This window comes from Punica granatum, chromosome 4 (genome assembly GCF_007655135.1).
Source record: "Punica granatum isolate Tunisia-2019 chromosome 4, ASM765513v2, whole genome shotgun sequence".
Taxonomy (NCBI): domain Eukaryota; kingdom Viridiplantae; phylum Streptophyta; class Magnoliopsida; order Myrtales; family Lythraceae; genus Punica; species Punica granatum.
Window position 1 is genome coordinate 4,566,511 of NC_045130.1, and position 123,999 is coordinate 4,690,509.

General features: G+C 38.8%; 12 protein-coding genes, 3 long non-coding RNA genes, 2 other non-coding genes and 3 pseudogenes across 21 annotated transcripts; 11 read left to right on the forward strand and 9 right to left on the reverse strand.

Moving 5' to 3' along the window:
* Positions 1-9,368: 9,368 nt before the first annotated feature.
* Positions 9,369-10,766, reverse strand: LOC116203093 (F-box protein SKIP23-like). Its single transcript, XM_031534757.1, has one exon. It carries the CDS (start codon positions 10,764-10,766, stop codon positions 9,369-9,371), a length of 1,398 nt encoding a protein of 465 aa, XP_031390617.1.
* A 4,933-nt stretch (positions 10,767-15,699) lies between these two features.
* On the reverse strand, positions 15,700-17,701 carry LOC116202300 (U3 small nucleolar ribonucleoprotein protein IMP3). Its single transcript, XM_031533814.1, has 5 exons — positions 17,544-17,701; positions 17,287-17,433; positions 17,079-17,186; positions 16,216-16,290; positions 15,700-16,095 (listed from the first exon to the last, which is right to left on the reverse strand). Exons 2-5 carry the CDS (start codon positions 17,418-17,420, stop codon positions 15,864-15,866), a joined length of 549 nt encoding a protein of 182 aa, XP_031389674.1. The 5' UTR covers positions 17,421-17,433; positions 17,544-17,701; the 3' UTR covers positions 15,700-15,863.
* A 3,936-nt stretch (positions 17,702-21,637) lies between these two features.
* LOC116204938 (vegetative cell wall protein gp1) lies at positions 21,638-23,229 on the reverse strand. Its single transcript, XM_031537322.1, has 2 exons — positions 22,914-23,229; positions 21,638-22,780 (listed from the first exon to the last, which is right to left on the reverse strand). The coding sequence occupies exons 1-2, from the start codon at positions 23,080-23,082 to the stop codon at positions 21,882-21,884; spliced, it is 1,068 nt and encodes a 355-aa protein (XP_031393182.1). The 5' UTR covers positions 23,083-23,229; the 3' UTR covers positions 21,638-21,881.
* A 1,689-nt stretch (positions 23,230-24,918) lies between these two features.
* On the forward strand, positions 24,919-24,992 carry TRNAI-AAU. The gene has a single exon. It is a non-coding gene; the product is annotated as a tRNA-Ile (tRNA).
* A 213-nt stretch (positions 24,993-25,205) lies between these two features.
* Positions 25,206-29,532, forward strand: LOC116204937 (probable tRNA (guanine(26)-N(2))-dimethyltransferase 2). The gene is made up of 12 exons (XM_031537321.1): positions 25,206-25,523; positions 25,878-26,177; positions 26,273-26,360; positions 26,501-26,622; positions 26,836-26,975; positions 27,077-27,149; positions 27,411-27,499; positions 27,608-27,713; positions 27,792-28,004; positions 28,406-28,600; positions 28,811-28,888; positions 29,010-29,532. The coding sequence occupies exons 1-12, from the start codon at positions 25,266-25,268 to the stop codon at positions 29,244-29,246; spliced, it is 1,899 nt and encodes a 632-aa protein (XP_031393181.1). The 5' UTR covers positions 25,206-25,265; the 3' UTR covers positions 29,247-29,532.
* A 294-nt stretch (positions 29,533-29,826) lies between these two features.
* On the forward strand, positions 29,827-29,898 carry TRNAD-GUC. The gene has a single exon. It is a non-coding gene; the product is annotated as a tRNA-Asp (tRNA).
* Positions 29,839-30,629, reverse strand: LOC116204939. Its single transcript, XM_031537323.1, has 3 exons — positions 30,529-30,629; positions 30,340-30,428; positions 29,839-30,216 (listed from the first exon to the last, which is right to left on the reverse strand). Exons 1-3 carry the CDS (start codon positions 30,550-30,552, stop codon positions 30,069-30,071), a joined length of 261 nt encoding a protein of 86 aa, XP_031393183.1. The 5' UTR covers positions 30,553-30,629; the 3' UTR covers positions 29,839-30,068.
* A 1,001-nt stretch (positions 30,630-31,630) lies between these two features.
* LOC116204638 lies at positions 31,631-32,924 on the reverse strand. The gene is made up of 2 exons (XR_004156385.1): positions 32,695-32,924; positions 31,631-32,501 (listed from the first exon to the last, which is right to left on the reverse strand). It is a non-coding gene; the product is annotated as an uncharacterized LOC116204638 (long non-coding RNA).
* A 185-nt stretch (positions 32,925-33,109) lies between these two features.
* LOC116204637 (COBRA-like protein 4) lies at positions 33,110-35,383 on the forward strand. Its single transcript, XM_031536811.1, has 6 exons — positions 33,110-33,364; positions 33,468-33,547; positions 33,679-34,135; positions 34,237-34,384; positions 34,460-34,737; positions 34,830-35,383. Exons 1-6 carry the CDS (start codon positions 33,313-33,315, stop codon positions 35,123-35,125), a joined length of 1,311 nt encoding a protein of 436 aa, XP_031392671.1. The 5' UTR covers positions 33,110-33,312; the 3' UTR covers positions 35,126-35,383.
* A 41-nt stretch (positions 35,384-35,424) lies between these two features.
* Positions 35,425-39,398, reverse strand: LOC116204636 (protein COBRA-like). 2 transcript variants are annotated; one of them, XM_031536810.1, is made up of 6 exons: positions 38,938-39,398; positions 38,315-38,394; positions 37,256-37,712; positions 36,821-36,980; positions 36,365-36,642; positions 35,425-35,898 (listed from the first exon to the last, which is right to left on the reverse strand). In XM_031536810.1, exons 1-6 carry the CDS (start codon positions 39,038-39,040, stop codon positions 35,633-35,635), a joined length of 1,344 nt encoding a protein of 447 aa, XP_031392670.1. In that variant the 5' UTR covers positions 39,041-39,398; the 3' UTR covers positions 35,425-35,632. The 2 variants fall into 2 exon arrangements, with proteins under 2 accessions (XP_031392670.1, XP_031392669.1); XM_031536809.1 differs by having other exon boundaries at positions 35,425-35,951; positions 38,938-39,373.
* A 2,467-nt stretch (positions 39,399-41,865) lies between these two features.
* LOC116202952 lies at positions 41,866-52,332 on the forward strand. Of its 4 annotated transcripts, none has more exons than XR_004156175.1 (4): positions 41,866-42,167; positions 43,414-43,511; positions 43,861-43,952; positions 52,048-52,332. It is a non-coding gene; the product is annotated as an uncharacterized LOC116202952 (long non-coding RNA). The 4 variants fall into 4 exon arrangements; XR_004156176.1 differs by having other exon boundaries at positions 43,865-43,952; XR_004156173.1 differs by having other exon boundaries at positions 43,421-43,511.
* Positions 52,333-53,455: 1,123 nt separating this feature from the next.
* LOC116206347 (solute carrier family 25 member 44) lies at positions 53,456-57,336 on the forward strand. The gene is made up of 6 exons (XM_031539192.1): positions 53,456-53,685; positions 54,542-54,923; positions 55,694-55,890; positions 56,301-56,445; positions 56,747-56,903; positions 57,004-57,336. The coding sequence occupies exons 1-6, from the start codon at positions 53,627-53,629 to the stop codon at positions 57,027-57,029; spliced, it is 966 nt and encodes a 321-aa protein (XP_031395052.1). The 5' UTR covers positions 53,456-53,626; the 3' UTR covers positions 57,030-57,336.
* A 3,249-nt stretch (positions 57,337-60,585) lies between these two features.
* On the reverse strand, positions 60,586-64,198 carry LOC116202785 (receptor-like protein kinase FERONIA). The gene is made up of 2 exons (XM_031534401.1): positions 63,413-64,198; positions 60,586-62,881 (listed from the first exon to the last, which is right to left on the reverse strand). Exons 1-2 carry the CDS (start codon positions 64,115-64,117, stop codon positions 60,896-60,898), a joined length of 2,691 nt encoding a protein of 896 aa, XP_031390261.1. The 5' UTR covers positions 64,118-64,198; the 3' UTR covers positions 60,586-60,895.
* Positions 64,199-66,615: 2,417 nt separating this feature from the next.
* Positions 66,616-68,762, forward strand: LOC116203101 (receptor-like protein kinase FERONIA; the record flags this gene model as incomplete). Its single annotated transcript, XM_031534764.1, has 2 exons — positions 66,616-67,018; positions 67,128-68,762. Coding segments are annotated over 2 exons (1,824 nt in total), but the record flags the coding sequence as incomplete, so codon positions are not given.
* An 8,146-nt stretch (positions 68,763-76,908) lies between these two features.
* LOC116202790 lies at positions 76,909-79,784 on the forward strand. The gene is made up of 2 exons (XR_004156155.1): positions 76,909-77,183; positions 79,531-79,784. It is a non-coding gene; the product is annotated as an uncharacterized LOC116202790 (long non-coding RNA).
* A 2,677-nt stretch (positions 79,785-82,461) lies between these two features.
* LOC116202784 (receptor-like protein kinase FERONIA) lies at positions 82,462-85,927 on the reverse strand. The gene is made up of 2 exons (XM_031534400.1): positions 85,181-85,927; positions 82,462-84,754 (listed from the first exon to the last, which is right to left on the reverse strand). Exons 1-2 carry the CDS (start codon positions 85,886-85,888, stop codon positions 82,769-82,771), a joined length of 2,694 nt encoding a protein of 897 aa, XP_031390260.1. The 5' UTR covers positions 85,889-85,927; the 3' UTR covers positions 82,462-82,768.
* Positions 85,928-88,063: 2,136 nt separating this feature from the next.
* Positions 88,064-90,679, forward strand: LOC116202789 (annotated as a pseudogene).
* LOC116202788 lies at positions 88,693-93,132 on the forward strand (annotated as a pseudogene).
* A 12,660-nt stretch (positions 93,133-105,792) lies between these two features.
* LOC116202783 (receptor-like protein kinase FERONIA) lies at positions 105,793-109,320 on the reverse strand. Its single transcript, XM_031534399.1, has 2 exons — positions 108,569-109,320; positions 105,793-108,055 (listed from the first exon to the last, which is right to left on the reverse strand). Exons 1-2 carry the CDS (start codon positions 109,274-109,276, stop codon positions 106,070-106,072), a joined length of 2,694 nt encoding a protein of 897 aa, XP_031390259.1. The 5' UTR covers positions 109,277-109,320; the 3' UTR covers positions 105,793-106,069.
* A 2,004-nt stretch (positions 109,321-111,324) lies between these two features.
* Positions 111,325-116,158, forward strand: LOC116202786 (annotated as a pseudogene).
* The last annotated feature ends 7,841 nt before the right edge of the window (positions 116,159-123,999 follow it).

Genomic DNA, 123,999 nt, shown 5'->3' on the forward strand with positions numbered 1-123,999 from the left:
TCTGACCAACAACGGCGTTGAGAATCTCCTGCAATATTATTATTAAAGGAGATAGGAAAAAATGGAGCATAGCTGAACGACCAAAACGAGCCGAAATGAGCTTGCTACTGTTTGAAAACAACAATAAAGCCAATTTGGAGGTCACAGAGACCAAGGCTCTTCCTGGATCGGAGTCACGCCCTATGTTATATCCTTCATGAAAAGAACATGTAATTAAGTTTAAAAGAAAGCAAGTTTCTGCCTGAATCAATGCAAACGCGCAGTGAGATCGAGAAGCAATATAACCGACTCATCATATACGTAAGGCGTCCTTATACCCAATTTGGAGGTCTATGATGAATATTTATCCTCGGCGATTCTCAGAAGGAAGTTGATTCCGCACTCAGTCATTAATATTAACGAATGAACATAAAAAATGGAAAGAAAATTAATTTTCTTATCGTGAAAGTATATGTCGAACCACCTCGGATCTCCTTTGTAACCGGAAAAAAAAAAAAAAAAAAAAGTATACATCGAGCTCTGTTACGAACTCTAATAACTATAATATATATTATACATTATATATATATATATATATTCTTTTGGGATGAATAATATATCGAACTCTATTATATTTGGCCAAAATAAAAAACTTTATTATATATAAGTGAACGCCCCAGTTTTAAACATCAAACGGTCATCAATTTCACAGAATCAAACTTACTTCCTAAAGTGTCGAGTTCTATGGATCAACTAAATATATCGGAAATCCTAAGTTAGGTAACTTCATATATGATAAGAGTTTCAGTCTACTACTTCTCCTCCTTCTTCTTCTTCTTGTCCTTCTTCGTCTCCTCTTTCCCGTGATCCTCCTCCTCGGTTTCCTTCTTCTTCTTGCCTGAGTCGTGCCGGTTGTAGACGTGCTGGTCTACAGCTGCCTTGTTGCGGAACCGACGACTACATTCCGGGCAAATCGAATTGCAATTTTTGTGGATAGCCTTCTGATGATTCGCCACAGCTCTGCCATTAAGGAACACTCGGCCGCAATTATTACAAAACCCGTTGAAGTCGTCGCCAGGGTACCCTCCGTCCCCACTTCCGTCGCCCCCAGAATTACCCCCAATACAAGCCATTAGAGGGGCGGAATGGAGTCTGAGAAAAACAACAAGAAAAGAGGAAGGAAGGATATCAGGTGATTTTGAGTTAGGAATGAGTGAAGGCAAGCAGGGCCTTTTATAGGCAGAGCACAGCAAAACAGAACAGAAAAGGACCCTCATTTTTCCTGCCTGATCACTTTCTGTTGCTGTTCAGTTGTATTAGCGTGAGGAAAATGTCCTTGAGGTTGTTGCTAATTAGTTGCCTTGACTGTACCCTATTTGGTTGTACTGTACTGTTTAGAGCATAACCCAATGGTCATTCTCGGGTAAGAGTTTCACGTTACTCTTCGGGAGTCTGGGTCTGAGATGGCCATGGTGACCATTGACAGGTTTGCACCATCAAAGTCACATGTATAGGGCTGCACTGCAGGCCCTGCCCGCTGCACCGACTGAGGCCATGGACATGGAATGTATATGAATGTGATGGGAGCGGAGGGAAATTGGACTCGATGGGGTTGCATTGCATTTGGATGCAAAAAGAAAACTGAGCTGCTCACTTCACTGGGTTTGGTTCATCAGGGAAAAATGATATGAAATGAAAGGAAAAAGAAGTTGACATCTCTGACTACTTTTTCTCCGGACAGAGAGACGTCGTTGATCAGGAAAGACCGGTCTGCAATTAAAGTGAAGGGGCAGTCAACGTAATTTGAAAAGCACCCAGCAGGGCCTGATGGTAATTATAAATATTAACATTAACCAGCGAAGAGCTCAACCAAAATCAAACTTTCGACCTAATTTTAATCAATCGCATTGGGAGTATCAAAGCTCTTGAGATCATCTGCTAGCTCACACTTAACGCAAATCCATTTTAGCTGCATATACAGGTGTTGATATGCATTGGGCAGAACCTGAAATGATCGATCAGACTAATTAGCCTAATTAACCATCCAAATAAAAACTCCGTTAGCGCCCTATCGTAGTCCCTTATTTCTATGGGACTTAACCTGGTTCAGTTTTCAACGAGAAATTATCTCATGATATATATATTGAGTTATGGATTGTGTTTCCCTCCTGCTTGGTTATACTATCAAGTGGTATGCGTACACCTGAAACGTAGAATAAAATTACATCCTCTACCTGGCATAGGCATGCCTTGAAATTATTCTTGGCAGAAAATATGGGCGGTATGATTTTCGAAACATTTACCGTTAAGAATTTCCCAGATTATAAGATATATCTTCCGAACGGTCCTATTATTTGGAACAATTGTTCTTGCTGCAGCCCCGACCTTATGATCAGTTGTAGATGTAGTTGCCTAAAATACTATCAGAAGGCCGCTGCCCTCATCGCAAAATTCCAGATAGCTCGCAGTGGTATCCTTGTTATTTTGAGCTCATCAACACATCTAGCTCAGACTGTTTAGTTCGACGTGAATTTGATGTCAGCCGATCATTATTGTCTGTTCACCCTAAATACGCTCGACACCTAATTGGCAATACGATAGAAAGATTTAGGCGTGTCAGAAAGTGGTTACAAGTATATCAACGTGTCACTAGCCAGCCTCACCAAAACAAAGTGTGTACCACAACTAACAATCACAAATCTATTCCAAGATTGTGGTTGATGTGCAACTAACGAATCTATCCTTTGTTAATGATTTTAATTTTTTTCTCAAATCTATCTTGGATAAAGGGGGACACAGTGGCAAGAATAGATCCATTTACGTTCCACGTCAGCAATATTGTTAAATATTGACGGAGAAATTAACGTTAGGATAGACTTGGAACCAGATGCAAACCATGAGCCTTTCTGAATTATTTTTAAACTATGGGATAGATTTGAGAAGCGGGTGACACCGTGGTATATCTGGCGTAATAATTCCTAAAAGAAATCATTTGGTAAATGAATTAATTATATTCTTCTCATAGTTGTATATTTTAATTATTATTTGAGTTTCTAAAATACGAGTATACTATAGCATAAATTCTTTCAATTAGAATTTGTTAATTTTAATAATATTGCAACACAAATTTGAGAAAAATAAACACCATCAAACACCTATGCATCGGACGGAAAAGGTTTATTATACATGAGGAGGATTGGTGCATTTGATGATGTAAATTAGTAGAGACGATGAAATTGCATATTAATTTAAATATATGGATGAATATATAATATATAACTAATTATACAATTCAAAAGATATATATAATAAAGAATTTCTATAGTTAAAAGTTATATAGATATTGTGATTCGAATGGAAATGGAATAAAATATTATAATTAGTGTTGGGGATCCAATGAGTAATAATTAATAATTTCAAAATTTATAACTTATACGAAATTTATTTTTATCCAAATACAACACTTTACTAAATAAAAATTCAAAAGTTTGAGAACCAACTTATTTAAAAAATTACTACTACATAATGAAACAGAAACTTCAATAATAGAATAACATGTTTTATTGGGATTGAACTACTTGATATTCTTATAATTATTTTCATATGCTTTTTCACACATATAAAAGGGAACAAGATATTGTTGTAAAAATATTGTTAGATTTAGTACTCAAAAATAAAATCCCAGCATCACACGAGCCATTTTACTATATATAATTTAAAGTAGAATTGGTACATTTATTATATATTAAAAGTATTAATATAAGCAATTGATTTTATTTTATGCAATAATTATAATTTTATTCTCTTAAAATGACTCATACCAAAAGAGTCTTGAATTTTTATTCACCTAATAAATATAAATTTTTGTTATGATAGTTTACACTCTAAAATATTTTAAAGAGTTATTGTATGTAGTTTTTTGTTTTCACAAATATTTCAACAGTTGAAGTGTATATATAGTTTTTGCATCAATAGACAAATAACGAAGAAATTTGTATAATTATAATTTATTTATACGGAAGCTTATTGGAATGTTGACTATATTTTTCATTATGATGTACTATAGGTATCTCTAAATTTTAATTTTATGCTAGAGATTAATTCAAAGGAGTTTATTATGTATGTTTATTTACTTATTATGAGATTTACCTAAAAGTTAAATTAAATAATTGTAATTGATGTAGTTTGCAAACAAGTTTGATTTTAATCCAAAATATTTTATCTTCATTGAAAAAATCAATTGGTAAACGAATTACAAGTAATTTCTTTTGATGTAATTGTATTTTCAATACATTAATTTTATGGCCTTAAAATTATGCCAATTTTTTTTAATCTTAATTAGAACTACCGGAATACGAATTTATAAAAAAAAAGCTCTTTAATTATAATATATACATCGTTTATAATATTTTAGTTTAAAATTGGATAGAATAACTATATAAAAACCTGCACGATTTAGGCTAGTATCTAATATATTCTATCATATCTCTGATCCTGCGGGGATGGAGCGACAGAAGTTTTGAGAAGTCAAGAGAAGGTCACAGCGAGAGGACATAAGCACATTGGGAACATAGGTAATTTTAACCATATACATATAAAATGACAGCAATGGAATGCTACTCCTCATGCTTTATTTGTAAAGTTTTTGTTCCTTTGTAACCGAAGCCCAAAGATCTATTAACTAATCCGTGCTTAACTAGCCAAACAAACAAACGACACTGCATCTTTTTTATCTGATCCAGGCCAGTATCTAATATATTCTATTATATCTATTTTATATATATATATATATATATATGAGTAGGAGAGTGATTGTGAGAGCTCTATTTGAAATTCCACAGTTCCCACTAAAATAGGAGAATCATGTCTGGTTGAATGAATTATCACTTGTACATCTAAGAAGAGGTTACTTCATGAGCAAGAATTATTATTTTCCATATTTTTTTAACCAAATTTCTATATATCTTTCTCAAAAAAGTTAAATAGATATGCTCCAGTCGAATGGCATGATTAATATCAAATTCATTCCCATTTCTCGAAAATGAGCGATGCTGATGATGGCGTCATATATAGAAGACAAATATTCGAGGTTCATCTCTTCAGACACTGTTGAGTAGTAGACTAATTAATGAAATTGGTAGTAGATAGTAAAATATCATGTGTCGAAGTCATAATGTTCCCAAATGCACAATGCAACAAAATCAATAGTACTGATTCACCTCTGCTCGATCTAAGCTAGAGTAAAAATCAGGCATAGACAAGTCTTAATCTTACATGTACAATAATTTCGTCATCTTTCTCATACTATCTTTCTGAAACTCATCGTCGTGTCACAATAAACTGCAGCATCGTCGTCTGCTTCTTCTAAACTGGTTGCCTACTCTCTTATGCTGACAGATATTACATTGGCGTGATTCCGACCAGAAATATCCTTGCGCTCTGCGATCAGTTCCGGCTCTCATCCATATACGGGTGAATTGTTTCTTTATCGAATTCAGATAGTAGTAAGCTAAATCAACTCCTTTTTTGTGTTCATTGATCAGGTATATGACTATCATCATATTGGTTCACTTTTTAATTCTCCTTTCCTCTCGTACGTACACTGTGTTGGCAACGTTAGAAGTTAGCAGAGCAACCTAAAGCAAGCCATTATTACCTAATATTGAGCACTGCCACATTCGAAACATGGGTCGTCAAACTATTACAGACCAGGCCTTCCTCGCGACGAGGAACACGTCAGATTCATCACATGGGCAGACTTTTCCAAGAAATCAAGGTATAGAGGAAGGCTTTGAAGTATGTATGACGACAAGTTGGACGATTATGATCCTGTGAACGAATACAAAATGCCTCCTCATCATGCGATAGATAGAGATTACAACTCTGTTTGATGATTTTTGTGCACATTGAGACTCCGAGCTGAGCTTATACAATCGGGACCGGTGCTTTTCTTTCTTCTTTCTTTCTTGTTCGATATATAAATACATGAATTATCCACATCAGGCAACTAGTGCTTAAAACTGGACTATGAATATTCTCTCTGATTGGCATAACCCAATAACACTGATGAAGGACGGTCAATTTGCAGCCTTTGCTTAAAAAGTACTAGTTTTAACCGTGCTTTGCGCTGGATTTTTGTTGATAATGTAACTTATATGTGCACGTTTGAATAATAATTCTATGCGTTCCATAAAATTATTAACTTTTCAAATTTGTTTATATATGCACGTTTTCCTTTTAATTTTTTTGTTAACTCAATTTTTGAAAATATTTGTTAGTTAATGTTTCTAGAATTAACTTTTAAAATTTGTATATATGTTCTGAATAGTAATTAGGTTTGATCTCTCGATGTTCATTTTGAACTGTAATTGTATTTGTTATACCTATGTTTAAATTGTTACTCTACATGACTTACATCATAGTTAATTACGAAAAATTAAATATTTCGTGAAACTGGTAGCGATATTTTATGAGATTTGCGGTATTTGGTCGTTGAGGTTTAGAGCTAATATTTGGAATTTGGATCTTGACATGTTCAGAGAACGCAGGGAGTTTTGGCTGAACTCTTTCTTACTGAGCTTATGTTTTATTTTTCGATCCTTGTGGGTCAAACTTCCTTGTGGTCAAGTTATATATTCAGAGAGCAATGAGAAGCCACCGATTGTCCTCGCAAATAATAAAGTGCCTTCGAGATGTGACCCACCATGGGAAAAGCTCGAATAATCAGTTCGAGTAATTGCTTTTATGAACGTTTTTCTAATAATCAGTTCGAATAATCGCAAATAATCAAGGCTACAATTTCTGTGGATTGTGGAAAGCTCGAACAATCATCGATCACTTATTTGAAAAGCCCCTACCCACTTTCCTCACAAATAATCAATTTTACGACCGAATAATTATCAGATTGAGAAGTGCCTCACTATGTGTTTGAAATGATGAAGGAACTAACCAAAAGGGACACTTTTATGTATTGCGAAGGATAAATTACTGAAGAAGGGCAAAAAGTTTATAAAGTGTAACACTTTGAGGTAAAAAGAAAAAAATTATAATAATTTGATGCATAAGGTTTTGAAAATGTTTCAATCAAGAGTAGTCTATCATCCCTAGTCTGAACCATTAGCTCGATGCTTACATGGCTTATAACGAGTTAACACTTATCCAACGCAGCTCCTAATGATAGGTCAATTGGGATCCACATAGATAAATTTTAATAAAAAAATTTTCTTGAAAATAAAAAAATTTAAAAAGTCAAAAAAAATGGGAGACAAAGAGGTGTAGGGGCCTCGATTCTGGCCATCAATCTCCGATCAGGGTCACCAGTGACCCCCAAGGGCGTCAACAACCCCAGTCGGAAGGTGGTGGCTATGATTGAGGCCCCATCCGTCAAAATCGGGAGAATCCCCAAATTAAATATTGCGGATTGCCCTTGATTGAAATATTTTCGAAATTCCGTGCACTAAATTGTTACAATTTTTTTCTTTTTGCACTAAAGTTTTACACTTTAGAAACTTTTTACCCTTCCAGATTAATTTACACCCACAGCGAATGATGAATTAGCAAAGAGTGAAACGGGGAGTTTTGTTTAGAGGAGCAACGGTGAAACGGGGGGTTTCTGGTTGTAGGCTTTTTCTTTTTCCTTTTTTTTTTTTGGCTTTTTTGGATGAAGGACCAACAGTAAGTTTTTTTTGTTTATTATTATTTGTTGGGTCAGAGTGAAGCGGGGAGTTTTGGTTGGATTCTCTCTAATCGAATTTATTTCTGATTGAACTTAATTTTCGTTGGTCAAGTTTCCTCGTGGGTCAAGTTATGTCCATACAGAGAAATAAGAAGGCACGTAATGGAGAGCTCGGGTTCGGAGAGTGGAGCTATGATGTTATTCTTTCCTTTTCATGTTGCCATTATATATTATATATAGATTATGCCCAAAAGAATTCACCCCAAAATTGACATTTTGTTAGTTAAATATTTCCTAGAAAAATATATGACATGCTCATAAAGAGGAAATTTGAAGCCGAATAGAGTATAGCCATTACAAGGGAAGTAATGATAATTCTTCGTATCCTTTTCTTAGGTAAATTTTCAGGCTGAAAACTTATGATGAAAAGAATTTCATGATTATGAGAATTTTACCTATTAAAAGGCCGTTTAGGTCTCACCTGAATGAGATGGGGCTAATTTAAGTTTCGAGGTTGTCCCACTTAAAAAAGGAAAAAAAAAAAGAGATAGGACAATTCATGATATGTAAAGGGTTGAACCAATCAAATATGGTATACCTGAGTGGCGAAAGCTTTCGTTTAATAACTAAGAGATTTTAGATTCAATACTTATTATAGGACTATCATACCCATTTATTAATTACTAGACATCTGACCTGCACAACCGAGTTTTTTGTTTGCGTTAATATTGCAATTATCATAGAAGCACTGTTTCATTGTTAATTTTTTGTTAATTTCACTCTTAGTAGATAGAACAATGTGGTATGATGACCTGCAGATAGTGGGATTATTTGGTGTTTATGGAATAATATCTTAGTGAACACACTCATGCGGGTCGTTGCACTATGTCCAATGAAGTGGCTCATGATAGTGGTTTTCAAACATACTGGGCTCTTGGGCTCATACAAATTTTTGTATGGATAGATGTCCGGCATATGGTGATTACCTGCTAAGGTGTTTCCTTATTTTTTGGTTTCACATCAAAGTAAACTAATGGGATGAAACACATATTTGTAGAAAGGGTAACTAGTCCAATTAATGGAAATATAAACCGCAAATGCACCGATAATAAACCTAAATGAATTATGCACCACACTGAAAAGAATTATACGTATATATATATATATATATATATATATATATATATCATTTATTAACTAAGATAAGTGGGATAAATCCTACAATTAGTAGTAGCAAAGACTAAATTCTGAGAATTTTGAGTTTAAATATTTCAAAACTGGAGTGATGGGGGGGGGGGGGGGGGGGGGGGGGGGGGGGGGGGGGGGGGGCGCAGGGGCGACGTTGCCGGGACGCCGTCAGTTTCGGTGTGTTGTGCTTGTGTGAAGTAGTTTTTTTATGTGAAGTAGCTTCTCTTACCCGGTGGATACATACTAACGTGACATGTTAGACGTGACATGTTAGAAGAATTGAAGAAGAAGATCGATTGTCGTCCTTAAGAATAATCTCATTAACATGTATTGTGGGTTATGTTTTTTCGTTAGATTTATCTACCTTAGCGACAATAATTGACAGTCAAAATCGAAAAGTGGTTCCAATGACAAATACGGTGGAAGATCAAAGAACATTCAAGATTAATCCAAATGCGAGGAGCCTATTAAACTAACTAAGACGTAACTAGATCCTTGAATAAATCCAGAGAACAATTGATGAACCTTATTCAGAAAGTGAGAGCATATTAACCGGGTTGCCTTGCGGAACAATCCAAATCGGTGGTGGTAGCTCCCATTGCTTGGGAGTTGGGACATAGAGTGGTCTGGTGCATTGATCTTCAAGGCTGAAGACTCCGATGTCGATTGCCCCAAGAGGTTGATAAGCCGCTTCCATCCAATCATCCATGTAGTAGATACAGTTAGGCCTGCACCCCGGAAAATCAGAAGCCAAGATCCAGCAAGAATGATTATGACCAAGGAATAGAGCTCGACCGTCGAGTTGATCCGACTCAACCAGCTCTATGTTCCCCTCTATGCTCTTCATCTGGTAGACTTTGAACGATGATGTCAGGTGGTGAATATCTGAGATATACGTGTACAGCTTGCCGTCGATTTCGAAGTATCCTGTGGCTCTGTCGTTGCTGCTGTCCTGGTCATGGTCATCCTCGTCAGTGCTGTCCTGATGGTCGTCGGCATCATCCTCGCTGCTGCCTAGGTCATCATCATCATCATCTCCGATATAGTCACTCTGCACATAGAACCTGTCGATCCACATTAGGGAATCCCCACAATCCACGATGTAGGACTGTTCTGCGCGCGACTTCAGGCGCTTTATGCATCCCAGTCTTATTATGCCTTCTCCGTCGGATACAACGGATACCAATACTTTATAGACACAGCATTTGCTACCCAGGGCGAGACGATGTCCTTGATAGTAGATTATATCTTCGAAATAGTACTCTTCATAATTTTCTTGTTTCAGATAAACCCAAGAGTTTTCTCCAGATTGAAATAGAGCGAGTCTTGCATCGCAAAACCCGTAAAGGGCAAGGACCTCATAGTCATTGGGAGCCAAAGATGGATCCTTCGATAGCACCGCCTTCCGAATCTCATACTCATGGCTGTAGTAGCTTTCCCCTATCTCCTCTGAGGTCGGGACTCGGGTGATGGGAGGGAGGTGGATAGTTTCTTGGGAGAAAGGATTAAAGAGTGTCAAGGCCAAGTCCTCCTCCGCGAATATCAACCATCCGTGTGAAGAGCCGCAACATCTCTTGCTGTAAGGTATGTGTAAACGAGAGCCGAGGACCCTGTTCCCGTCCACACAATACAGTCCACGATGCGTAGTGCTGTTGTCATCGGTTGGTACCAACAGCATAGGGAGTTGGGTTGGAGCTGGCTTGAGCCACCTCATGCTGTGGTCCTGAGCGATCGAAAGCCACGGCTTGCATACAGAAGCAGTCCGAACGCGATCGGAGATGTCCACTAGTTTGTCCAGTACCAAGCCGAAGACATCTTTCGGCAGCAAAGTCCAGTCGGGGGATGGTCCAGACGACCATGTGATAGCCATATCTAGAGAAGAAGATATGAAGACGCGCGACTTGATAACTGAGAGTATGTCCATGTCCATGTGTATATATATATATATAACTGACCGCAAATTAATTACTACTTCAATCCGATCACCAAAATATCCGGCCTTTCCCAAAAATATATCTATATATCTACATATATTTATATATCTATTTAATATTTTATATATTTTAATAAATTATATGTGAAAGTAAGCACATGATTTTGGGAGGTGGTAACATAGAGATATAGATTTCTAGGACCGGTCGTTAGATTTTTAATTTATTTGAAATTTAAATTTTTTTAAAACACATATAGATAGAGATAGATATAGATAAAGATTTATTTTTTTTATAGATATTATATATTTGTTCTTAAAAAACAAATGAGATTTTTTTTTATAGATAAATATATGATGTACTATCTATATTGTATTTTACATGATATGCTATAAATAGTGGATGTACACACATAAATCGTGACCGGTTCAACCCTATGTCGGAGGTCCCTCTCGGGCAGTCGACTCAGACCGCTCCACGCGGGAAGTTCCTCTCAAAGACACCTGCCACCATCGATTTGGATCATTCAGCAGGGTTAATATGCCCCCATTTCTGATGAAAGTTGAATGTTCTCTAATCTTCCACTGGATTTGTGTATTGGAAGCTGATTCAGGTTAAATGTTCTTTTACTTTCACACTGAATTTGTTATTGAACCTTTTCAATTTGGATAGCCGATCATTGACGATATATCTATATATCTATATTTAATAATTTATATATTTTAATAAATTATATATATGGAAGTAAGAACATGATTTTGGGAGGTGGTAACATAGAGATGTAGATTTCTAGGATCGATTGTTATTTTCTAGATTTTGAGTTTCTTTTAAACTGAATTTTAAATTTTAAACACATATAGATAGAGATAGAGATAGATATAAATAATGATTTATTTTTATATAAATATGATGTGTTATATATTTGTTTTTCGAAAAACAAATGAGATTATTTTTATAGATAAAGATATGATGTATTATTTCTATTGTATTTTGCATGATGCACTATTAATAGTGGATTTACACACATAAACCGTGACTAATTTGGCTCTACGTCGGAGGTCCCTCTCGGGCAATCGACTCGGACCGCTCTACATGGGAAGTCCCTCTCACAGACACCTGCCATCACCGATTTGGATCGTTCCGCAGGGTAATATGCCCCTCTTTCTGATGGAAGTTGAATGCTCTATACTCTTCCACTGGATTTGCGTATTGGAAGTTGATTAAGGTTAAATGTTTCTTTTACTTTCACACTGAATTTGTTATTGAACCTTTTCAATTTGGATGGCCGATCATTGACGATACCATTTCAGACAAACCTTTTCTTTCCTTTTTTTTTTTATGAATAATTTCAAATAAACCGAGTGAAATAACAGAAGATCTTCTCCCAACACATCGTGCAAGTATACATTAAACGAACCGGATAAGCTACTTAACATCACGAACTAGTTCATACAAGCAAATATACAAATTATATAATATACAGACTCAACTCAAATTCTCAGATCCGTAACAACTCTCTTTGTTCAGAAAAGCCCACAAACAAAAATCATCAATCTCATAAGATTAGGATGCCTTTTTGTCATCAGTTCATAACATCGTATAGTCGTCCAATTTGCCATTATATAAACTGGCAGCACCTTTCTCTTTTTATCTTGGATGAGTCCACCGGCCACGAGATGAAGGCCTGGTCTGTAACAGTTTCAGGCCGCTCAAATGTGGCTCTGCAAACTTTAATCTGGCCAACTGCCAACACCCGCTTTGAGAGTCTCCTGCATTATTATTATTAGAATAGAGCGGAGAAAATGGAACATGCGAACATCGCTGAACGACCAAAACTAGCCGAATAGCTTTGCTACTGTTTGAAAACAATGAAGTCACAACTCACCTGCAAAAAGATGATATACTGAAAAGTGATCACAGAGAGCAAGGCTCTTCCTGGATCGGAATCATGCCAATATTATCTGTCATGGAAAAAACACGCTATTAGTTTAAAAGGGCAAGTTTCTGCCGGAATCAATGCAAACATGCAGTGGCATCGAGAGTATTTACATGCTCAGAATCTGAATATGTCTCATGTGTCAGAAACGACGTCGTTCTTCCGGGGTTATACTAATATTATGCCGATACGTCCATACTTCTATAATTTATAGGAATACTCCCGATACGTCTAGTGACCTGATTAGGCCACGTAGCAAGTCTCTGAAAATCATTTTATACGGCGCGAAAGTATCACCTAGTAGTAGGGAAACACAGTCATAATAATGATGCACCGAATCTATATATATCTATATCTATATATATATATATATATCAACATGAGATGATTTCTCCTTAAAACTCAACCTGGTTAAGTTCCCACAATAGAAAGAGACTATGATAGCGTGTGAACGGTGTTTTTATTTGGATCGTTAATTAGGCTAGTTAATCTGATCGATCATTTCAGGTTCTGTCCAATACATATCAACACCTGTATATGCAGCTAAAATCGACTGGCGTTGCTGTGAAGTGTGAACTAACAGTTGATCTCAAGAGCTTTGATACTCCCAAATTCCCAATGTGATTGATTAAAATTAGGTCGAAAGTTTGATTTTGGTTGAGTTCTTCGCTGGTTAATGTTAATATTTATAATTACCATCAGGCCCTGTTGGATGCTTTTCAAATTACGTTGACTGCCCCTTTACTTTAATTGCAGACCGATCTTTTCTGATCAACGACGTCTCTCTGTCCAGGAGAAAAAGCAGTCAGGGAGATGTTAAACTTCTTTTTCCTTTCATTTCATATCATTTTTCCTTATTGAAACAAACCTAGTGAAGTGAGCAGCTCAGTTTTCTTTTTGCATCCAAATGCAATGCAACCCCATCGATTCCAATTTCCCTCCGCTCCCATCACATTCATATACATTCCATGACCATGGCCTCAGTCGGTGCAGCGGGCAGGGCCTGCAGTGCAGCCCTATACATGTGACTTTGATGGTGCAAACCGGTCAATGCTCACCATGGCCATCTCAGACCCAGACTCCAGAAGAGTAACGTGAAACTCTTACCCGAGAATGACCATTGGGTTATGCTCTAAACAGTACAGTACAACCAAATAGGGTACAGTCAAGGCAACTAATTAGCAACAACCTCAAGGACATTTTGCTCGCGCTAATACAACTGAACAGCAACAGAAAGTGATCAGGCAGGAAAAATGAGGGTCCTTTTCTGTTCTGTTTTGCTGTGCTCTGCCTATAAAAGGCCCTGCTTGCCTTCACTCATCCCTCGCTCAAAATCACCTGATATCCTTCCCTCCTCTTTTATTGTTTTTTTTCTCAGACTCCATTCCGCCACTCTAATGGCTTGTGTTGGGGGTAAAACTCTGGGGGTGACGGAAGTGGGGTCGGAGGGTACCCTGGCAACGACTTCAATGGGTATTGTAATAATTGCAGCCGAGTGTTCCTCAACGGCAAAGCTGTGGCGTATCACCAGAAAACTCAACCAGGTTAAAGTTCCCACAATAGAAAGAGACAATGATAGGGTGCGAACGGAGTTTTTATTTGGATCATTAATTGTGCTAATTAATCTTATCGATCATCTCAATTCTCAGCCCGATCAGATTAATAAGCCTAATTAACGATCCAAATAAAAACTCTGTTCGCACCCTATCGTAGTCCCTTATTTTTGTGGGGACTTAACCTGGTTGAGTTTTCTGATGATACGCTACAACTTTGCCGTTGAGGAACACTCGGCTGCAATTATTACAGAACCCGTTGAAGTCGTTGCCAGGGATTGCAAGCGATGACTTGACTTCTCCACATTTATCTTTGGGAGGTGGTAACATAGAGATATAGATTTCTAGGACCAGTCATTATTTTCTTAGATTTTGAACTTCTTTTAAACTGAAGCTGAATCTGCCCTTTTCCGGTAAGTTTCAGAGTGTGATGGAGATGGCGATGATGGCGTTGGGCAGAGCAGTGCAATTGAAGAGCAGAGTGAGGTAGAGCGGTCCTGTTCTGTTCTGCCTATATATGGTCCTGCTTGCCTCCGTTCATGTTCGTTCGCTCACTCTACTTCTCCCTCACTCAAGTCACTCTGATCCTTACTCTCTCTCTCTGTGTTCCATCTTTGTATCTTTTGTTTTTTGGATTCCTCGTTCATCTGATCAGCGATTTTTGGCTTTGAACCCATGAACTGATCGATCTATAGAACTGGAAATGGGGTAGAATAAGGAATTTAGCGCCAGAAATTTCAGCGGTTATTATAACCTGTGTGACCAAACTTCATAAACAGCGAAGTTCAGATGTCAGCTTCATCAGAACTCGAAGCTGTTCCGTTTTTGAAGGTCCAGCCACACAAGTTACAGTCATCGCGCAAATCTCACCACTAGAAGCAGTCGACGATCGGTCACCAGGGCTCCACCACTGGTACGAATATAAGCCGGATATACACCACCTGCCAGCTCAAGAGAATGGAGGGGTAGAACCTATCAAGTTGGATCAACGGAATAGTTGGTCTCAATCTTGGCCTCTGATTTTCCAGGGTGCAAGACGTACAGTGTTGGTACTAGTTGGTCTCGATCCTGGCCTCTGATTTTCCAGGGTGCAAGACGTACAGTGTTGTACCACCAACCCCTCACGACTCAGACCTCTATGTCGCAGGTCCCTCACAATGGCACCTTGCCACCAGTGATTCCGATTATTCTGCAGGGCAATACTCCCTGCTTTATTCTTCTTTCCTCTTCCAGTGGATTTGTAATTGGAAGCTGATTAAGGTTAAATGTTCTTTTTCCTTCCACTGAATTTGTTATTGAAACCTTTTTTTCGATTTGGATGGTGATCAATGTCAACACCGTTTCAGATAAGCCTAATGAAATAACAGAAGATCTTCTCCCAACACATCATATGAGTATACATTCAATGAGCCGGAGAAGCAACTTAACATCACAAACTAGTTCATGCAAGCAAATATATCCATTCTAATTATATAAATATAGACTCAACTCAAATTCTCAGATCCACAGTAGCTCTCTTTGTTAAGAAAAAGTGCACCAACAAAAATCATCACATAGGATTTAGATCTATCAATCTTATAAGATCATGATGCATTTTCTCATCAGTTCATAGCATCGTAATCGTCCAATTTGTCATTATACTGTAGCACCTTCCTCTTTATCTTGGATGAGTCCACCCATGTGATGAAATCTTCCATATTTCTCGTCACGAGGAAGGCAGGGTCAGTAACAGTTTCAGGCCCCACTCGAATGTGGCCCTGCTCGATATAGGTAATGGCTTCCTTTAAGTGCTCTGCAAACTTTAATCTGACCAACACTGTTGAGAGTCTCCTCCTGCAATATTAAAGGATATAGGAAAAATGAAACAAACATGACCATAAGAATATACCTGAACTACCAAATAAGAGCCAAATGAGCTTACAACTGTCTGAAATCGACAAAGTCACAACTCACCTGCAAAAGGATGATACTGATAACCGATCACAGAGAGCAAGGCTCTTCCGGGTCGGAATCACGCCCATGTTATACCTGTCACGGAAAAAACATGCGATGAGTTTAAATAAGCAAATGACTGCTGAAATTCACATGCTTGGCCATTCTCAAATGGTAGTTAATTTCACACTGACTCAAGGTACTAGGGACAGTAGTACCATGCTCATGAAAGCTATTAATCAACCAGTCCGAAAACTAAAGCTCACAGGCCACCAAAAAACATTATAATCCTATAAAATCAAGGAATATCTTAGATTGCATCCGAGTTACCATGAAGCCTGAACAGATAAGTCGATGAGGTGCTCAAATCAATATACGGCCTGTATCATCAAATATGGGAAAAGCAGCAAACCTTAGGCCACATAATAGATGTGCACTGGCGTTGAACTCTGTGTATGAATTTTCTACCCCAATTATCCTCAAACTCAAATTTGAATGGTCAAATAGAATTGCTCTCAAGACACGGAGAGGAATCGCTGTAAGTAAATAACAAGCTACCATCCAGGCCACAAGAAAATAACAAGCTACCATCGAAGGAAACATGTCCTCTCTGATCATTATAGCCTCACCAATGTCCATTTTAATAATGACAAGTTCTAATTAAACAGGACAACAAACATAGCATAGCTCACGATCCAGAAAACGCCCCATAAATCATAAGTAATCACACTCTAATGAAGATCATCAGCTTTAATTGTTATCTCTGTGTCAAACAGGCTAAACTAAATCAAAGCTACAAACCTTTTGCCAAAACTCACACTTTCCTGCACAACCAACCAGCCAATATACAATTATATGAAGGAAAATGAAAGAAAACGACTCACAACTTATCAAGGAGCATATCGGTCATCTCGATACGAAAAGGGTCTCTAGGATCCATCTGCTTCAATATGCTAACAAGCTTCTGCACCATCCGACACAAGCTCGAATACCTGAGAGGGGGAGGGGGAGTTCGCACTCATCAGAATCAGTTTCAATAAATCAAACACTATATTTACACATCAAATTTGCAGAGAGAAGTGAAGAATTTACTTCTTGTAATCGTCTCTTCCGGTGACATGATAGCGGTGCATGACTTGAGCTTCCCTGTGGCCTCCCTCGCGCTTCCATTCGAGGAAATTGACCTTCTTTAGTAGCTTCTTCTCATGGAACTTTAGCTTCCTCATGGCTCAAACCAACCTAAATCATGAACGGAGCATCAGAGATGAGATTCAACAGTTCTTTACAATTGCAGTTTGCATCCATCCCACACTAAAAATCGGAACTTTTCTTGAAATGAAAACCCCCACCTCCTTCACCTCAGCTGGGAAATTGCAGAGAGAGCAGCTTCAGAAGCTGACGCAGTTGCAGCAGTAGATAACCGCCGAGAGTGACAGAGGAGGAAAAGAGAGAGAGGCAGAAGAAGCACTAAAGGCCGAGGCGGTGGCCGGAGGGATCAGCTCCGCAGCACTGGAGACCGGAGGGTTTAGGAAGACGAAGATGGGCCACATGGGCCTCGAAATTGTCAGAAGATGGGCAAGATAGGCCTCCGGAAATTTTAAAAGATGGGTCATGTGGCCCAGTTTGGTTAAAAGAAAAAGGATCTGAAAATATTACTTATATTTACAGATATATCTTTTTATTTCTCAATTTATTATGTATGATTTTTTTTGGCCAACTTAATTTATGTGAATTGAGAAAATTAAATTTGAAATCAAATTCCCTTTGGGTAGCATTTTCATTTAGTTCCCAATTTCTAAAATACCTTAGGTTTCTGAATCTCAAAATTCAGATAATGGGATGAACTATGTGCTATACGGCAAAAATATTCTCAAAGTTTAAACTATTATTTATATTTTTATTCTCTTAAAATAAAATTAGCTTGATTTAGGAGTGCTGTTGCTGAAATAAAAGTGTTGAATTATAATTACAGAAAAATAAATGTTGATTTTAGAATAAACAAAAACATTTGGGAGGTAACAATTGAAAATTGCTGAAAGTAAAAAAAGATAATTATTAATATTTGAAACAAAATAAGTAGAAGTTAGATAAACACCGATTAACCTGCTTGAGAAAATCATGTTTGCAACCGCAATTTCGACTCAAACCATGGTTTCAAAAACTCTCATCAAACATCAAAATTGCTTAAAATTATAAGGAAAATTAATTATGAAATATCCAATCGCACTCCCAAACGAACTCTTAATATGACTAATGCACTTTATTTTCCTCTTTAAAAGCATACTTTTCCCTTTTTTAAAAGAAAAGACACGCATTCGTGCTACGCAAAAACTGTCATAATTTTCATTTTAGAATGTAATTATCTGCTTAATTTATATAATGATTAATTAATGTAAATTAAAAAAAGGATGGAGAGAAAAGGAGAATCAGATAGGACGAGAGGAGGAAGAACCGAGGGGGAGACAGAGGAAATAGAAAGAGGAAAGTTGGAAATTATGGTTAAAGATCATATTAAAGTTAGTATTTTGTAATTTTAATTTTCTCTCAATTTAGTAGTTTAAATTTCTAATTTTTATTCTTAAAATGGGCAATTTCGGAGTAAAGTTACCCAAACTATTATCTAATTCACTTTTGTAATATAGATAGATAACGCCAAGGAATAAGGATGCATTTATATACTATGACCTCACGATAAATTCTTCTCATTTTTCAGTTAAGGCAGATTTAGTTGGATTACATTTTCATTAATTACATTTCCAATTACAAGAGGCTTTGATCACTAACATTTTCCTCATTTACCTATTTATTTCAAAATTAATGTCAGCAGGACTTCCTTATCCCTTAAGACTTGAAAGCCATTTTATTGACTTTATTTTGATATTTTTCTATAAATTAATGATCAAGAGTCACACAGATGTTGAAGAAAAGAAAAGAAAATATTTCAAAAAAGCAATAATTTAAAAAACAAACTACTAGTATTGACAAAAGTTATGTGTAATTTATTTTAATATTCTTCGGAATTCCGGTTTTATCGAAAATTCCTTGTTCGGACCCCAGAGTCGATAACTATGGCCACTTCTTACTCATGCAGGAATCAGAAAGTTGGATTGTTGGAAGATGAGATCGCCAAAGCTGCGGAAATAGACGCTGTTCCTATGGATGTCCAGGAAATCCTAAAACCTATATAACATAAGCTGGCATTTCTCCTTCTCTTATTCGTTTGAATTAAACCTTCCTTTTTCCGGTTTTCATTTCGTCGTTGTAATTACCAGATCCCAAATCCTGAACGAGTCACGGGGTGCTCGCGCATGCCTCCTCTGACAGAAAATGCTCGCGTTGGTTTACTTGGGAATGGGCCTGGGCCTCACCCCTTATGCACTCAGGGCGCGCAGATCCCAGCTCAAACCCCGTGCCGAGGACTCATTTTGTGTTGGATGGGTCCTGTGGGTTTCTTCAGAGGGGCAACAAGGCCCTGCCCCCAACAGAACTACCGCTGCCACAGGCCACCGACCCACCGGGCCCCGAAGAAGCACAGGAGGTATTGGTCCCTTAAGCTCCGTAAGCTGTTCTTGGAAGCCGTGGATCTACTTGGAGGGTCCGAAGGTCCATGGAAATCAATAACTTTCCTTCCCCTATATATGTATAGTTTTCAATGACAGTAAATGGAGAACTAGGAAAACACATCTCCACGACCATGTGGAAAATGGTTTCCGTACTAGCTTTTGGCTGCACAGAGATGCTTTCATCCAGTGTTCAGTTAGCATGATGAGCATCCGGTTTCGATGGACCTAGAATTTTACAGCTAATTACTTTCATGTTCTTCTTTTTATTTGGCATAGGCGACTCCGAAGCATATTTTGGAGACAATAAAGGTGGATGGCCTGACCTGTGAGCAGGTCAAGAGCCACCTCCAGGTAGTAATTAATCTCTCACCAGAACTGTCTGCATCCCATTGAACTTTTCATGTCTTAAGATTTGGATAGGTTAAAACTTGAGTTGATCGAGGAAAAACGAGTTCTCATATGATAATCCCTCTGCAAACACGGTATATGGAAATGAGCGAATTTCGTTATTTACGTACTGCAGAAATTCAGGCTCCATCAGGAGGAAGAGCTCCACTTTCTCAGAATTGCCTTAGGCAGTGGCTTCCTCTTCTGGTGTGCTTTGGGTCCCTGCTGCTCGGGTCTTCCGAGTTTTTTCAACTGCACTGGTGGAACTTTATGCTTGAACAAGAGTACTGTCTTTTCTGGAGCAGTAGGAAGACTTAACAAATTTGAGTAATTTCATAGTGATAGTAGTATTGAAAAATCTAGTGGGTCGAGGGGAAGAGTCTTGCAGTCCAGCCAGACCTTCTGCCTTTCGCGTTCCATTTGATTTACAGCATGAATGAGTTAAGAAAACATCTAGTTAAGAAATATGTTTGTGTCAAGGGGAAGACCTCTGCCGTCCAGCAAGATTGTCATTCCTCAGTCATGGGCTATCCACCTTTAATGTTCTGTCAGTTTTCGAGTATGAATAAATTTGTGGTCAGTGGGCTATTTCTATTGTTTATGTTCCTTTAAGGCAGTTTTAGCAGATCCCGAGCTTTTAACTGATTGGTGATTGTCCATCTATACTGGAACTTCTGGATATGTATACCATCCCGTCCCAAGTCTCGATCGCCAAATATTGGCATAGGAATTGTGCGCTCTTCCTGCAATTTGTGTATCGGAAAAAGGAGCTTCTGGCGATTCTCAGACAGATTTTGGAGTTTCAAGGAAATTTCTACTGGAAGACTTTGTCCCGTAACACGAAACAGAACAAGCAGTCAGTCACCAAGGCCTACCTACTGGTTCTCTCAGAATCAACCGAGGCTCGTGAATAGGGGTTGAACCATGCATACAAAGCTTCAATGCTTGAGGACATTGAGCGAGCAAGTCTTAGTGTCAAAAGGCAAATTCCTACTCGGATCCATTTTCAGAGGCTAGGTATTACATTGAAAGAACAAAGATCGCATTCATTCTATCTCATGATTGAAGGATGTAAGCGAGATGTTGGAATTAGAAGGTTAATGGAATCCAGAAACAGCCTAAACTCCCAATCTCTATCTACTTAAAAGAAAACGATGTCTCATAGCAGCATGATGCAATATCCGTTTCATATTGGTATCGCTCAATTCCCAAGCAGAAAGAGATCCTCCCTCTCCCTTCTACGTCTTTTCTAATGGATATATATGTCAGAACATCCAGGGATTGCATATCAAACTAATCCCTTTGATTACCTCGGACCGAATACCTTCATGAAAGTTATTCCACGCAGCCACGTAGCGGCATTCGAAGATGTACACGAGTTAACTCCATCAAGTTTCAGATAATCTCCAATTTGTATATTTCTGATCTAATTTTGTCAGTAATAAAGGTGCATTCCAATGCATCCATGTGATGGAAGAATCATAGTGCAGGCAAATATGAATGGAAACTTTGGATTTATTCCCTACAATTATTCATCCTCCTACCGATATATTATTAACAAGGAGTCCCATCGCAAATGACAAAACTCCAAAAACATTCCTAGAACATGACAATGTCCATTCTACCTGAAAGTTACAGAAAAGCGGCCTCCTGAAAACGCTCAAATTTCTGAACATGAACTTGCTGGGGAGATTAACATGGATGGTCATATAGTTACTGTCCCATAATATTACTGAATCAAGGGGAGGAAGTTTCAGCTGGAGAAGAAGAAGAGGAGGAGGAGGAAGAAGCCGGCGGCACTCCGGGGAAGGAAGTTGATGGCGGGAAAGGGGGCTGAGGGAAAGGGAATGGCAGGCCCGGTGTTGGGGGAGGTGGAGTCAATCCCGGAATCGGAGGCAGGGGAATCAGTGGCGCTGGTGGAGGCTGGAGTGGGTTAGGGGGTAGAAGAGGTGCTGGTTGAAGTGGGCTAGGAGGGAGAAGTGATGGCGGTTGGAGCGGGTTGGGTGGGAATACTGAAGGCGGCCTAAAAGGGTTTGGCGGGAAGAAGAATTCCGGATAGGTCAGCTTCTGGTCAGCTACTGACGAATCCGACTTCAACTTGGCATTAAGGTTATCATCTCTGGTGGTTTTTTCTGTTTTCGGTGGGATATTCGGAAGGCCTGGGAGGGAAGGCAGAGGGGGCAGTTGTGGTAGAGGCGGAAGGTTCGGAAGGAAAGGTAGGGGAGGGAGGAAGCCTGTGGATGGCGTTGGAGGGTCTTGGAGTGGAGGAGGGAAAGTTGGATCAAAATTTGGAGGAACCACTGCTTTATTGGAATTGACTTCTTCCAGACTAGGCTTTTCATTGCACATGTTTGGCTGGTTCAATGGCTTAAATGTGAAGAACCCAGCGGAGAAAATGTGGGTCCCTTGCCTTCGAGACTGCAGTCGGAGCGAATCAGAAGATGCTGCTGATGCCACGGAACAGTATGGCTCATTGCTACTGATGAGCTCCACCGAGCAGCTTTTGATCTTCCTCACATGTTTTGCGACTGAGAACGGCAACTTGACCCTGAACTCTCCCTGCTTGTTCGTTTTCACTTCTTGACGGAAAACCTGGCCAGAGGGCCCGGCTTTGCATTCCACCGCAACTGATGCACCTGGATGAAGGATTTCACAACATTAAAAATGGTCCTATACTTAGATTTCAAAGTCCCGTTTCGGTTAAAATCAAAAGAAGAACCAAAAAAAAACTCAGAAAGAAAAGAATATCTCGGTGTAAGTATATGAAACCTGAAAGGAAGCGGCTGGCCTTGGAGAATCCCTGCTGGAAGCAGGTGTCACAATAAACAGTCCCAACTACTACAGCAGATGGGAGCTTCTTGTTCCCATGGCCTGTGCCTTCGGAAGCGCCGAACACTGCAGAACTCAGGAACAGAAGAACAATGAGGAACCAATGCATCGTAATCCTCTCCTTAATGGGACTGCACAAGGATGGAAAAACAAGTTCCTAGTGGGAGGAAATGTTCTTTATCCCTATGTTTTAAATTTGCCTGACAATAAGATGGGCTATTTATACTGAGGGAGGGGAAGCTCATTGAAGGCTCATAATGTCGTTCATGGAAAAACAAGTGAACAAGAAACCAGCTAAGCAGTGAATGTTGCTAAAGGGATTGCCCTGTTTCCTGCCACCAAATACTCACAGAGAAGGTAACTACAAACTGCAGCACATGACAGGACAAAGGGAACGAGGAGAACTTCCTAGAATGCCATTTTTATTTTTATTTTTTGTCTCGGTCTTAAGTCGGAGCAGATGCAGAGGGGAACCAAATGACGGTCGATGCAGGCATTACGTGTTTCTGCACGGGGCGATTAGTACATTCTACAGGATCAAGATGATGTGATAATATTAATTTTCTGTATTGATTGTATGGAATGAGTTTGTTATCGGTCCCTGGTGGATGCGGCTGAGAGAATGGGGAATTACAAGAGATTGTTGGGTGAGTCACGAAACCTGGAGTTCAGCCACCCGTTTGAGGGATCCAACTATGCCATTGCTGATGGCACCAATAGTACATTGGAAGAGACCCTTCCCGAAGAAAATTCCATATCTAATCCAAATAAAAGAGGTAGTTCTGGAAAAAAAATGTACGAGCTGCAGTCGAGCAAATATCCGGTGTCGCTTGCAGCATCGATGTTGTTGTATGAATTATACGTGTTTATTTTGTTCTCATCAAGGGGAAGAAGAAGGAGAATTAACCCACCATTGGATAAAAATGAAAAAAAGCAATTCCAGGCAGCTGAAGAAAGAAGAGAGTCACGAAATTTATTTGACAAACCTAAATCTGATCGGCCCCTTTTGGTTATAATAAAGCCCCAAGCTGCCCTTCACGCCTCAGATGATTAAATTGACAATACATGTCTATCCATGTCATGCGCCCCTGCCTCGGTCGAGCTCGAGTATATCCGGTTTCTTTATGCTTTTTACCTTTCCATCTAGTCAATCACATAATAACGACCCTACAAACTGTTTACTACTCCCCGTTAATATTAACTGGTGCGGTCGAAGTGTCGGTGGAGTGTTTCTGGAAATGGCTCGAGGAGCACTAGTACAGCTCTTATCTGTTCTTACTCAGGATAGTCTCGACCATTAATCGATTGAAATCAATTCTTATCTTATACGGGCAAGAGTATTGTTATAAATTGTAATTCCTGATACGCATAGTACGATTTATATCGTTGTTCGATCGACATCGCATGTCGGACAGACCTTAATTAGCAAGAAACGAAATTGTCTGCTCTAGTGATTTTTGAGTGGACCGACCGATCGCAATGGAGAGCGAAAATCAAGGCGGAATCCTATCTTTCTCCATAGGTTGGGAAACCACCAAAGAGCCTGACAAACCCTATCTACCCTCCAAAAGTAACTGACATTTCTCGTGTCTTCCAATAACTAATAATTTACCATATCATTTGCCACCAGCAGTAAAACCGGCATAAAACTAAAAGACCCAGTCCCCTAGAGTTCCAAACTACGTATAGAATACTCCGCCTGAACGATAACACGAACCAACCGTCCAATTAGGAGCATGGACTGAGAGGCTTCGTAAATATTACGTATAGTACGAGCCATTTTGACATCCATCGAAACTTATAAAAAGGCCCCCTCTACAACCAGGACGTCTTGATATCAAGATTTAGAGCGACTCCATCTATGAAGACAAGGTTCGAGATTGGCCATGAGCAAGACAATTTGCTCTGATTATGGAAGTAATAAAACGATCCCCAAGCAATCAAAGGCCTATTAGCTCAGTTGGTTAGAGCGTCGTGCTAATAACGCGAAGGTCGCAGGTTCGAGACCTGCATGGGCCATTTTTTGCATTTTGTTTTTCTTTTTAAAATTTTGGGCTTCATATGGGCCTCTGTTTCAATTGAAAATTTCGGGTCTTCATTCCCTTCGGTTTCAATTCAAGCTCGAGAAACCCGAGACCCGGCACGTTTTTCTTGACGAAAAATCCGACACGTTCTGAAAATTTTGCCCCCACTAACCCCACGGGCCCACATTGGTAGGGTTTTTGGGAACGGCCAATTACCCAAATTTCAAGCTTGTCTCTCATATAAAACCCCCATCGTTTCGGTTTGTGGATGCTCCTCTCCCAAGCTCTGAAGCCCCATAACCGTCCCTACCTCTCAAACCCTCTGCTCCTCTCCGTCTCTTCTCTCCGGCAGTTGCAGCGGAAGGGGGTGAAACAGTCAGCGCAGGAGGTGACCGACGGCCCGGCTGTGTTGAACGGGACAATGTCGTCGGGGGCTGCCGAGCTCAATGACTTCAAGATCATCAAGGAAGGGGAGGCCGAGATCCTCATGCACGCGAAGAACGAAGTGTTCTTCAACAAGGCCCAGGTCCCAAAAAATCTCACCTTTTCTTCCACCGCCCTGTGCTGAAACAGCTCATTTGGGGACCTTTTCATTGAGTAGTTGGAGGGTTTACTGTTGATGCTGTGAGGGTCAAGCTGAGCTTTTGTTAATTGTACGAACATCCAGCGGAAGTTCGTCGTGAATCTCGAGTGAAAGGGGCAGTTATGGTGCTTCAAGCCGAAAGTTCGCTTTTTTCGGGTCTCAATTTTGAGCGAACTTTCACTTTCTTAATGTCATTTGATTTAGTGAAAGTGGAGGCTGTTTCTCTACATTTCAGCATGGATTCTGGCTTTTTCCGTGTATCAGTGCCGAGGTGATCTCGTGTGTTCTGTTTTCCAGGTCAACAACAGAGACATCTCCATTGCTGTCTTGAGAACGTTTATATCGAAGAGAAAGGAGGAGCACGAGGCATACCTGTCTAGGAAGACGAAATCAACACAGAGGACAGGCGAGAATGATGCTGTGGAATGCGTCGCCCAAGAATCTTCAGAACCTCCAGCTGAAGTTGAAAAACCAAATGGAGACTGTCAGGCGCCATGTGAGACCTCTCAAGAAGAGCCGTGCAGCACCATTGAGGACTCAACCAAGAGTGTGCAGAGAAATGGGCTTCCGGAACTGAAGGCACCAAGAGTTCTCGAGGTTATTGTCTTTCATCAGTTAGTTTATTTAACAGTGAGATCAATTCAGTGCGATCTTGGAGTTGATGTATCACGGTCTTTGTATTGCAAGTGAAGGCTCTATCGGCGTCAGGACTTAGAGCCCTCAGATATGCCCGTGAAGTAGAAGGAATAGGCCAAGTTGTGGCACTCGACAATGATAAAGGTTGTCCTCAATCTAGAACATATTTGTCGGCTATATCTATTGGATTCAGCAGAAAATTTCTTCCTACTCTCTGTTGTAGATGTTTATCTTGCCAGTGGAAACGAATCGAGATTTACCTGCCTTAATCTTTTATTGTGCAGCTTCTGTTGAAGCTTGCCTGAGAAACATAAAGTTCAATGGTTCCGTAGCATGTTCTAAGGTGGAATCTCATCTCGCTGATGCTCGTGTATATATGCTCACCCACCCAAAAGAGTTTGACGTGGTATGTCACCCAAGTTGTTTCAGTTTATCTCAAGCTGTCTTGACAAGCTTCACTAAGCGATGAAGGCTTATCTTTTGGTCTTTTTGTTTAACAGGCAAAGCTAACTTAATATATGATATTCCTAGACCAATTGAAGTGGAATCTTGAAACTTTTAAAAAATGTAGTAGTTGATAGCTCCTCTTCTTTTCCCCTTTCTTTGCTATTTGGTTTAGGTTGATCTTGATCCATACGGTTCGCCTTCGGTTTTTTTGGATTCTGCCGTCCAATCAGTCGTTGATGGAGGCTTGCTGATGTGCACAGCAACTGACATGGCGGTCCTCTGTGGGGGTAACGGTGAAGTTTGTTATTCCAAGTAAGTTTCAAAGTTTTTTTCTCTCATTGCCTTGAAATAATTGTTCAACTATGGGTGTCTTTGTGTAGCTATACATGAATGCCTGTTTCCGTTATTGCTAGATATGGCTCATATCCTTTGAGAGGAAAGTATTGTCATGAAATGGCTTTGAGGATCCTCCTGGCCTCTATTGAGGTACTTCATCGCCAAATTTTCCCTTCATCTCTTATGTAGTATGTAAGAAGGAAATTTTTGTGGAAATGAGATGATAACTGGCAGTAAATGTAAAGCGTTTTTCTGATTAAACGGGGGAATTTTTTTTTTTTTTTTGGGGGGGTGGGCGCGCGCGGTGGTGTTGGGGAGGGGGAGAAGATATCAAAAATGCCATTTCCTTTTGTTCTCTAGTTGCCAAGGAAAGTCTTTTTGTCAAATTATTCTCTTCTTATATCTGTGCAGAGCCATGCGAATCGCTACAAGCGATACATAGTTCCTGTGCTATCCGTGCAGATGGACTTCTACATTCGAGTTTTTGTTCGCATTTACTCGTATGTTGCTCCTCTGTTTATTTGAATTCGAATCGATGTTTTTCATTTTCTCCGCCTTTTTTTTAATAGCTCTGTTGTATCAGATCATGAATTTCTCAGTTGATGTAGGTCTGCGAGTGCAATGAAGAATACCCCCCTTAAGCTCTCCTACGTTTATCAGTGCACTGGTTGTGATTCTTTCCATCTTCAGCCCATTGGGAGGACTGTAACCAAGGTTTGTGCCTGTTTGTCTATAAGCAAAGAAAGTGATATTTGACAAGCTGCTCAGGTGTTCCCTTTTTTTACAACTTAGAACACAAGCACGAGATATCTTCCCGGGTTTGGTCCTGTCGTTCCACAAGAGTGCACTGACTGTGGGAAGAAATACAACATGGGTGGCCCAATATGGTCAGCTCCTATCCACGATGAAGAATGGGTCAATTCTATACTTGTGGGTGTGAAGTCCATGAAGGATCGTTATCCAGCTTATGATCGTATATCTGCTGTATTGACCACAATTTCAGAGGTACTGCTATTCTTTCTCCCCTCATTATGTTCTTTCTTCGTTCAGGGAGATTCATAACTTAAAAATATTACCGTTGTGGCATCATTAATGCCCCACCATTCATATAGTAGCATTTTGGAGAGACTCCTTGACTGTGCTTGATCTGTCTATAGTTTTCTATTTCTGGGGGATAAAATAAAGTGTTATATTCCTCTTTAATTTTTTTCCCAGCGTTTTTTCATGCTTTCATCGTACGACACTTGTATTGAGAAAATGTAATCTAGCACTTATCCCTCTCCAAGTAAAGCAAAATGACCCTACTTGCTCCTGAATTTTTTTTTCTCCCATTACATATGTAAATGCATGTGTAATCTTTGGTTAATATTTTATGCCTCTTCTTATTTAATTTGGCTGATTTTTAGGAACTTCCCGATGTTCCTCTGTTTCTGAGTTTGCACAACCTCTGTGCCACCCTCAAGTGCACCTCACCCTCAGCAGTTATATTCCGGTCAGCTGTCCTAAATGCGGGTTATCGAATTTCTGGGACCCATGTAAATCCCCTGGGCCTGAAGACAGATGCTCCCATGGATGTTATTTGGGATATCATGCGATGCTGGGTAAGGAATGTTTTTTGGCCTCATCATTTTTCTCTAAATTGACACTAAGCAAAAAGTAATTTTGATGTGTATATGAAGGATGAGTAATCATTTACGTATTGGCTACAGTAATCAAGAAAGTTTATATTTATTTGAATTATGGGTGCCAAAGAGACAATCTTTCCCTTCTCATATTGAGGATCTAGAGAGCCTTTGTTCTTCATATTACAGGTAAAGAATCATCCTGTCAAAGCTCAACCTCCTGAACAACCGGGAAGTGTGATACTCTCTAAGGGACCGACTCTTCAAGTAAGTTTTTTCCTTGGTTCTTCAAGTAAGTTTTTTTTTTTTTTTTTCTCTCTCAGCAGCAGCAGCTAGGAGGCATGCAATAAGCCTATGAAAGATGCTTACAAGACCTTTCTTTTTACAGGCTAATTTTGCCCGTGCAGTGGCATCCTTGAGCAAGGCCCAGGCCAAGAAGGTGGCGCGGTTCCTGCCAAATCCAGAGAGGCACTGGGGACCGAAGTTACGGGCTGGCCGTCAGATCACAAGCAAGCACGTCTCTCTTCTGGGCGCTGAAGCAGTGAATGGTTCACTCAGACACCATGACAGTGAGGAGCCCGAGGGTAAGCGCCAAAAGATGGAACACAACACCTCAGATTCGTGATCCGCACTTTGTTCTGTTGTTAATGTAACGCATCCAGCCTAAATTAAGGCTGCGTCGAGTTTTGTATTTCTTTCCTGCTGCAATAAATTATTGGTTTCTCTGGCGTTTTTTATTAGGATATGTAGTGGAGGGAGTGCAGAGTGGATGAGTTTGTGGCGGTTCTCTTATATTTTCTCCGGAAAAAGAGTGGAAGGTGGTACTGATATTCTTCACGGGATAAATTTTGATTGTGAATTGGGATAGGAAATCGAGTATACGCGTTACTTTATTTCTTGCAATTTTTGTACTCTATGTATAAGTGAATATTGGCGACCGAAAAATAACTACGGCAAGTCAAAGTTGAGAAATGACCGTTCTCCTATGTCTACGGTTCCCTCTTTGGACATGTCCGTGTGTATGAAGCATTCCTCGTACAAATACCGTCCTCCGATTGTCCATTTTGATTTTTGATTTGGAACTCGTATTGTTTAACCAATGTGCATAGGCACGATAAGAAAAACCCGAGCATGATGGCCTTGGATGTCGAGTCCTGGCCATGCTCTGCGATGTTACCAATTGTAAATGGATGCATAGCATCGAAGTCGTTGTAGTATAGTGGTGAGTATTCCCGCCTGTCACGCGGGTGACCCGGGTTCGATCCCCGGCAACGGCGAGTTCTTTTTAATTTATTTTGGTATATTTTAAAGTAAGAACAATGTTGTAATCAAGAAGGATGATATATAGCACATTACAAAATACATAGCCCCTTCTAGGATCAAAATATGCGAACGAAGGTCCAACACGTCGCCTGCCTCCATTTTCAGATGGACATGGATAGATTGCTTATTCATCTTTGGAGAAGAAGTGATTGATGGCGGGCATGATCTCAGGTGGACGTGTGCGGAGGAACTTGCGGAGCCCGTGCTCGGCGTACTTCTTCCCTTCTTCCTCGTTATCGAGCACCGCCGTGGCCCGGTGAGCCTTGTTAATCCTGCAATTTTTCCAAGTCGAAGAAAACATATACTATGCAGTTAACCCACAGGCTGCCCATCAAATTCACGACAATGATATATCTTTGGACTTCTCGAAATAAAGGTTTCGTGTATAGTTTTACCTGACATCGGGGTTCATGATAGCATTCCTCGTGAGCTGAAATATGCACATACTTGTCACGAAGCCCATTGCTGCCATTGGAGGATATACCTGCAGCTTTTCAGCAGGACATATAAATAAGTATTCGTCACTTACCCATCGGTTCGGAGGAGTTCGGGAAACGAGTGGTCAAGTCAAGCTAATTTCTTACGTCCGGCTTAACCCAACGCCCCATATTAGGATGACAAATCCTGCTGCTTTATCTTCTTCGGTATCTCGTAACAATCCGAGCACAAACCAGGGGAGTGGCCTGTTGTTTTGTATAGTCCGACGTATATGTTTTCATAGTATTAAACAAATTCCACACGAACAGCGAATCAAATGTCGGCTACTGATATATGGATATGATCATTCATTTCGTCCAAATTCATGACAGTTATTGCCGTTTACGACAAGGCAAATTACTTGTAATATTCAAGAATCAAATAAATGATGGGTGTGCTTTACAGGTCGTTATTCTTTTTTCTGTAGTTAAAGTAGTCCTTCGCTAAGTACGATAACGATCCGACGACCGGCTCAACTAGGATAAATGGTTCGAGACCATTTAATGAAGCTTGCCAACAAGGCAGGCCAAGCCTTCTGCGTGCAATTGATGTGAGAAATGTTCCAAGGGAAGATTCTTCCATAAATTAGGCCCAAAAGGAAACTGCATAATGAACTCGAGCAAATATGGCCATCGATCATTATTGGTCCACGGCTGTTTGTCACGTCAAAAAATGTCCAACACCCAATTGCCCACTCGTGGGATGATTGCTAGCGTGCCATAAAGAGGATTCAAGAAATTGACGTGTCATTAGCCAACCCCACCGATATAAAGCTTGTGTCACGGCCTCGAAAGTCTGCGAGATTGAACGGCAAATAAATAGTTTTAAAATTTTCGAAATTAAAGCGTGCCTCAGATGATTTCGCGGCTCAGAGATTTAGCCATTTAGAGTTTTTCACCAATATCCACGCACGAACACGAATTTGAGTTAGAAAATAAACAAGTGGCCCATGAGCCTCCGTCAAATAAAACTCAAAGGCTGAGTTGCAATTGGAGAAGGTTCACTTGAGTCTCTTCAGCCACTGTCACCGAAGGGAGATAAATCTTCGCCTTGATGCACGGAAGCTCAAAGAACCGAAGTGGTTTCGATTCACGGGAATAGGTTATATATGAATTGAAAGTGCGTAAAGGAAGTGTGATAAATAAAAGTAAGGTAAAAGTGCAAAGAAAATAAAAGGTAGGTAAAAATAAAGTGCGAAAAAAAAAAAGATAAGTAAAAGGTACTATTGATATATTAGTCGGAAACCCTTACAAATCTTAAGCCTATATATAGGCGCTTACATCCGATTATAATTATGAGATATCAATATAACATCGTCATAAGAAATTGACCCTTAAGGCTATCTAAATTGTCTAAAAATAAAATATCAAATAAAATCGGAGAAATATCCGACTTATTCGACTTACTAAAATTAAAGATAACAAGAGAATATCATGAGAATATCGCCTGCTTCTCCATGAGTATCTCGGCTGCCAAAACTAATCTTCTCCGCTTGGGGACATGAGATGGACGTCCATACACATGCCTCCATAATGAATCTTCATTAAATTTTTCATGTTGGGCTTCTTGAATGTGCCATCTTCCAATCCTTGGGCTTTCTCCCATGATTCGAACCTCCAATTAACCCTGCCCGAGCACTAATGACCTTGGCCCGCTTCTCAAATCCGACCTACCATGTCCAAAACCCCGGAAAAATAATCGAGATTACCGATTACTCATCGTAATTTGATATCTTCACGAACTGCAGAAAATAGGTGTAAAAGGCTATCATTTTTTCGTCAAATCACGATTATTGCAGAGGTCAGCTTACGAAGAGTTGACGTCTCGAATCATATGTGAAAGTTGGGGCGTCTAATTCGATCGTCGTCGGAAAAGCTGGGGAGGAACATGGCATGGGTCATCCCGTTTCTAGTTCTCCTGTCTTGTCCCTACACAGTTTACTTGTTCTCAACTCATCCCCACATTGACGCCTTTTTTTTCTCTCATGACTGAATAAACCCAAGCATGAAGATTATTTGCAAGAAGAAGAAACATCGAGAAGTTGGCAATACACAGTCACTTCGGAAACTACCAAGTTTTCCTGCAATGACCAAAATGCCCCTGCTATCATTATTTACGGAACCACCCACACACACACACACACACATGTATATCCAACAATAACACGTACGGTAATTATTCTCAAAATGTGCAGATACAATGTGGTGACATGATGAGCCATCATTGATGCGAACTGAATCTCCATACTGGGAAAATGAAACATAGAATCTTACAGTGTTTAACGAGCGACTGCCTCCATGTAGCTTCGATCCAAGTATTCGGGAAAATATTTACCTCCATCCCTTCCCTATATTATACAACAAAAGGGTGACCTACCCATCAAAGAAGGTTTTTCTTTTTCTTTTTTTTGTCCCCAAGCCACACCCGTCAAAGAAGTTTACTTTCCAAAGATGAAGGGGCACTGTGGTAATTTCAATAATTCAAGAGCTACCTGTCACCCTCCAATCCAGCGAGAATCGTTGGGACGTTCTTCTCAGATCTCTGTCTCTCCCGCCCTTTCTCACCGTATCCGTTGCTTCAAGACATGGAAATCTAAGCAATCACATGGGGACTGAGAGAGAGAGAGACAGAGTGAGTATAAGTATGAATAACCAACCACCAGTTGGTGAGACATCTCCCGACTTCCCGAAACTATTCACCACTGCAGACGGCATTCAAGTTCAATCTTTCAGTGCTTTTATTTCACAAAATCAAGAACCTGACAGTGCTATTATTAGACTTCTCACACACCTTCAAGTCAAATATCCCGCGAACCCGGATCATAAAGGTGGTATATATGAGAGCTTAACGTGGCGCTGGGACGAGATTAACGATTCGGGTGTGGGGAAAAAATGAAAACTTTGGTTGTTCTTGCATTCATCTCGGTGCTCTGCTCCTCTGCCGGTAATTTTGCAGCTTCGGATCTCGAGACTTTGGCGAGATGTCATCTTGTTCGGTTTCTTTCTGCAGTTTCTTGATTTTCTTTCTGTTCCTTGATCATTTGCAGCCGCATATGATCCTTTGGATCCAAATGGGAACGTTACGATCAAATGGGACATCATGTCTTGGACCCCCGACGGCTATGTGGTAAGTACTGTTGCTTTACCTCAGGTGGCGTAGGGTTACTTGGGACCTGCACTCATTCGATTGATTATTAGCGTGGCCATTCTTGAATAAGATCTCAAAACTGATGTCTCGAATCTTTTTCCTTGCTGCAGGCGACCGTGACAATGAACAACTTCCAGATGTACCGGCACATAATGAGCCCGGGGTGGACCCTGAGCTGGTCATGGGCAAAGAAGGAGGTGATATGGTCAATGGTGGGTGCCCAGACCACAGAGCAAGGGGACTGCTCCAAGTTCAAGGGCAACGTACCCCATTGTTGCAAGAAGACACCCACGGTTGTGGACCTCCTCCCTGGGGTGCCCTACAACCAGCAGTACACCAACTGCTGCAAGGGTGGGGTTGTTGCCGCCTGGGGCCAGGACCCGTCTGCTGCTGTCTCGGCCTTCCAGGTCAGTGTCGGGCAGGGTGGCACCTCCAACAAGACAGTCAAGCTGCCCAAGAACTTCACTCTCCTCGGTCCGGGACCAGGCTACACTTGCGGACCTGCCAAGGTTGTGCCCTCCACCACTTTCCTGACCCCTGACCGCCGCCGCAAGACCCAGGCTCTCAGTAAGAATGCTCTGCTATGTCTTTCCCTATATAGCTGCAATTTCATGATTTTGAACTGCCGGGCTACCGTTCTTGATCCCACTGTACTTTGATTCGTGCAGTGACATGGAATGTGACGTGCACGTATTCACAGTTCCTAGCGAGGAAGAACCCGAGTTGCTGCGTTTCCTTCTCGTCCTTCTACAATGAGACAATCACTCCTTGCCCTTCCTGTGCCTGCGGATGCCAAAACAAGCATAGCTGTGTCAGGTAAGCCCAGAAGAAGATAAATTTCACCATTTTCAAGACATGATCTAACCTTCTGGAAATATAAATATGATTCAGGAAAGACTCGAAAATCCTGAGCATAACAGGGGTAAACACGCCTCGGAAGGACAACGCACCGCTGCTGCAGTGCACGCACCACATGTGCCCAGTGCGGGTGCACTGGCATGTGAAGCTCAACTACAAAGACTACTGGCGGGTTAAGATTGCCATCACGAACTTCAACTACCGAATGAACTACACACTCTGGAGCCTCGTGGTCCAGCACCCGAACCTCAACAACGTGACTCAGGTCTTCAGCTTCGATTACAAGCCCCTCGTCCCCTACGAGTCCATAAGTGAGTACTTTGCCGGAAATAAGAGTTCTATTTCTGTTGGAAATTGGATCGTTATCTGATCTGGTATGACCTTCACTTCATGTGTATGGCAGATGACACGGGAATGTTCTACGGGATGAAATACTACAATGACCTGATGATGGAGGCAGGCCCGTTCGGGAACGTCCAATCCGAGATACTTATGAGGAAGGACAAGAACACTTTTAGCTTCAAGCAAGGGTGGGCGTTTCCCCGCAAGGTGTACTTCAACGGTGATGAGTGCATGCTCCCCCCACCAGACACTTACCCCTTCTTGCCCAACTCCGTCCATCGATCTCCAGTCTCATTCTCGGCATTACTGATCTCAAGCTTGGTTCTCTTCCTAGTGACGGGCCACTTCAACATTTGATGTGAGATTGTTTTCGTTTGTCCTGTTATGTCCGAGTTTGCGAAAGAGTCTTCCGGGGTTCTGAAGACAGAAATATGGGAAGATAGGGATACATACATTCACATTCTTTTGTGAGTTTAAATAGTTCCTGTGAGAGTTTTTAGCAAACAGCCGATGTTTTGTCGAACAGAAAGAAAACAGGACTCAGAGTTGTCAGCTTCTCATCTGTGATTTCTGTCTCTGTATAATGGAATCAATGAATCAGTAGAATCATGACGACGAAAAGATCTGAAACATAAATCACGGTGAACAACTCGATCAAAGTTCCAATTGTGTATATGTTAATAAAGTATAAGTACCGTCTAGTTACATTGATATGTTACAGAACAGCCGAGAAGTAACCCACAAGATATCAACAAGAAGCAAAGCCAATTGGGTTGCTCGAAAAGCCATTGCACAAACAAATAATGTTTCATTTAGTGCCATGAATTCTCCTGGGCTCAACCTCATCCGGTCAAAATCTCAACATTAGCCCCCATTGGAAGATAGTTCCTTTAATATTGCCGATATAAGAGTACCAAAGGCAACAAGAGACTCACAACGAGGCTCGCTCTCGATAAGCCCTGTTGGAACCCACCATTGGGAAGCCACGGGTAGGCATCGGGAGGAGGCATTACGCAGTTGTCCCCATTGAAGTAAATTCGTCTTGGGAATGCCCAGCCTTTCTCGAATGTGAAAGTGGACGCATCCTTTCGGAAAAGAAGCTCCGACTGCACATTTCCAGAGGGACCTGCCTGCATGAGCAGGTCATTATAGAACTTTAATCCCCACATCATGGCGGTGTCATCTGCTCAAAAAAGGAGGAAAAGAGATTCATTTCAGGGATCTATCACTGATATTCACATAACAATCACTTCCTTCAAGAGCCTTTCCCCACTTGGATTTTAGTTAAATTCTTAACTTCGCCCTTGAAAACTTGTCTGATCATATGAAAATGTTTTCCAGTTTCCAAATCCTCATTCTTGTCATTTTGAAAAATGAAGAAAATCTAACCATCCATCTGTTTCTTCCTTACATTCACAGTTCATCGAAATCATGTTTCCCACTGTTGTTCTCTCAGATGACAAAATTCGAAAGCAATTATAAAGTAGAGATAGGATAAGGCTTCAATTCGTTCACTTATTTTAGAAAAGCCTTTTCCTCTTACAAGTATTAGAACAAGGATCATGCAACAAGCACAAGTCAGATGAAAGAACTTACTTATAGATGCATAAGGAGTTAAGAAATTGTAGTTGAAGCTGAAGCTCTGCGTCAGATTGTCAAAGTTGGGGTGCTGTATGACTAGGTTCCACTGACTGTAGTTCATGTTGTAATTGAAGTTCGTGATTGTGACCTTAACCCGCCAGTACTCCTTATAATTAACCTTAACGTGCCAGTGCACTCGGACCGGGCACATGTGACTAGTGCACTGGACCAGAGGATTAATGTTGTTTCTTCCAGATCCTGAGACAACTGAAGCTAAGTGTGGCGAATTTGGGCTGCAAATAATCACCCAACAATTCCCAAAACATAAGTTCGAAAGGAGCAAAAAAGGAAACATGATAATACGACAGAAAGTAAACATGTTCTTTTCGTCATACGAAGTACTGTCGAGTGAAAGAAATATTCTCAATTACTCTTGAATGCTAAAAACCTCACAAAGATAATGAAACTTACTCTACACAGCCCCCAGGTTGAGTGGCATTATTTTGGCATCCACAAGCACATGTTGGGCAGGACACTATCGTGTCGTTGTAAAAGGACGAAAGCGAGACACAACAAGATGGAGTCCTCTGAGCCAGGAATTGCGAGTATGTGCACGTAACATTCCATGTCACTGCCATTAAGAAATGAAAAAAATAAGAAGAAAAGGCAAGAGTTAGAATTTACATTTCCCATTGAAAGTACAGAGGTACAGTGCCTTTCTCAAAAAGATGCATTCACTACCTATTCTGGCTCGTCCTAATTCAGAAGAATATCTTTTGCAAGACAGAAAGGTTAATATCAAAGAGTCCCTAAAGTGGAAGAAGAAGAAACAGCTGGGTCGAACCGTAGATTAGAGGGAGAAGATCGAATTGGAGACTAATTAAACTTTTTGGCTCCACTACTTACTCAGGGCTTGTGTAGTCCTCCTCTTATCTTGGGTGGTGAACTTAGTAGGCCTGACGATCTTTGCAGGCCCACAGGTGTATCCAGGACCCGGTGCCTTTAGGGTGAAGTTCTTGGGCAGCCTGACAGTTTTATTGCTGGTCCCCGCCGCCCCAACACTCAACTGGAATGCGGCTGCTGCATTAGTGGGATCCTGCACAAATGAACTTATGACCCCACCTTTGCAGCAATTTGCGATTTGTTGATTGTATGGGGTTCCCGGGAGCAAATCCACGACTGTTGGGGTCTTCTTACAGCAATGCGGGGTGTTTCCTTTGAAACGGGAGCAGTCGCCTTGCTCCGTCGTCTGTCCGCCCAGCATGCTCCATATAACCTCCTTCTTCGCCCATGTCCACCCTAGAGACCACCCTGGTGCCTGTATGTGGCGGTATTTCTGGAAGTTAAAAATCGTGACAGTAGCCTGCAAGTAGTGTGGAGAAGCTGGTCATAATTCGGAAATGCAAAACAATCTGAAATGAATGAACAGGAAAATACTTCAACAGGATTGCCAGATAAGATGATAGGATAACATACGGCAACTTTTCATCCATTGTCACTTTACCACAACCGAACACAAGTGCCTAATGCAGAGAGAAGCAGGTCGGTGTTTTGATACAATGACTCAGGTGTAGCATGCTTCAGATTGGATGAAATTGAAGCACATAATTTTTTTGTACAGAGATACGCACCCAATTTTCTGCGGGAAGTATTTAAACTGACAAGAGTTTGACAACTTGAGATCAGACAGCTAAAAATTTTCCATTTTCCTTATGTACAGTAAGAGGTGAATCCTATCATGCATACATTGAAATTCATGAAATGAAAAGAGTATTCTCTAGCAAATAAATGCGTAAACATCTACTGCTTTAGTAAGAAACATACATTTTTTTTAAAAAAAGGTTCACCGAAAAATTTAACCAAACACGTAAGTCAACTTTCAAGTCAATAAGCCTTTTAAGAGAAAATGAGAAAACCAAACCCGATAACAATCTTAAAACTTTACGAATACTCAGGTATACTTACAACATAGCCATCAGGAGTCCAGCTCATAATGTCCCATCTAATCGTGATGTTCCCATTTGGATCAAGAGCATCGTACGCTTCTGCAACAGAGAAAAACCCGAACGTCATATGGCTTGTTACAGAAAAACCCGAACTAATGAATACAACCAACAGGACTTTCTTCAGATTATGCGTAGAAATGAAAAGCGGAACGCATACAGGGTAAGGTATTTATAACCGAGATATAAACTACAACCCGAAGAACTCGACCCAACATATAAACAGTAATGAAAATGATACTGTTACATTCACAGCAATTATGGCAAGAAATCGAGCTAGATTCACTCTCCATTGCAGACGTTAAGGATCGCATAGAAAGTACTCATAAGTAGAAGCACTGAAATTTCGCAATGATCACTCCAAGTGACACCAACTGTGGCCCCGACCACGAAAATGCATTCATATCTACTCAATCTCTCGACCAATAATTGAAGAGAAAAGACACTTCAACAGCCAAAATTTACACCATTTTGTCTCTTATCAGCTAAAAAAACCGAACATGCTGAAACTGAGAACTAAAAATCAGCTTAAGACCGCAAAACAGAAACAGAGCTGAGCTGACGAAGGGCCGAGGCTGTACGGACCTGAGGATGCGAAGAAGGTGCAGGAGATCAAGAACGCGACCAGGACGGCTTGGTTCAAGGAATCGGAGAAAAATCTCGAGGAGGGCGAGCTGAAAAATCCCATTTTGAGTTGTGGGTATCTCTCTTCTTCTGCTTCCAATGCCTCCCTCCCTCTGTATTTGATACGGGAGATGAGCTCTAGAAATGGAGAGAGAGAGAGAGAGAAGGGGGGGGAGGGGGACGCGGAGTCGGAGGTGGTGATGAGCTGGCTTTAGCTCGAATGACAAGGTAAAAAGTACAACAAAAGTCATCAGCATGGGGGGACAGTGTGATAGGTGAGTGGACTTTGAAGCCCCACCGCAGAATATTACTTAATGGACAGGGGAAGATCTAGAAGAAGCTGCCGATGTAGAGGAAGGTTGCTTTCCAAGTCCATGTCCGTATGAAGCTCATTCCAGGTGCCAAACCTTTTCCTTTTTTTTTCCCCCCCAAAAAAAAAAGCATTTTCATGGATGGCGATTATTTTCATGGATGGATGACACATGTATATGTAGATTTCTTAAAATTCACGAAGTAACACAAAAGTTACCCTAATAGCTAATAATTCTAATCCTATCGCCTCCCCTCTCTGACTGAAATATCTGTGATTGTCGTCTATTATAATTGATACAAATCTCTATACGGAGTGCCGGAATAGAGATTTCTATCTGTTTCTATCGTTTTGAAGAACCATGTTTCTTCCCTCACCAGCCAATGTTCGGTTTTTAAGTAGTTCAAAAAATGTGGACTCAGCTCATCTATGACGCAATAACAAACATATTGTGACGTATCGCCAATGGTTTGCACATAATTAAATGTCGTCCGGAAAACACTTGCAGCTCCCTCAAGGTTTTCAACAGTAACAGTTAGGTTGTTGCGATTATTAAGACAGTCAAGATGGGCAATGCTTATTAATTTCTTCAGTCGCACCATAATTAATAATTGTAATAGTAATTAATATATGAAAAATGAGATATAGTATAGATCATGAATTTCACTCTTGCTCTTTAAAAAAATATAAAGAAGAGAGAATAAAATAGATGTCCAGATATCGACTTCACCGGTTATAACATTTTTTTTTGTATTATATTATATATAAGTGACGTTGTTCATATTGATGCAGACAATGTGTGCCATATATTATTATTTCTCGATCATGTTGTCTTAGTGCCCACCTCAAAAATCTGCAGGTAAGTTTGAAACAATGGGAATATAGACGTTTTCATTAATGTTGAGAGAATATAATAATATCACCATTACTAATATTAATAAAGATGGTCAAAGAAAATCTCGCCTTCTTCTAAGTAATTGCCCCCGCACTATTCATGAGTATATTATCCAAACAAAAAATTAAACTTAGAAAAAAAATAGAAAATAAAAAAAGAAAGGAAGACAACGAGGTGAGCAAACCACTAATCGGCAATCCTCGTTCAGATATCGCTTCATTTTTATTGACTACGAAATGCTTTTAACATGTTTCGAACCTCGATACTGCAGATAAAAGAGCGATTATTAGCAGTGCAACTTGACTGTCGCAATACATTTGAATGGGAAAATTATCGATTTGAGCAGGAGAACACCAATTATTGAGGAATAGTTCCTTCATTCGATTTAAGCATGACAAAATTTGGTTTTTTTTTTTTAATAATACAGTATAGTTAAATATTAATTAAAAAAATGTGAGAAAGGGATATTCTTGCGAGCCACATTCTTCCAGCCAGCCAACCCCAGCTAAGGAATGAATGAAAGAAGAAATGTTTGTTCCGCACTCTGCCTTTTTCCTATTGGCCGAAAGCTGACAGTCAACCTCCACGTGGCGCCTTGTGAATGGACCCGTTCGGCCCACGGTCGTTGTCCGTTCTCAGTCACTGCGTGTACCGAACCGAGCTGAAAAGCCTGAAATGTTTTGTCTGTCGATGAAAAGGATAACGGGAGGTTCGGTCCTCGAACATTTTCGTTGTTTTAATTTCAGTTCACAAACTTCGATTTCTGCATCTTGAGCCCTCCATCTTTGATTAATTATGCACTTTGGTCCCAGAAGAGAACTTTCTAGTCCTCTTCCCGCAGAAACCAGCACGTGAGTGCCAACACTGTACTACTTTAGGGTACATGACTTGTGTTACTTTACTTTTAAAACGTTCATTTTTGTGAATTGTATATGCTTTTCTTATGAAAATTTCTTCAATTTTAAGTGTATGTGGAATTTTGTCTTATCGGGTCACAGTCTTAAGATTCCATCAATCAATCACCCCCGCACTTAAAGACGAGGACGGTTTCACAGAATTATTTTACGTTTCATGTAATTATTCGGATTATACAGTCTCTTCTCGTGACCTGATTTTTTTATTTTTATTTTTAATGGTTCTAAGGTTCTTCATCTGACTAATATTGCAAAAAGAACTACAAGCTATAGATCATGTCATCAGAAAGCAATATGGGCTACCAGATGCCATTTCCTTGATACTCGAAGTTTACTTTGGTAACCCTTTTTTTCCCTTAATTATTTCTATGCCGCTTCTTTCTTATGGTTGAAAATTCGAAAAATTTCCTTACTCTTAGTTTAAATATGATGCAATTTAAAATAAAAAGAGAAGTCCAAAAACAATTTCGCAAACTTAATATTATTTTGTTCTCTTTCTTTTCTTTCACGGATCAATCTTTCCTTGTTTTACAATCACAATTACTTTTTTCAATGTTAAGTTTTAGGGAAAAAGCCCTTTTTAGTTTTCAACCTTTGATTACCTTTTCATTTCGTCCAAAACTTTTTTTCTTGTTCAACTTCGTCCTAAATGTTACGTATTTTATTCGGATCAGTCCTACCGTTACTTTTTCCATCCAAAAGTAACAGTTTTGAATAAAAAATTACATTTGACAACTGAAAAAATCAAAACAAAATTTTAAAAAAAAAATCATAGCAAGCATCAAGAAAGCAAGGCAAGTAGAGGAAGAGGCGGTGGTGGGGACTTGCCGGCACCACTTCGGCGAGGTCGCTGGTGACAGAGCTGTGGTGGACTCCAGCAGGTTCCCACCATCCCCCTCTCCCAACTCCCAGTCTCTGATTTTTTTTTATTTTTTTTTAAGTCTTGTAAATCGAATCGACGGGGCTGTCATTCAAGCTTCCCGGCCTTCAATCAAGCTTCCTGCGTTCAAGGATGTGGATGCAATTGTTTGTTTGCTAATCTCGATGACCATCGGTCCCTCGAGGAGTATAGGTTCAGTTCCCTTGATCTATTTCAAGGATACCCTCATGCAATTGTTTGTTTGTTTGTTTCCTGCTGTCATTGATCATACGCATTCAAGAATTTTTTATATTGCACGTCATTATGTGTAAGTTTTGAGATTGCTCGATCGAAGAAGAGAAAACGAGGTTTTTTTTTTTTCTTGTTGAGATCAAACTATCGTCATTTAAATTATTGAAATTAGTTGCCAAGAAATGGTAGATAGATGATAGATCTAATAATTGATTTTTTATTGAATCAAGATCCAGATCAAAATTTTCGGCAATAACCAAGTCTCTGCTTCCGTTGTTGTCCAGCGCCTCTCCCCTCTTTTATTCCTTTGCTCTACGAGCTCAAATAGATGTCAAAAATAATTTCATAGACTGAGAGTTGGGGGAGGGGGTGGTGGAGACCTGCCGACGTCCACCATGGCTCTGGCTAGGTCACCGACGACCTGGTCGAAGCGGTATCCGCATGTCCCCACCACCCCCTGTCCCTCTACTTGCCATGCTTCTTGATGTTTGCTGTTCTTTTTTTTTATATAATTTATTTTTATTTTTATTTTTTATTGTCAAATATAATTTTTTTTCAAGACTGTTACTTTTGGATGGAAAAAGTAATGATAGGACTAGTCCGATCTATGTAGCGTTTAGGACTAAAATGAGAAGAGTAAATAGGCAATTTCGTACATGATTTTTGCAAATTACATCAATTTCATCTTCGATTTTGCACTTTTGCATCAATTTAGTTCATCGGTACATCAATTCAGTCCCTAAATACATCAATTTAGTCTCTCGCTACATCAATTCAGTCTCTCGCTAAATCAATTCAGTCCCTACTACATCAATTTGGTCCATGTTACATTAATTTAGTCCCCGTTACATCAATTTAGTCCCATACGTTACATCAATGTAGTCTCTGACTGGTGCAACACAAGTCACTGAGGTTAGCATGACATTAGATCGATCCCTGGTTATATCAATCTAATCCTTGTGGGAGAAGGGGTAGACGGCGTTGTTGTTCCATTAGTTTGTTGAGGGACTGAACTGATGTAACGTCTAGACAAATTGATGTAACTCCAAAATTAAATGATATTGGTTACATCAGTTACATTCTAAATGTTGATGATATCACCATCATTTCTCCTTCCCTTTTCAGTCTGTTTGCAGACGTTCCACCTTCTTCGTCTAACCCCTCTCTCTCTCTATCTTGCTCTCTCTGTGCATTTTCTTTGTTCAAGTGCGAAGGTTAGAGTCTAAGTTCTAGTGAGGTGATCATCAAGAAAGGCTCAAACGGGAACTATGAAAGACGATAACCAAAAATTTATTGCATACCAAGGTAACTTTTGTTGTTTTTGCCTGTGTTTAAGTGAAATGTGGCTTTTAAAATGATTAGATTTTGGAGGGGTTTTGATCATTAGCACACATGCTTTCTAAAGTGTTGTTGCTCTGTCAGGATTTAGATTCATGTTTTGACATTGTTGGGTATATGCAGTTGATAAAAATGATCTTTTGGTGGGTCGATAATGATGTAATGTGGTTCAAATTTCATATTCTGGTGCATGTTGCGATTTGACATGTTAAAAATGATTTCTTTTTACAATGACTTTCTGAAAACTAAAGAAAATCTTAGTTTTTTAAGGTTTATAAAATTGATTTTGTTCTCTACAATTTGCACTTTGCGGAAGACAGTTGATGTCGGACCCCCTCTAGTGAGGCCCCCTCACATTCCTATCACAGCACACGCCATGGAAGCTACAAGTTCAGGAACTGCTGTTAGGTTTGCTAGTTCCACGGGGTCAACGGAAGCGAAAAAGGAACAGAAATTCAAAATTTCCTACCCGTGAAACTAATTCCAAGACCTACTAGAAGAATAAGAGTAAATAAAAGCGTACCTGGAATATTTAAAGTTGTCGACCGAGCATCCCACGCGTGACGCCTCTACTGGTATCCACACCGACTTTGTCGACGAGTTTTCGAGATCGGCGGTGCTAGCGACCAATACTCGAAAGAAATACCGATGCAACACCCTAAATTTTTAGACTAATGGACCTAATTTGAATTGAACAATTCAATTCAAATTATTTATACTTTATATGCATACACATATATGCACGCACACATATATGTCTCTGCACATATAATTATATGTGTGTGCTTTTATATATATAAAAGTATATGCATATACACACATACATGCATACATTCACACACACATTATATATATCAGTACATGCACACTATCCCCTTTATATAAGCAATATGGGGGGAACAAAATTGAAGTTCCCACCGATGTGGGATTAGCATTAAATTGCTCCTCACATGACATGTGTCCATACACATGTCTATTAACATAAAAGCCATGTGTCACCGTATTAATCGTGCATCAATTTTGGTCCATTTAATCTAATAAATCGAGTCTAATTAATCGACAAATTTAATCTCATTAAATATCCGATTAATCGGTCGCACCATAAATCATCTAATCTCAATTAGACGTTTTTATTATTTCAAAATATCTCGTCAATTTAGTCGTAGTGTGTGACCCTGTAGGTTCCCAATTACGTTGATAATAATATCGAAATCTCTATTTCAATATTATAAACAGTGAGCGGTATCTAGCAATGCATCACTGTTACTCAAGTAATCGGAAAGTCAATTTCTCGACGAACCTTGTGACCTATATTACTGTGTAATATAATCCATTGTCCTCTATATCTCTATTGAGCCCAAGGCATGGTCGATGACATCCTTGTATGGCTCAATATCTCTCTTTCTTGGTTTACCGGGTAAGTCTATCAGAACAAATGAGCTCGATATCGTTATATCGACTCATTTGGGTATGCATACACTTTTAGACTTAACCACCAAGTGGCCATGAGATATCGCTCCCGTTTCGTAGGAGGGACAAATCCTATCTTGGTCACTCACATTCTTTTCCATGCTTTGTGGCATACCCAATAACTATCTTTATAATCAGCCTGTTACGGTGGCGTTTGACAGTATCAAAATATACGACATTACATGTAGGAATCCATGGTGACCTCAAGTCAAAGGACCATTACACTATAGTCACTTTGAGATATGCTAATGACAGTCACGTAACAACCCATGTAGCAATCTCATGGCGGATCAGTCCAACACACATTACTCTTAATGTATACATGTGGTGTGATTTGATATCTCCATATCCATGACCTGTGAGACTTGGTCATCAATCAACACCCGCACTAGTCTAACCGTATTATCGTTGTCCTAATTAACGATAATACTTTGACTATGGACATTTAGGAATAATGTTCGGTAATTATAGGATCTCGCAATCAAGTCACACTTGATACCTATTGAACATACTATTCCAAGGACATTATTGTGTAAAATCATATTTAGCGCAATCTACACAATAACAGAAATGCCTCGTTTTATAATGAAATAGATATCATATTACAGAACTGATTATAGATTGCCTCTAGGGCATACACCAATTCCCAACAATCTCCCACTTGCACTAGAGCCAATCTGGCATATGTCTTATGCCAATAGATCTAGTGTGAGCCTCGTGCTTGCGCTGCACAAGAGGCTTCGTAAGTGGATCTGCGAGATTCTCATCTGTTGGTATTCTGCATATCTTCACATCTCCTCTGTCGATGATCTCGCGAATGAGATGGAAGCGCCTGAGTATATGTTTGGATCGCTGGTGAGACCTGGGTTCCTTAGCTTGCGCAATGGCTCCATTGTTGTCACAATAGAGATCCACTGGGTTTACAATGCTAGGAACCACAGCAAGTTCTGTCACGAACTTCTTGATCCAAACGGCCTCTTTTGCAGCGTTAGAGGCAGCAATATACTCGGCCTCTGTGGTAGAATCGGCTACTGTCTCCTGTTTGGAACTCTTCCAACTCACAGCACCTCCATTCAGGCAGAACACATACCCTGACTGCGATCTACTGTCGTCCTTATCGGTTTGGAAGCTAGCATCGGTGTAACCTCTTACAACGAGCTCTTTTTCGCCTCCATATACCAAAAACATCTCCTTAGTCCTTCGTAAGTACTTAAGGATGTTCTTTACTGCAATCCAGTGTTTTTCACCTGGATCTGATTGGTATCGACTCGTCATACTCAAAGCATACGAGACATCTGATCGAGTGCATAACATAGCATACATGATGGATCCAATAGCTGACGCATATGGAATCCTATTCATGCGGTCCCTCTCCTCTCGAGTAGAAGGACTCTGAGCTTTCGAAAGGCTTATGCCATGTAACATAGGCAGCGACCATTTCTTAGAATCATGCATGCTAAAACGCCGAAGCACTTTATCTATGTATGCACTCTGACTTAAGCCAAGCAGTCTCCTGGATCTATCTCTATAGATCCTGATATCTAGCACGTAGGTAACTTCGCCTAAGTCCTTCATAGAGAAACACCTTCCCAACCAAGTCTTTATAGACTGTAGGGAAGGAATGTCATTCCCTATCAGAAGTATGTCATCTACATATAACACCAGGAAGATTACTATGCTCCCACTAACCTTCTTGTAAACAGAGGGTTCATCTTCATTCTTGATGAACAAACTCTTTGATTGCATCATCAAAACGAAGATTCCAGCTCCTAGAAGCTTGCTTCAGCCCATAAATAGACCGTTGTAGCTTACAAACCTTTCCGGCACTATGTGGACTGACAAAACCCTCAGGTTGTGTCATATACACATCCTCGAGGAGCTTCTCGTTCAGGAAAGCAGTTTTGACATCCATTTGCCAGATCTCATAATCATAATAAGCTGCAATTGCAAGCAAGATCCTTATGGATTTAAGCATAGCCACCGGGGAAAAAGTTTCGTCATAGTCAACACCATGAACTTGTCTGAAACCTTTTGCCACAAGTCAGCCCTTAAAGGTAATCACATTACCGTCCATATCAGTCTTCTTCTTGAAGACCCACTTACACCCAATGGGTTTTGCCCCTTCAGGTGGATCAACCAAAGTCCATACTTGGTTAGTGTACATGGACTCCATCTCAGATCTCATGGCCTCCAGCCATTTCTCAGAGTCAGGGCCTATTACGGCTTCCGCATAGGTTGTAGGCTCATCATTATCTATGAGCAATACGTCATTGTCTTGAGTCACGAGAAATCCATATCTCTCGGGCTCATGACGTATCCTACTAGACCTACGAGGCTCCTGTGTCACCTGTGTAGAAGATTGTGCCACAACAACTTGTGGTACTTGTTCTGCAACATCGCCCGTCGATTGATCAATGTCATTTTGTGGTAGAACTTCCCCAAGTTCTAATTTCCTCCCACTAGTTCCTTTGGAGAGAAACTCTTTCTCAAGGAATACCGCAGTTCGAGCAACAAACACTTTGCCCTCGATGGGATTATAGAAATAGTATCCTCGAGTTTCCTTAGGATACCCCACAAAGTAACATTTGTCCGATTTAGGGCCAAGCTTATCCGAAGACAATCTCTTCACATAAGTTTCGCAACCCCATATCTTTAGAAAAGACATCTTGGGACACTTCCCATACCACATCTCATATGGTGTCCTTTCAACTGATTTCGACGGAGCATTGTTTAATATGAGAGCAGCTGTCTGTAGAGCATATCCCCAGAAGGAGTCAGGTAAGTTTGCATGACTCATCAAAGATCGAACCATATCTAATAAAGTTCGATTCCTCCTTTCAGCTACACCATTCTACTGTGGTGTTCCAGGTGGAGTCAGTTGAGATAAAATCCCACACTGTTTAAGATAGTCAGCGAACTCATAGCTCAAATATTCACCTCCTCGATCTGATCGAAGAACTTTAATGCTCTTACCCAACTGATTCTCCACTTCATTCTTAAATTCTTTGAACTTTTCAAAGGATTCAGATTTGTGTTTCATCAAATACACATATCCAAATCTACTGAAATCATCAGTAAATGTAATGAAGTGGAGATACCCACCTCTAGCAAGCTTGTTCACTGGTCCACATACATCGGTATGTATGAGAGCCAGATGATCACTAGCTCGCTCACCTTTTCCGGTAAAAGGGGCCTTAGTCATTTTCCCCATTAAGCAAGGTTCGCATGTCTCGATCGATTCTAAATCAAACGAGTCCAGTAATCCATCCTTATGGAGTCTAGAGATGCGATTCTCGCTAATATGGCCTAAATGACAATGCCAGAGGTAAGTCGGGTTCGAATCATTAGATTTGAGCCGTTTGGTTTTCACATTATAAATAGGCGTATCTAGATCAAGAACATACAGACCATTACTTAAATGTGCACTGCTATAATATACATCATTCATGTACAAAGAACAACACTTGTTCTTAATAGTGAAACAAAATCCCTTCTTGTCCAAACAAGAAACAGATATTATGTTTCTACTAATAGCAGGTACATAATAACAGTCGTTAAGATCTAATACTAGCCCAGTAGGCAAAACTAGGTGATAAGTCCCTACAGTTAATGTAGCAACTCTTGCTCCATTTCCAACTCGTAGGTCCACCTCGCCCTTTGCCAACGATCTACTGTTCTTTAGGTCCTGCATATTTCCATAAATATGAGCACCACACCCGGTATCTAATACCCAAGATGTAGAAGTAGTAGATACATTGATCTCTATAACATGGATACCTGAAGTGGAAGTCTCACTTCCCTTCTTCTTCTTCAACTCCTCTAGGTATACCTTACAATTCGGCTTCCAATGTCTAGTGTTGCCACAATGGAAGCAGTAATCATTCTTCGCCACCTTGGCTTTAGGTTTCAACGCACCCAAGTCAAACTTGGATGCACCTTTAGCCTTCTTGCCTTTACTCTTGCCCTTGCCCTTTCTTTTGGTCCCCTGGACCATTAGAACGGACGTTCCCTTGCTGATATCATGCTCAGCTGTTCTCAACATGTTAAGTAGTTCAGGCAATGGTTTATTGTAGTCATTCATATTATAGCTCATGATGAACTGACTATAACTGCTGGGCAGCGACTGTAGGACTAAATCTGTGGCCAACTCTTGACCCAGAGGAAATCCCAGTCTTCCCAGAGTCTCGACGTACCCAATCATCTTGAGTACATGAAGACCCACTGGGCTACCCTCAGTTAACCTTGCTTGAAAAAGTGCTTTAGAGATCTCGAATCTCTCATGTCGGGCCTGCTCTTGATAGAGCTGCCTGAGATGCACGATCATATCGTACGCTTTCATGTTCTCGTGTTGCTTCTGAAGCTCCGAGTCCATGGTGACTAACATGAGACATCCGACGTTTACGTCATCATCATGATGCTTACTATAAGCATCTTTCTCAGCTTGGGGGGCATCGTCAGGTGGTGGCGCAAGAAGAGGTTGCTCTAAGACGTATAGTTTCTTTTCTTGGGTGAGAACAATTCTCAAGTTTCGATACCAACCAAGGAAATTATTCCCTGACAGTTTGTCCTTATCAAGGACAGATCGCAAACAGAAAATACTAGAAGTGCTCCCTGCCATGGTAACTACCACAGAAATATGCAAAATAAGTATTACGACACAACAATATTTAATGAGGACTTTATTAAATATTGCTCCCACTATTTATATCAAATCAATGACCCTCACCATTGATTCAGAGAATATCATTCTCATAGTAGCTCAAGATCCATATCTCACCAAGCTCTGAGTCAGCGAGGGCTGATTCACCCAGAACTGGCTATTTAGGTAGGGAACTCACTTTCCCAATTGCATCACATGCAACTCTTGATTAGTTGGGTGAATAACTCCTTATTCGAATCTATCTTATAGATCGATGCCCAACTACATGCCTCTGAACTCCTAATCCTATTAGGCTTGCTCAGTTAAGTCCGGCCCACTGGTAAACACCACGTCTTACTAGGATAGATGAGGGCATCCTGCGAGAGCAAGGTCTACTCACTCATCGATCTTGGTCTTGACGAGCGTTACACAGTGGAAGGATATGGACTTAATATTTTGAGGAATCTTATTAACATTTAATCGATCTCACCATACATTATTATGTAACCATTACATAATAGTCCACACGTATAACTATTATACTAACACAACTAGGACATTGTCCATGTCTAACAGTCATGCACCGCAAATATCAAACATAATCACACCAGTACCAAGCATAAAATCATATTTTATGCTATTATCTACTCGGATTCTAACTAGTTAGGCTCTGATACCAATTGCTAGTTCCACGGGGTCAACGGAAGCGAAAAAGGAATAGAAATTCAAAATTTCATACCCGTGAAACTAATTCCAAGACCTACTAGAAGAATAAGAGTAAATAAAAGCGTACCTGGAATATTTAAAGTTGTCGACCGAGCGTCCCACGCGTGACGCCTCTACTGGTATCCACACCGACTTTGTCGACGAGTTTTCGAGATCGGCGGTGCTAGCGACCAATACTCGAAAGAAATACCGATGCAACACCCTAAATTTTTAGACTAATGGACCTAATTTGAATTGAACAATTCAATTCAAATTATTTATACTTTATATGCATACACATATATGCACGCACACATATATGTCTCTGCACATATAATTATATGTGTGTGCTTTTATATATATAAAAGTATATGCATATACACACATACATGCATACATTCACACACACATTATATATATCAGTACATGCACACTATCCCCTTTATATAAGCAATATGGGGGGAACAAAATTGAAGTTCCCACCGATGTGGGATTAGCATTAAATTGCTCCTCACATGACATGTGTCCATACACATGTCTATTAACATAAAAGCCATGTGTCACCGTATTAATCATGCATCAATTTTGGTCCATTTAATCTAATAAATCGAGTCTAATTAATCGACAAATTTAATCTCATTAAATATCCGATTAATCGGTCGCACCATAAATCATCTAATCTCAATTAGACGTTTTTATTATTTCAAAATATCTCGTCAATTTGGTCGTAGTGTGTGACCCTGTAGGTTCCCAATTACGTTGATAATAATATCGAAATCTCTATTTCAATATTATAAACAGTGAGCAGCATCTAGCAATGCATCACTGTTACTCAAGTAATCGAAAGGTCAATTTCTCGACGAACCTTGTGACCTATATTACTGTGTAATATAATCCATTGTCCTCTATATCTCTATTGAGCCCAAGGCATAGTCGATGACATCCTTGTATGGCTCAATATCTCTCTTTCTTGGTTTACCGGGTAAGTCTATCAGAACAAATGAGCTCGATATCGTTATATCGACTCATTTGGGTATGCATACACTTTTAGACTTAACCACCAAGTGGCCATGAGATATCGCTCCCGTTTCGTAGGAGGGACAAATCCTATCTTGGTCACTCACATTCTTTTCCATGCTTTGTGGCATACCCAATAACTATTTTTATAACCAGCCTGTTACGGTGGCGTTTGACAATATCAAAATATACGACATTACATGTAGGAATCCATGGTGACCTCAAGTCAAAGGACCATTACACTATAGTCACTTTGAGATATGCTAATGACAGTCACGTAACAACCCATGTAGCAATCTCATGGCGGATCAGTCCAATACACATTACTCTTAATGTATACATGTGGTGTGATTTGATATCTCCATATTCATGACCTGTGAGACTTGGTCATCAATCAACACCCACACTAGTCTAACCGTATTATCGTTGTCCTAATTAACGATAATACTTTGACTATGGACATTTAGGAATAATGTTCGGTAATTATAGGATCTCGCAATCAAGTCACACTTGATGCCTATTGAACATACTATTCCAAGGACATTATTGTGTAAAATCATATTTAGCGCAATCTACACAATAACAGAAATGCCTCGTTTTATAATGAAATAGATATCATATTACAGAACTGATTATAGATTGCCTCTAGGGCATACACCAATTCCCAACAAGGTTTGCAGCATATTTCCAATCAATGGGACATCCACCTAACTGAACTGTAGATTAAAGAAGCTCATCTACCACATTTTGGAAACAATTAGTGGAAACAAAGCTTGGTTTAGTTATGTTTGTTCCAAAATGATACTAATTGATACCATTTTGGGTTTGATACATGTTAGATTGCCAAAGATATTGCATTTTTCTGTACTTTTTGTGTAGCTACTTTGGCAAAGTAACGTGTACAATCTCTTGTAAAAACTTATCTATAATAATAATATAGTCATTTTTGTAATTCCATTTTATTTTGGCAAGTTTTTTCCTTAATTTAACTTCATGCTTCTACAATCCATCTGCTTTAGTAGGCCAACAGGGCTTTGTTCAGTTGGGGGAAGGAGGAAGGAAGGCAGGAGTTCAGTTTGTAAAAAAAATGGTGCATAGACTAAATTGATGTAGCACGTGGAAGGCGGGGGTATTCAATTTGTTTGAAAATAGCGCATGAACTAATTTGAAGTAGCACGAGGACCACATTGATGTATTAATTTTCACCATTTAACACCGTCAACAGTCATACTTAACGACATGACCAAATTGATATGGTAGGGGACCAAACTATTGTCGTATTGGGACCTAATACACCACACAAGGACCACATTGATGTAACACCACCATTCACGGACTAAATCGATGTAACGTGGGTACTCAATTGATGTAACGATGACTAAATTGATGTAAAGATGACCAAAATGATGTAACAATGGACTGAATTGATGTATTGTGGGGACTAAATTAATGTAATATGGACTAAGTTGATGTAGCGAGTGACTGAATTGATGTAACGAGAGACTGAATTAATATAGCGAGGGACCAAATTGATGTAGCGAAGGACTGAATTGATGCACGGATGGATTAAATTGATGCAAGTGCAAAGTTGGGGACGAAATCAATGCAAAAAAAAAAGTTAGGGACGAAATTGATGTAATTTGCGAAAGTTATGGACGAAATTATCTATTTACTCAAATGAAAATGTAACCAAAGGTTGAGGCCCAATAACGCACTTTTTCCCTGATTTTTATTATCTAACTGGTAACACAAACTACAAAAATCTCTCATATTTTTAACCGAAAATATTTGAAAAAAAAAATTAATGAAACCCGTCAACTCTATTTTCCTCAAAAATCTTCCCCATTATCTCTTGTATTACGCATTAAAAAAAATTCTAAAAGGATTCAAAAAGTTGGAAAAAAAAACCCAAAGAGGTAAGAGCACACATATGGAAGGAATAATATATTTAAATTCATAGATGCGATTAGAAATTGGAATATTGGTAAACTCCATTTTCCTAAAATACGTTTTTTTATTTTTATTTTTTAAAAGCTAGTTATTAAAAGAGGGATTAGGGCAAGTCAAATTCAATTCAATTAATTAAATTAGTTTGGCCAAAAAAAAATTTTATTTCTTCTAAACGCGGAGACATTCCCAAAATGCGGCATCGCCCTTTGAATACAGCCGAGAAAAATATTGTTTCTTTTTGATTCAGTTTTGCTGCAACCCGGAAGAAATTCATATTCGAATCCTCTCTTCCTCGACGTCCATGGAAACATCAAGTGCTCGAGTTCATGCAATCGGTCAAACCGAGATTAATTGGGACAAGTAAGCGTCGTTTATCTCATCATAATCTCTTCAGCTAGATCTTGATTGAATTCGCCTGTTTGTGGTGTGATTCTCGATGCTAGTGCTGTGTTTGGTTGCGGTATAGAGAATAGAGATGGGAGAGATTTTTCTTGAGAAAGAAGACGAGAATAGGAATTCTGGGTTCTGGGAATTCTTGGGTTCTTGGTTCCTTTGAGCTTTGCTTGCCCCTTTGTTGTTTGGCTTGCTGGGGATAATCTATTGGGACCCTTTGATGGAATTTCAGTTGGGACCTCCTTGGTTGGTGAAGATTTCTGGGTTTTTTGTTGGTTTCCATCTCTTGAGAAAAGAGAGAGGCTCGTGAAAAAGGCAGCTCAAATCCGGTCATGGAAGGAATGTCCTTTCGTTTTCCTAGAGGGTGGATGAATGCAGGGCGAAATGCTGCGGAGTGCAGTTTTTTCACCATGAAAGGAAGAACTTGAACGAGTTTTTGATAACGAAAGGCTCATTTCCTTGTTGCATGAATTAAATTAGAATATAACATCAAGTTCATTTAGAATATATCAGAACCTTATGAGGCAAAGGGAGTTGTCTCGTTGGATGGTAATCGGGTTAGCTCTTTTTAGAGATATATTGCACCTCCTTGGTGTACTGCTGATGGATGTACTACGTTAACAATCAGAACGAACCTGAGGAGGTGAAGAAAGAAGAAATGCACAAGATATGAATTTTTTTATTGAGATACCAGGCGCATTCTTTCCAGAAGAAATACTTGGAGGAAAACATGTGCTATCTTGATTTGGTCTCATCTTGCTGTGACTTATCTCTCCAATTTCTTTTCATCCTAATTTTCGTTCCATTAATACATTTTTTGCAGGCTCGATAAAACTAAGTTTTATGTCGTAGGGGCTGGCCTCTTCACGGGGGTTACAGTTGCACTGTACCCAGTATCAGTTGTCAAAACCCGATTACAAGTCGCCTCAAAGGATACTGCTGAAAGAAATGCTTTCTCAGTCATCAGAGGCATATTAAAAACAGATGGAGTTCCCGGCCTTTACCGAGGATTCGGTACTGTCATCACAGGTGCAATTCCTGCAAGGATTATCTTTCTCACCACGTTGGAGACCACAAAAATTGCGGCTTTCAAGATGGTTGAACCATTTAAATTGGCTGAGCCAACCCAAGCTGCCATAGCAAATGGGCTTGCCGGGATGACGGCATCTCTCTCTTCTCAAGCTGTATTTGTTCCCATTGATGTGGTACGTGCTCTATCCTATGTCCTAGAGTATAGTTTTGCAGAGGGAATTTTAGTGTGTTGTTTGACATAAAATCCATGTTAGATCAGATATCTTGCGTGAGCTGCTAGGTTGTCAGATAAGGCTATAATCTCAAGCATAATGGTGAAACATAATATTTGAGGCGGTTTTTCTTTGGCTAAACTAACATGTTAACTTCTTGAAAGATAGTCTGAATTCTAATAGCAAGGAAGGAAGAGACAGGTGGAGAGACTTCTCATGAGATGTATAAGCATTAATCAAGTCACAAAACCTGTAATTTCTAATTGACGAAGCAACTTTTCGCTTTATCTGTCTCTTAGACATCCACATGCCTTTCTTCCTCCCCTCTTCTCCTTATTTCTAAAGTAGCTAATTTCTAATCACATTTTGGTTTCCTTTTCTCTTTTCAGTTTTGAGAAAGTATGCAGTTGCTCCCTTTTTTGATCAAAAAGATGTTTTATAAGACGTGACTTAACCAAATCTTTTCTTCAGAAAAAGGGTAAAACTGGAAATATATCTTCTGATGTTCTTACATCAGGCAAGCTTGTCCCATTTTCTTCTAGAGATATGTTTAGCCTGGCCATATTAGAATTCTAACTAATAATCTTATTGTTTGTTTTTCTTTTTCCTATTCTTATTCATACTTATTCGTATTCTTTTCCTTAATTTTTTAAAATCTTCAATGGGATGACTAGAAGATGAAATAGAGCTAAGTGGTTGGATGTTATTTTGACCCCTTTGTTTCTATTTAGGTGAGCCAAAAATTGATGGTGCAAGGATACTCTGGGCATGCAAAGTACAATGGCGGTCTTGATGTTGTCCGCAAGGTCTTGAAGTCCGACGGCATCATAGGGCTGTACAGAGGATTTGGTCTGTCTGTAGTGACTTATGCACCCTCGAGTGCTGTCTGGTGGGCAAGTTATGGTTCGAGTCAGCGGGTCATTTGGAGGTGAGAGGCATATTTCTCTGCTTGTCTTTTGCATTTGTCTTGAAATAGTTCAGCTTTTCGACAGCTTGTTCATTGAAATAAACAAGGACTAGACTTAGCTTTCTTAAGAAATTATACTTTTGCCATCGCCCTTCATCCTACTTTGCTGAACTGGTCTATATCAAAGTCTTATAGTTTTCACATCAGTTGGTCAGTAAAAATTTGCATAGTACAACATTCTGAGTTTGAGTGAAGCAGATTTATTGCATAGGTAGGTGAGCTCCGCGACATTGTGGTCAGCCAAAGTATGTCTCTATGGAGTTTGCAGGGAGACTAGTTGCATTTTAAATTTTTCTTGGAACTTCAGTGTCGTTGTTCTATCTGATTTTTGTGCTTTCAAGTTCTGATACATTGTCTTATCGTCTGAACAGGCTATTAGGCCATAGTAATGAATTTCAAGAAGCCATCCCTAGTGAATTGACAATTGTGGCAGTTCAAGCAGCTGGAGGAATTATTGCTGGAGCAACAGCCTCCTGCATTACTACTCCACTGGACACCATCAAAACACGACTACAGGTACTTTGTTAGTGGTTAAATCTAATGGATATGTGATAATGTCTTTGCTATTGTTTCAGTCTGATTCATAGCTTTTTACCACTGCACAAGACATTGAATTGGCCGACTATGGATTCAATTGTTTCAATCCTATCAAGCATTGTAAAAGAAGTGCTAAAACTGCTTTTTCCCACCGAGTAATGAACAGGAAGAAACCGAAACATTGAATTTGCCCTTTTAAAGGAACAAATAAGGTGGTTTTCGTTAGTGATGGACATTTTGTACTCATTGTTCGCTCAGACTAGTTTATATCTTTTCCCAGGTTATGGGCCACGATCAGAAGAGAACCTCAGCAATGAAAGTTGTCAAACAGTTGATCAAGGAAGACGGATGGAAAGGCCTTTATAGAGGGTTGGGTCCGAGGTTTTTCAGCATGTCTGCATGGGGAACCTCGATGATTCTCACATACGAGTACTTGAGTATGGACTTTTCTATCATCTTAACTTTTTATAATTTCTTACCATCAACCACCTTAAAGTTAATCTAGTAACTTATCTCCCTCTGCCGTTTCTTCTCCAGAGCGTTTGTGTGCAAAAGACATGTAAGATCTGCACAGCATGGTCGACACACAGCAAATGCTTGTCTCCATAAGATAGAAGAAAAGCTTGTACCCTTATAGGCAGAACTTTAGTCAATTTAGTAGACTATTCCCCGGTGTTTTCCTGTGGGGTTTGAGAAATTTTTTTCACCTTTTAGTCCATGATTCTTTTCATCGAGCCAATAGTCTAGCCAAAATTTTCTCATGTATTGCTCTGTTTTTCTTATTCTTGCATACAATCAGTAGAAGTTGTATCAATTGTATCAAATTCTTTTGTCTAATCCGGAAAGCGAAGTTTGCACACTTTGATATCATTCCTGCAGATTTTATATTACTGCTTTTATCGTTTGATGGGGGTGTACTGATTTTGTTCATGAGCAAGGAATCTTCTTCTGTTATGTCATTGTCCGGTGTCTTCTACTTGTTGGCTATACTTAAAGCAATTGTTCATGTAGGAATAATTTTCTCCATTAAGTTTATTTTGCAACATGCAAGGATCCCAACTTAAATTTCAGAGATTCAAGATTATCTATATATATATATATATATATATATAAAAGGTACGAGGTGGGCTTGGCCAGACGGCCTCAGAACGTTATGTTTCTAAGTAAAATTGTATCAATTTTTTGAGCTTTTAAAATTTTTTATTTAATTATTCTCTGTTATAAAATTATCAACAGAATATTTCAAAATTATTTACCCAAAAGTCTTTTGGAAATTAGAATCTTACGAAATATTTAAAAAATCAAATTACATCTTTTAGAGATTCTTCGTTATACATTATAAATAGCAAAATCGTTTTCAAAATCGCCGGTGAACTTCAGGCGGTCTAAGCCATGTGAACGCTTCTCTCGGACTACCCTGACATGACGTTGAGGACCAAGAAACCGACTTCAGGAAGTCGAGTTCCTGCTCCAAAGAAGCAAAGCTGAGAAAGTATCTTGCCAAATTAGTTTCCTTTTGTTCCCTTTTCTATATTAGATAAGAAGGAGTTGCTGATTCAGCGGCACAAAAGAATTGCCGAGAGAAGAGCAAATAATGTACCTATGCCCGTAGCACCGAAGAAGAGCTCAAGGGAAAACAAATCGGCGAAGACTTCCACACAGCAGATGAGGCCTACAAAACTGTCACCAAGTCTATTTTTATATTTTTTTAATAAAAAAAGGTTTTTTGTGTACTTTTTAAAAGATATTTTATGAAAAAATTGATTTTCTTGATTTTTAAAAATTAAATAACTATTTTGAATATTTTTAAAATTTTTAAAAGATATTTTATATATGATCCCAATCAAACAAAATATTTATCGAATTTTTAATTTTAATTGAATATTGTTTGTCAAATAATAATTAATAAATCACTGAATTTTTAAAAATGAATGCATATTTATTTATAAGATATCGATATATTTTATTTTAGGGTGTTTTTCGCTAATATATTTGCACTACTTTTCTTAATTCAATCATCATGTTATTATAGTCAAAATAACAACGAACCGAACTTTTACAAAGCTATAACTACGTCAATATGTGGCTTCTGATTGATTTATGATTCTATGTGTGAAAAAATATAACTATTTACTAAACGAACGAAGTTTTCTTTTTAACTTTTAGTCATAATTTTTTTTTTAGATTGGTGAAATTGTCTCGTGCAATGCATGGGCTCAACGACTAGTATATGTGAAAGCAAGGAATAGGTGAGCTCAGACAAATGGCCACAGAACGCTCGATTTTTTAATGTCATTTTCTCGTATTTTTAAGTTTTTTAAATTGTTAAATCATTAATAAATTAATAAATTTAAAATATCTTTACTTATGATATCTTCTAAGATATCTTTATCTTTTTTCGGTTACAAGATGAATATATTTTAGATATTACAGATAGATAGATAGATAGATAAATATATCAATATATATTATATTATATAATTTTTTTTAAAAATCAGATTATATTTTTTCCTAAATTATGTATAATAATATATAATACATTATAAATATGAAATACAATTCACATAAACAATTGTCTATTCAGCTCTCAAAGAATATGTGTCCACCATTAGACGTGAGCTTTCAAAAAGTACGCCTACTATTATACACAATGTGAGTTGTTAAATTATTATTATTATTGTTATTGTTATTGGTTGTTGTTAGTCTGTTTGCACACACTTATATACTTTACTAAATATATATATATATATATATGAAGTATATATACTATATACGTCTCTATATACGTATACAATATATATACTATATATGTGTCTATAAGTATATATCTTATATATGTTTCTATATGAACATATATGTTTATATATATACACGTTTCTACAATGGATGACGTAAGAATCACTTAGTTTCTTAATAGAATTTTCACGAATTTTTAAATTATTTTTATTTTATATGAATTTTTTAATAAAAAAGGTTTGCTTTAATCTTTAAAAGATATGATATGATAAAATCCGGTTTTCTCCTTTTGTCAGTTTTTAAATTTTTATAATAATATTTACAAAAATTAAAGATATTTTTTTGCTATATCAGAGTAAAATAAAATATTTTTCCAATTTTTACATGAGATATATAGTCGCGCCACTATTTTTAATCTAGGCTAATTTTTGAATTTTTTATAATTTGAATGAATATTTTTATTTGAAATTGATATAATATAATATTTTGAAACCTTTTAGAAGATTTTATCATCTACATAATATTTGATAATCCTATATTTTCTTTTTAAGTAAAATTAGTATCTAATCAAATCGTCATCAGTATTAAAATAAGCATATATTTATATATCAATAAGTATATTTTTTACTTACTTTATTGATAAAAATTTAGTTAACAACAATCATATATATATTTAATATAATATATTTTATTGATTGTAAGTTACGATATGTATACATTACTACATATTTTTATTTATTTTATTGATTATTTGGACCTGGCCAGGTAGTTTTAGAATGCTCGAATTATTTAATGAAATTTTCTCGAATTTTTTAATTTTTCTCTTTAAAAAAATTTTAATTGTAATTTTTTAATATATATATAGATGTAGATTTGCGGGACTGACTACTATTTTCTTCATTTTATCTTTCTTTTTAAGTTTTTAATATTTTTTAAAGTGTATACTTTGTGGGATCGATTGTTATTTTCTTGATTTTTTAAGCATTTTTTAGAAAGAAAATTTCTTATTTTTTAATTTTTAAAACATATAGATATAGATTTACATGATCTACATTGAATATTATAGATATAGATGTATAGATATTCTATATAACATGTTATGGACATAATGCGTTATATATTTTCTGTGGTTCCATTAACCAACGAGACATATACATTATTACGTATATTAAAATATAAATAAATAAATTTTGTGTTTGAAAAGATCTATTATCATATTTGCTCTAAAAAATAAATGAGATCATATTTTTTCTATAGATATGATGATTTGTTCTCGTATCTATAAAAATATAAAACGTTCTTTTTCGAGTCATGCATATATTTCTAATATATAGTTTTAATGATGGTAAATTACAATCCATAATATTTCAAAACATGCATATAATATATAATAAAATTAAAAAAAAGCATAAAAATTGAATAAGTATGATCCCGTGCAACGCACAGGCTCTACGACTAGTTGACATAGACAAGAACATACAAAACGTGAAATTCAATGCATATGATCTCATGCATCTTGCGCACATTCACAATAGACTTATACTAATCCAAGATTCGAAATCCTAGGGAAAATAATTACCGGAGCAAACTCGGGTATTACAGTTGGGAGTAACTCCAACTAATAATAGAGGCTCGAAGTGAACCTTTAGCATCATATCAGAATCGCCTTGTTAAGAAAGCTCACTATTATCCTCTAACGCCCTTGCGGATTCATAATCTCAGAGAACACAGCTCCGGTGAAGTTCTGGGAATCGTTGCTCATTGAACTGCTAGTAGTGGTCGTCATCATGCTGCTCTTCTGGCTGCCGCTGCTAATGAACTGGCCGAAATGGCCTCCACTGTCCGACGGCGTCCAGTTAAGCGGGACCTCATCCTCGTTGATGGCACCGCACATTGTGACGGCTGCCTTGGGTGTCATCCCCTCTGCATTTTCCTGCAGCTGCAGGGCGAACTCGAGGCCCCACACCACGTCGTTCATTGATGGGCGCAGGGCCCCCTCGTCCTGCAGGCAGCTCATTGCAATCTCTGCGAACTTCTTCAGGCACTCAGGGGCGATCCGGCCTCTCAGGTTCGGGTCCATGATCTTGCCGAGGGTCCCATTGCGGTAACAGCTCTGGGCCCATGAAGCCAGGCTGATCTGCTTCTTCTCCATTGTCCGACTCACTGGCGGCCGAGCGCATAGCACCTCAAACAGCACGACACCAAATGAGTACAGATCGGACTTTTCTGTCAGCTGCTGTCGGCGTAGGTACTCCGGATCCATGTAGCCGAATGTTCCCTTGACGACAGTGGTCACATGGTCCTTGGAGTTGGGCATGTTGGTGGGGCCAATCTTCGAGAGCCCGAAGTCGGAGACCTTCGCCACCCACTTGTCATCCAACAAGATGTTGGTCGTCTTCATGTCACGATGGATGATCATGTTCTTCGTACCGGTGTGGAGGTAGTGCAAGCCCCGGGCAGCCCCAATGCAGATATCAAGCCGCTGCTTCCACGAGAGTGGCGCGTTCTCCGTGTTGTAGAGGTGGTCCCGAAGTGTCCCATGGGACATGTAATCATACACGAGGATCATCTCCCCTCCGTCATTGCAGTACCCGATCAGGGAAACCAGGTGGAGGTGGCGGAGCTGAGACAGCATCTCGATCTCCGTCGTGAACTCACGAGCCCCCTGCTGAGATCCAGGATTCAGCCGCTTGATTGCCACCGTTGTGGATCCCCCATCCACGTACCCCTTGTACACGTTCCCGAAGCCCCCCACCCCGATGATGAAGATCTCGTCAAAGCCACTTGTGGCTGCCTTGATCTCTGCCAGCGAGAATTGGCGGCACAAATCGGCCGGCAGTGATGAGTCCTGGGTCTTGGTCGACTTGGTTGTAGTGTACGACAACGGCCCCCAGAGCGAGGTCTTGTCAGTATAAGTCGAAGCCTTGCTACTCCTCCGCTTCCAGAAAGTCAAGAAGCACAGAAGACCGAGCACCAAAGCGCCAGAAACACTCCCACCTGCAATAGCAGCTATCACGTTCTTACTGATGCCACCGGATGAGGATGACCGCTCCGGTTGTTGCTGAAGTGGATCCAGAACCCGTATGGGGTCCGGGTTAGGCCCAGCCAGATTGCCATTATAATCGCTAATCTTGAAAACCTCTATGCCATTGAGAAGAGCATCAGCATAAACGGAATACTTCTCTGGGCCTGTGTGGAGTGAGACGGTGAGGTTACTCTTCTTACTCGTCTGAGCATATATACCCACGGCATAATCTTTGTAAATAGGAATTCCTCTTCCTCCAGTCCACTCGATAACATCCGCCATCGAATCAGCTACCTGGGAAGCTATGTAGATCTCGAAGGTACGATCGCCAAATTTGCTTATCTCTCTCTGAAGCTCACAGAAATGTAACCTGACGAGGTAAAGGAAGTTCGAATCGACCTGGAAAGACCAGGTTAAATTGTATGTGGTGGTGATGCTCCTGTTGGTTCCCATAGACCTTGCAGTTCTGTAAACATTCGCTGGGGCAGCATATTCGGGAATGTGATCAAAGACAAGGGGGATGGTCCAGTTCACTGGCAAGACACTGCTAAGGTCCTCAGTCAAGTAATCATCGTCCGGACCCGTCCAAGACCGGAACATACCGGTGTCATCTTTGGGGTCAATCGTACTCCCGCCAACATTTATCCGGTATACCTGTCAATCCAAGGAGGGGGGGAGTCGGATCGTTATTCATGTCCATATCGTGGAAGCCTGCACTTCTAGTACTCATTCAATGCCCGCAGTTTCTGCAGTTGCGCATGACTGCACTTAAGATGATTCAGTCTCCCTTTTATTTATTTATTTATTTATTTATTGATTTTAGTAAATGGGAAACGAGACCAGAGGCCTAACAAGATGAGGTTATTAAGATTTGATGTTACTCGTGTATGCATGGAGAGTACTAAGTTTAATATCGACCGAAATCCCAATGCTTACATTCATTCCGCGGAGCTTTTCCACATATTCTGAAGTAAAAATTGAGTTATTACTGACAAGTGTGAAAATAATTGCTTTGAGAAAAACCTCTGCTTTTCTAACCATTTGACTCAAAACCATGCCGACTCAATCATCTATCTGTTGCATCCAAGTAAATCTGTAGCCGATTCTGCAACTCTAAGATGGAAAACCTCATGGAAATTGCAACTTTTGCCGTCCCTAATGAGATATAGTTAGTTCTTAACGTACCGTCTCCAGAGCATTTGTGTGGCTCAACGTCAAGAACCCATTATTGTCGACAAATCCAACCTCACGGGAACCGTCCACGGTGCCGTTGCCGTAGTAAAGTTCAGGTGGCATGGAGACGATCTCGATCCCATTGATGAGAGCATATGCAGCTGGCCCGTCAGTCCCCGGAGTGAAGGTCAAGTTCAGCCTCTGGTTGTCCTCGACCACCACGCAGAACTCCTTGGAGAACTGAGGTCTGCGAAGGTAATCGGCCACAAGCGAGGCACTAAAGTTCCGAAGGAGGGTGTAAGGCCCGGAGCTCACGGAAAAGAAGGCGTCGGAGCGGGAGAAGTTCTGGTTGTAGTCGAAAGGGAAGAAATAGAGGCGCACGAACTTCGGCCCTGCAGTGACGGGGAAGGAGTAGGAGAATTCGGAGCGGGAGACGCGGGCGGTGGTGTAGGGAATTTGGGGGACGTCACTGGGCTGGTCCTTGGCCTTGGAGGTAAGTGACGTTTGGTGGTCGAGCGGAGCGTATTTCTGGTCATCGTCGCCGATCCAGAGGCGGCCTTGGTTGTCGGAGTCATCAGTGGTGGATCCGCAGTTGATGAAGATTTTGTCGACGGGGCTATAGGCAGAGGAGCACCGGCAGAGCTGGAGGAGGAGGATGGCAGCGAGGAGGGGCGAGGGTGGCGGGTGAGTGGTCCGGAGGAGATATCTCTTCTTCATTATTGGAGCAGACCAGAAGCAGAGAAGAGAGAGAGACAGCCAGAGGATATAAATAGAAGGATGCAGTTAATTGAGCTATCAAGTGGTGGTTAAATGCTGCAGATATCCGTGAATGCAGGATCACGAAAAGAGAGCTGTACAAGTCGTCGCCCCAAGTCGTTGGAGTCCCAGTCCACTGCCAAGTCGTGCTATAAAAAAGACATACTACTTTTCTGCATGTTTATGACTTGTGTTCTCTAGTACACGACAGTGACATTGCCCTCTTTCTCGTTGACTCTTATATTTCTCATACGCGTCTTCCTTCGCACGAATTTATTGGAGTGTCTATCAATTGGTTAATCAGTCTAGCTTTATTCAGCAAAAAAAAAAAAAAAATCAATCTTGCTTCTTTTTTATTTTTTGTATTTGTCCTTTTGAATGAATGAATGAGGGCCTCACCGTGGATGGTTCCCGTGAGGTTGAATTTCTCCGCAATAACGGCAACCCATTGACGTTTGAGCCCCAGAAATGCTGTAGAGACGGTACGTTAAGAACTCATCTTTGATGTAACATATGATTGACTCGGCATGGTTAGAAACAACAGAGGTTTTTCTGATAATTCACAGTTTTCTGAAATAACTCGATTTTTCCTTCAGAATTCAAAGTGAAGGATGATGCGGAAAGACTCGATGGAGTGAACGGAATAGTTGGGATTTCGATTAAGTTTAGTTCTCTCCATGCATAGAAGAGCAACGTCAGAGACGTCAAGAACCTCATCTTTCTCAAGTATCATATTTACAAATAAACAAATAAATAAATAATAGCTGGGCTAACGTGGCAAACTTTTTGCTGACCTGACACTAGAAAAATTCAAAAAAGAAAATACAAAGCATAAAAATGAAAAAAATCACAAGAATTCAGAAAAATCATAAAATACATGAAAAATAAAATAAAATAAATCCATAAAAATAAAACAAAGTAAAATATAATTGCAGAAAAAATAAACTGGATAAAATTTTAAAGAGTTTATATTTTTGTTGCAAAAATATTAGATCATGAATTTATCTTTAGCTTTTAACTTTAGATAAGTACTAGAGTATAATTTCGTGCGATATCGCGGACCTGAAAATCATTTTATTAAATTTTTTGCTTTATCGTGATAGCTTGTGTAATAATCAATATATATATATATATATAGTATAATTGAAGGTAATGATAAAATTATTTATGTGAAACACTTATGAACTCTCTATTGATACTAATGGCTTGTTTGGTTTCATAATAAGATTTTAAAATCCTACTTTAACTTAATTCTACCCACAACAAAATAAAATACAAAGTCAAATGGTGTGTCCCATTTATACCACTCTTTTTCCACAACAAAACAAAATAACTCATACAAAGTCAAAATGTGGTCCAATTTATACCACTCTTTTTCAAAATCAAAATCTGATTTTAAAATCCCACTTTGAAACCAAACGCAGCATAAATAATTTAAATTTTTCAAAAGAATGTACTAATTAATATTTCATATGGTATGAATTATGAAAGCTAACATTTTTTTTGCATTAATCTTAAATTGAATTCTCAATGTTTCTAATTAAAACCATGATCACAATATAATAGGCCTTGAGTTCTACTAATTTTAAATATACGAGCTTTACTTGTTCAAGAGGTTCGATGTTCATTAAAGGCATTATGTAATCAGTGTAACTTTACATTTCACATAAAAATAAGGATATTTTTTGAGCTACGGTCTTCTTATGAAAACATAAAAAATAAGGGCATTTCCAAAATTCAACGTTAAATAAAAAGAGACTACCAAAATTAGTGATAAATTGAAATATAGTTTTTACTACTGAGTTGATTTTAGGTGATTCGATACTTATTTTTCTTAAGCAAGGTCTTCGATGAAAGTCCTGTAATTGGAGAAAATCTACTATGACAGAGCTTTATCCCTTGAATGGGTTGACCTTTCTTGAACCTAGAATTGAACCTATTGAACCTTCGTGTTGGGGCCTTATGCCGCTACACTGAGACCCATTCCTCTCTATCACATTAGTTTGGCTTAAAAAGACAAAAAGAAAAACCTTTTTCCCGCACTGCCCTTTTATTTTTTGGCAAAAATAATAAAATATTAAAAGAAAGAAAGAAAGAAAGAAAGAAAAATTATGAGAGTGCCACATGGCATAATGTGTAAGAGATATAGTTTATTTATTTAAGGATTTTCTTGTAGAATGCAGTTATCCACATTATAGTTTTTGGTTTTTCGTATATTCACAAGACGGGGAGGAAGAGTTTAGCCGATCAATCCCTTGTGAAAGAATCCGCTCTTCTTTGCCTTGATGATTAGAATTATAACAAATAAATCTAAAATATTTTAAATTTTAAATTATATATGTATGCTATTCAATAATCATGAATTTTTAAACTTTTATTTAGAACATTTTCAATTTTAAAATCTGAAACATTCATTCAATAACGATCCGAGGGTTTTTTTTTTTCCTCCCTTGGATTGACAGGTATACCGCATAAATGTTGGCGGGACTACGATTGACCCCAAAGATGACACTGGCATGTTCCGGTCTTGGACGGATCAGGACGATCATTACTTGACTGAGAACCTTGGCAGTGTCTTGCCTGTGAACTGGTCCAGCTCCCTTGTCTTTGATCACATTCCTGAATATGCTGCCCCAGCGAATGTTTACAGAACCGCAAGGTCTCTGGGAACCGACAGGAGCACCACCACCACATACTATTTAACATGGTCTTTCCCGGTCGATCCCAACTTCCTTTACCTCGTCAGGTTACATTTCTGTGAGTTTCAGAGAGAGATAAGCAAATTTGGCGATCGTACCTTCGAGATCTACATAGCTTCCCTGGTAGCTGATTCGAAGGCGGATGTTATCAGGTGGACTGGAGGAAGAGGAGTTTCAGAGAGAGATAAGCAAATTTGGCGATCGTACCTTCGAGATCTACATAGCTTCCCTGGTAGCTGATTTGAGGGGGGATGTTATCAACTGGACTGGAGGAAGAGGAATTCCTATTTACAAAGATTATGCCGTGGATATGTTTGCTCCTACGAGCAAGAAGATTAACCTCACCGTCTCACTCCACACAGGCCCAGAGCAGTATTCCGTTTATGCTGATGCGCTTCTCAATGGCGTAGAGGTTTTCAAAATCAGCAGCGACAACCGCAACCTGGCGGGACAAAACCCGGACCCCACACGGGTTCCGGATCCACCTCAGCAACCACCAGAGCGGACATCCTCATCCAGTGGCATCAGTAAGAACGTGATAGCTGCTATTGCAGCTGGGAGTGCTTCCGGCGCTTTGGTGTTCCGTCTTCTGTGCTTCTTGACTTTCTGGAGTCGGAGGAGTAGCAAGGATTCGACTTATACTGACAAGACCTCGCTCTGGGGGCCACTGCTGGCCGATTTGTGCCGTCGATTCTCTCTGGCAGAGATCAAGGCAGCCACAAATGGCTTTGATGAGATCTTCATCATCGGGGTGGGGGGCTTCGGGAACGTGTACAAGGGGTGCGTGGAAGGGGGATCAACAACGGTGGCAATCAAGCGGCTGAATCCTGGATCCCAGCAGGGTGTCCGCGAGTTCATGACGGAGATCGAGATGCTGTCTCAGCTCCGCCACCTCCACCTGGTTTCCCTGATCGGGTACTGCAATGACGGAGGGGAGATGACACTCGTGTACGACTACATGTCCCATGGGACCCTCCGGGACCATCTGTACAACACAGAAAATCCTCCCCTCTCATGGAAGCAACGGCTAGAGATCTGCCTCGGAGCACCACAGGGGTTGCAGTATCTCCACATGGGTACGAAACACGTGATCATCCACCGTGACATTAAGACGACCAACATCTTGCTCGATGAGAAATTTGAGGCTAAGGTTTCCGATTTTGGTCTCTCTAAAATGAGGACCTCCGACACGTCCCATATCAGCACCATGGTGAAGGGCACTTTCGGGTATCTAGATCCCGAGTACTTCAGATTCCACCAGCAGATCGAGAAGTCGGATGTGTACTCGTTTGGGGTTGTGCTGCTCGAGGTGCTATGTGCTCGGCCACCTGTGAACACAAATCTTGAGACTGAAGAGATTGGCCTTGCGGGTTGGGTCCAGAGCTGCTATCAGAACGGGAGCCTTGACCAAATCATTGATCCCAATTTGAAAGCTGAGATCAAACCAGAATGTTTAGAGAAGTTCGCGGAGACGGCGATGAGCTGCCTACGAGATGAAGGGATGAAACGACCATCGATGAATGATATTGTGTGGAGCCTTGAGCACGCACTGGAGCTGCCGGAGGGTGCAGTACAGCAGGAGACAATAGCACTAGAGCCAACATCTGCAATGGATGGAAGGCTGCAGGGTGCGGAGGACACTAAGTCATTACCAGACATGGAAAGCGAAGAAGAGGTCTTGATTATTCTGTAACATAAAGTGACATGAACTCCTAGTTAAGTCCTCGTGGCTTTTCTCAGTTAGTAAATCAGATTTCTTGCAAGACAAACAAGTGAACTTTTCGAAAATATATGCCGGTAACAATGGCATTTACACTCCGGGAAGCCCTCTGGTCTGAACCAAAGAGCATTCTTTACCGGGAAGGAAAAATCGCTTGCAATATCATACATCAAAGATACCATACATATCAACCAATGTGGATTGATTTAAGCGGTTTGGCTCTTGTTTCCCTTAACGAGTCTTACGAATGGAGAAAATTTATGTTAGCAAAGCTTTACCCTTTAATAAACCGACCCGGCTCGACTAGATTAGTCGGAGCCTAATTGAGCTTTCAGACATCAGGATTCACACTGAAATAATGATAATGTACATATCAAATTATGTCAAACCATGCATCCCTTTTGGACGGGTCAACAGCCGGTTTGCACTTTGTCAAGCGAATAGGCATGCATAGTATCCATTTTTGTTTTTGTTTCTAGGTAAGTCACCACCAGAACCACAATCTCACCTCTCGAGGCTTTGCTCATTAGGACTAGCACCAAAAAAAAAAACATATGCAGTCTCACTTATGAGAATTGAATAGTAGTAAATTCTGTTTCAACGTTTGAAATTCCAATTCTGATGATCTTATCTTTTATTTTAGAACTTCTGGCTGTCCCGTTCCCAGTCCTCCTTTTCTTGTTTGCCCTTTCCAAATTTTCTACTCGATAAGTCACCCATGTAGATTGATATTTGTGACAACTCTAAAGTAGGCTTTAACCTGTTTATTTATTCTACCTTTGGGATTTTTAGTTCGATTAAATATATTATTACGTATTCAGTTGGGGTTCTCAATGCAGTTTCTGTGTGGATATGCTTAGTGAGGCAATTTTAAATCTGTTGAAGCCCCACTTCATTAGAGCAAGCGCCAAAGACAGAGATAGGGGTGGCAATTCGTGTCGTGTCGTGTTTATACGTGTCGTGTCTAAACGGGTTCGTGTCATCAAAGTCATAACCCGTACACGACACGATTATTAAACGGGTTAGGTTTTGGAAACCCATACACGACACGTTTATATCCGTGTCAACCCGTTTAGACACGTTTAAACCCGTTTATCGAAACGTGTCATAATAGGTACACGTATATACGACTCGATTATAAACGTTATCAGGACACGTTAACACAACTTGTTTATCCGATCAACTCAGTTACCCGGATACATTAACAAGACATGTTTATCCGATTAACTCGTTTATCCGAACACGTTAACATGGCATGTTTACACGTTAACACGACATGTGTTGGATTGGATGAAAGAAAGGAAAATAAATTAGGTTAGGGACTTAGGAAGTTAGGATTACATGAGAATATTTTGGTAAATCCAAATACATAAACGAACGGGTTACATGATTATAGTAACACGATTAAACAGGTTTAATCGTGTATAATCGGATTACACAGGTTCAACCCGATAAGACACGCTTATTAATCGTGTTTAAACGGGTTGGACCCGTTTAGACCGATTATCAAAAATGTCCAACCCAAACCCGTTTAACTTCGTGTCGTATCCGTGTCGTGTTATCGTGTCGTGTGAAATATTGCCAGCCCTAGACAGAGATCCTTGAAAGGTTCCAACAGCGCCATTGCATTTTCATCAGTAATCTCATCAGTAGATATTCAATACTGCATCCTCCACGTATCAAGTAGTCCTTTTGGTGTGATGATTGGCACTGCATAGGAAAAAAAGTTTCAGGATTTGGATGAGGGCCGAGGGCAGTCCAATCTTACGCAAGTGCTTCTCCTACTGAATCTTACGATATATGTCGTAAGATTCAGGCCTTAATGGAATCCAGTTTGTTTGATAATGCCGAAGAAAAAGAGAGAGAAAGAGAGAGGGAGAGATTTAACTTAATGTGTCGATCAAAAATGTTCCTAACGGTTAAGTAACCCCAAAGCTACTTAATCATTCAGTAATTTTTCAGCTTACTCGCTTAGCTACACATATATTTTCCTATATTTGCAGTATGCTACTGAATTCTTTAAAATTACAACATATTTCCATTTCTTGGGAACCAGAGAGGGGGAGGGGAAAGGGCAACTGAATGATAGGGCGAGGTGCGACTCTGATCCCGGCCACCACCATCATCGTCAAGGTCGCCAGGTCACCATGACCTCATCTAGGTGGTGATGGAGGGATCGGGACCTCCACCGCTTGTCTCGAGGTTCTCCGATCTGCTCCTTCTTTTTTTAAATTATTTTGAATTTTTTTAAATTTAAAAAGATAATATTAAAAGGACGGGCAAAAGTGTTTAAAGGAAAAATTCTGTGGCATTACATAATTGTAGCATAAAACGATTTTAGAGTTTTAGCAATTAATAATTTTTCTCGTACCAAACAAAATCTCCTTATTTTATTAAAAATTTATCTCCTTAAGCACTTAAAAAATCAGTATTTAATTTTCAGCACTTCAAAATAAGTTGAACCAAAAACACACCCTTGGCACTTAATTAAGTACTTAAAAATTAAAGACTTAATATACCATAGGTTTATTTCCGTCAACAAATGTTTGCGGCTCCTATTTCCTGGTAGATATGTACCTAAGTTTGGTTCAAACGTTGTATTATTCCCAAGTAATGCAAGGGAAAAATTTCCAACTATTAGGACCAGCGCTAACTAGTTCAGTTAGTCTTACTGTTACTCGGGCCAATCCGTGAAAATGTGGTCTTCGTTTTGCTTCCTCAAGTATGTTCCTTCAGGGACTAGAGATTCTTTCCTAGGACACCTGAAAACTGCTCTATTGAAACTCTTTCAACGTTCTATTTGTTATGGTAATAATCACATTTTTAGGTTGTATTTTGTATACGAGCTATAGGCACCGCATATTTTTGTAAGCCATTGAAGTCTAAGCCTCGTTTAATTAGATGTAGAAGACCTTTAATTTTTATGCATCTTAGTAGTCTTCTCCAACTGATGATAATGGCTATGATCGTAGCACTTGAAGGGGAAAACACTGAAATCCAATGGCTATGGCGTCTGCAGTGGAAACCAAATGATGTAGAAGGAGAAGACAGACAAAACATTTTCCCTTAACTTGGGTGTAAATTGGGTTCCTTTTTCTCGGTCGGATGCGGTAACTACACCTTGCTTAGTGACTTCAGTGGCTCTCTCATGGCCGACTGTCTTGGCACTCCAGTCTTCTCAAAGGAGTTTTGTGTCTATGTCCGAGATGAAAGGCATTGAATACAACTCCCAAACCAAGTTCGGAATATGATCCGAATGCTTATGATCTCATCAACGGGATCCAGAATTGTCTCCATGCCTTTTTTTATCTGTATTATGGCACCATGCCGCAAGGTTAGGTCAGTGATGTTGAGTTTCTTGGTAACTATGGTGATCCTTTTGCGATCACGGGAATGTAAGAAATGGAGACAGTGCACCGCGTGAACATAGGTGGGGATTTTTCTCGCCGGGTACTGTCAGTGGCAGGTATCAAGGACGGACCAGCGATCATGACTACTTTTCTATGGACCTTGGCAGTGTCGAGCCTATGAAATTGACCATACCACTTTCAGATCATATTCCCGATTATGCAGACCCAGAAGCAGTTTTTAACCTCTTGGTCTATGGTTCCTAACAGTTGCATGAATTCCATTTACAATGTGACATGGTCTTTCTCGGTCAATTCCAAATTCAAATACCTCGTCAGGTTACAATTCTGTGAGTTAATTCTATCGGCCATATTGTCTTTGAGATCTTCTAGCTTCCCTGGCAGCTATCAAGATAATGTCATGGATATCTCAGATATAATCTATATATGAAAACGAAGGACAAGCTGAATTCTCACGCCTCAATCTCATCAAACAGAGCTCCCTCGCTTTACCATGTCGTCACTTATGTATTTAGGAAATTTTTTATGTTTAAATTATATGGTTTTCTTATTCAATAAGAATCAATATATCTCGAGATTCTGCATGTGTGAAATTCAACGTGTGTATATATATATATATATATATATATTATATATCGCACAAAGATTCAGAATAAACAAAATAGTATAGTTGAAATATATATATATATATATAGACTAGCAATATTAGTTGTTCAATTCTGGGATGCCTTTTAAACTTATTATGAGGATAAATTTGGGTTAGTCCGATAAGACTTCCGCTTCGGGAGAATACAAGGATAAGATCTTTGATAATCTGAAAAAGGCAAAAAGAATATATTTTGAATATACATAGACTAGGTTCTTATACATACACGTAATATTTATATTTCTTAATCTGTTAAAAGGAATATTTCTATTATTTTTCAACTTCATACCCAAAGTTGATTCTACAAATAAATCTGGAGTTTGGTTGATTAGGTGCCTTCAATTCAAAACTTTTCAATTCTTGCCATTCACACTCACCATTAGTCACGCACCCTCTTCCAGAGCTTCCCTAGCCAGCATGGGACCTATACCTTCCAGTAATTTTTTTTTGTTTTCTTTCGTTGTCATGTTATTGCTAAATTACAGTCACGTAATTTTGCCACTCCCCTCTTCCCATCTCACTTTTTTTACTCTAGGGAAAAAGGATGAGCAAGCTTTGACTTTGTTTGAAGTTAGGTTGAATTTGCAAAAAGACCTCTATGTATTATTCGGACAGGGTTTTATTATTGAGTTTGGTGAGACCTATACGAAGTATGATCTTTCCTTCTCATTGAACGTGATATTTTTCTTTTTGATTCATTTATCTTTTTAATGTGCATAATATTGTTAATTTTGAGACGCTAGAATGATTTATCACATGATAAAAGAACTGGGCCATGAGAAAGACACATGGATAATTGGAGCGAGATTGGCAAGACTGTGGGATGTCGTAAACACAAAGACTAATAAAGTCATTAGTCTCGATATGATTTTCTTGGATGAAGAGGTATGTTTTGGTATTTTTGAGTAATTATAATATTCATTTAATTATTATTGTATCTAATGAAATGAAGGTTCTTTAATGCATGCAAACGTAAGAAAATCTAAGATAGATTTGTCGAAATCGTTACTTCGTGAAGAAGGCTTATACAACAGCAAGAACTTGAAAAATTTCAACATCATCCTATTTGAAATTCAAAAACATAATATATGTCCCGTCTAATAAATGTACTTCATGTCGTTATGCATAATAAAAATATATATATACATGTATATACTCAGCAAAGTGAATATATAAGTTTATACCAGAGAAGATAATATTTTAGTAATTTAATTATGTGGTATACATATTTATATTTAGAGGAAAAAGCAGTTTGCCCTCCAAGCTTTGAGGATGGTAAATATTTGCCCCTTGACCTTTCAAAAGTTACACTTTACCCCTCAATCTCTATAGGAAATAGACGCTTTGTCTCCTCGGTTAAAATTGTGACGAAATCATTAATAATAATAATAATAATAATAAAAGAAAGAAATCAGAGTTGGGGTAGGGGAGGCCCGTCGGCCATCCCCACACCCTAATCGGCATCGCCAGCGTGCACAAAACCTCGTCGGCAATGTTGATCTGGGAGGTGGGGTGGCCGGCGGGGGCTCCCCACCCCCGATTATGGAAATCCCAATTGGGATTTTTGAAATGAGGGTTTCAAAAATTCGCTTGGAATTCCCAAAATGGGGGTGGGTGAGCCCACGTCGGCCACCCCATCCCCCAGATCGACGTTGCTGGGGGTTCTGTCCACCGGCAACGTCGTTTAGGGGCAGGGATGATTGGCGAACCTCCCCCACCCCCAATTTTGAGAATCCTAGTCGGGATTTTCGAAACCCTAATTTCGGAAAAAATTATATATATATATATATATATACTTTATATATTATAACTTTTGATATTACTTTTTACATGATGGTAAAACTAAATTTTATATTGGGTATAATTAAACTTCTTATACAAGATAATATCTTCTTTCGGTGAATGATATCGTTAACTATATTAAATTGAGAAAATATAGTGCAATTATTAGATATCGATTATTTTTTATATTTGTATAAAAGAATTAACTATTTTAATAATTGTTGTATTATTATTTATAAAAAAAATCTTTCCGTGCAACACGCGAGTTTTACTACTGTACAAGATATCGAATTGGCCGACTATGGATTCAATTGTTTCAATCCTATCAAGCATTGTAAAAGAAATGCTAAAACTGCTTTTTTCCCACCGAGTAATGAACAGGAAGAAACCGAAACATTGAGAGTGCGTTTGGATTGAGAGTTGAGTTGAGTTGAGTTTTGATTTTAATTGGTTTGTAATGATTGTATTGTTGAATTATGAGAAAAAATGTGAAAAAGTAATAAATAATTAAGAGAAAATAATGATTAAGTAATGATTGTATTGTTGAATTGTGAAAAGTAATGAATAGTTGAGAGAATTTAATATTAAAAATTGAATTGAATGGTTAAAAATATTTAAAAAATAAAAAAGTAATGATTGTGATGTTGAATTGCAGATAAGTGGAGTTGAGTTGAATATTATTTATAAAATAAACACACCCTGAATTTGCCTTTTTAAAGGAACAAATAAGGTGGTTTTCGTTAGTGATGGACATTTTGTACTCATAGTTCGCTCTGACTAGTTTATATCTTTTCCCGGGTCATGGGCCACGATCAGAAGAGAACCTCAGCAATGAAAGTTGTCAAAACAGCTGATCAAGGAAAACGGATGGAAAGGCCTTCATAGAGGGTTGGGTCCGAGGTTTTTCAGCATGTCTGCATGGGGAACCTCGATGATTCTCACATACGAGTACTTGTGTATGGACTTTTCTATCATCTTAACTTTTTATAATTTCTTACCATCAACCACCTTAAAGCTAATCTAGTAACTTATCTCCCTCTGCCGTTTCTTCTCCAGAGCGTTTGTGTGCAAAAGACATGTAAGATCCGCACAGCATGGTCGACACCCAGCAAATGCCTTGTCTCCATGAGATAGAAGAATATCTTGTACCCTTATAGACAGAACTTTAGTCAATTTAGTAGACTATTCCCCGGTATTTTCCTGTGGGGGTTGAGAAATTCTTAGAACCTTTGAGTCCATGATTCTTTTCATCGAGCCAATAGTCTAGCCAAAATTTTCTCATGTGTTGCTCTGTTTCCTTATTCTTGCATACAATCAGTAGAAGTTGTATCAATTTTATCAAATTCTTTTGTCTAATCCGGAAAGCGAAGTTCGCACACTTTGATATCATTCCTGCGGATTTTTTTATTACTGCTTTTATCGTTTGATGGGGGTGTTCTGATTTTGTTCATGAGCAAGGAATCTTCTTCTGTTATGTCATAGTCCGGTGTCTTCTACTTGTTGGCTATACTTAAAAGCAATTGTTCGTGTAGGAATAATTTTCTCCATTAAGTGCCACAATGTTATTTTGCAACATGCAAGGATCCCAACTTAAATTTCAAAGATTCAGATTATCTCTCTCTCTCTCTCTCTCTCTCTCTATCTATCTATATATATATATATATATATATATATATGCAAGGTATGAGATGAGCCTGGTTGGATAGTCTCAGAACGTTCCGTTCCTAAAGAAAAATTTCTCAATTTTTTGAGCTTTTAAAATTTTTATTTAATTATTTTCTGTTATAAAATTATCAACAAAATATTTTAAAATTAAGATATCTTTCGAAATTAATAAAATCTTCCTAAATTAATTATTTTTTGTTATAAAATTATCAAAAAAATATTTTAAAATTATTTACCCAAAAATCTTTTGAAAATTAAAATCTTACGAAATTTTTTAAAAATCAAATTACATCTTTTATAGATTCTTTGTTGTACATTATAAATAACAAAATCATTTTCAAAATCGCCGGTGAACTTTAGGCGGTCTAAGCCATGTGGACGCTTCTCTCAGACTACCCTGACATGACGTTGAGGACCAAGAAACCGACTTCAGGAAGTCGAGTTCCTGCTCCAAAGAAGCAAAGCTGAGAAAGTATCTTGCCAAATTAGTTTCCTTTTGTTCCCTTATCTATATCGTTTCAATTTCTCCATGTCCTCCATTGTCACCTTGACACATGATGAAGAGAATATGAAGAGAAAGAAGGAGTTGCTGATTCAGCGGCAGAAAAGAATTGCCGAGAGAAGTGCAAATAATGTACCTATGCCCGTAGCACCGAAGAAGAGCTCAAGGGAAAACTGTGATACCCGACATTTTAATTTCAAATAGAACACATATACATATACTTACATGCTTATATATATTTGTATGTATGTCATACACGCTGCTGGAGGAATTTTTTTTTAAAAAAAAGAGTGAAGGCATGGGCTCCACGTGGCCCACAATTTACCCCCATTTGCCACCGCCTTCCATTTCATCTAATCTGTTCTTTCTTTATTTTTTTCTCATTCTCTGCTCTACTTTGGAGCTGTGGAAAACCGAAGAGAAACAGGGCAAGAGAGAGAGAGAGAGAGATAGAGACAGAGAGTTCAAGAGCTCAAGATGGAGCTCACGGATGAGGGGGACAGAAAAGAACGAGACTTGATGAAGGGGGTGAATAGAATCGAGCTGGGAAGTGGTAATATAGAGCTGAAACAGTGGTGCCGACTGCAGAGGTGAAATTCTACAGAAACGGATAAATGAACGGGTGCTTCGGGAGTCGATCAAGAGGTAAGTTGTTTCATGTTTTCTATGAAACTTCAGAGGGTGATTCCGGGTGGTATAAACTTCATCTTGATACGTTTAGCTCATCAACAAGTGTTGATTTGGTTGCCCATCCGACAACTCTTTGTTGATCCATTTTTGGTGAGATTCGGCGAAAAACCTCTCGGTTATCTAAGAATAATTGCTGAGTTAAGTGAAGTCTAGGATTTTTCTATTGGTTCAGATTGAATATGGTTCTCTTAAGATGAAGTTGCTTAAGCTTATAGGGATTAATGGAGGATTTAGTTTGTGTGTTGATTTTATGTTTAATTATCCTATCTTGATGTGTTGATTTGGATGAAAGATAAATGTATCTATAGGTTTGGCTCTGTTTAATTTGTCTTGAGGAAGGAATTTGGATTAGATTTCTTGTATGTTTGATTCATTCTTTCAGAATTTATATTGACTGGGAGCTCATTATGTACCGAGCAAATTTTGGGTCTACAAGTTAATATTTGCATATTTTCTTTTAATGTGAAAAGTGTGTTTTCCTTTTCTTTTAAGGTTACTAGGGGTTTAGGATGGTCTTGCCTTGCAAATTTTTGTGAATTAGGATATTGTTTAATTGTGATGGGATACACATGCTAAGTTGGACATTGAGAAATGTGTTAAGTTTATAAGGATTTATTTGTTTGATTGCTTGAGTAATTTGTGAGTTTAAAGCTAGTTAAAGGGTGATTTGAGGAGTAAGACAAATCGATATTGATTGGTTATTAATGTTGATGGAAATTAAAGATGGAATTTACTAAATTATTTATTTGGGATATATGGTTGTCTTCTTTAGCTTTTGATACGGTTTTGGTGCTCGTATATATTTGGTCTTTTATAAATCTCTCATTTACCTTGAAATTGACAAGAGCAATCAGGTTTGTTTAAATGAGAATTATGGTGATTATTTTAAGTAGTTTTTGACATGGATGAGAAATGGACATAATGAATATGATATATATATATCGGGACTTATTGGAAATAATAGGCTCTAAGGAAGATAGCGAGAGATATTTAAAGTTCCTATGATGGTGCTATATTTTTATTATCTAATCTAATATTAGGGAATAATAGGAACCGTGGAGACTGAAACCTTGCACTCTGAAGGGTTGAATTTGCTTTTTTTTTTTGGGGGGGATTCGGTGAGTACCTTATTCCATTGTGAAATGATATATATATATATATATTGATATATATATATATGTATATATACATATATAATAAGTTAAGTGGACGGTAATGATGGTGTGATTAATAGGATTGATTATAATAAGAGGATTTGAGAGACGTTTTATGTTTGTATTGTAGTTGTTTGTTTGATGTTTTGTGATTATTCTGATCATTGCAAGAGCTTTAGCTGGTAATAATTGTATGAAGTGTATAACTTAATGTATGCAGATATAGGATAAGTGATGGATTCTGATGTCATTAAATGAGACATGAATTGTATGAATGTCATTATTAAAGGAAATATTGTGATAATTTGGGAATAAAAATTTGGTATGGGTATATGATATCAAATGGCATGATTTCAGTTGATTGTTCTGGTGATTGTTGTTTGACTATTGCCATGGGACCGCTGGACCCGGCAGATTATAAAATGGGCCGGATCGGCTGCTGGACCCGGTGGAATATAAATATGGGCCGGATCGGCCATTGGACTCAGCGGAATATAAATATGGGCCGGATCGGCTGCTGGACTCGGCGGAATATAAGTATGGGCCGAATCGGCTACTGGACCCGGCGAAATATAAATAGGGGCCCCGATCGGCCGCTGGACTCGGCGGAATATAAATTGAGGTCAACTCTTACCGCCAGAGGTTAATAGGCGGCCCCCGCTCATGAGATACGAGTATTGGGAGTTGAGGATGATATGAGTAAGATATGCGGGGTCACGGTACCGTCACAACTCTGTTGCGAGGAAATGTAACCCTATGACTATATTGATTAGTTGTGTTGTATATTATTTGCCTGGTTTGATTGCTGTAAATATGATGATTTTAAGATTGTTTAAAGTTGTTCTATGCAAGTCGTATTATTTGTTGAAACTTGACTTAGTCAGTGTGTACTTTAGGTGGTGCTGAGTTAATAGTTAATTCTAATATTATGATATGGTTACAAAGATGATTGATTGTTTACGAATGAATTTAGTAATTATTGTATATATTGTATAATATGCCGTGTTGGTAAATTAAATGATGGACTTGGATATGTTAGTATTATCTTTGTTTATTTAAAAATATATTTTTAGTTAATAATAGTTCATTTCACTTTGGAAATTTGTGCTCACTGAGATGTAGCTCACACCTTGCATATATTTTTCCAGATAAGTTTCTAGCTGTGCGAGAGAACCATTTATGATATCGGGGATCAGCTTGGAGAACTAGGTAAAGACCTTAGTTATTTGATAGCTATTCTTTTTGTATAGATTGTATTTGAAAATGTGATGACCTGAAACTTTTGTTTAGTTGGTTTAATGATGTAACTCTGCTAAAATTATATTTATATAAATATATATGTGAGAGCTTACTGGATTAGTTATATGTTTTTGAGAGTTATGGAAATCATGTTTTATATGAATAGTTATGGGATAAGGGATATCGAGGAAATATAGGGAAAACTCTGTTGAAATTTTGGGTCGTGACAAAAACAAATCGGCGAAGATTTCCACACAGCATATGAGGCCTACAAAACTGTCACCAAGTCTATTTTTATATTATTTTTTTAATAAAATTTTTTTTGTAATTTTTAAAAGATATTTTATGATAAAATATAATTTTCTTGATTTTTAAAAATTAAATAACTATTTTGAATATTTTTTAAAATTTTAAAAGATATTTTATATATGATCCCAATCAAACAAAATATTTATCGAATTTTTAATTTTAATTGAATATTGTTTGTCAAATAATAATTAATAAATCATTGAATTTTTAAAATTGAATGCATATTTATTTATAAGATATCGATATATTTATTTTGGGGTGTTTAACGCTAATATATTTTGTACTACTTTTCTTAATTCAATCATCATGTTATTATAGTCAAAATAACAACGAACCAAACTTTTACAAAGCTATAACTACGTCAATATGTGGCTTCTTATTGATTTATGATTCTATATGTGAGAAAATATAACTATTTACTAAATGAATGAAGTTTTCTTTTTAACTTTTAGTCATAATTTTTTTTAGATTGGTGAAATTATCTTGTGTAACGCACAGACTTCACGACTAGTATATTTGAAAGCAAGGAATAGGTGAACCCGGACAGATGACCTCAGAACGCTCGATTTTTAATGTAATTTTCTCGCATTTTTAAGTTTTAAAATTGTTAAATCATTAATAAATTAATAAATTTAAAATATCTTTACTTATGATATCTTCTAAGATATCTTTATCTTTTTCGGTTACAAGATGAATATATTTTAGATATTACAGATAGATAGATAGATAGATAGATAGATAAATATATCAATATATATTATATTACATAATTTTTTAAAAAAATCAGATTATATTTTTTCCTAAATTATGTATAATAATACATAATACATTATAAATATGAAACACAATTCACATAAACAGTCATCTATTCAGCTCTCAAAGAATATGTGTCCACCATTAGATGTGAGCTCTCAAAAAGTACGCCTACTATTATACACAATGTGAGTTGTTCAATTATTATTATTATTATTGTTATTGTTATTGGTTGTGTTAGTCTGTTTGTACACACTTATATACTTTAGTAAATATAAATATATATATATATATATGAAGTATATATATATATATGAAGTATATATACTATATACGTCTCTATATACGTATACAATATATATACTATATGTGTTTCTATAAGTATATATATTATATATGTTTCTATATGAACATATATGTTTATATATATACACGTTTCTACAATGGATGACCTAAGAATCACTTGGTTTCTTAATAGAATTTTCTCTAATTTTTAAATTATTTTTATTTTATATTAATATTTTAATAAAAAAGGTTTGCTTTAATCTTTAAAAGATATGATATGACAAAATCCAGTTTTCTCCTTTTGTCAGTTTTTAAATTTTTATAATAATATTTACAAAAATTAACAATATTTTTTTGCTATATCAGAGTAAATAAAATATTTTTCCAATTTTTACATGAGATATATAGTCACGCCACTATTTTTAATCTAGGCTAATTTTTGAATTTTTTATAATTTGAATGAATATTTTTATTTGAAATTGATATAATATAATATTTTGAAACCTTTTAGAAGATTTTATCGTCTACATAATATTTGATAATCCTATATTTTCTTTTTAAGTAAAATTAATATCTAATCAAATCGCCATCATTATTAAAATGAGCATATATTTATAGATCAATAACTATATTTTTTACTTACTTTATTGACAAAATTTAGTTAACAACAATCATATATATATATTTAATATAATATATTTTATTGATTGTAAGTTACGATATGGATACATAACTACATATTTTTATTTATTTTATTGATCGTTTGGAGCTGGCCAGGTAGTTTTAGAATGCCTGAATTATTTAATAGAATTTTCTTGAATTTTTTAATTTTTCTCTTTTATAAATCATTTTTAATTTTAATTTTTTAAAATATATATAGATGTAGATTTGCGGGACCGGCTACTATTTTCTTCATTTTATCTTTCTTTTTAAATTGTTAATATTTTTAAAGTGTATACTTTGTGGGATCGATTGTTATTTTCTCGATTTTTTAAACATTTTTTAGAAAAAGAATTTCTAATTTTTTAATTTTTAAAACATATAGATATAGATTTACATGATCTACACTAAATATTATAGATATAGATGTATAGATATTCTATATAACATGTTATGGACATAACGCGTTATATATTTTCTGTGGTTCCATTAACCAACGAGACATATACATTATTACGTATATTAAAATATAAATAAATAAATTTTGTGTTTGAACAGATCTATTATCATATTTGCTTTAAAAAATAAATGAGATCATATTTTTCTATAGATATGATGATTTGTTATCGTATCTATAAAAATATAAAACGTTCTTTTTCGAGTCATGCATATATATCTAATATATAGTTTTAATGATGGTAAATTACAATTTATAATATTTCAAAACATGCATATAATATGTAATAATTTTTTTAATAAAAAGCATAAAAATTGAACAAGTGCAATCCTGTGCAACACGCGGGTCCTACGACTAGTTGACATAGATGAGAATATACAAAACGTGCAATGCAATACATATGATCTCATACATCTTGCGCACATTCGCAATAGACTTATACTAATCCAAGATTCGAAATCCTAAGGAAAATAATTACTGAAGCAAATTCGGGTATTACAGTTGGGAGTAACTCCAACTCATAAAGAGGTTCAAAATGGGGCCACCATGCCCCGCCTTATTCCTGTTTCATTGTAATTTGGGCAATGCCCCTGATTTTACCCAAAAAAAAAAAAATAGGGGTTCAAAGTGAACCTTTAACATCATATCAGAATCGCCTCGTTAAGAAACCTCACTATTTTCCTCTAACGCCCTTGCGGATTCATAATCTCAGAGAACACAGCTCCGGTAAAGTTCTGGGAATCGTTGCTCATTGAACTGCCAGTAGTGGTAGTCATCATGCTGCTCTTCTCGCCTCCACTGCTAATGAACTTGCCGAAATCGCTTCCACTGTCTGACGGTGTCCAGTTAAGCGGGACCTCATCCTCCTTGATGGCACCGCCCATTATGACGGCTGCCTTGGGTTTCATCCCCTCTGCATTCTCCTGCAGCTGCAGCGCGAACTCGAGGCCCCACACCACGTCATTCATTGATGGGCGCTGGGCCCCCTCGTCCTGCAGGCAGCTCATTGCAATCTCTGCGAACTTCTTCAGGCACTCAGGGGCGATCCGGCCTCTCAGGTTCGGGTCCATGATCTTGCCGAGGGTCCCATTGCGGTAGCAGCTCTGGGCCCATGAAGCCAGGCTGATCTGCTTCTTCTCCATTGTCCGATTCACTGGCGGCCGAGCGCATAGCACCTCAAACAGCACGACACCAAATGAGTACACATCGGACTTTTCTGTCAGCTGCTGTCGGCGTAGGTACTCCGGATCCAGGTAGCCGAAAGTTCCCTTTACGACAGTGGTCACATGGTCCTTGGAGTTGGGCATGTTGGTGGGGCCAATCTTTGAGAGCCCGAAGTCGGAGACCTTTGCCACCCACTTGTCATCCAACAAGATGTTGGTCGTCTTCATGTCGCGATGGATGATCATGTTCTTCGTACCGGTGTGGAGGTAGTGCAGCCCCCGGGCAGCCCCAATGCAGATATCAAGCCGCTGCTTCCACGAGAGTGGTGCGTTCTCCGTATTGTAAAGGTGGTCCCGAAGTGTCCCATGGGACATGTAATCATACACGAGGATCATCTCTCCTCCGTCATTGCAGTACCCGATCAGGGAAACCAGGTGGAGGTGGCGGAGCTGAGACAGCATCTCGATCTCCGTCGTGAACTCGCGAGCCCCCTGCTGGGATCCAGGATTCAGCCGCTTGATTGCCACCGTTGTGGATCCCCCATCCACATACCCCTTGTACACGTTCCCGAAGCCCCCCACCCCGATGATGAAGATCTCGTCAAAGCCATTTGTGGCTGCCTTGATCTCTGCCAGCGAGAATCGGCGGCACAAATCGGCCGGCAGTGATGAGTCCTGGGTCTTGGTCGACTTGGTTGTAGTGTACGACAGCGGCCCCCAGAGCGAGGTCTTGTCAGTATAAGTCGAATCCTTGCTACTCCTCCGACTCCAGAAAGTCAAGAAGCACAGAAGACCGAGCACCAAAACGCCAGAAACACTCCCACCTGCAATAGCAGCTATCACGTTCTTACTGATGCCACCGGCTGAGGATGTCCGCTCCCGTGGTTGCTGAGGTGGATCCGGAACCCGTGTGGGGTCCGGGTTAGGTCCGGCCAGGTTGCGGTTGTCGCTGCTGATTTTGAAAACCTCTACGCCATTGAGAAGCGCATCAGCATAAACGGAATACTGCTCTGGGCCTGTGTGGAGTGAGACGGTGAGGTTAATCTTCTTGCTCGTAGGAGCAAACATATCCACGGCATAATCTTTGTAAATAGGAATTCCTCTTCCTCCAGTCCACTGGATAACATCCGCCATTGAATCAGCTACCAGGGAAGCTATGTAGATCTTGAATACACGATCGCCAAATTTGCTTATCTCTCTCTGAAACTCACAGAAATGTAACCTGATGAGGTAATGGAAGTTGGAATCGACCTGGAAAGACCAGGTTAAATTGTATGTGGTGGTGATGCTCCTGTTGGTTCCCATAGACCTTGCGGTTCTGTAAACATCCTCTGGGGCAGCATATTCAGGAATGTGATCAAAGACAAGGGGGATGGACCAGTTCGCTGGCAAGACACTGCTAAGGTCCTCAGTCAAGTAATGATCGTCCGAACCCGTCCAAGACCGGAACATACCGGTGTCATCATTGGGGTCAATCGTCTTCCCGCCGACGTTTATGCGATATACCTGTTAATCCAAGGAAGGGGGAAAAAAAACAAAAAGTTGGATCTTTATTCATGTCTAAATCGTCGTAGCCTGCACTTCTAGTACTTATTCAAAGCCCCCAGTTTCTGCAGTTGTGCATGACAGTATTTAAGATGATTCAGTCTCCCTTTTTCTTTTTATTAAGGTTTGATGTTAATCGTGTATGCATGGAGCTTTTCCACATATTCTGAAGTAAAAAATTGAGTTATTACTGACAAGTGTGAAAATAATTGCTTTGAGAAAAACCTCTGTTTTTCTAACCATTTGACGCAATACCATGCCGACTCAATCATCTATCTGTTGCATCCAAGTAAATCTGTAGCCGATTCCGTAACTCTAAGATGGAAAAACTCATGGAAATTGCAACTTTTGCCGTCCCTAATGAGATATAGTTAGTTCTTAACGTACCGTCTCCAGAGCATTTGTGGGGCTCAACGTCATGAACAAGTTGTTGTCGAGAAATTTAACCTCGCGGGAACCGTCCACGGTGCCGTTGCCGTAGTAAAGATCAGGTGGCATGGAGACGATCTCGATCCCATTGATGAGAGCATATGCAGCTGGCCTGTCAGTTCCCGGAGTGAAGGTCAAGTTCAGCCTCTGGTTGTCCTCGACCACCACGCAGAACTCCTTGGAGAACTGAGGTCTGGTAAGGTTATCGGCCACAAGCGAGGCACTGAAGTTCTGGAGGAGGGTGTAAGGGCCGGAGCCCACGGAAAAGACGGCGTCGGAGCGGGAGAAGTTCTGGACATCGTAGTTGGAAGGGAAGAAATGGAGGCGCACGAACTTCGGCCCTGCAGTGACGGGGAAGGAGTAGGAGAACTCGGAGCGGGAGAGGCGGGCGGTGGTGTAGGGAACTTGGGGGACGGCACTGGGCTGGACCTTGGCCGTGGAGGTAAGGGACTTTTGGTGGTCGAGCGGGGCGTACTTCTGGTCATCGTCGCCGATCCAGAGGCGGCCTTGGTTGTCGGGGTCGTTAGTGGTGGATCCGCAGTTGATGAAGATTTTGTCGACGGGGCTATAGGCAGAGGAGCACTGGCAGAGCTGGAGGAGGAGGATGACGGCGAGGAGTGGCGAGGGTGGCGGGTGAGTGGTCCGGAGGAAATATCTCTTCTTCATTATTGGAGCAGACCAGAAGCAGAGGAAGAGAGAGAGGCAGACAGAGGATATAAGTAAAAGGGATGCAGTTATTGAGCTATCAAGTGGTGGTTAATTTCAGCAGATATTTGGACAGTAAAAACATAGAGATCGAACCAAAGTGGGTTTGTTCAAACGATTCGAGACTTATTTTGTTTAAATAAAATTTTAAATTCGGTTCCTTGTAAATACAAAAAATTTACACCAGAAGAACTTTATCCCTTAATGGGCTTTCGGATATCGGGTTCATACCCAAAAAAATATGGAGATCAAACTAAAATTCCGTAAAAATTATTAACCGGTAATAAACCACGAAAATTGAAGAATTTGCTCCTGTGTTACTGATTTCTGGTGAGTGGCATAACTTAAAAAAAAATACATATACATATTCAAATGTGGCTCGTCGTAACTAATTAGTCATGGGGACAATCAGGATCAAGGTTCGACACGAGAAATATACCATATGTTTCATATCCGTGAATGCAGGATCACGAAAAGAGATCCGTACAAGTCGTCGCCCCAAGTCGTCGAAGTCCCTGTCCACTGCCAAGTCGTGCTATGTAAAAGACATGCTACTTTTCTGCATGTTTGACTTGTCTTTTCTTGGACACGACTGTGACGTTGCCCTTTTTCTCGTTGATTTTTATATTTCTCATACGCGTCTTCCTTCGCACTAATCTATTGGAGTGTCTATCAGTTGGTCAATCAATCTTGCTTTTTTTTTTTTTTTTGGGTATTTGTTTTTTTGAATGAATGAACGAGGGCCTACTCATTTGCCATGTCCTAGTCCAGTTCTGTCCTCATGCGGAAACTGTGCTCGTCTGCTTTCCTAATTAAACCGTCAGTATATACTTGGGACGCCGCCGGTATACAAATCTTCATGGAGCAAGTTCCATGAAGGTGGGCATAGATCTTTCAGTGTCACTCCAATGCCCGAATCCGTTGGCAATCTCCAAACGAAAGGCAGGAAAATGGAACCGAGTTACTATACGAAATGGTCCCATCTTATGCGGTGACTCCCGTGCGATTCTCTCTTCCTTCTTTTACACGAAACGTTGATTTTTAGACCTTATGATTGATAGGCAACAAAAGAGAGATGGACCATTAAATTAGACGTGTTTCAGAAGAACCGAAGATTCAAATGATTTGAAAGGGCATTTGGACCCCCGTTTCTGGCCTAGGGTTAATAACGAGTATCTAAGGAATAACCTAATGCGCACATTTGATGCTGATGAGCTGGAAGAAATAAATGATTGTAGATCACCAAAGTAGCTCATAACAAATTGTCTTAGACTGACACCTACTGCCTACATATATAGCAGAGCCTGCGGCATATGTAATCTGTTCGAGTTTGGGCGGTCGAAAAGGAGTGCCGTATATGTGCAAAGGTTAATCATGTTGGGGCTGATATGTTAAGAACAGGGCAGTGACCCCGATATCAATAATATTAAATAGAAAAGATTTGAACAGTACATTTCAACCAAAAAAGGAGTAAATGAGAACTTGGAAGGTGGGGTTGACCTGATAGAAAAATTGAAAAAGTAAAAGAAGAAGAAGAGAGGGAAAGGAAAGACAAGTCAAGAACCCAAAAAATGGGGAAAGGGAAGACCTAATTGGCTGGTCCTTTAACCTGACATTAACTTGGTCCCGTCAAGTTTTTCTAAGCCACATTTTCGAAGAAGGTAGTCCATGGCACCAGAGAGGGTCTTTCCTTGAGGATCAGCAGCGTCCTTGAGATCAAAAGAACATCTGGGAATAGCCTGATAGCTTGGAGAAACTCGAACCAGGAAATGATTTGGTAGTTTGACAAACAAATTACTCTACGGCGGAGTTTGGTCAAATTGTTGCATGTTACTTGAGAAGATTAATCTGAATCACAATTGAGTTTCATTTTTTTTTTTATGACCTTTTCCAACACATTCTGTTCCCATACAACAGGAGCATCGTTTGATTAGTCTTTCGCTATGCAAACTCCGGCGAAAATGCCTAGCGGAAAGTGCTCTCTCTACGTGATTTTTACCTCCGTTTATCTCTTCCAGTTCTTCATGCCCATATCTGCTTATAAATTCCGAGCGAAATCATTTATAATGACAATAATAATAGTAATATAATATTAAATATATGTATACTGGTAGCTCCAGTAAATAACCACTTGATTGCTATTTATATCATCTGCTATCTTTCTCTTTCTCCAGTCCAGTCTGCTCCGACAATGAAGAAGAGATATTTCCTCCGAGCTAGTCAACCACCACCATCACTCCTCCCCGCCACCATCCTCCTCCTCCTGCTCTGCCGGTGCTCCTCTGCCTATAGCCCCATCGATAAATTCTTCATCAACTGTGGATCCACCTCTGACGACTCCGACACTTTAGGCCGCCGATGGATTGGTGATGATGACCCGAAGTACTCCCCACTCGACCACCAAAAGTCCCTCACCTCCAAGGCCAACGTCCAGCTTCGCTCCATTGCCCAAGTCCCTTACACTACCGCTCGCCTCTCCGGCTCCGAGATCTCTTACTCCGTCCCTGTAACTGCAGGGCCCAAGTTCGTCCGCCTCCACTTCTTCCCTTCCGACTACAACCAGAACTTCTCCCGCTCCGACGCCCTCTTCTCCGCGACTTCCGGCCCTTTCACCCTCCTCCGGAGCTTCAGTGCCCCTATCGTGGTTGATTACCTCCGCAATCCTCTGTTCTCCAAGGAGTTCTGCTTGGTGGTTGAGGACAACCAATAGCTGAACTTGACCTTCACTCCAAGCACCGAGCAGCCCCATGCGTATGCTCTCATCAATGGGATCGAGATAGTCTCCATGCCACCTGATCTTTACTACGGCAATGGCACTGTGGACGGTTCCCGCGAGGTTAAATTTCTCGGCAATAACGGCAACCCGTTGACTTTGAGCCACGCAAATGCTCTGGAGACGGTATGTTAAGAACTCATCTTTGATGCAACATATGATTGACTCGGCATGGTTAGGAAAAACAGAGGTTTTCCTGATAACGATTACTTTCACAGTTTTCCACAATAACTCGATTTTTCCTTCAGAATTCGACGTGAAGGACGATGCGGAAAGACTCGATGGAGTGAACGGATTAGTTGGGATTTCGATTGATATTATTTCTCTCCTTGCATAGAAGAGCAACATCAGAGACGTTAAGAACGGACCTCATCTTTCTCAATTATCTTATTTACAAATAAATGAATAAATAAATAATAGCAGGGCTAACGTGGCAAACGTTTTGTTGACATGACACTAGAAAAATTCAAAAAAGAATATACAAAGCACAAAAATTTTAAAAAATCACAAAAATTCAGAAAAAATTACAGATAAATCATGAAATATAGAAAATAAAATAAAATCCATAAAAAATAAAACAAAGTAAAATATAATTGCAGAAAAAATAATCTGGATAAAATTTTAAAGAGTTTATATTTTTAGTTGCAAAATATTAAATCATGAATTTATCTTTAGCTTTTAACTCTAAATAAGTACTAGAGTATAATTTCGTGCGATACGACGGACCTGAAAATCATTTTATTATTATTTTTTGCTTTATCGCGATACTTGCGTAATAATCAATATATATATATATATATATATATAGTATAATTGATGCTAATGATAAAATTATTTATATGTAACACTTCTGAACTCTCGATTGATACTAAATAATTTAAATTTTTCAAAAGAATGTACTAATTAATATTTCATATGGTAGGAAGTATGAAAGCTAATATTTTTCTGCGTTAATCTTAAATTGAATTCTCAATGTTTCTAATTAGAACCATGATCACAATATAATAGGCCTTGATTTCTACTAATTTTAAATATACACACTTTACTTGTTGTAGAGGTTTGATATTCATTAAAAGCGTTATGTAATCAGTGTAACTTTGCCTTTTGCAGAAAAATAAGAATATTTCTTGGGCTACGGTCTTATTATGAAAAAATAAAAGATAAGGACATTTCCAAAATTAGACGTTAAATAAAAAGAGACTACCAAAATTATTGATAAATTGAAATATAGTTTTTACTAATGAGTTGCCTTTAGGTGATTTGATTCTTGTTCTTCGAAAGCAAGGTCTCCGATGAGAGTCTTGTGATTGGAGAAAATCTACTATGATAGAGTTTTATCCCTTGAATAGATCGACCTTTCTTGAACATAGATTGGACCCATTGAACTTTCGAGTCGACGCCTTGTGCCACTACAGTAGTACCCATTCCTCTCCATCACATTAATTTGGCTTAAAAAGAAAAAAAGAAAAAACCTTTTTCCCACACTACCCTTTTATTTTTTGGCAAAAAATAACAAAATGTTAATAGAAGAAAGAAAGAAAGAAAAATTATGGGAGTGCCACATGGCATAATATGTGAGAGATTTAGTTTATTTATTTAAGGATTTTCTTGTAAAATGCAGTTATCTACATTATAGTTTTTGAATTTATGTATATTCCCAAGACAGGGAGGAAGAGTTTAGCCGATCAATCCCTTGTGAAAGAATCCGCTCTTCTTTGCCTTGATGATTAGAATTACAATAAATAAATCTGAAATATTTTGAATTTTGAATTATATATGTATACTGTTCAATAATCATGAATTTTTAAATTTTTATTTAATGAAATAGAATTTGGTTATATGTTAAAATATTTTTAAGTATTTATTGGGAACATTTTCAATTTTAAATTCTTTTTAGTTCTTGGAGCTTTTAAATTAATGTATTATGTAGTCTGAAACATTCAGTGAATAACGATCCGAGTTGATCCCCCGCGCTTTCCTTGGATTGACAGGTATACCACATAAATGTTGGCGGGACTACTATTGACCCCAAAGATGACACCGGTATGTTCCGGTCTTGGACGGGTCCATCCACCTCATCTTTGATCTCATTCCTGATTATGCTGCCCCAAAGACTGTTTACAGAACTGCGAGGACTATGGGCTTCGACAGGGGCGTCACCACCACATCCAATTTAACCTGGTCTTTCCGGGTCGATTCGAACTTCCATTACCTCGTCAGGTTACATTTCTGTGAGTTTCAGAGAGAGAAGCAAAAATGGCAATCGTGTCTTCGAGATCTACATAGCTTCCCGGGTAGCTGATTCAAGGGCGGATGTTATCAGCTGGACAGGAGGAAGAGGAATTCCTATTTACAAAGATTATACCGTGTATATGTTTTCTCCTACGAGCAAGAAGATGAACCTCACCATCTCACTCCACACAGGCCCAGAGCAGCATTCCGTTTATGCTGATGGACTTCTTAATAGTGTAGAGGTTTTCAAGATTAGCGATGATGATAGCAATCTGGCAGGGCCTAACCCAGCCCTCATACGGGTTGAGGATCCACTTGTGCCGCCGCAACTTCTGCCATCTTCAGAATCTGGTGGCATCAGTAAGAAGGTGATAGCTGCCATTGCAGGCGGGAGTGTTTCCGGCGCTTTGGTGCTCTGTCTTCTGTGCTTCCTGACTTTCCGAAGAGGGAGCCGTAGCAAGGAATCGACCTATACTGAAAAGACCACGCTCTGGCGGCTTCTGTGGCACCCTACGACCAAGTTGACCAAGACCCACGACTCATCAATGCCGGGGGATTTGTGTCACCGCTTCTCGCTGGCAGAGATAAAGGCAGCCACAAACGGCTTCCATGAGATCTTCATCGTCGGGGCGGGAGGCTTTGGGAATGTGTACTAGGGATACATGAATGGCGCATCCACTCCGGTGGCAATCAAGCGGCTGAATCCCGGATCCCAGCAGGGTGCCCGCGAGTTCATGACGGAGATCGAGGTGCTGTCTCAGCTCCGCCACGTTCATCTGGTTTCCCTGATTGGGTACTGCAATGACGGAGGGGAGATGATACTCGAGTACGACTACATGTCCCATGGGACCCTCCGGGACCATCTGTACAACACAGAAAATCCCCCCCTCTCATGGAAGCAACGGCTAGAGATCTGCCTCGGAGCAGCACAGGGGTTGCTGTATCTCCACATGTGTACGAAACACATGATCATCCACCGTGACATTAAGACTACCAACATCTTGCTCGATGAAAAATGGGTGGCTAAGGTTTCCGACTTTGGTCTCTCTAAAATGAGGACCTCCGACACGTCCCATATCAGCACCATTGTGAAGGGCACTTTTGGGTATCTAGACCCCGAGTACTTCAGATTCCACCGGCTGACCGAGAAGTCGGACGTGTACTCGTTTGGGGTCGTGCTGTTCGAGGTGCTATGTGCTCGGCCACCTGTGAACACAAATTTTGAGACTGAAAAGATTGGCCTTGCGGGTTGGGCCCAGAGCTGCTACCAGAATGGGAGCCTTGACCAAATCATTGATCCCAATCTAAAAGCTGAGATCACACCAGAATGTTTAGAGAAGTTTGCTGAGACAGCGATGAGCTGCCTACGAGATGAAGGGATGAAACGACCATCGATGAATGATTTTGTGCGGAGCCTAGAGCTCACACTGCAGCTGCAGGAGGGTGCAGTACAGCAGGAGATAGTAGCACTAGAGCCAACATCTGCAATGGATGGAAGGCTGCAGGGCTCGGAGGACTCGGAGTCATTACCAAACAATGTCTTTCCCTTTTTATATAGAGAAACATTTTCAAAGTATGAATTTTGGAGGTTTATGGTGCATTAATGTCAAACCAAAGCACATCTGTGTTTGGTATATGGGAAGCGAAGCGAAGAGTTCTGCAAAAATATTGTTTAGTTGACATTTACGCACTAAAGTTAGCTCTTATCTAATTTTGTAGATGGAGCTTATTTCCTTTGTTTCTTTACTCTAATTGTTCTTCGGACTTGGAAAAACTTGCTCCATCACATATGCTACTTCTGCGTAAATGTGAAGTTGCTGATAATGCATTCTCAGAGTAAGGACATGCGCTGCTGATGATTTGTTTTCAACCTCGTCCAACAGAGCAAAATAAAATTTGAGTGTGGATGAAGAGGAGGTACATGGTCGGTGGAGTTTTTTGAGTAAGATGTTGCAGGGTCTTGGTCGTAACACCATAGAGGACTTCTGCAAGGCCACTGCATATATAAACATATTTTAGCTCTCATCACAATTTGGTTGAGAGTTATGTCTTTGTAATGATGATTGGTTGATGGATGAACGTGCCCTGTGATTTCAAGAATATGAATTTTCAACTGGGAAGTAGGAAGGGACACATGGATGATCTGAGTTTTAGAAATCTCGATGATATTTTTATGATATTATTGAACCCGTGCTATGATCCGGCTAGTTTAGATTGTGGTTATTCACTGGGCGTCAAGCTCACCTCCAAAAATATATTCTCAGTGTTTTACAGGTCGAAAAGGCGGTGGAACGTGACATTTTATGGTATTTTTAGACATTCAATTAAGATTGTAATTTTTGAAATATTATTTATATTTAAGGAAATTCATGTGTATTTATCTTATAAAAATTTCGAATCTTACTGCTGCAGGGCGGGGAGGACACTGAGTCATTACCAGACATGGACAGCGACCACGAGGTCTTGGAATTATAGCTAATTTCATAGGTGTGCAATGCGGATGAGATAGAATCTGTGCTCTTGATTATTCTGTAACATAAAGTGACATGAACTCCTATTAAGTCCTTGAGGCTTTTCTCAGTTAGTAAATCAAATTTCTTGCAAGACAAACAAGTGAACTTTTTAAAATATATGCCGGTCTGAACCAAAAGCATTCTTTACAAGTGGTTTGGCGCTTGTTTCCCTTAACGAGTCTTATAAATGGAGAAAATTTACATTGGGAGAATTTTACCCTTTAATGGACTGGCCCAGCTTGACTGAATTAGTCGGGGCCTAATTGGATTTTTGGATACTAGGGTTCACACTGAAAAAATGATAATGTACATATCAAATTATGTCAAACGATGCATCCCTTTTGGATCCGTCAACGGCCTGTTTGCACCTTGTCAAGCGAATAGGCATGCATAGTATCCATTTTTTCGGTTACTCAGTAAGTCACCACCAGAACCACAATCTCAACTCTCAAGGCTTTGCTCATTAGGACTAGTGCAAAAATGAAAATAATAATAAAGGAGCAGATGTAGTCTCACTGATGAGAACTGAAGGTTACGAGGCGAGCACTTTCTCTGCATTGCATCTATTTTTGGCTACTTGGTCCTACATCAATCTTGCATATCGATTTTCGACTGGAAAGTGGTAAATTCTGTTTCAACATTTGAAATTCCAATTCTGATGATCTTATCTTTTATGTTAGAACTTCTGGCTGTCCCGTTCCCTGTCCCCCATTTCTAGTTTGCCCTTTCCAAATTTTCTACTCGATAGGTCACCAATGTAGATTGATATTTGTGACGACTCTATAGTAGGCTTTAACCTGTTTATTTATTCTACCTTTGGGATTTTTAGTTCGATTACATAAATTATTACATATTGAAGCTGATTTTTCGTCTTTCAGTTGGGGTTCTAAATGTAGGTTCTGTGTGGATATGCTTAGTGAGGCAATTTTAAACCTGTTGAAGCCCCACTTCATTAGAGCAAGCGCCAAAGATATCATAGAGATCTCTGAAAGGTTCCAACAGCGCCATTGCATTTTCAATGACCGAGACTTATTCCTAAGTAATTTCGTCAGTAGATATTCAATACTGCATCCTCCACGTATCAAGAAGTCCTTTTGGTGCGATGATTGGCACTGCATAGGAAAAAAAGTTTCAGGATTTGGATGAGGGCAGAGGGCAGTCCAATCTTACGCAACTGCTTCTCCTACTGAATCTTACGATATATGTTTAATTAACTAAATGCAGTGCTCAAATTAAATTTTCAGCACTTAATGGAATCCAGCTTGTTTGATAATGCCGAAGAAAAAGAGAGAGAAAGAGAGAGGGAGAGATTTAACTTAATGTGTCGATCAAAAATGTTCCTAACGGTTTAAGTAACCCCAAAGCTACTTAATCATTCAGTAATTTTTCAGCTTACTCGCTTAGCTACACATATATTTTCCTATATTTGCAGCATGACCCTGAATTCTTTAAAATTACAACATATTTCCATTTGCTTAGGAACCAGAGAGGGGTAGGGGAAAGGGCAACCGAACGACCAGGGGCGGTGTGGCTTTGATCCTGGCTACCACCATCATCGTTGAGGTTGCCAGGTCACCAACGACCTCATCTAGGTGGTGATGGGGGGATCGGAACCTCCACCGCTTGTCTCGAGGTTTTCAGATCTGCTCCTTCTTTGTATAAATTATTTTGATTTTTTTAAATTTAAAAAGATAATATTAAAAGGACGGGCAAAAGTGTAAAAAGGAAAAATTCTGTGGCATTACATAATTGTAGCATAAAACGATTTTAGAGTTTTAGCAATTAATACTTTTTCTCGTACCAAGCAAAGTCTCCTTATTTTATTAAAATTATCTCCTTAAGCACTTAAAAAGTCAGTATTTAATTTTCAGCACTTCAAAATAAGTTGAAATAAACACACCTTTGACACTTAATTAAGTACTTAAAAGTTAAAAGACTTAATATACCATAGGTTTATTTCCGTCAACAAAAGTTTGTGGCTCCTATTTCCCGGGAGATATGTGCCTAAGTTTGGTTCAAACGTCGTGTTATTCCTAAGTAATGCAAGGGAAAAATTTCCAACTATTAGGACCAGCTCTAACTAGTTCAGTTAGTCGGGGCCTATCCGCGTCTCATATCGTGTTCAGTGGGATAAGATTGACTGCTGATGCCTTCACCTGTGTCATTTTTTGAGTCAAAATGTGGTCTTCGTTTTGCTTCCTCAAGTATGTTCCTTCAGGGACTAGAGATTCTTTCCTAGGGCACCGCATATTTTTGTAAGCCATTGAAGTCTAAGCCTCGTTTAATTAGATGTAGAACTAGAAGACCTTTAATTTTTATGCATCTTAATAGTCTTCTCCAACTGATGATCGTATCACTTGAAGGGGAAAAACACTGAAATCCAATGGCTATGGCGTCTGCAGTGGAAACCAAATGATGTAGAAGGAGAAGACAGACAAAACATTTTCCCTCAACTTGGGTGTAAATTGGGCTCCTTGGTTCTCGGTCGGATGCGGTAACTACACCTTAGTAACTTCAGTGCCTCTCTCATGGGCGACTGTCTTGGCACTCCAGCCTTCTCAAAGGAGTTTTGTGTCTATGTCCGAGATGAAAGGCATTGAATACAACTCCCAAACCAAGTTCGGAATATGATCCGAATGCTTATTTTCTCATCAACGGGATCCAGAATTGTCTCCATGCCTTTTTTATCTGTATTATGGCACTATGCCGCAAGGTTAGGTCAGTGATGTTGAGTTCCTTGGTAACTGTGGTGATCCTATGCGATCACGGGAATGGAAGAAATGGAGACAATGCACCGCGTGAACATAGGTGGGGATTTTTTCTCGCCGGGTACCGTCAGTGGCAGGTATCAAGGACGGACCAGTGGCAAGGCTTGTCGAAGCCCCCAAAATAAAATCGGTTTCTCCAAAAATTGTAGTAAGAAAATGGTGAAAGCCGAGTCGAAATCCCAAAGGAGGCTAAGTGATTATCTAAACCAATGAGCTAGCAAAAGTAACGAAAGGGGAATTTTGATAATCAAGAAATTAAATTGCAGCAAAAACAATTTAAAAGTGCAAGGGAGAGTGAGTAATCAATAACCGGGAGACGTATGACTTGAGTTCGAAAACCACCTAGCGTTTGATTGATCATAGAAGTATCAAAATGTAAATTTCAGCAGCTAAGAGTCGAGTTCCCGCGACCGCAAGGAATCAACTAGTATCTAAATTCTAACTAGTCAAAACACCGTCTAACTAGTAAGTTCATCAACCAGTTAACAAGGTATCTACCGATTCCCTAATTAACTAAGCAATGGCTTTAAGCACAAGGATGCCTTAACTCGAGCGATTAATCGATTCGTCAATTAATTGACTCGTCCTATCATTCTCTAACCAATTAGGGCAGCAACTACCATTCACTCCTAATTAGTCTTGCTTCGAATCTATTTCTACAAACACCGTAGTAGTCGTCGATAAGCTAATTTACAAATATCTTATTCACAACCATGAGAGAATACTTGTAACGATGACATCCAAGAATAAATAAGTGCTGAAATCAAAATATTAAAACCTGCTCCTCACAACCAAACCGTGAGGTTTCCGTTCTTAAGTCAAACGAAACGAATTAGCCACGCATGGCTATATAGGAATCTATGAAAACTGATAATCGTTGGATGAACACTCTGCAGCCGCTAGCCTCCTCTCCAAGTTTCTCTCCACATAAAACTAAACTTAAAAAATCTAAACCTAGATAATCCATAGGTTTTTATATCTCCCTAAACAATAGGAAACAAATAATGAACATATCTTAAAAGATTTCTTAAAAAACTCTCATTGTAAGCGAAAGGGAATCCTAAGATTTGCAAATAAATATCGGGAATTGATTCTGAACTCCCTCTCGTATCGGTTGTGCACGTGGTGCACCACTAACCAGAAGTCCTTGTATCCTTGCAAGTTCCATCTTGATACTTCAATGGTCTCCAATTCATCCCGAACATGCATCAAATTGCCTTCAATTCTTTTCTTGCACAAGTTTTCCTAGAAAACGTCATCCAAGCATCAGATACCATGAAAACGACATAAAACCGAGTCTAAATTTTACCCATTTCATGGACAAATCCTCTCTTATCAACTAGCGATCGTGACTACTTTTCTGTGGACCTTGGCAGTGTCGAGCCTGTGAAATTGACCATCCCACTTTCAGACCATATTCCCAATTATGCAGACCCATAAGCCGTTTAACCAATCGGTCTATGGTGTTCGAAAACCGAGCACGTGCGCAGCGAAAAAGTTAATTACGGTAAAAATCAAATTTTTTATCGTGTGCTTGTTTAATTGAAAACTTCAAGATCATATATTGACATAAGAATCACCTTCTAAACGAATAGACAACATCACATATCGAATCTACAAGAAAAGTTTTACTGACCTTGTTGATTCAAGTCGATCAAACTAACCATCCAAGTGTCCGGTCTCTAGTTCGTCCACACGAGCACATCTCCAACAAGATTAGACTCCTCTCGACCTGTACACTCCGATCTAGGTCACCGATCTCGAACGGAATCGTCACGGAATGAAATGATCTTTTCAAGGACGTCAAGGACAACACCGAAACGCCAAACCGGAACCAAGAAGAACTCCGATCGGCCTTGGGATTTGTGCGGCTGAGTTGCTGTTATTGCCTCAGTCGAAACCTTCTATCTTTCTCTCTAAAATTGGTTGATGATCGATTGTGTTCTCTAGGGTTATCTATAAGAACATATCTATATATATCTTTACGCTAGGGACTAAAATACAATTATTAATTAATCCACATTAATTAATAAATCACAAATAAGTCCTCACACTTAAGTCATCCAATCACTTGCCCTTGTTGTGAGAAAGAAAGATCAAACAAGTCCTTGACACGAGTTTCTATCAATAGACAATCTATTTATAAAAACTCTTTAAATAAGGAAACTATCGTATTTCCTTAATTAAATTTATCCTTGATATTGAACTCGGCTTCAGGATGTGCTAGCACCCTTGCAACCACATTGCAAGCCTCGTTCGATAATTAATTCCTAATTAACTTCCTTAATTAGAATTAATTCTTTTCTCGGTTTAAACATGCTCAATGTGTGTGACTAACTAGGTTCATCATCAAATGGCAATGGGATTATAGTATCAACTCATTTGACACAACCAGAAACTCTTTCTGTAACTAAAAGCATAATTCCCAAAATGCCCTTGGTTCCCAAAGTTCACGAGTGACACCTAGCAGCATATCGTGACAATCCAAATGATGACGAATGTATAATTGAAACATTCTGATGAACCTCTGATCGTATACGCCATGCATTGAATCCCTGCACTACAAGATCCCGATCTAGCCAAAGTTACAGTAAATGCCAAACTCTATAGCCGATTATATGGACTCTCTAATTTCATTCTTAGATCTGTAGTAATTGAACATAAACTTTTTTCTATTCGAGTCTATCTACCCCGGCCGAGGATTTCTAGATCCAGAACAAAACTCATATCCATAAGACATTTTCCCTGTTTACTCAGGTTAGTGAATTTCGTTTTGATCGGACACCTAACTCCAAGTATAACTAACTATTACCACTATCTGCCGAATACTCATGCTAAGCACAAATATATTAGCAGTAGTAAATCCTAATCACCTATACTTGAGATAGCGTTCCATCTCAGGTTTAAGGACTATATGCACTAATACGATCCAGATAACATTCATTGACATTAGTAAATTACCGTATGAATATTATCTGCACGTCATGTTCGACTACTTATCATATAAGCATCCACATATCTATCATGATAACAGTTATCAAATAGCATAAGACTCACTACTTCATCTTTATTAGTATCTGTATACTAATCATGGAAACAGACAGATGTGACGATCTATCTGGAGAAATAATGTCCAGTTAAGTCTTCTATGATCGTGAACAGTTTAAAGATATTCTTACCGAATTATTTCGTCACTCATATTCTTAACTCTTAAGAATGAAGCATTCAAAATATTTTAAGGACTTTATTATAATAAACATAGACAATATACGAATAATAGAATAAACTTTATTGCCATAAAAGGAATTATCCAAATATATAAATCAAGCTCTAGGGCATATCACTAACATATGGTTCCTAATAGTTGCATGAATTCCATTTACAATGTGACATGGTCTTTCTCGGTCAATTCCAAACTCAAATACCTCGTCAGGTTACAATTCTGTGAGTTAACTCTATCGGCCATAGTGTCTTTAAGATCTTCTAGCTTCCCTGGCAGCTATCAGGACGTTATCTTATGGACCGGAGGAGGAATTTGTGTTTACCAAGATAATGTCATGGATATCTAAGATATCATCTATATATGAAAACGAAGCACAAACTGAATTCCACGCCGCCATCTCATCAAACAGAGCTCTCTCGCTTTACCATGTCGTCACTTATGTATTGAAGAAATCTTTTATGTTTAAATTATATGGTTTTCTTATTCAATAAGAATCAATATATCTCGAGATTCTGCGCGTGTGAAATTCAACGTGTATATATATATATTATATCGCACAAAGATTAAGAATAAACAAAATAGTATACTTGAAATATATATATAGACTAGCAATATTAGTTGTTCAATTCTGGGATGGCTTTTAGACTTATTATGAGGATAAATTTGGGTTAGTCCGACAAGACTTCCGCTTCGGGAGAATATAAGGATAAGATCTTTGATAATCTGAAAAAGGCAAAAATAATATATTTTGAATATACATAGAGTAGGTTCTTATACATACACGTAATATTTATATTTCTTAATCTGTTAAAAAGAATATTTCTATTATTTTTCAACTTCATATCCAAAGTTGATTCTACAAATAAATTTGGAGTTTGGTTGATTAGGTGCCTTCAATTCAAAGCTTTTCAATTCTTCCCATTCACGCTCACCATTAGTCACGCACCCTCTTCCAGAGCTTCTCTAGCCAGCGTGGGACCTATACATTCCAGTAATTTTTGTTTTGTTTTGTTTTGTTTCGTTGTCATGTTATTGCTAAATTACAGTTACACGTAATTCTGCAACTCCGCTCTTCCCATCTCACTTTTTTTTACTGTAGGGAAAAAGGATGAGCAAGCTTTGACTTCGTTTGAAGTTAGGTTGAATTTGCAAAAAGACCTCCATGTATTATTCGGACAGGGTTTTATTATTGAGTTTGGTGAGACCTATACAAAGTATGACCTTTCCTTCTCATTGAACGTGATATTTTTCTTTTGATTCATTTATCTTTTTAATGTGTATAATATTGTTAATTTTGAGACGCTAGAATGATTTATCACATGATAAAAGAACTGGGCCCTAAGAAAGACACATGGATAATTGGAGCGAGATTGACAAGACTGTGGGATGCCGTAAACACAAAGGCTAATGAAGTCATTCGTCTCGATATGATTTTCTTGGATGAAGAGGTATGTTTTGGTATTTTTGAGTAATTATAATATTCATTTAATTATTATTTTATCTAATGAAATGAAGGTTCTTTAATGCATGCAAGCATAAGAAAATCTCAGATAGATTTGTTGAAATCGTTACTTCATGAAAAAGGCTTATACACCATCAAGAACTTCAAAAATTTCAAGATCATCCTATTTGAAATTCAAAAACATAATATATATCTTGTCTAATAAATATACTTCATGTCATTATGCATAATAAAAATATATATACACATGTATATACTCGGCAAAGTGAAAATATAAGTTCATACTAGAGAAGATAATATTTTAGTAATTTAATTATGTGGTATACATATTTATATTTAGAGGAAAAAATAGTTTGCCCCCCAAGCTTTGAGGATGGTAAAGGTTTGCCCCCTGACCTTTCAAAAGTTACACTTTACCTCCCAACCTCTATAGGAAATAGACGCTTTGTCTCCTCGATTAAAATTCCGGCGAAATAATTAATAATAATAATAATAATAATAATTAAAAAAAAAGAAAGAAAGAAATCGGAGTTGGGGGTAGGGAGGCCTGTCGGCCACCCCCACACCCTAATCGGCATCGCCAGCGGGCACAGAACCCCGTCGGCAACATCAATCTGGGAGGTGGGGTGGCTGGCGGGGGCTCCCCCACTCCCGATTTCGAGAATCCTAGTCGGGATTTTCGAAACCCTAATTTCAGAAAAAATATATATATACTTTATATATTATTACTTTTGATATTACTTTTTACATGATGGTAAAACTAAATTTTATCATTGGTATAATTAAATGTATAATTAAATTTCTTATACAAGATAACAACATCTTCTTTCTGGGAATGATATCGCTAACTATATTAAATTGAGAAAATATAGTATAGTACAATTATTATATATTGATTATTTTTTTATATTTTGTATAAAAGAATTACTTTTTTTAATAATTGTTGTATTATTATTTATAAAAAAAAACATTCGTGCAACGCACGAGTTTTACTACTGTACGAGACATCGAATTGGCCAAGTATGGATTCAATTGTTTCAATCCTATCAAGCATTGTAAAAGAAATACTAAAACTGCTTTTTCCCACCGAGTAATGAACAGGAAGAAACCGAAACATTGAATTTGCCTTTTTAAAGGAACAAATAAGGTGGTTTTCGTTATGATGGACATTCTGTACTCATAGTTCGCTCATACTAGTTTATATCTTTTCCCAGGTTATGGGCCACGATCAGAAGAGAACGTCAGCGATGAAAGTTGTCAAACAGCTGATCAAGGAAGACGGATGGAAAGGCCTTTATAGAGGGTTGGGTCCGAGGTTTTTCAGCATGTCTGCATGGGGAACCTCGATGATTCTCACATACGAATACTTGAGTATGGACTTTTCTATCATCTTAACTTTTTATAATTTCTTACCATCAACCACCTTAAAGCTAATCTAGTAACTTATCTCCCTCTGCCGTTTCTTCTCCAGAGCGTTTGTGTGCGAAAGACATGTAAGATCCGCACAGCATGGTCGACACCCAGCAAATGCCTTGTCTCCATAAGATAGAAGAATAGCTTGTCCCCTTATAGACAGAACTTTAGTAGACTATTCCCCTGTATTTTCATGGGGGGGTTGAGAAATTGTTTGAACCTTTTAGTCCATGATTCTTTTCATCAAGCCAATAGTCTAGCCAAAATTTTCTCTTGCATACAATCAGTAGAAGTCTTATCAATTATATCAAATTCTTTTGTCTAATCCGGAAAGCGAAGTTTGCACACTTTGACATCATTCCTGCAGATTTTTTATTACTGCTTTTATCGTTTGATGGGGGTGTTCTGATTTTGTTCATGAGCAAGGAATCTTCTTCTGTTATGTCATTGTCCGGTGTCTTCTACTTGTTGGCTATAATTAAAAGCAATTGTTCGTGTAGGAATAATTTTCTCCATTAAGTGCCAAAATGTTATTTTTGCAACATGCAAGGATCCCAACTTAAATTTCAAAGATTCAGATTATCTCTCTCTCTCTCTCTCTATATATATATATATAAAAGCAAGGTACGAGGTAGGCTTGGTTGGATAGTCTTAGTTCCGTTCCTAAAGAAAAGTTTTTCAATTTTTTGAGCTTTTAAATTTTTTTATTTAATTATTTTCTGTTATAAAATTATCAACAAAATATTTCAAAATTAAGAAATCTTTCGAAATTAATAAAATCTTCCGAAATTAATTTTTTTGTTATAAAATTATCAACAAAATATTTTAAAATTATTTACCCAAAAATCTTTTGAAAATTAAAATCTTACGGTCTAAGCGTGTGAATGTTTCTCTCAGGAGAAACTAGCCTGACTTGACGTCGAGGACCAAGAAACCGCCTTCAGGAAGCTGAGAAGGTATCTTGCTAAATTAGTTTCCTTTTGTTCCCTTATCTATATTAGATAATTATGAATATCGTTTCAATTTCTCCATGTCCTCCATTGTCACCTGGACACATGATGAAGAGAATAGGAGGATAAAGGAGGAGTTGCTGATTCAGCGGCAGAAAATAATTGCCGAGAGAAGTGCTTCTCTCGGACTACCCTGACATGACGTTGAGGACCAAGAAACCGACTTCAGGAAGTCGAGTTTCTGCTCCAAAGAAGCAAAGCTGAGAAAGTATCTTGCCAAATTAGTTTCCTTTTGTTCCCTTTTCTATATTAGATAAGAAAGAGTTGCTGATTCAGCGGCACAAAAGAATTGCCGAGAGAAGAGCAAATAATGTACCTATGCCCGTAGCACCGAAGAAGAGCTCAAGGGAAAACAAATCGGCGAAGACTTCCACACAGCAGATACGGCCTACAAAACTGTCACCTAGTCTATTTATCTATTTTTTTAATAAAAAAAGATTTTTTGTGTAATTTTTAAAAGATATTTTATGATAAAATATGATTTTCTTGATTTTTAAAAATTAAATAACTATTTTGAATTTTTTTTAATTTGTAAAAGATATTTTATAAATGATCCCAATCAAACAAAATATTTATCGAATTTTTAATTTTAATTAAATATTGTTTCTCAAATAATAATTAATAAATTACTGAATTTTTAAAATTGAATGCATATTTATTTATAAGATATCGATATATTTATTTTAGGGTGTTTTACGCTAATATATTTGTACTACTTTTCTTAATTCAATCATCATGTTATTATAGTCAACATAACAACTAACCGAATTTTTACAAAGCTATAACTACATCAATATGTGGCTTCTTATTGATCTATGATTCTTTGTGTGAGAAAATATAACTATTTACTAAATGAACGAAGTTTTCTTTTTAACTTTTAGTCATAATTTTTTTTTTAGATTAGTGAAATTATCTCGTGCAATGCACGGGTTCCATGACTAGTTTATGTGAAAGCAAGGGAGAGGTGAGCTCGGACAAATGACCTCAGAAAGCTTGATTTTTTAGTGTAATTTTTTCGTATTTTTAAGTTTTTTAAATTATTAAATCATTAATAAATTAATAAATTTAAAATATCTTTACTTATGATATCTTATCTTTTTCGGTTACAAGATGAATATATTTTAGATATTACAGTTAGATAGATAGATAGATAGAAAAATATATCAATATATATATATATATATTATATTATATATATTTTTTAAAAAATCAGATTATATTTTTTTTCTAAATTATGTATAATACATTATAAATATGAAACACAATTCACATAAACAGTTGTCCACCATTAGATGTGGGCTTTCAAAAAGTACGCCTACTATTATACACAACGTGAGTTGTTCAATTATTATTATTATTGGTTGTTATTAGTCTGTTTGCACACTTATATACTTTAGTAAATATATATATATATATATATATAAGAAGTCATATATATACTATATACGTCTCTATGTACGTATACAATATATACACTATATACGTTTCTATATGTATATATATTATATACATTTCTATATAAACATATATGTTTTTATATATATACGTTTCTACTATAGATGACGTAAGAATCATTTGGTTTCTTAATGGAATTTTCTCGAATTTTTTAATTATTTTTATTTTATATTAATTTTTTAATAAAAAAGTTTGTTTTAATCTTTAAAAGATATGGTATGATAAAGTCCGGTTTTATCCTTTTGTGAGTTTTTAAATTTTTATAATAATATTTACAAAAATTACTAAAAATTTAATGAAATTTTTATAAAATATTTTTTTCAATTTTTACATAAGATATATAGTCGTGCCACTATTTTTAATCTAGGCTAATTTTTGAATTTTTTATAATTTGAATGAATATTTTTATTTGAAATTGAATTTTTCTCTTTTAAAAACAAATTTTAATTTTAATTTTTAAAAATATATATAGATGTAGATTTGCGGGACCGATTACTATTTTCTTCATTTTATCTCTTTTTAAGTTTTTAATATTTTTTTAAGTGTATACTTTGTGGGATCGATTGTTATTTTCTCGATTTTTTAAGCATTTTTTAGCAAACGAATTTCTTAGTTTTTAATTTTTAAAACATCTAGATATAGATTTACATGATCTACACTAAATATTATAGATATAGATGTATAGATATTCTATATAACATGTTATGGACATAATGCGTTATATATTTTCTGTGGTTCCATTAACTAACGAGATACACATTATTACGTATATTAAAATATAAATAAATAAATTTTGCATTTGAAAAGATCTATTATCATATTTGCTCTAAAAAATAAATGAGATCATATTTTTCTATAGATATGATGATTTGTTATCGTATCTATAAAAATATAAACGTTCTTTTTCGAGTCATGCATATATATCTAATATATAGTTTTAATGATGGTAAATTATAATATTTAATATTTCAAAACATGCATATAATATGTAATAAAATTTCAAAAAAGCATAAAAATTGAATAAGTACGATCCCGTGCAACGTGCGGGCTCTACGACTAGTTGACATAGATGAGAATATACAAAACGTGCAATTCAATGCATATGATCTCATACATCTTGCGCGCATTCACAATAGACTTATACTAATCCAAGATTCGAAATCCTAGGGAAAATAATTACCGGAGCAAACTCGGGTATTACAGTTGGGAGTAACTCCAACTAATAAAGAGGTTCAAAGTGAACCTTTAACATCATATCAGAATCGCCTTGTTAAGAAAGCTCACTATTATCCTCTAACGCCCTTGCGGATTCATAATCTCAGAGAACACAGCTCCGGTTAAGTTCTGGGAATCGTTGCTCGTTGAACTGCTAGTAGTGGTCGTCATCATGCTGCTCTTCTCGCCGCCGCTGCTAATGAACTGGCCGAAATCGCTTCCACTGTCCGATGGCGTCCAGTTAAGCGGGACCTCATCCTCGTTGATGGCACCGCCCATTGTGACGGCTGCCTTGGGTGTCATCCCCTCTGCATTTTCCTGCAGCTGCAGGGCGAACTCGAGGCCCCACACCACGTCATTCATTGATGGGCGCAGGGCCCCCTCGTCCTGCAGGCAGCTCATTGCAATCTCTGTGAACTTCTTCACGCACTCAGGGGCGATCCGGCCTCTCAGGTTCGGGTCCATGATCTTGCCGAGGGTCCCATTGCGGTAGCAGCTCTGGGCCCATGAAGCCAGGCTGATCTGCTTCTTCTCCATTGTCCGATTCACTGGCGGCCGAGCGCATAGCACCTCAAACAGCACGACACCAAATGAGTACACATCGGACTTTTCTGTCAGCTGCTGTCGGCGTAGGTACTCCGGATCCAGGTACCCGAAAGTTCCCTTTACGACAGTGGTCACATGGTCCTTGGAGTTGGGCATGTTGGTGGGCCCAATCTTCGAGAGCCCGAAGTCGGAGACCTTCGCCACCCACTTGTCATCCAACAAGATGTTGGTCGTCTTCATGTCGCGATGGATGATCATGTTCTTCGTACCCGTGTGGAGGTAGTGCAGCCCCCGGGCAGCCCCAATGCAGATATCAAGCCGCTGCTTCCACGAGAGTGGTGCGTTCTCCGTGTTGTAGAGGTGGTCCCGAAGTGTCCCATGGGACATGTAATCATACACGAGGATCATCTCCCCTCCGTCATTGCAGTACCCGATCAGGGAAACCAGGTGGAGGTGGCGGAGCTGAGACAGCATCTCGATCTCTGTCGTGAACTCACGAGCCCCCTGCTGAGATCCAGGATTCAGCCGCTTGATTGCCACCGTTGTGGATCCCCCATCCACATACCCCTTGTACACGTTCCCGAAGCCCCCCACCCCGATGATGAAGATCTCATCAAAGCCATTTGTGGCTGCCTTGATCTCTGCCAGAGAGAATCGGCGGCACAAATCGGCCGGCAGTGATGAGTCCTGGGTCTTGGTCGACTTAGTTGTAGTGTACGACAGCGGCCCCCAGAGCGAGGTCTTGTCAGTATAAGTCGAATCCTTGCTACTCCTCCGACTCCAGAAAGTCAAGAAGCACAGAAGACCGAGCACCAAAGCGCCGGAAACACTCCCACCTGCAATAGCAGCTATCACGTTCTTACTGATGCCACCGGATGAGGATGTTCGCTCCGGTGGTTGCTGAGGTGGATTCGGATCCCGTGTGGGGTCCGGGTTAGGTCCGGCCAGGTTGCTGTTGTTGCTGCTGATTTTGAAAACCTCTACGCCATTGAGAAGCGCATCAGCATAAACGGAATACTGCTCTGGGCCTGCGTGGAGTGCGACCGTGAGGTTAATCTTCTTACTCGTCTGAGCATACATACCCACGGCATAATCTTTGTAAATAGGAATTCCTCTTCCTCCAGTCCACTCGATAACATCCGCCCTCGAATCAGCTACCTGGGAAGCTATGTAGATCTTGAAGACACGATCGCCAATTTTGCTTATCTCTCTCTGAAACTCACAGAAATGTAACCTGACGAGGTAAAGGAAGTTCGAATCGACCGGGAAAGACCAGGTTAAATTGTATGTGGTGGTGATGCTCCTGTTGGTTCCTATAGACCTTGCAGTTTTGTAAACATTCGCTGGGGCAGCATATTCGGGAATGGGATCAAAGACAAGGGGGATGGACCAGTTCACTGGCAAGACACTGCTAAGGTCCTCAGTCAAGTAATCATCGTCCGGACCCGTCCAAGACCGGAACATACCGGTGTCATCTTTGGGGTCAATCGTACCTGTGCCAACATTTATCCGGTATACCTGTCAATCCAAGGAGGGGGGAGGGGAGTCGGATCGTTATTCATGTCTATATCGTGGAAGCCTGCACTTCTAGTACTCATTCAGTGCCCCCAGTTTCTGCAGTTGCGCATGACTGCACTTAAGATGATTCAGTCTCCTTTTTTTTTTTTTTATTGATTTTATTAAATGAGAAACGAGACCAGAGGCCTAAAAAGATCAGGTTATTAAGATTTGATGTTACTCGTGTATGCATGGAGAGTACTAAGTTTAATATCGACCGAAATCCCAATGCTTACATTCATTCCGCGGAGCTTTTCCACATATTCTGAAGTAAAAATTGAGTTATTACTGACAAGTGTGAAAATAATTGCTTTGAGAAAAACCTCTGCTTTTCTAACCATTTGACTCAAAACCATGCCGACTCAATCATCTATCTGTCAATCTGTAGCCGATTCTGCAACTCTAAGATGGAAAACCTCATGGAAATTGCAACTTTTGCCGTCCCTAATGAGATATAGTTAGTTCTTAACGTACCGTCTCCAGAGCATTTGTGTGGCTCAACGTCATGAACAAGTTGTTGTCGAGAAATTTAACCTCACGGGAACTGTCCACGGTGCCGTTGCCGTAGTAAAGATCAGGTGGCATGGAGACGATCTCGATCCCATTGATGAGAGCATATGCAGCTGGCCTGTCAGTTCCCGGAGTGAAGGTCAAGTCCAGCCTCTGGTTGTCCTCGACCACCACGCAGAACTCCTTGAAGAAGTGACGATTGCCAAGGTAATCGGCCACAAGCGAGGCACTGAAGTTCCGGAGGAGGCTGTAAGGGCCGGAGCTCACGGAAAAGAGGGCGTCGGAGGGGGAGAAGTTCTGGACCTCGTAGTTGGAAGGGAAGAAATGGAGGCGCACGAACTTCGGCCCTGCAGTGACGGGGAAGGAGTAGGAGAACTCGGAGCGGGAGAGGCGGGCGGTGGTGTAGGGAACTTGGGAGACGGCACTGGGCTGGACCTTGGCCGTGGAGGTAAGGGACTTTTGGGGGTCGAGCGGGGCGTACTTCTGGTCATCGTCGCCGATCCAGAGGCGGCCTTGGTTGTCGGGGTCGTTAGTGGTGGATCCGCAGTTGATGAAGATTTTGTCGACGGGGCTATAGGCAGAGGAGCACTGGCAGATCTGGAGGAGGAGGATGACGGCGAGGAGTGGCGAGGGTGGCGGGTGAGTGGTCCGGAGGAAATATCTCTTCTTCATTATTGGAGCAGACCAGAAGCAGATGAAGAGAGAGAGGCAGACAGAGGATATAAATAGAAGGGATGCAGTTATTGAGCTATCAAGTGGTGGTTAACTACTGCAGATATTTGTACAGTAAAAACATAGAGATCGAATCAACGTGGATTTATTCAAATGGTTCGGCGCTTATTTCGTTTAAATAAAATTTCAGATTCGATTCCTTATAATACAAAAAATTTACACCGGAAGAACTTTATCCCTTATGGGCTTTCGGATATCGGGTTCATACCCAAAAAAACATGGAGATCAAACCGAAATTCCGCAAAAATTATTAACTGGTAATAAACCACAAATATTGAAGAATTTGCTCCTGTGTTACTGACTCCTGGTGAGTGGCATAACTTAAAAAAAAAAAAAATATATATATATATATATATATATATATATATTCAAATGTGGCTCGTCGTAACTAATTAGTCATGGGGACAATCTGGATCAAGGCTCGACACGAGAAATATACCATAGGTTTCATATCCGAAAATGCAGGATCACGAAAAGAGACCCGTACAAGTCGTCGCCCCAAGTCGTCGAAGTCCCTGTCCACTGCCAAGTCGTGCTATGTAAAAGACATACTGCTTTTCTGCATGTTTATGACTTGTCTTTTCTTGGACACGACTGTGACATTGCCCTTTTTCTCGTTGATTCTTATATTTTTCATACGCGTCTTCCTTCGCACTAATCTATTGGAGTGTCTATCAATTGGTTAATCAATCTTGCTTTTTTTTTTTGGTTCTTTTGAATGAATGAATGAGGGCCTACTCATTTGCCATGTCCTAGTCCAGTTCCGTGTCACTCCAATGCCCGAATCCGTTGGCAATCTCCAAACGAAAGGCAGGAAAATGGAACTGAGTTACTATACGAAATGGTCCCATCTTATGCGGTGACTCTCGTTCAACTCTCTCTTCCTTCTTTTACACAAACGTTGATTTTTAGACCTTATGATTGATAGACAACAAAAGAGAGATGGACCATTAAGTTAGACATGTTTCAGAAGAACAGAAGATTCAAATGTTTTGGAAGGGGATATGGACCCCTGTTTCTGCCCTAGGATTAATAATGAGTATCTAAGGAATAACCTGATGCGTACATTTGATGCCGATGGGCTGGAAGAAATAAATGATTGTAGATCACCAAAGTAGTTCATAACAAATTGTCTTAGACTGACACATACTGCCTACATATATCCCAGAGCCTGCAGCATATGTAATCTGTTCGAGTTTGGGCGGTCGAAAAGGAGTGCCATATATGTGGAAAGGTTAATCATGTTGGGGCTGATATGATAAGAACAGGACAGTGACCCCGATAGCACGAATATTAAATAGAAAGATTTGAACAGTCCATTTCAACCAAAAAAGGAGAAAATGAAAATTGGTAAAAGAAGAAGAAGAAAAATGGTAAAGGAAGAAGAGGGGACGTACGAGTCAACAAACCAAAAAATGGGGAAAGGGAAGACCGAATTGATTGGTCCTTTAACTTGCTATTTACTTGGGCTCCTTTTGCAAGTCATTAAGACCACTCATGGTTTTCCTCCTAATTATGGAACTCTATATTTCATTAGGACGGAAACGAAGAATCATTTAACGAGGCAATTCTTCCCTACGACGTTATTTTATCGCTGAACTATCCATTCCTTTGCACTAAAAGGTGAAGAAGTGTTGTGATGAGGCCTTCGGGGTTGGAATTAAAACACCCTAAAAAGCAGCTCCCTTCATATCTCCCTCGGACTAGAGAGGGAGTGGATGAGAGGGGCACTCTCGTTGACGATAAGAGGGGTTTGGAAGTGCCCCTGCAAACAATCCAAGTAACTCTGAAATTTCTATGTTAAACTTGCACGTCAAGAGAAGTCCGGGATTAGGTTTCAATCTATTTGTGCACTCAGACATAACTGTAGATTTCCAGGAACAACTTGGACAGCTCTTCCCAGATGGTGGGGCCTCAGGCCAGTCATCCTGTCAAGTTTCTCCAAGCCACATTTTCGACGAAGATAGTCCATGGTACCAGAACGAGTCATTCCTTGATGGATAGGCGGAATTCATTCCTGTAACGGCAGGGGTCATCCTCACTGCTACCAATCCAGCAGTGAAGGATCAGCAGCAGCCTTGAGATCGAAAGAAAATCGGAGATTCCTCTCAATAAGTTCTTCCGGCGTGGATTTTCTACATCCACAAGTAATCGAATCCGAGACCTTGTTTAAGTGGAATTAGCGCCAAACCGCTTCAACATACCCACGTTGGTTCGATCTCCATGTTTTTACTGTCCAAATATCTGCAGCACTTAACCACCACTTGATAGCTCAATGACTGCATCCTTTCTATTTATATCCTCTGGCTGTCTCTCTCTTTTCCTCTGCTTCTGGTCAGCTCTAATAATGAAGAAGAGATATTTCCTCCAGACCACTCATCCGCCACCCTCGCTCCTCCTCTCTGCCATCCTCCTCCTCCAGCTCTGCCGGTGCTCCTCTGCCTATATCCCCGTCGACAAAATCTTCATCAACTGCGGATCCACCCCTGACGACTCCGACAACCAAGGCCGCCTTTGGATTGGTGATGATGGCCCGAAGTACTCCCCACTCGACCACCAAAAGTCCCTCAACTCCAAGGCCAACGTCCCGCTTGGCTCCATTTCCCAAGTCCCTTACACTACCGCTCGCCTCTCCCGCTCCGAGTTCTCTTACTCCAACCCTGTAACCGCAGGTCCCAAGTTTGTCCGCCTCCACTTCTTCCCTTTCGACTACAACCAGAACTTCTCCCGCTCCGATGCCCTCTTCTCCGTGACTTCCAGCCCTTTCACCCTCCTCTGGAACTTCAGTGCCCCGCTCGTGGCTGATTACCTCAGCAATCCTCTGTTCTACAAGGAGTTCTGCTTGGTGGTTGAGGACAATCAAAAGCTGAACTTGACCTTCACTCCAAGCACCGAGCAGCCCGATGCATATGCTCTCATCAATGGGATCGAGATCGTCTCCATGCCGCTTGATCTTTACTATGGCAATGGCACCGTGGACGGTTTCCGTGAGGTTGAATTTCTCGGCAATAACGGCTATCCGTTGACATTGAATTACACACATGCTCTTGAGACGGTACGTTAAGAACTCATCTTTGATGCAACATATGATTGACTCGATATGGTTAGAAAAAACAAAGGTTTTCCTGATAACGATTACTTTCAGAGTTTTCCGCAACAACTCGATTTTTCCTTCAGAATTCAAAGTGAAGGGTGATGTGGAAAGATTCGATGGGGTGAACGGAATAGTTGGGATGTCGATTGATATAAGTTCGCTCCTTGCATAGAAGAGCAACATCAGAGACGTTAAGAACGGACCTCATCTTTCTCAAGTATCTTATTTACAAATAAATAAATAAATAAATAATAGCTGGGCCAAGGAGGCAAACTCTTTGCTGACATGACACTAGAAAAATGAAAAAAAGAATATCCAAAGCACAAAAATGAAAAAAAAATCACAAAAAATCAGAAAAATTACAGAATTATCATAAAATATAGAAAATAAATAAAATCCATAAATAATAAAACAAAGTAAAATATAATTACGTAAAAAATAAACCAGATAAAATTTTAAAAAGTATATATTTTTAATTGCAAAATATTAAATCACGAATTTATCTTTAGCTTTTAACTTTAGATGAGTACTAGAGTATAATTTTGTGCGATGCCGCGGACCTAGAAATCGTTTTATTAATTTTTTTTGCTTTATCATGATAGCTTGCATAATAATCAATATAAATATATAGTATAATTGAAGTTAATGATAAAATTATTTATGTGAAACCCTCTAAATAATTTAAATTTTTCAAAAGAATGTACTAATTAATATTTCATATGGTATAAATTATGAAAGCTAATATTTTTCCGCGTTAATCTTAAATTGAATTCTCAATGTTTCTATTTAGAACCATGATCACAATATAATAGGCCTTGAGTTCTACTAATTTAAAATATACACACTTTAATTTTTTGTAGGGGTTCGATATTCATTAAAAGCATTATGTAATCAGTGTAAATTTGCATTTCACAAAAAAAATAACGATATTTCTCGGGCTACGGTCTTATTATGAAAAAAATAAAAGATAAGGACATTTCCAAAATTCAACGTTGAGACTACCAAAATTAGTGATAAGTTAAAATATAGTTTTTATTAATGGGTTGGTTTTAGGTAATTCGATGGTTGTTTTCCTAAAGCAAGGTTTTCGATGAGAGTCTTGTGATTGGAGAAAATTTATTATGATAAAGCTTTATTCCTTGAATGGACCGACCTTTCTTGAACATAGAATTAAACCTACTGAACTTCCGAGTCAAAACCTTGTGCCACTACACTAAGACTCATTTCTCTCCATCACATTAATTTGGCTTAAAAGAAAAAAAGAAAAACCTTTTTCCACCACTGCCCTTTTATCTTTTGGCAGAAAATAACAAAAAGTTTAAAGAAAACAAAGAAAGGAAAAAAACTGTGAGAGTGCCACATTTTTAGTTTATTTATTCAAGGATTTCTAGTAAAATGCAGTTATCTAGATTGTAGATTTTGGATTTTTGTATATTCCCAAGATGGGAAGCAAGAGTTTAGCCGATCAATCCCTAGCGAAAGAATCTGCTCTTCTTTGCCTTGATGATTATAATTATAATAAATAAATATGAAATATTTTGAATTTTTAATTAAATACGTATATTGTTCAATAATCATGAATTTTAAAATTTTTATTTAATGAAATAGAATTTGGTTGTATGTTAAAATATTTTTTAAGTATTTATTTGGAACATTTTCAATTTTAAATTCTTTTTAGTTCTTGGAGCTTTTAAATTAATGTATTATGTAGTCTGAAACATTCAGTGAATAACGATCAGAGTTTTTTTTTTCCCTCCCTTCCTTGGATTGACAGGTATACCGCATAAATGTTGCCGGGACTACAATTGACCCCAATGATGACACTGGTATGTTCCGGTCTTGGGCAGGTTCGGACGATTGGTACCTGACTGTGGACCTTAGCAGTGTCTTGCCAGTGAACTGGTCCATCCCCCTTGTCTATGGTCACATTCGTGAATATGCTGCCCCAGCGACTGTTTACAGAACCGCAAGGTCTTTGGGACTCATCCCCACATACAGTTTAACCTGGTCTTTCCAGGTCGATTCGAACTTCCATTACCTCATCAGGTTACATTTCTGTGAGTTTCAGGGAGAGATAAACAAAATTGGCGACCGTGTCTTCGGGATCTACATAGCTTCCCAGGTAGCTGATCCGAGGGCGGACGTTATCAGGTGGACTGGAGGAAGAGGAATTCCAATTTACCAAGATTATGCCGTGGATATGTCTGCTCGTACTAGCAAGAAGATTAACCTCACCGTCTCACTCCACAGAGCCCTAGAGCAGCTTTCCGTTTATGCTGATGCGCTTCTCAATGGCGTAGAGGTTTTCAAAATCAGCAGCGACCACAATGGCAATCTGGCTGGGCCTAACCAGGACCCCATAGAAATTCAGGATTCAGGGTCCTCAAAATCCGGTGGCATCAGTAAGAAGGTGATAGCTGCCATTGCAGGCGGGAGTGTTTCCGGCGCTTTGGTGCTCAGTCTTCTGTGCTTCCTTACTTTCCGAAGAGGGAGCCATAGCAAGGAATCGAACTATACAGACAAGACCACGCTCTGGCGGCTGCTGAGGCACACTACGACCAAGTTGACCAAGACCCACGACTCATCAATGCTGGGGGATTTGTTTCGCCGCTTCTCGCTGGCAGAGATAAAGGCAGCACAAATGGCTTCCATGAGATCTTCATCGTTGGGGCGGGAGGCTTCGGGAATGTGTACAAGGGATACATCAATGGCGGATCCACTCCGGTGGCAATCAAGCGGCTGAATCCCGGATCCCAGCAGGGTGCCCGCGAGTTCATGACAGAGATCGAGATGCTGTCTCAGCTCCGCCACGTCCACCTGGTTTCCCTGATCGGGTACTGCAATGACGGAGGGGAGATGATACTCGTGTACGACTACATGTCCCATGGGACCCTCCGTGACCATCTGTACAACACAGAAAATCCTCCCCTCTCATGGAAGCAACGGCTAGAGATCTGCCTCGGAGCAGCACAGGGGTTGCAGTATCTCCACATGGGTACGAAACACATGATCATCCACCGTGACATTAAGACGACCAACATCTTGCTCGATGAGAAATGGGTGGCTAAGGTTTCCGACTTTGGTCTCTCTAAAATGAGGACCTCCGACACGTCCCATATCAGCACCATTGTGAAGGGCACTTTCGGGTATCTAGACCCCGAGTACTTCAGATTCCACCGGCTGACTGAGAAGTCGGACGTGTACTCGTTTGGGGTCGTGCTGTTCGAGGTTCTATGTGCTCGGCCACCTGTGAACACAAATCTTGAGACTGAAAAGATTGGCCTTGCGGGTTGGGCCCACAGCTGCTACCACAACGGGAGCCTTGACCAAATCATTGATCCCAATCTGAAAGCTGAGATCACACCAGAATGTTTAGAGAAGTTTGCTGAGACAGCGATGAGCTGCCTACGAGATGAAGGGATGAAACGACCATCGATGAATGATATTGTGCGGAGCCTAGAGCTCACACTGCAGCTGCAGGAGGGTGCAGTACAGCAGGAGATAGTAGCACTAGAACCAACATCTGCAATGGATGGAAGGCTGCAGGGCTCGGAGGATTCGGAGTCATTACCAAACATCGAAAGCGACGACGAGGTCTTGGAATTATAGCTAATTTGATAGGTGCGCAATGCAGATGAGAGCGAATTTGTGCTCTTGATTATTCTGTAACATAAAGTAACATAAATTTGTCCTGCCATTTCTATGGAATGAGAAGTCCTCTCTTTGAATTTGTGCATCGCGAGGATACATACAGAATGTATGTTCCGCTCAGGGAAATGGCATTCAGCTTACCTTAGCATCAAGTCGGTTCTTTTGCGCTTCTCAGTGAATCCAGGTGGGTGCGTGGTTTCTTGCTTCAAAATCTTCACTTTGCGTTGTTCATATCTGACTTTTATCGAACGTCTTGCATTCGTGTTGCTTCCCGGCCCCATTGGAAGGTTCTTCTTTTCGTTTAATTGAGCTGAGTTCCCTCTCATCTTTATCGTGATTGTCAAGGTGTGGTTTTGAGTAATAAGTAATGACCCAAGAAAGGATTGTAAGTGGATGTTTCGAAGTACTTAACTCTGGAAGCAATGGAACAGTTGTATAGTTGCAGGTATTAACAATGTCTTTCCCTTTTTATATAGAGAAACATTTTCAAAGTATGAATTTTGGAGGTTTATGGTGCAGTAATGTCAAACCAAAGCACATCTGTGTTTGGTATATGGGAAGCGAAGCGAAGAGTTCTGCAAAAATATTGTTTAGTTGACATTTACGCACTAAAGTTAGCTCTTATCTAATTTTGTACTTGTTTGACATATATATTCTATATATTTATATGTAGATGGAGCTTATTTCCTTTGTTTCTTTACTCTAATTGTTCTTCGGACTTGGAAAAACTTGCTCCATCACATATGCTACTTCTGCGTAAATGTGAAGTTGCTGATAATGCATTCTCAGAGTAAGAACGTGCGCAGCTGATGTTAGGGCAAAATAGAATTTGAGTGTGGATGAAGAGGAGTCACATACTCGGTGAATTGTTAAAGCCTTTCGATTTGCTTGCCTCAGGTCAGCCTTGAGTGGCTTCTCAGAAATGTTGTTACTCTGGAGTTTTTTGAGTAAGATGTTGCAGGGTCTTGGTTGTAACACTATAGAGGACTTCTGCAAGGCCACTGCATATATAAACATATTTTAGCTCTCATCACAATTTGGTTTAGAGTTATGTCTTTGTAATGATGATTGGTTGATGGATGAACGTGCACTATGATTTCAAGAATATGAATTTTCAACTGGGAAGTGGTAGATTCTGTTTGAAATTCTAATTCTGATGATTTATCTTTTATCTTCGAACTTCTGGCTGTCTTGTTCCCTGTCCCCCTTTTCTTGTTTGTCCTCTCTAGATTTGCTACTCGATATATGGATTGATTTTTGTGACTACTGTGCAGTGGGGCTTTAACCTGTCTATGCCTTTGGGATTTTTAATTCGATTAAATATGTTTTTAGATATTGAAGCTGATCCTTCAACTTTTGATTGGGGTTCTCGATTCAGATTCCGTGTGAATATGCTCAGAGAGGCCTTTAGACCTGTTGAAGCCCACTTTATTAGAGCAAGCACCAAGGATAGAGATCTGAAAGGTTCCAACAGCAATATTGCATTTTCCATGACCAAGACTGAGTCCCAAGATAATCTCAATGATGGAGATTCGGTAGCTGGGAAAGGATGTAGGGATGATCTGAGTTTTAGAAATTTCGACGATATTTTTATGATATTATTGAATCTGTGCTATGATCCGGCTAGTTTAGATTGTGGTTATTCACTGGGCGTCAAGCTCACCTCCAAAAATATATTCTCAGTGTTTTACAGGTCGAAAAGGCGGTGGAACGTGACATTTTATGGTATTTTTAGACATTCAATTAAGATTGTAATTTTTGAAATATTATTTATATTTAAGGAAATTCATGTGTATTTATCTTATAAAAATTTCGAATCTTACTGCTGCAGGGCGGGGAGGACACTGAGTCATTACCAGACATGGACAGCGACCACGAGGTCTTGGAATTATAGCTAATTTCATAGGTGTGCAATGCGGATGAGATAGAATCTGTGCTCTTGATTATTCTGTAACATAAAGTGACATGAACTCCTATTAAGTCCTTGTGGCTTTTCTCAGTTAGTAAATCAAATTTCTTGCAAGACAAACAAGTGAACTTTTTAAAATATATGCCGGTCTGAACCAAAAGCATTCTTTACAAGTGGTTTGGCGCTTGTTTCCCTTAACGAGTCTTATAAATGGAGAAAATTTACATTGGGAGAATTTTACCCTTTAATGGACTGGCCCAGCTTGACTGAATTAGTCGGGGCCTAATTGGATTTTTGGATACTAGGGTTCACACTGAAAAAATGATAATGTACATATCAAATTATGTCAAACGATGCATCCCTTTTGGATCCGTCAACGGCCTGTTTGCACCTTGTCAAGCGAATAGGCATGCATAGTATCCATTTTTTCGGTTACTCAGTAAGTCACCACCAGAACCACAATCTCAACTCTCAAGGCTTTGCTCATTAGGACTAGTGCAAAAATAAAAATAATAATAAAGGAGCAGATGTAGTCTCACTGATGAGAACTGAAGGTTACGAGGCGAGCACTTTCTCTGCATTGCATCTATTTTTGGCTACTTGGTCCTACATCAATCTTGCATATCGATTTTCGACTGGAAAGTGGTAAATTCTGTTTCAACATTTGAAATTCCAATTCTGATGATCTTATCTTTTATGTTAGAACTTCTGGCTGTCCCGTTCCCTGTCCCCCATTTCTAGTTTGCCCTTTCCAAATTTTCTACTCGATAGGTCACCAATGTAGATTGATATTTGTGACGACTCTATAGTAGGCTTTAACCTGTTTATTTATTCTACCTTTGGGATTTTTAGTTCGATTACATAAATTATTACATATTGAAGCTGATTTTTCGTCTTTCAGTTGGGGTTCTAAATGTAGGTTCTGTGTGGATATGCTTAGTGAGGCAATTTTAAACCTGTTGAAGCCCCACTTCATTAGAGCAAGCCCCAAAGATATCATAGAGATCTCCGAAAGGTTCCAACAACGCCATTGCATTTTCAATGACCGAGACTTATTCCCAAGTAATTTCATCAGTAGATATTCAATACTGCATCCTCCACGTATCAAGAAGTCCTTTTGGTGTGATGATTGGCACTGTATAGGAAAAAAAGTTTCAGGATTTGGATGAGGGCAGGGGGCAGTCCAATCTTACGCAAGTGCTTCTCCTACTGAATCTTATGATATATGTTTAATTAACTAAATGCAGTGCTCAAATTAAATTTTCAGCACTTAATGTAATCCAGTTTTTTTGATAATGCCGAAGAAAAAGAGAGAGAAAGAGAGAGGGAGAGATTTAACTTAATGTGTCGATAAAAAATGTTCCTAACGGTTAAGTAACCCCAAAGCTACTTAATCATTCAGTAATTTTTCAGCTTACTCGCTTAGCTACACATATATTTTCCTATATTTGCAGCATGCCCCTGAATTCTTTAAAATTACAACATATTTCCATTTGCTTAGGAACCAGAGAGGGGGAGGGGAAAGGGCAACCGAACGACAAGGGGCAGTGCGGCTCTGATCCCGGCTACCACCATCATCGTCGAGGTCGCCAGGTCACCAACGACCTCATCTAGGTGGTGATGGAGGGATCAGGACCTCCACCGCTTGTCTCAAGGTTCTCAGATCTGCTCCTTCTTTTTATAAATTATTTTAATTTTTTTTAAATTTAAAAAGATAATATTAAAAGGACGGGCAAAAGTGTGAAAAGGAAAAATTCTGTGGCATTACATAATTGTAGCATAAAACGATTTTAGAGTTTTAGCAATTAATACTTTTTCTCGTACCAAACAAAATCTCCTTATTTTATTAAATATTTATCTCCTTAAGCACTTAAAAAGTCAGTATTTAATTTGCAGCATTTCAAAATAAGTTGAAATAAACACACCATTGACACTTAATTAAGTACTTAAAAATTAAAGACTTAATATACCATAGATTTATTTCCGTCAACAAAAGTTTGTGGCTCCTATTTCCCGGGAGATATGTGCCTAAGTTTGGTTCAAACGTTGTATTATTCCCAAGTAATGCAAGGGAAAAATTTCCAACTATTAGGACCAGCGCTAACTAGTTCAGTTAGTCTTACTGTTAGTCGGGCCAATCGGTGAAAATGTGGTCTTCGTTTTGCTTCCTCAAGTATGTTCCTTCAGGGACTAGTTGGAAAAATTTCCAACTATTAAGACCTCTATGTATTATTCGGACAAGGTTTTATTATTGAGTTTGGTGAGACCTATACGAAGTATGATCTTTCCTTCTCATTGAACGTGATATTTTTCTTTTGATTCATTTATAATTTTAATGTGTATAATATTGTTAATTTTGAGACGCTAGAATGATTTATCACATGATAAAGGAATTAGGCCTTGAGAAAGACACATGGATAATTGGAGAAAGAATGCCAAGACTGTGGGATGCCGTAAACACAAAGATTAATGAAGTCATTAGTCTCGATATGATTTTCTTGGATGAAGAGGTATGTTTTGGTATTTTTGAGTAATTATAATATTCATTTAATTATTGTTGTATCTAATGAAATGAAGGTTCTTTAATGCATGCAAGCGTAAGAAAATATCAGATAGATTTGTTGAAATTGTTACTTCGTGAAGAAGGCTTATACACCATCAAGAACTTCAAGAATTTCAAGATCATCCTATTTGAAATTCAAAAACATAATATATATCTCGTCTAATAAATGTACTTCATGTCATTATGCATAATAAAAAAAATATATACACATGTATATACACGGCAAAGTGAATATATAAGTTTATACCAGAGAAGATAATATTTTAGTAATTTAATTATGTGGTATACATATTTATATTTAGAGGAAAAAGCAGTTTGCCTTCCATGCTTTGAGGATGGTAAATGTTTGTCCTCTGACCTTTCAAAAGTTACACTTTACCCTCCAACCTCTATAAGAAATAGACGCTTTGTCTCCTTGGTTAATATTCCAGCAAAATCATTTATAATAATAATACTTTATATATTATAACTTTTGATATTACTTTTTACATGATGGTAAAACTAAATTTTATCATTGGTATAATTAAACTTCTTATTCAAGATAACAACATCTTCTTTCTGTGAATGATATCGCTCACTATATTAAATTGAGAAAATATAGTACAATTATTATATATTGATTATTTTTTCTATTTTGTATAAAAGAATTACTTTTTTTAATAATTGTTGTATTATTATTTATATAAAAAAAAAACTTTTCGTGCAACGCACGAGTTTTACTACTGTACAAGACATCGAATTGGCCGACTATGGATTTAATTGTTTCAATCCTATCAAGCATTGTAAAAGAAATGCTAAAACTGCCTTTTCCCACCTAGTAAGGAACAGGAAGAAACCGAAACATTGAATTTGCCTTTTTAAAGGAACAAATAAGGTGGTTTTCGTTAGTGATGGACATTTTGTACTCATAGTTCGCTCTGACTAGTTTATATCTTTTCCCAGGTTATGGGCCACGATCAGAAGAGAACCTCAGCAGTGAAAGTTGTCAAACAGCCGATCAAGGAAGACGGATGGAAAGGCCTTTATAGACTTTTCAGCATGTCTGCATGGGGAACCTCGATGATACTCACATACGAGTACTTGAGTATGGACTTTTCTATCATCTTAACTTTTTATAATTTCTTACCATCAACCACCTTAAAGCTAATCTAGTAACTTATCTCCCTCTACCGTTTCTTCTTCCGAGCGTTTGTGTGCAAAAGACTTGTAAGATCCACACAGCATGGAATAGCTTGTACCCTTATAGACGTTCTGTTAGTCAATTTAGTAGACTATTCCCCTGTATTTTTATGAGGGGGTTGAGAAATTCTTTGAACCTTTTAGTCCATGATTCTTTTCATCGAGCCAATAGTCTAGCCAAAATTTTCCCGTATTGCTCTGTTTCCTTATTCTTGCATACAATCAGTAGTAAGTTGTATCAATTGTATCAAATTCTTTTTGTCTAATCCGGAAAGCGAAGTTTGCACACTTTGATATCATTCCTCCAGATTTTTTATTACTGCTTTTATCGTTTGATGGGGATGTTCTGATTTTGTTCATGAGCAAGGAATCATCTTCTGTTATGTCATTGTCTGGTGTCTTCTACTTGTTGGCTATACTTACAGCAATTGTGCATGTAGGAATAATTTTCTCCATAAAGTGCCAAAATGGAAATTGTAATTTTGCAACATGCAAGGATCCCAACTTAAATTTCAAAGATTCAGATTATCTATATATATAAGTAAGGTATGAGGTGGGTCCTGCCAGATAGTCTTAGAACGTTATGTTTTTAAATGAAAATTTCTTAATTTTTGAGCTTTTAAAATTTTTATTTAATTATTTTATATTATAAAATTATCGACAAAATCTTTCAAAATTAAGAAATCTTTGGAAATTAATAAAATCTTCCGAAATTAAACAAAATCTTCCGAAATTAATTATTTTTTGTTATAAAATTATCAACAAAATATTTCAAAATTATTTACCCAAAAATCTTTTGAAAGTTAGAATCTTACGAAATTTTTAAAAAATCAAATTACATCTTTTATAAATTCTTTGTTGTACATTATAAATAGCAAAATTGTTTTCAAGATCGCCGGTGACCTTCAGGCGATCTAAGCGTGTGAACACTTCTCTCGGGAGAAACTACCCAGACATGACGTTGAGGACCAAGAAACCGACTTTAGGAAGTCGAGTTCCTGCTCCGAAGGAGCAAAGCTGAGAAGGTATCTTGCTAAATTAGTTTCTTTTTGTTCCCTTATATATATTAGATAATTATGAGTATCGATTCAGATTATCTATATATATAAGTAAGGTATGAGGCGGGTTCCGCCAGATAGTCTTAGAACGTTATGTTTTTAAATTAAAATTTCTTAATTTTTGAGCTTTTAAAATTTTTATTTAATTATTTTATATTATAAAATTATCGAAAAAATCTTTCACAATTAAGAAATCTTTGGAAATTAATAAAATCTTCCGAAATTAAACAAAATCTTCCGAAATTTAATTATTTTTTGTTATAAAATTATCAACAAAATATTTCAAAATTATTTACCCAAAAATCTTTTGAAAATTAGAATCTTACGAAATTTTTAAAAAATCAAATTGCATCTTTTATAAATTCTTTGTTGTACATTATAAATAGCAAAATTGTTTTCAAAATCGCCGGTGATCTTCAGGCGGTCTAAGCGTGTGAACGCTTCTCTCGGGAGAAACTACCCAGACATGACGTTGAGGACCAAGAAACCGACTTCAGGAAGTCGAGTTCCTACTCCGAAGGAGCAAAGCTGAGAAGGTATCTTGCTAAATTAGTTTCTTTTTGTTCCCTTATATATATTAGATAATTATGAGTATGGTTTCAATTCCTCCATGTCCTCTATTGTCACCTTGATACATGATGGAGAGTAGGAGGAGAAAGGGGGAGTTGCTGATTCAGCGGCAGAAAAGAATTGCCGAGAGAAGTGCGAATGATGTACCAATGGCCGTAGCACCGAAGAAGAGCTCAAGTGAAAACAAATAGGCGAAGCCTTCCACACAGCACATGAGGCCTACAAAACTGTCACCAAGTATATTTTTATATATTTTTAATAAAAACGATTTTTTTTTGTAATTTTTTTTTGTAATTTTTTGATAAAATATGATCTCTTGATTTTTAAAAATTAAATAACTATTTTGATTTTTTTAATTTTAAAAGATATTTTATATATGATCCGTAATCAAACAAGATATTTATCAAATTTTTACTTTTAATTGAATATTATTTGTTACATAATAATAAATAAATCACAAACTTTTCAATTTTTAAAATTGAATGCACAATTATTTATAAGATATCGATATATTTATTTTAGGGTGTTTTACATTAATATATTTTGTACTACTTGTCTTAATTCAATCATCATGTTATTATAGTCAAGATAATAACGAATCCAACTTTTACAAAGCTATAACTACTTCAATATGTGGCT

Bases quoted from the DNA above. Each gene is read 5' to 3' on its own strand.
- LOC116202784 (XM_031534400.1), bottom strand. From the start codon at position 85,888: ATGAAGAAGAGATATTTCCTCCGGACCACTCACCCGCCACCCTCGCCA. The intron at 84,755-85,180 runs GTACGTTAAGAA...TTGGATTAACAG, and splicing joins CCACAAATGCTCTGGAGACG to GTATATCGCATAAACGTCGG.
- LOC116202785 (XM_031534401.1), bottom strand. From the start codon at position 64,117: ATGAAGAAGAGATATCTCCTCCGGACCACTCACCCGCCACCCTCGCCC. The intron at 62,882-63,412 runs GTACGTTAAGAA...TTGGATTGACAG, and splicing joins ACACAAATGCTCTGGAGACG to GTATACCGGATAAATGTTGG.
- LOC116202783 (XM_031534399.1), bottom strand. From the start codon at position 109,276: ATGAAGAAGAGATATTTCCTCCGGACCACTCACCCGCCACCCTCGCCA. The intron at 108,056-108,568 runs GTACGTTAAGAA...TTGGATTGACAG, and splicing joins ACACAAATGCTCTGGAGACG to GTATACCGGATAAATGTTGG.
- LOC116204938 (XM_031537322.1), bottom strand. From the start codon at position 23,082: ATGCATTGGTTCCTCATTGTTCTTCTGTTCCTGAGTTCTGCAGTGTTC. The intron at 22,781-22,913 runs GTTTCATATACT...TCCTTCATCCAG, and splicing joins GGCCAGCCGCTTCCTTTCAG to GTGCATCAGTTGCGGTGGAA.
- LOC116203093 (XM_031534757.1), bottom strand. From the start codon at position 10,766: ATGGACATACTCTCAGTTATCAAGTCGCGCGTCTTCATATCTTCTTCT.
- LOC116204636 (XM_031536809.1), bottom strand. From the start codon at position 39,040: ATGGGATTTTTCAGCTCGCCCTCCTCGAGATTTTTCTCCGATTCCTTG. The intron at 37,713-38,314 runs GTAAGTATACCT...CACTACTTGCAG, and splicing joins GGACTCCTGATGGCTATGTT to GCTACTGTCACGATTTTTAA. The intron at 36,981-37,255 runs GTAAGTAGTGGA...TCTTAATGGCAG, and splicing joins GAGGACTACACAAGCCCTGA to TGACATGGAATGTTACGTGC.
- LOC116204937 (XM_031537321.1), top strand. From the start codon at position 25,266: ATGCTCCTCTCCCAAGCTCTGAAGCCCCATAACCGTCCCTACCTCTCA. The intron at 27,150-27,410 runs GTACTTCATCGC...ATATCTGTGCAG, and splicing joins TCCTCCTGGCCTCTATTGAG to AGCCATGCGAATCGCTACAA. The intron at 28,005-28,405 runs GTACTGCTATTC...GCTGATTTTTAG, and splicing joins TATTGACCACAATTTCAGAG to GAACTTCCCGATGTTCCTCT.
- LOC116204939 (XM_031537323.1), bottom strand. From the start codon at position 30,552: ATGGGGCGTTGGGTTAAGCCGGAC. The intron at 30,429-30,528 runs GTAAGAAATTAG...GAAAAGCTGCAG, and splicing joins GGCGTTGGGTTAAGCCGGAC to GTATATCCTCCAATGGCAGC. The intron at 30,217-30,339 runs GTAAAACTATAC...GAAAAATTGCAG, and splicing joins ATCATGAACCCCGATGTCAG to GATTAACAAGGCTCACCGGG.
- LOC116204637 (XM_031536811.1), top strand. From the start codon at position 33,313: ATGAAAACTTTGGTTGTTCTTGCATTCATCTCGGTGCTCTGCTCCTCT. The intron at 33,548-33,678 runs GTAAGTACTGTT...TCCTTGCTGCAG, and splicing joins GGACCCCCGACGGCTATGTG to GCGACCGTGACAATGAACAA. The intron at 34,136-34,236 runs GTAAGAATGCTC...TGATTCGTGCAG, and splicing joins CCGCAAGACCCAGGCTCTCA to TGACATGGAATGTGACGTGC.
- LOC116206347 (XM_031539192.1), top strand. From the start codon at position 53,627: ATGGAAACATCAAGTGCTCGAGTTCATGCAATCGGTCAAACCGAGATT. The intron at 54,924-55,693 runs GTACGTGCTCTA...GTTTCTATTTAG, and splicing joins TATTTGTTCCCATTGATGTG to GTGAGCCAAAAATTGATGGT. The intron at 55,891-56,300 runs GTGAGAGGCATA...TCGTCTGAACAG, and splicing joins AGTCAGCGGGTCATTTGGAG to GCTATTAGGCCATAGTAATG.
- LOC116202300 (XM_031533814.1), bottom strand. From the start codon at position 17,420: ATGAGGAAGCTAAAGTTCCATGAGAAGAAGCTACTAAAGAAGGTCAAT. The intron at 17,187-17,286 runs GTAAATTCTTCA...TCCCCCTCTCAG, and splicing joins GGAAGAGACGATTACAAGAA to GTATTCGAGCTTGTGTCGGA. The intron at 16,291-17,078 runs GTGAGTCGTTTT...TTTCCGTGACAG, and splicing joins GATATGCTCCTTGATAAGTT to GTATAACATGGGCGTGATTC.